The 144179-nt window shown below is 38.1% G+C and overlaps 2 protein-coding genes and 1 pseudogene across 7 annotated transcripts; 1 reads left to right on the top strand and 2 right to left on the bottom strand.

Annotated features, from left to right (window-relative positions):
• The first annotated feature begins 35190 nt into the window (after positions 1-35190).
• On the top strand, positions 35191-101632 carry CLINT1 (clathrin interactor 1). 5 transcript variants are annotated; one of them, XM_017679976.3, is made up of 13 exons: positions 35191-35418; positions 37193-37386; positions 74019-74123; positions 74674-74770; positions 76300-76408; positions 77365-77529; positions 80365-80542; positions 84555-84801; positions 86795-86864; positions 93527-93604; positions 96946-97238; positions 98777-98981; positions 99947-101632. In XM_017679976.3, exons 3-13 carry the CDS (start codon positions 74032-74034, stop codon positions 100291-100293), a joined length of 1881 nt encoding a protein of 626 aa, XP_017535465.2. In that variant the 5' UTR covers positions 35191-35418; positions 37193-37386; positions 74019-74031; the 3' UTR covers positions 100294-101632. The 5 variants fall into 5 exon arrangements, with proteins under 5 accessions (XP_017535465.2, XP_036881031.1, XP_017535473.2 ...); XM_017679984.3 differs by lacking the exon at positions 37193-37386 and having other exon boundaries at positions 35192-35418; positions 98831-98981; XM_017679967.3 differs by lacking the exon at positions 37193-37386 and having other exon boundaries at positions 35192-35418.
• Positions 80952-81052, bottom strand: LOC118973689 (U6 spliceosomal RNA; annotated as a pseudogene).
• Positions 101633-130814: 29182 nt separating the features above from the next.
• On the bottom strand, positions 130815-143422 carry LSM11 (LSM11, U7 small nuclear RNA associated). Of its 2 annotated transcripts, XM_017679926.3 has the most exons (5): positions 142963-143422; positions 137743-137882; positions 135781-135864; positions 135113-135371; positions 130815-132236 (listed from the first exon to the last, which is right to left on the bottom strand). In XM_017679926.3, the coding sequence occupies exons 1-5, from the start codon at positions 143399-143401 to the stop codon at positions 132211-132213; spliced, it is 948 nt and encodes a 315-aa protein (XP_017535415.2). In that variant the 5' UTR covers positions 143402-143422; the 3' UTR covers positions 130815-132210. The 2 variants fall into 2 exon arrangements, with proteins under 2 accessions (XP_017535415.2, XP_036881072.1); XM_037025177.2 differs by having other exon boundaries at positions 130815-135371.
• Positions 143423-144179: the final 757 nt, after the last annotated feature.

Here is a 144179-nt window from a genome sequence, read left to right as displayed (position 1 = left end):
GATGAAAGTTATCTTAATGAGTAGAAATTGTGAGTCCATACTCCAGATTTGAGCAATGTCACATGTTTCTGTGTTTCTAAACCATACAAAATCCCACTCCATGTGATGAGATCAGTGAGAAGACTGTTGTCTGTCATTTTTGTGGCTTCCTCTCTCTGCCTTGGTTTGTATCAGAACATGGTGCTGGTACATTCTGGTGGAAAATGGAGGTAGGAGCTCTGGTGTCAGCCCCTGGAGGTCACTGTTATCATCACTGTGCCTTCACATAGGTGTGCCATGCTTGCGAGCTGCTCCCTCTACTTGCTGGTGCTGGCTGTTCTGCCTTCCTCTCCCTGTGTCTCTAGGCCACAGCAGCTGAGACACCCTTCCCAAGAGCACAGGATCCACACAACTGCCTACTGGCCAAGGGCCTGGGATTTTTGAAGAGCTTTTGACGAGGCAGCCCAGGTTTCAGACACCCTATAGAGAAGACTACAATCTTAATCCCTCCCTCATCTCCAGAATGGAACTCAAGCACAGCCCTCTCATTCAGAAAATGAAGAAGGTTGTCCACACACCTGTGGATTGGGGAACACAAAGATCAAGCCTGCCTGCCCTTGCTCAGATGCGAATGGAAAATTTACCTTTCCATTCTTTGGCTCTAAGTCTACCATAATGAATAAAATAAAGCGCAAATAAGTAATTATTAATGACAGCCTGCCTGCTGCTGAACCTTGGTCATTTGTCTGTCCTTCCACTTTTGGACAGGCGTAGATATGCCAAGCTGCTTACACGAGTTGTTTCTGTTGTCATTATTCAAGCTAGTGTGGTCAATAAGACAGTAAATTTTCAGGGAGTCACCACCAAATGTTTACATTTCAGTATAATTACTATATGATGCACAAGTAGACAGTTACTTATGATAATCCCTTCTAAAAATAATTTTCATCATCATCATCATAGATTACCATTTATTGGGAACTTCATTTGTTATAAGCACTATGTCAAAAGATGTACATGCATTACTTCATTTTATCCTTAGAACAACCCAGAGGAGTAGGCATTATTATCCAATTTTCCAGCTGCGAAAAACAAAGCTCAGAAAGATTAAATTGCCCATGACCACCAGCTAATACATAAAAGAACTGGGGTCAAGGACACACTGTCTGACCTGAAAGCCCATGCTTTGAAGCTGAAGCAACTGCATAACAGGATATGTCCAAGTCTGGGTTACTATGCTCCTGCCCACCTCTCCACCTCTGTACAGTCACACATCACATTTCAGGTCCATCAAAAAATATGCAACTCCTCGAACACAGCCTGGTGTCAGAACCCTTAGTTCATGTGGGTCCCTTGGCCAGGATCACCCTTTTTGCTCATTTATCTCACACAAATAAGCTGAGACATAAGTTCCCCCAGGAAATTCTCCCAGTCCTTTCCCCAGGCTGGGTTTATGTCCTCACTTTTTTTTTTTCGTACATTTTCTAAAGTATTTTTAATGTACAATCTTACATTTGCTTCCAATGATGTTTTGTTCCTTCTGTTTGCTTTGTGTTTATATTCCACAAATAAATGAAATAATACAGTATTTGTATTTCTCCACCTGACTTATTTCACAGACCATAATACCCTCTAGATCCATCCATGTTGTTGCAAATGGCAGGATTTCTTTTGTTTTTATTGCTGAATAATATTCCATTGTGTACATGTAGCACCTCTCCTTTATCCATTCATCTATTGATGGACACTTAAGTTGCTTCCATTTCTTGACTATTGTAAACAGTGAGGAGATAAACATAGGGATGCATATATCTTTTAGAAAAGAGGGATTTTGTTTTCTTCTGATAAACTCCTAGGAGTGGAATTACTGGGTATCCCTATTTTTAGTTTTTTGAAAAAAAACCTCCATACTGCTTTCCACAGTGGCTGTACCAATTTACATTCCAAGTGTAGGAGGGTTCCTATTTCTCTGCATCTTTGCTAGCAATTGTTCTTTCTTGTCTTGTGGATGTTGACTATTCTAACCAGTGTGAGGTGATATCTCATTGTGATTTTAATTTGGATTTCCCTGATGATTAGTGATGTAGAACACCTTTTCATGTGCCTGTTGGCCATTTGTATTTCTTGTTCAGGTCCTCTGCCCATTTTCTAATCAGGATATTTGTTTTTTGGGGTATATCAGATTTTTATATATTTTGGATGTTAACCCCTTAGAAAATGAGTCATTTACAAATATATTCTACCATACTACAGGATACCTTTTTGTTCTACTGATGGTGACCTTTGCTATACAGAAGCTTTGTAGTTTGTTTTACTCCCACTTGTTTATTTTTATTTTGTTTCCCTTGCCTGAGTGCCGGGAGCCATGCTACTCAAGCTGTGTAGCAAAGCTCAGGCTGGAGGAAGACCCCCACAAATCAGGGGCCTTCGCAGCTGGCTCCCTCTATTACCCACCTTGATTCTGTTATCCTCCATTATACTATTGGCTTTGTTTTTACTTGCATTGTTGCCAAAGACTAAGCTAACCTTTGCTAAGCAGCACGGAAAAGATGAGAACATAAACTTCCCAAAAGCTTTTCAGGACAGTGCTCCTGAAGAATAGAACACGCAGGGGCCAAATGGTGATCTTAGCATAAAGTACTGAAACCTGCTGTTAGTCAAACATTGACCATCCCATTTCCACTGAGAATGCCCCCCTTGTTTACAATGCTAGTGAAACTAGTGATGGAAAGTTTTCTAGAACTCAAGTTATGAGAGAATATTGAATAGAATAACCCTGTTGACACTTAATTAATCATCTCATGTTTTCTTCCTTCTACTACTTCTATAGTTTGTTTTTTTTCTTTCCTAATCACAGCCCTTTACTAGAATTTGTGCCTCATACGTGAAATTACCAAGTACCATATTCCAGGAAGTAAAGATACCTCAAAAACAAGTGCTGGGCATAGAAGCCACGGAGCATAAATCTGCAAATAAGTGAAAAACTAACCTTTTCAAAGAATATTGCTTCTCTCTCACTTACCAGCTTTACATCTCCTGTATGGCCCCGGAAGATGACTGGTTAGCCAGAGACGGGTAAGATTCCTCAAGGGAGGAACAACCTAAGACAGGCACAGTCGCAGGGGGGCCATCAGGTGAGAAAAAGGGGGCCAACAGAGGTGAGGCTTAGAACCTCACCCCCCCAGTTTTGAGAGAAATCTTCTACACCTGTGGATGTTTTGTTGCCCTTGTTCAGCTTGGATTAAGACTTGGTCTGTAGGCACAAACCTGATCATCTACACCTGCCTTCTTACAGTTCTAAATCATGCTTTCTATCTATATCTTGCATTTACCTACTACATTAACATTTTATTAGATTCACATATAAAGTATAAAAATCAAATGAATAATTATACATCATATTTGACTTTTTATGGTTTAAGGTTTGTAGTTAAAACAGAAACAGTTTCTATGATATGAATGCCCTTGCATTGTTCACCATGTAATAACTTGTTTAGTCCCTGCAGTAGTGGAGTCTTGGAGGCCTGTGTAGCATATGTCAAGGAGATTTTGGTATCCACATAGAAGAAAATGTAGATAAAAAGGGGAAATTTAGTTTGCTGCCTACTGTGTCCTATAAAGGGGTATAAAGTGAAGATATGAGTTTATGACTTTAGATTGATTATAAATTTATTAAAGCCTCTAAGAAAATTTTTGTGGGAAAGAATCCTAGCTAACTGTGGCACTAGGTGACCTGTATTTCACCCTAAGCTGATAGACTCCATAGTCGCTGCTACATACTGCATGCTCCTACAGTCACATGCACTACTTAGAAACTGCGTTGCACAGAAACATAAAACACAATAGAGTACATGTTATAAGAAAAGTTTCAGTCAAAGAACAGAAAAACAATCACCTATCTAATGCTTGACCAACCATGAATAGATTAGAAAGTAAAAGAAAGAAAAAAGCTTGCCTATACCTTATTAACCAACTGCCTATACTAATTAATCATCAGAATAATAAAAAATAATCATATCCTTGTGCAAAATAGTATAAATAAAGCTGTCATTGACACTTTGTCAAGAGACCACCTCCATCTGACTCTGTGTCCTGTCTCTCCACACGCCGACTCCGTCTCATCCTTTTGGGCTTCACACCCCACTGCTGGAGCTGGACTCCAGCACCTGAGGAGATGTGTCCAGGAGAAAACTGCTCATGCTTATATTCAAGAGATTTTGCCTATGTTTTCTTCTAAGAGTTTTATGGTTTCATGACTTACATTCAGGTCTTTGATTCATTTCAACTTTACTTTTGTGTTTAGAGTTAAGCAATAATCCAGTTTCATTCTCTTACAGGTGACTGTCCAGTTTTCCCAATATCAGGTGTTAAAGAGGCTGTCTTTTCCCCACTTTATATTCATAGCTCTTTATCATGTATTTATTGACCATATATGCATAGGTTTATATTTGAACTCTCTATTTTGTTCCATTGATCTATGGGTCTGTTCTTGTGCCAGTACCAAATTGTTTGGATTACTGTAGCTTGGTAGTAAAGCTTCAACTCAAGGAGCATAATCCTCCCAGCTTTGTTCTTCTTTCTCAGGATTGCATTGGCTATTCAGTGTCTTTTGTGGTTCCATTTGAATTTTAGAACAATTTGTTCTATGACATTGAAGAATGCTGTTGGTATTTTGGTAGGGATTACACTGAATCTGTAAATTGCTTTAGGCAGGACAGTCATTTTGACAATATATTAAATCTTCCTATTCATAAGCATGGGATGTATTTCCATTTATTGTTGTGTTCTTTAATTTCTCTCATGAGTGTCTTGTAGTTTTCAGAGTATAGGTCTTTCACCTCCTTGTTTAAATTTATACCTAGGTATTTTATTTCTGTTTGATGCAAATGAAAATTGAGTTGTTTTCCTGATTTTTCTTTCTGCTAGTTCATTGTTAGTATATAGGAATGCAACAGATTTCCATGTGTTCATTTTGTATCCTGCAATGTTGCTGAATTCAGTTATTAGTTCTAGTAGTTTTTTTGGTAGATTCTTTAGGGTTTTCTATAAATAATATCATGTCATCTGCAAATAGTGATAGTTTAACTTCTTCCTTTCCCATTTGGATGCCTTTTATCTCTTTGTGTTGTCTGATTGCCGTGGCTAGGACCTCCAGTACTATGTTGAATAAAAGTGGTGAGATTAGACATCTTTGCCTTATTCCTGATATTAGAGGAAAAGCTTTCAGCTTTTCACTATTACATATGATGTTGGCTAATGGTTTGTTCTATATGGCCTTTATTATGTTGAGGTACGTAACACTCTATACCCATTTTGTTAAGAGTTTTATCATAAATGGATGTTGAATTTTGTGGAATGCTTTTTCAGCATCTATTGAGATGATCATGTGGTTTTTTTTCCTTCTTTTTGTTAATGTTTTGTTAATGTTCATTGATTCATTGATTATTTAAAAGCATGTTGTTTCCATCTATCACAGTCCCTTTAACATATCCTGTAAGGCTGGCTTACTGGTGGTGAATTCCTTCACCTTTTGTTTATCCGGAAATTGTTTAATACCTGCTTCAAATTTAAATGAGAATCATGCTGGGTAGAGGATTCTTGGTTGGAGGTCCTTCTGTTTTAGTACATTAAATATATCATGTTTCCTTATCTGCAACATTTGTACGTGCACAGCAAGCAAGCAAGGGGGAGTTAGTTTAGGGAATGAGTTTAGAGAGTGAGTGCCTAGCAGAGCGGGAATGAAGGGAGTGTTCTGTTGTTTTTGCTGAGTAGCAGAAGGGAGCCATCTGGACTAGACTGCTGTCCTTGTAAAGTTTTCCCTATCACTACCCCAGCCGAACATGCAGCATTGGGTTTGGACACCCATAGGGAAGAAGGAGCTCTTTGGGCTGGCTCCTGCAGGTACGTCTCTGGTTGGGCTGAAACAGCCAAGGAAGCTGGAGAACCTCCCTCTGCCTGCCAGGTAGCAATGTCTGATGCTGCCACTGGGCCAAGTGGGTTGGCTCCTAGAAGCATGCACAGGGAGGATCTTCAGGGGCTGCATTGCCAACATGGGGGATGGACCATCTGGAGCTCCTGAGAGTTCCTGATCTGGTAGACCAATGAAGGGCTGGGGAGGTGTCCTCTATCCACCTTTCTCCTGAGGAGAGAGTTCCATCCAACCCTTGCCCCTCCGGTAACCCTCCCACTGCTGGCAGGCCTTTCAGACTGCCATCTCTGCTTTGGGTCAGGACACGCAGAATATGCCTGCCCTCCACACTGGCTGGAGTCTCAGCCTCATAGAGTGTTCTACCTGCCCCTGGTGTCCAGCCCACTTATCACCAGAACCCAATGTAATGTGGGCTTGTGCTCCCAGAGCAGATCTCCAGGGCCAGGTGTGCAGTGCTCCTGGGCTCCAACCCCTCCTCTCTCCATTCTTCTTCCTCCTGTCTGGCGCTGGTGGTGGGAGGGCTTGGATCCTGTTCAATCTTGGCTTTGCCACTTTACCCTTTTCTCTGTGGTCTTCTCTTTTCCTCAGGTGCAGGTGGTCTGTTCTGCAGTCTTCAGGTCATTTTCAAGTTTACTTGTATTTGCTGTATTTTCTTCTTTTATGTGTTTTTGGGAGGAAGTTTCTACCTTGCCTTCCTATTCCACCAACTTTAACCCCCGCATTCGCACTTTCTTTTCCTTTAGCATCCTGGGAATTCTTCTGTCCTTAACTTGTACTATGGTATTATATTTCCTTTTTATCTGTCTTACTAGACTTTGAGCCCCTTCAAAAACAAGAGTGATATAATATAATTTAAATATATATTTATATTTCATATATTTTTGGTCTCCAACATGTTAATACATTCCCTATTACATATCAGACACTCAATTAATATTTGATGAGTTACACATGCCAATAAGTTTCCAATACTTATCTAAAGTATTACCCATAGCTTTGGAATAATAGGTTAAAAAATGATCACTATTTAATTCAACCAATATTAATCACAGAGCCACTTACTCAAAGAGCATGAAAGGACCTTGGAGAAAATTTGTCTCAGAATGGTATATATATATATATATATATATATATATATATATATATATATATATATATATACATGAAAGACTGGAATGGGAAACAAGGAACTGAGTTTGAGTCCCTCTTCACTACTTTCCTACTTAGGCCAACTTGTGGCTTCCTTGTGCTTTGATTGGCTCATCTGTGGAATATGGTTAATCATATCTTACCTACCAAAAATGTCTGTGTGAGGATCAACTGCAATATTTATGCATATACTCTTCTTACTGAAAATATTCTATATTGTTTTGTTTTTGCTTTTCACAGAGGCAGAACATAGTAGGAGTTCAATAATTGCCATTAAAATGAATTAATGATTAAACTCTTCTCACTTCCTAGTAGAGTTATCAGAGATCAGATTAAGTAATCTGCCCAAGGTTCTCCCTAGACTGTAAACTCATTGCGAGCAAAACATTTTTTAATTCTCAGCACCTTACATAATGCCTGGGCCGTGGTAGGTGCTCCGTGACTACTTATGGCAGGAGGAAAGGAGGAATACAGCTGGGAGGGACAGAAAGCTCCAGGGTGTGATTCTCTGGTCATAGATGTTTCCACTTGTCTATGAATTTAGGTGCTGTAGGTCAGTGGGTCCCAAGTGTGGTCCTGAAAACAAGCACAATCAGCAACACCTGAGAAATGCAGATTTTCAGGTTCCATCCCAGACCTGCAGAATCAGAAATTCTGAAAGTGGGGCCCAGCAATCTGAGGTTTAACAAGACCTCTAGGTGGTTCTGATGTATGCCAAAGTTTTCAACCACTGATGGAGAACAAACTCTTCATTACCTACTTAGATTTGAGAATAAATGGACAGAAGAAGGTGAATTTATTTATAGCTTTTAAGTATGAACTCTAGGTTTATATTCTAGAAATCTACTGCATATTATTTTCATTGTTATTTCCTGTTCATTTGACACATTTATGATACAAGGGGAAGACATTTCTGGAAAGACTGCAACAATAATTCAATACATTTTTGGTTAAAAATAATATTTACTTAACTGTTTTCTGAGAAAAGAAGACTATACATGATCATTGCTAATAATATAGACAATACTAAAAATTGTAATGACACTTATATATATGGTAGACCCAGCACTTGTATCCACATGATCTAGCTCCAGAGCCCATGACATTAATGATCATGCAATACTATAAATCACCCATAATTGAGAGATAATCATGGATTATTAATATTTATAGGGAATTTAGTATTTTCCTTGGCTGATAAATATATATATATTATACATACACACACATATATGAGCATATACATATATAATGTGTTAATAAATATTTTTATTTTTTATAATTGGCTTACTTACATTCTAAATAATTTTGGCATAGTTTTTCCATTTTTAACATATTTTTAATTTTTCAAGTGTATTTTAAAAATAAAATCACTTCTTATGCTTTTGTTACCTGATTCTTTTATTTAATTAATATATTGTAAACATATTCCATTATTACAATTCTAAAATAATTATAATGTACTGAATTCTCTCCTACTTTATTTAATCAGTTCTCTAGCACTGGATAATCAGATAATATTCAGTTTTGAATGATAACATGCAATGAACATCCCTGAGCTTAAAGTATGATGATTACATACTTCATGATACACTTCATTTTTGAAACTTTGCATAACTCTTTAACACAGACCCACATAAATAATGAAAAATAACTCTCTCTAAACAGTACATACAGTCCATAAATTTTCTCACTTTAAAACTTTATGATGGCAAAATCAAATTATACCCCACAACCCAACAGCAAGACTATCTGGTAATTATATGTCATTTAAAAATATTCTGAGTGACAACTTTATTAGCTTTATATTAAGGAAACTGCAGGCATTATATCTTCAGAGATTCAGAGATGCAATAATGGAAGAATTGAATAGCAATCAAGGGTCAATATATTTATGAAGGAAAATAAAAGCTCCCCTTGCATGGAGATTTACCCCATGGGCAAGACACTATCTAGAACATAGTAAATGTTTTGTAAATGAATGAATATTAGACAAATAAAAAGACAAAAACATGAGGGAAACTAGAGAAAGGGAGAAAATAGGCCCCCTTTCCTGACTTCTCTGAAAAAGTTATTCATTCCATTGTAGCAAACAACTTGAATATGACTCATACACCAACACCAACCATTTCTCTATTACATATAGGGAAATATAAATAGCAAAACAATTAATTTATGCACAAATAACATTACTGATGCACACTTCTAGGGCCACAGCATGTTTGGGTCTGGACTGAGGTCTCCCAAAACATATCTCCCAAAGAACCTGTGGGAAGCTAAAATATGTAAGCCAAGTTGGAGGGACCCAAGATTGCTGCAAGCTAAAAATAGTTGGGTCTCCAGGTCCACACTTACGACAGTGGGAAGGAGAAGTGTGACTCTACTAATCCAGACTTAACTAAAGGGTCAGTGCTGGGGAAAATGTTTAGGGAGGAGACAGGTTGGCAGTGTCAAAAGTTTCAGGAAACTCTCTTTCTTTGTGTGTATGGGAGCATCCGGATAATGAAACACCCAACAATTCTCAGGCAAAATGACACTGCAAAAAACTACCCTAGAACAAAACCCCTGGGCCAGATAGATTTACCTCAGAATTTTATCAGACATAGAGAGAAAACATAGTACCCATTCTCCTTAAAGTTTTCCAAAAAAATAGAAGAGGAAGGAATACTCCCAAACTCATTCTATGAAGCCAACATCACCCTAATACCAAAACCAGGCAAAAACACCACCAAAAAAAGAAAATTACAGACCAATATCCCTGATGAACATAGATGCAAAAACCCTCAACAAAATATTAGCAAATCGAATTCAAAAATGTATCAAAAGGATCATAAACCACGACCAAGTGGGATTCATCCCAGGGATTCAAGGATGGTACAACATTCGAAAATCCATCAATATCATCCACCACATAAACAAAAAGAAGGACAAAAACCACATGATCATCTCCATAGATGCTGAAAAAGCATTAGACAAAATTCAACATCCATTCATGATAAAAATTCTCAACAAAATGGGTATAGAGGGCAAGTACCTCAACATAATAAGGGCCATATATGATAAACCCACAGCCAACATCATACTGAACAGCAAAAAGCTGAAAGCTTTTCCTCTGAGATCGATAACAAGACAGGGATGCCCACTCCTCCACTGTTATTTAACATACTACTGGAGGTCCTAGCCATGGCAATTAGACAAAACAAAGAAATGCAAGGAATCCAGATTGGTAAAGAAGAAGTTAAACTGTCACTATTTGCAGATGACATGATATTGTACATAAAAAACCCTAAAGACTCCACTCCAAAACTACTAGAACTGATATAGGAATATAGCAAAGTTGCAGGATACAAAATTAACACACAGAAGTCTGTGGCTTTCCTATACACTAACAATGAACCAATAGAAAGAGAAATCAGGAAAACAATTCCATTCACCATTGCATCAAAAGAATAACATAAATAGGAATAAACCTAACCAAAGAAGTGAAAGATCTATACCCTGAAAACTATAAGACACTCTTAAGAGAAATTTAAGAGAACACTAACAAATGGAAACTCATCCCATGCTCTTGGCTAGGAAGAATTATTTGTCAAAATGGCCATCCTGCCCAAAGCAATATACAGATTTGATGCAATCCCTATCAAATTACCAACAGCATTCTTCAACGAACTGGAACAAATAGTTCAAAAATTCATATGGAAACACCAAAGACCCCAAATAGCCAAAGCAATCATGAGAAGGAAGAATAAAGTAGGGGGGGATCTCACCCCCCAACTTCAAGCTCTACTACAAAGCCACAGTAATCAAGACAATTTGGTACTGGCACAAGAACAGAGCCACAGACCAGTGGAACAGAATAGAGACTCCAGACATTAACCCAAACATATATGGTCAATTAGTATAAGATAAAGGGGCCATGGACATACAATGGGGAAATGACAATCTCTTCAAGAGATGGTACTGGCAAAATTGGACAGCTACATGTAAGAGAATGAAACTGGATGACTGTCTAACCCCATACACAAAAGTAAATTTGAAATGGATCAAAGACCTGAATGTAAGTCATGAAACCACAAATCTCTTAGAAAAAAACACAGGCAAAAATCTCTTGGACATAACATGAGCAACTTCTTCATGAACATATCTTCCCAGGCAAGGGAAACAAAAGCAAAAATGAACAAGTGGGACTACATCAAGCTGAAAAGTTTCTGTACAGCAAAGGACACCATCAATAGAACAAAAAGGTACCCTACAGTATGGGACAATATATTTATAAGTGACAGATCCAATAAAGGCTTGACACCCAAAATATATAAAGAGCTCATGCACCTCATCAAACAAAAAGCAAATAATCCAATTAAGAAATGGGCAGAGGAGCTGAATAGACAGTTCTCTAAAGAAGAAATTCAGATGGCCAACAGACACATGAAAAGATGTTCCACATCACTTGTCATCAGAGAAATGCAAATTGAAACCACAATGAGATATCATCTCACACCAGTAAGGATGGCTACCATCCAAAAGACAAACAACAACAAATGTTGGCGAGGTTGTGGAGAAAGGGGAACCCTCCTACACTGCTGGTGGGAATGTAAATTAGTTCAACCACTGTGGAAAGCAGTATGGAGGTTCCTCAAAAAGCTCAAAATAGAAATACCATTTGACCCAGGAATTCCACTTTTAGGAATTTACCCTAAGAATGCAGCAACCCAGTTTGAAAAAGACAGATGCACCCCTATGTTTATCATAGCACTATTTACAATAGCCAAGACATGGAAGCAACCTAAGTGTCCATCCGTAGATGAATGGATAAAGAAGATGTGGTACATATACACAATGGAATATTATTCAGCCATAAGAAGAAAACAAATCCTACCATTTGCAACAACATGGATGGAACTAGAGGGTATTATGCTCAGTGAAATAAGCCAGGCGGAGAAAGACAAGTATCAAATTATTTCACTCATATGTGGAATATAAGAATAAAGAAAAACTGAAGGAACAAAACAGCAGCAGAATCACAGAACCCAAGAATGAACTAACAGTTATCAAAGGGAAAGGGACTGGGTCTGGAAAGCGATGGGTGGGAAGGGAGGGATAAGGGCAGAGAAGAAGAAAGGGGGTATTACGATTAGCATGTATAATTAGCATGTAGAGGGAGGCATGGGGAGGGCTGTGCAACACAGTGAAGACAAGTAGTGATTCTACAGCATCTTACTACGCTGATGGAGGAGGACAGTGACTGTAATGGGGTGTGTGGGGGGGACTTGGTGAAGGGGGGAGTCTAGTAAACATAATGTTCTTCATGTAATTGTAAATAACAAAATAAAATATAAATAAATAAATAAACAAATAAAGGAGAAAAAAAAGATGTGGTACATATACACAATGAAATATTATTCAGCCATAAGAAGAAAACAAATCCTACCATTTGCAACAACAGGGATGGAGCTTGAGGGTATTATGCTCAGTGAAATAAGTCAGGTGGAGAAAGACAAATACCAAATGATTTCACTCATATGTGGAGTATAAGAACAAAGAAAAACTGAAGGAACAAAACAGCAGCAGAATCACAGAACCCAAGAATGGACTAACAGTTACTAAAGGGAAAGGGACTGGGAAGGATGGGTGGGAACAGAGAGATAAGGGCGGGGAAAAAGAAAGGGGTCCTTATGATTAGCAGGTATAATGTGGGGGGGGGACATGGGGAGGGCTGTGCAACACAGAGAAGACAAGTAGTGATTCTACAGCATCTTACTACGCCGATGGACAGTGACTGTAATGGGGTTTGTGGGGGGACTTGGTGAAGGGGGGACCCTAGTGAACATAATGTTCTTCATGTAATTATAGATTAATGATAACAAAATAAAAAATAAAAAATAAAAAATGACACTGCAGTATAGGAGGGAGGCCTTATTTTCAGAGTAGATGTTATATGTGAAATTGGAGAAGGAAAAAAAATCATGTTAAAATATATACACACTGCCAGGAGTGAGCAGGTAATTTCAGTGTCAGAACCTAAGGTCACCTCTTTCCCATAATCACTTTCTTGCCAAAGGAAGATTTCCCATTGTAAAGATATAGGTTCTTCAGGTATTACTAATATTTTTGGATCATGTAACTAAATTTAAAGGTATGCCATTGACTTAAATGTTTGTGAATCCTAACATGCGGAAGTTGGAAAGATTTCACATTCAACAAATTTCATTCTAGTGTTTCTCAGTTTAAAAATTAAGGCCTATTGAAGATACAGTGACTTTTTCAGAATCACAGAGCAAGTCAGTTGCAGATCCAAGACAAGGCCACAATTTTGATTCCCACTGCTATAACACATGGCCACTGCCCCATGTCTGTGGCCTCAGCATAATAATATTGCCTCCCTCAGGCCATCAGCCAACAAATATTATTTTACCCAAATACTGCTTAATTCGTTTGCATTCCTTTATTCAACACCTTTAAATGGGCACTTTCTACATGTCAATGTCCTAAGCACAGGGAAGAAATTAACAAGACAGGTTCAGCTTTCATGGCTAGGGAAGGAAACACAGGAAGCAAGTAAACATTTAGCAAGATTACTTCAAGTCATGATAAATGTTATAAAGACAAAATAACAGTGTAATGTGGCAAAGAGTGTCTGAGATTAGAAGACGCAATGTGAGAGTGGTCAAGGAAGCCTTTTGTGAAGTAAAACCTGAAATATGAGTAGGAGTCAGTCAATCAAAGATCTATCTAGGTGAAAAGTATTTCAAGCAGGAAAGAAATTAAGTACAAAATCCCTGAGACAGGGGTTCTGGTTCCAGGTACAGTGGAGTAAGAACATTCCATCTTGTCTCTCCCAATGCATGTGGCTAGAAATCATGGCGTTTTCTTAAACTATTGAAGACAAATTGGAGAACCCCAGGATTTGAAATACCACCAAACCAGCTGTGAATTTCCCTTTTTTTCTGGTATTCCAACCTTCTTTCAAGAAATCCTGATAGCTAGAAACAGGCACTGGGCACAAAAAAATGAGGTCTAGGAGAAGCCCTCTAGCTCTTGGCCTCAGGAGAGGGAAGAGGAACTCCTAATGCCAAGAAAGAATGAAAAAATTCTTTGGAGTTGTTCTCTCATTCTGTCAGGCAATGCCAAGGTGGGGACAGCAGAAATGACAGCAGCAGTAACAGCAGCCAGGCCCACAGGCACCTAACATTCTCAAGAGGGGAGCCCTTCTCTCCAATCAGAAGGGCTGTGGTCCAAGCAGGTAGGAACACCTTTTGCTTTTCTCTCTCCCTGTTCTCTCACCACTTGGCCCCCAACAAGTGCAGCTGCATAAAGTCCAGACTTGAGTGTTGTACCTAAAGGCCTGAGGACTGAATGCAGGAGCCCCAGGGCCCTGGAAAGTACTGGGAGAGCATGAAAAGGGAGAAACCAGAAAGAATTCCCCCGTCATAAAAAAAGAAATGTAAATGACTCTTAAACATATGAAAACAAGTTCCATCTTGCTTATATTAAGACAAAGGTGATTTAAAACCGTGGTGAGATACCATTTCGCACCTTTCAGGTTGGCAAAAAAAAGCAACCCAAAGATTGACAACATATTCTGTGATTGGGAGAAACAGACCTTTTCATTCCTTGATGGTGGGAAGGCAAAATGTTATAACCTCTATAGAGGACAACTGGCAATACCTACAGAATTTTCACTTTCATTTTCATTTTGACCCAGAAATCCCACTTCCAACTATCTATCCCAAAATAACACTTAAAGAAACTTAAAAAGATAAGCATATACCTTGCCAAGTATAAATTGGCATTATTTGGAGTAGCAAAAAGCTGGAAACAAACTGAATGTTTATTAGTAGGGAGATGGCTGGACAAATAGTACATGCCCACAGTGTAATTCTCTAAGCTGTAGAAACGCTGTGAAGTGATCTCCAAGGTGTCACAGTGAGTGAGAAAGCAAAGCAGAGAAAATCTGAGTAAGCCCCTGTTTAAATACATATACACTTCTATACACGTTATAAATGTACATTACGTGCTCATAAATACATATTATATATATGTATGCATATATGTATAAAATATATTTATATGTACATATACAGATACATATTTTATATCTGCATATAATGTTTATATATATTTAAATGGATTGTTCCCTATTGAGGAGGGAGAGAAAAAGGGAGAGGGGATAAGGTGAGAAACTAGACTTTTGAGTATAATTTGTTTTGTAGATTTGACTTTCAATCACATAAATGTTTATGTAATTAACAAAAATAAAACCACTCCTCAATAAACAAAATAGAACAAAACTAATGTTATATTTAAAGAATTATTTCACATGACTTAAAACATAGTAATTGACTATATATCCCTACCGAAGAAAAAGAACTGCAAAAACTGTCTTAAGCTATTTTTAGAAATCATATTGTTGGCAATAATATTGCTATTATTCTTTTGAAACTATTACACTCATGGTAAAATAAAGCAAATAAGTAATTGTTAATGGTGTGAGGAACCAAGATTTTCAATATGGGAGAAACAAAATACAAACATAAAAACCAAAGAAGTAATAACCTATAGTAATTGTTTTTGAATTATTGTGAACTCATTATGTCTTTTTTTGCTTAAAATAAACATTGTTTCCAAGCTCTGTTCACTGAAAAGTCCTAGAAACAAAAATAAGCCCAATAATAAGAAGCACTGCCAGTCTTTCAGTTTATGGCCTCTAAATACCGTTTCGTTGGAGAAATAACCAATTCTAGGTTGGGTCAGGAAATGTAGAAGATAGCCTGGATTTCCTGTCATAATAAAAAGCAAGGAAGCAACAAAAGGAGTCTAATACTGAGTTAGAAGAACGGAGGAGTCATAGTGGAAACACTCCCCCTGGCCAAAGTTGTAATATTTTGAATATCAAAAAGAATAATACACATAGTAATTGATTCAAACAAGTCAAATATATTAAGCTCCATGAGTTTACATTTTTAAAATAAAACAGAAAGTTTTTTCAAGCATGTATCACTTTCTCAGAGTTTCCAAATAATTGATGAGGGAAAAATGTCTCTTTAGAAAGTAATTCCAATTAAATGGAGAAGGAATGGTAAAACTAGAACATGATCATTTTTGCAAACCTCAATGAAATAATGGATCCAGACAGTAATCATTAATGGCAGCTAATAATGCCACATAGAAAGACAACCCCTCACGATGTACCTCGTGATGGAAATTCCCAACAGCACCTGTGTGTTTTCTAAGGCTGCCAAACAAAATATCACAGACTGGGTGACTTAAAGGATGGAAATTTATTTTGTCACAGTTCTGGAGGCTGGAAGGGTAAAATTAAAGTGCCAGAAGGATTAAATTCTCCTAAGGCCTCTCATCTCGGCTTGTAGATGGCCATCTTCTCATGTTCTCACAGGCTCTTCTCTGCAACTGTGTCCTAATTTCCTCTTTTTATGAGGACACCAGTCATGTTGGATTAGGACCCAGCCTAATGACCAGATCCTAACTAATTTCCCTCTGCAAAGGCCCTGTCTCCACATACAGTTTGCATTCCAAGGGACTGGGTTATGATTTCAACACAGGAATTTTGGGGAAACACAAGTCAGCCCACAATACCACCCATGAAATATTCTTGTCAAAAACTAGAATCTGAATCAGATTAAGCCTCTAGAAATAAATACTAGTTTATAGGGATTACAGGGGGAAGAGAAACATGTTAAACACAGTGGGAATGTAATCAGCAAAATTCAGAATTTGGGAAACTCCAAACTCTTCTTCTACACAATTGACCTGTTTCTGCAACAAATAAATTGCAAGGACAAAAGCAAGAAGTAGGAATGTACCTGTAGATTACCAGAGACTTAAGAAATGTATGAGTCAATGATATCTAGGCACCTCATATGGGTCCCAATTAAATCAAAGTTTTAAAGATATAATTAATGAGACACTTGAGAAATCTGAACATTGACTGGTTCTGAATTTCTTTTTACAATATTAAAGAATGATTGTTATTTTTAGGTGTGATAATGGTATTGTGGTTATGGTGTTTAAAATAGTCTTCGTCTTTCAGAGACACATACTGAAATATTTACAGATGGGTGATATGATGTCAAGGATTTATTTCAAAATAACCCAGCAAGGAAGGAGGCAGAAAGAGTAGAGGTGAAACAAAAGTGGCAATGAGTTAATGATTGTATCTGGGTGATAGGTACATTGGGCATTATTATACTTTTCTACTCTGGGTTATATCTGAAGTTTTCCATAATAAACAGTTTATAAATAAATGAATGAGTGAACGGTGGTTATGCCATGCACCTCACAGGGCAAGAGATGAAAACAGTGAATACTATGTATGTATGAAGGGTGCAACTGGAAATGTAATACGGCTAACAAATAATAGCAGCTGTCCTGTGTAGAGCACCAGCTAGATTCCATGACAGGCAGTAGGCAACATTATCCATCTATATATAAAGTAACAAATCTCTACTGCTGTTTGCTTCATAACATTCCTGAAGCAGGGGGGGAAACTGTGTTACTTTACAGTGAATCTGAGACTCAGAGACTCCTGAAACCACAAGCTGGTAAGGATCAGAGACAAACCAGCACCCAGGAATTCGGTCTCCATCTTGTCTGCCCTTTTCCTGCCTCTGGGGTCCACAAGGGAATGAAATAAAGGCAGAAACTTGAGTCAAGAGGAAGGGCCTCAAACTGGAAATAAGTATTTTGCTTTCCTTTCTTTTTTTCTTAAGGAAACTTGTTTTAAGAGCTTACCTTATTTTGTCCTCTATTAGTGCTATTTTTTTTTTAAAAAAGCACTTAAAATGGTCCTTATCCAACAGAAATGCTTGTAGTTACATTTCTTCTGCAGGTTCACTTTTACAGTAATGAATACCTAACCTTCTCTTTATCCCTGAGATGACATGTGTTGAGTTATGACATCAATGTGGAAAACATGAAGGAAACAGAGACAGTGTGGAAAATATTTGTGATCCTTTATCTTCTGGTATGAGTTTCTAGGTAACCCGCCATAGCAAAATGAAACTCCTCAGACATGATTCACATGTACACATACTAAAATAAAACAGCACCTATCTTTTTCATCTGGAGAGTATGTTTCAGTTCTATTTTTTATTTTCACACTTTCTTTAATAACGTGAGGAAGTAGACTCCATTTTAGAAAGATTTCCATCAAGACAGATGTAAGTGAAAGGTGAAGCCTGCATCACCTGCAATGCTATTCCGCCAGGCATTACTCAAGCTACTGGAATGTCAGCTTTTCTTTCCCCCCGGATTTTACCTTCCCTCATGAACATCAGGGAAAGGGCTGAGATGGAGGTGGGTATTAATGAGTTGTCCCTTTCAGAATCATCCTCCTGATACTGCTCCTTCAAGCTGCTTATTCTCTGGCCACTCCTCTGTCTGCAAAAGTAGCGGAAGGGGTCTGGGGAGAGGGAGCCCTTACTTCCCTTTATGAATCCACCTGGAGTCCAAAGGATTAGGGGTAGAGGGGTGCAAAAGGGCCTTTTGAGCTGGCTTCCCATTCACGGAAGGACAAAAATGTGCCTTTAAAGTTATTTCCAAATGGGATTACATAGAAGACAGGCTGACTGGACTAGCAGATACAGACATTCACCTTGGAGTTTTAGGTTTGTATACTATCCCTGAGCTACAGTGGCCAAATTACACTAAGCAATTTATGTACTGTGTAATTACCCTGTGAAGAGCACGGTTTTATTGCTTGTATTTTTTTGTGTGTTGCAAAGCATTAATTTGTTATATGTAAATGTTTAAAGCCTACCACAATGTTTTGCAATCATATTTTGTAATTTCCTTATTTTTTAATATATTGGTAGCCTCAAAAAATGAAAGTGACCCTGGCCTCTCTCAATGCCTGACAGGCTTTGAGAAGGAGAGAGGAGGAGAAGGTGGAGTAATAACAGTCACAACAACAGGTAACATATATAATGAGCACTTTAACAGGCACTGCCAGGTGTCCTAAATTAATTCACATTAATTAGCCATTAATTAACAGGTAGTAATTAATTTAATTCTCATCTATGAGGTAAGTATTATCTCCATTTTACAGACAAGGAAATCGAGGCACAGCTGATTAAGTAGCTGTATATCAACCTTTACTGAAGGGTTGGCAGAAGCAAAAGGGAATTATAGAGTATGAGAGGAATCATATAAAACTATGTATACTAAGTATAATTTTTCATGGTTAAAGAGAAAAGCATGTAAGAAATTAAACCCTTCATATAGAGAGTTTCCTTCCTGGAAACCCCAGGTCCTATCTTTGTTTCTCGATCCTCATATTCTCATGAGAGGCGCACCTTCCTCTCAATCCTCTCAGGAAAATTTCACTCTTCTTCTCAAGGGCTGTTCTTGCTCCAAGGCCAACCCCCTTATCCCACCAGGTGAGGTGTTCCCCATGAGTGAAGTACCTCAAAGTCTGAGTTTTTCAGTCTAGAATGACACTCAGAAATGTGTCAGGAGAGGGTAGGAGAGGTTGTTACTCCAGGTGTCTGGTTCTCTTTGGTGTCTCTTTGATATGGTAGGTGACAGTTGAAGATCTTTATTGACCTATCAGTAACTATCGGTCTATTTGTATGTTCCAAAGGTTAACATAAATTGTCAGAGGCAGTTAAGTCTAAACCAATCCATAGGGATACAGAGAATCATGCTTCATAATTTGTGAATTCATCTTTCTTACCAATGGAGTTAGTGCTTTGGATTATTACAGCTTGTTTATTTGGTTCACTGTCACTCTCCCCTCAAATTGGGTTCCTGTGGGCAAACCATATTCCTATCTATAACTGCCTGAGATGGATGGGAAGTAGGCTGGTGAGTGTATGAAGGCTTAGGTCTTCCAGCTCCACCATAATGCGAACACAGTAAGCTAAGACTTTTTTTTTAACACATTTCCACTACATTCTAACAAATCAGTAAAAAAAACTACAGTTATAGTCTTTGGTCACCTTTTACCACCGTACCAAAAATAATTATTGAGAGTTCCCTGAAGGCCTGGTTGTTATTAACCATTGTGTAACGACTTTCTTTGAACCAAGTGCCAGGCCTTCCTTACCCAGCTAAGTGGTGAGAAATCTCACATTAATGTTTTATTTTGGTAAACATTACTTGGGACCGCCCGAAGCAGAATGGCTAAATTGGTACTATAAACAAATAAAAGGCAGTTTTTAGAATGAAAGCAAGCAATTATCTCTGAATTGCTCAGAATGCCCAGAATAAAAAGTTAAAATTTTCCAAAGCACTTTTACACCTACTGCATTATTTCAATCTCATAATAACACATAAAGGTCTTTAGACTTGGCATTATTACCAATACTCAATAGACCAGGAAACTGAGTCTCCAAGAGTTTAAGTTATTGGGAAAGGTCACCCAGCTAATTAAGTACAGAGGAAAGTTTGTCTTCTGACAGCCTATTCCAACTCTGGTCAAAGCACTGATGTTTGCCCTCTTTGTATCTATAAAGCATTCCACAATTACTTCCTGTAATATATATTTGTATAAGCATCTTTTTAAATTTATGGAATCCCCATGGTTAATTTTATGTCAACTTTACTGGATCAAAGGATGTTTACATAGCTGGAAAAACACTATTTCTGGGTGCATTTGTGAGGGTGTTTCCATAAAAGATTAGCATTTGATTTGAAGGTCCAAAAAACAATAAGGTGGAGGAAGAGTGAATTCATTCTCTCTTCTTGTGAGCTGAGACATCCATCTTCTACTTTCAGACATCAGCACTTCTGGTTCTAGGGCCTTCAGATTTGTGCTGGGACTTACACTATCACCCTCCACCACCTCCTTTGGTGGATTCAGTGTTGCGTTAGTCAAAAATACAAGTTTGAGATCCTGCAGTTAGCTCTGAAACAAAAGTACTCAAAGGGAGGAGATTATGGGTTTTTATGTAAACCAAAAGCCAGCAATAATTTTAGTCATTATTATTGATATTAGGAATAACTTGGGAGAATTATTATCAATTGATATTCAGCAAAGCACCAAAAAACAATTCACTTGGGAAAGAATAATCTTTCCAACAAATGGTTCAACTGGAGAGCAACATGCAAAGAATGAAACTGGGCCCTTACCTCATACCATATACAAAAATTAATTAAAAGTGGATCAAAGACCTGAATCTAAGAGTTAAAACTACAAAACTCTTGGAAAAAAATATAGAGCTAAATCTTTGTGACTTTGGATTAAGCCATAGTTTCTTAGATGCAACACCAAAAAGCAAAGTAACCAAAGGAAAAAGTAGATAAATTGGACTTCATCAAAATTAAACACTTTTGGGTTTCAAAGATGACCATCAAGAAAGTAAAAAGACAACCCACAGACAGGGAGAAAATACCTGCAAATCACATATCTGACAAAGGACCTATAGCCAGGATATATAAAGAACACTTACAACTAACAATAAAAATACAAATAATTAAAATATGGACAAATGACTTGAATAGATCCCTATTTGTGTATCTCCAAAGAAAATATAAAAATGGCACTTAAGCACATAAAAGGTGTTCAACATCATTAGCCGTTAGGGAAACACAAATCAAAACTATAAGATAACACTTCCCACTTACTAGGATGGCTATAGTCAAGTGCTAATGATGACATGAAGAAACTGGAATCCTCATACTTTGCTGGTAGGAGTGTAAAATGGTACAGCCACGTTGAAAAACACTCTGACAATTCCTCAAAAGTTTTAAAATAGAATTACTATATGACTCACTAATTCCACTCCTAGACATATACTCAGGAGAACTGAAAATATGTCTACACAAGAGTTTGCACATGAACGTCCATCCACAGCAGCATTATTCAAAATAGACAAAAAGTGGAAAGAATGTACACCATCAAATGTGTATCACCTGATGCATGGATAAACAAATATAGCATATCCATACAATGGAATAATATTCAGCCATAAAAGAGAAAGGAAGTATTGATATAGACTACAAATAGATAAACCTTGAACATATGCTTAGTGTAAGAAGCCCACATACTGTATGACTTCATTTATATAAAATTTCCACAGAAGACAAATCCATGAAGACAGAAAGTACACTAGTGGTTGCCAGGGGCTGGGAGGAGAGGGGGAAGGTAAGTGCCTGCTAATTGGGGGGAGCACTTTTTTGTGTGTGGGGGTGAATGAAAATAAATGTTTATGTGAGGGAGGATGAAAATAAATGTTCTGAAATTGGATAGTGGGATGGGTGTATGCCTTGTGAATAATATCTCAATTTAAAAAAAAGAAGAGTAACTTCTGGCTTTTCACATGTGCTACATTGAGAAAAACAAATAATTGCTTAATTCAGGGAATCTAAGCCCATCCTCAGGGTGCCGAGTGAGAAAACAACAATGCTCAGAAAATCACCAGAGAGGTCAAATTGGTTGTTATGATTATACATGTATTCTAGCAGCCCTCCATGTCAGTCTCCGGATTTTGCATTCACGCTTTACACGACATCTGGCCCCAAAGTGAAACTGTAGCCTCAGGACCAAGCTGGTCTCATTTCTCATTTACCTCCATCTTCCCATCTTTCAGGTGTTTCCTGTGCAGTATCAGAAAGAAGGAAGGTCAAGTATATAATTCGATCTCAGATAATTGAACTCACTTCAGTTCAGCACATTTTACTGAATAAGTGCCAGACACTTGGTAGACCCAGGGAATCAGCTGTGACCAGGAGGGATACTCCCCTCCCTTGATGAAACTGACATTCTAATATGAGAAACAGATCATAAGAAATATGCTGGTTCTTCTTCAATGGCCTGCCCATCCCTAATCCATTCAGTGGCCTTTTCTGACCTGCTTTGCACTCTGGAGAGGAGGGGTTGAACTCTGGTAACTGTCAGCCAGGCTCCCTTGTACTGGCAGGTAATCAGGCAGCAGAAAGAAAGAGATCAGGGTATTTCTTCAGTCATTCTCTCCCTGCCTCAGCACCACAGTAGATTTCAACTACTGCATCTCCTGTAGGTCAGACCTTCTTCCATAGGGCCGGATTTCATTGGAAATTCTATTTTATACCTTTGTCTTTTCATAGTGAGGCATGTGTGGTAGATTATCTGCAAAGATACCTACTAATGATTCATCTTAATTCTATATGTACATGTTGTTCTTTCCCTTAAAAGGTAGTATCTATTTCACCTCTCTCTGACACTGGACTTGCCTTATGACTTCCTTTGATCAGTAGAATGCGGCAAATCTGATGTTCTATCTGTTCTTGAAAAGTCCTTATGAGGCCTGGCAGCTTCCACTTTGACTTTCTTGGGGTCTAGCCACCTACTGAATTATTAAATAATGAGAGACCACAAGGAGAGAAAGGAAGAAAAGCCTAACCCACCTATCTTGTCAATGGGTTTCAGCCCCAGGCAAGTTCACTGTGAATTCAGTGAGACCAAGGACGGACAAAGGAACATTCTTGAGGTGAAAGCATGCATTACCTGGCTTGTTCTCCCAGCAATAAATGTAGCACTAGAATTACATCTGCATCTAATAGTCTGCAGGTCTGTAATCCCCCTCCATCTCTGCCTCCGCCCAGTGCACTGGGAAAAGCTCTTTATATAGTGACTCAGTCAATAATAACTTATTGCCTATAGGTGTGGAAACAGTAGCATAGCAGCAGGCTAGTTACATCATCAAGTAGTTTAGGTTCAGGTGAGGATCTTGGCCATAGGAAACTTCACTTTATAAACACTCCACCCTAACAGGTTTCTCACCTCACAATCTACACACTCTCAATCTTCTGCAATGGTCCCCATGTAAGAAAGCTGGAGCACGTAACCAGATTCCACGATGGCAGGAGAGAATAACAACAACATAGAAATAATAACAAAAATTAAGGTACAACAGTGTCTTGCAGAAATACTAACTCAGTCTTCAATAGCTCTCTTACCTTCACCTCAATGCCTGGTAGCTGGCATTCTTGTGCCACTCTTTCTGTGCTTCCCTCAGGAGTACATCCTTCTCCTCCATGGCCTTTGCCTCATTCAGAGCATCTGGCAGCACTGCTTTCTCATTCTATAAGGAATCTTTTACCTCCTTTACTGGACCTTGCAGCTCACATTCTTGCACTGCCTCTTCTTGTGCTTTTTGCAGGGGTCTGTCCTTTTCCTTCATGGCCTTTACCTCTTCCACAATACCTCATAGTGACACCATTTCAGTCACCAACAAATATTTTACCTCCTCAATGGCACCTCGCAGCTGGTGTTCTTGTGCTGCCTCCTCTCATATCAGTGGCATTTCATTCTTCAATGAATCCACAGCAGTTCACAGCTAGCATTCTTGTGCTGCCATTTCTTGCATTTCTTATAGGAGCATATTCTTCTTATCTGTAGACTTTTTAATACTGTGAGAAGCAGCCAGCCCACAGTTTCCTCTGCCTCATGGGCACTCAGTAGGCTACCCCTACTGCCTCAGGTATCACTTCCACCTGCCTCCAGTCATGGTGTGGGCCCAGTACTCTAAGAGGCAAGCTACCTCAAACCACATACCCACAATTGACTATCTCCCCATTCATATGGGCAGCCCACTGAAGCACCCATCCCATAAGGGCAGCCTGTTCTTTTCCTTGGTGTCCTGCCAATGGATTTCAGCCCCGGGCAAGTTCACTATGGAGTCAATGTGACCAAAGAAATGACAGTAGAATGTTCTTGGGGTGAAAGGGTTTATATACCCAATTTCATTCCCATGGTGGCAGGTCAATCACTAGAATCCCATCCACTCGGAGCGAGTCTGCATGCAACAAGCTGGTCTCTGCCTCTGGGCCTCTCTACCCTCACAGCTGTCTCAGACTTTGTCCTCAGTGCTGCCACCACTCCAGTCTCATCTCCGCTCTTCTACAGCTTCGCAGCTGTGTCACTGTGCTTCCCAGAGCACTGGGCAGAACTCTTTCTATAGTCAATAGCAATGTATTGCCCACACATGTGTAGTGAACTAGCTGACCAGGGCCAGGTGAGAATCCTGGCTGTACGAACATTCACTTAATTCACACTTGGTCAACAATGAATTGGTCACCAATTGTCTTGCCAATGGGTTTCAGCCCTAGGCAAGTTCACTGTGGATTCAGTGATACCAAGGAATGACAAGGAATATTCTTGGGGTGAAAGGGTTTATTACCCAGCTCGTTCTCCCAGCGATAGGTAGAGCACTAGAATTACGTCTGCACCCAACAGTCTGCAGGTCTGTAATCCTCCTTCATTTCTGTCTCTGCCCAGAGCACTGGGCAGAACTCTTTATATAGTGACTCAGTAAGTAATAGCTTATTGCCTATGGGTGTGGAAGCAGTAGCCTAGCAGCAAGCTAGTTACATCATCAAGGAGTTTAGGTTCAGATGAGGATCCGGGCCATGGGAACCCTACCTTTCCCCACAGGGCCCTCTGCTAGTCTAGCCACCTGAGCAGAGGTGCCAGATGAGAGTGAGCTCATCTTGTGTACTCCTCCAACTCTTGCTGAGCTTCCTCAACCAACTTCACTAAGTGTAGAGGTGGACATGAATTAATTTCCAGCAAGCCCTTCTCAAATTGAAGAACTGTGAGCAACTAAATCGTTTTTTTTTTAAGTCACTAAGTTGTGGAGTGTCTTGCACCGCAATAATAGGTAAGTGAAACTGGTAGTTAACGACTCTTCACCACTGCTTGGCCCAGGTGCCCTGACATCCTTATTAATACCTAATCCTGACCTTCCCTCCATAAATAGTCCATTTGCTTCATTCTCTTCAATTAAACCCTTTTGAGTTCTGTTCTCTGTTTTTTGTTCTGTTTTGAGTTCTGAGACCCTGCCTAATACAACAAGTAAATAAATAAATAAGACCATCACAGAGTCTTGTTAGTAGCAAGATGAAAATAAGTACTTTTCTATGATAGGGAATGACAGAATAGGGAATTCTTCCTATTAGGCTGACTATTTGAATTTAAAGAAAAACAAACAATGGAAATAGCTCCTTCCCTGCCACGCCTGCCTTTTATCTCCCAATACACTTGAAAGTGCAATTTTGGCCCATACTGACCAGGAAGAAACAGGACTGAAAAGTGGAAGAGATGATAAAAGAGACTTTTATACAATCTATGAAAGCATAGATTTACCTCCGTTAGAAGTACTTCAAAATTAAAGCTGTTAATTTTTTATCAATCTGTGGGGAAAATGGAAGTTCCTATGGCCAGGATCCTCACCTGACCCTAAACTGCTTGATGATGTAACTGGCCTACTGCTTCCACACCTGTGGGCAATAAGCTATTATTGACTGAGTCACTATATAAAGAGCTCTGCCCAGTGCTCTGGATGGAGGGAGAGATGGTGGATTATAGATCTGCTGACTGCTGGATGCAGAGTGATTTTAGTGGCCAACCTAACTACCACTGGGAGAATAAAGCCAGGTATAAATCCTTTTACTTTAGGAATGTTCTGTTGTCATTTCTCGGTCTCACTGAATCCACAGTGAACTTGCCTGGTGCTGAAATGCTCAGGCAAGACTCAATCCAATAGGCAAAAATTCAAAAAAGCAATAGCATCTAGTGCTGGTGAGGATGTGACAAAATGAGCTTTTCAATATGTTGCTTGAGAACTGCTATAATCTGTTACAGCAGGTGAGAGTGAGAACTGCTACAATCTCTTTGGTATATAATCTGCCAACATCCAATTAAACAAAAACACACATCCTTCCCCATTGCCACTTTTGAGAATTTATTCTAAATACTACATATAAAGATAAATATATAAAGATTGATTTTATTGCAATATTGTTTACAGTAGCTAAAACAAAAAATAGAAACAACATCAATAGGAAATGGTTCAATAAATTATGGTATATTCATTTAAGGAATTACATCAATAGTAAAAAGAATGAGTTACATTCACATTGACTGAACTAGCAAGATATCTATGATACATTATTAAGCAGGTTTTTTAAAAAGCAAGCATTATGTACAGCATGATCCTAAGCAAACCTACATATGTGCACATATATTTCTTTATATTTGTATGAGCATAAAGAACATGTGTAAAAGCACATACCAAACTTTCAACAGGATTACCATAGTGGGGTGAAAATAAATGGGAAGGGATTAATGTTTCTTTATGCCTTTTTTGCATTCTGTATTTGTTGAAATTAATGTATATAGTTTTCATTTTTAATTTGCCTGTTCCCACCCCTCCTTCCACCTCAGGCAACAGTGGTTCTAATTTAGTTCACCTAAGACCAATTTTGTCTGTTCTAGAATTGTATATAAACGGAGTCATAACTTTTTGTGTCAGGCTTCTTTCATTCCTTGTTACATCTATGAGATTCATCCAGGTTGTTGCATATATTCATAGTTCATTCTTTTTTTTATTGCTAAGTCATATTCCATTCAAATGATATATTACAATTTGTTTGTCTCTATCCTGTTGATGGACATGTAGGTTGTTTCTAGATTTTGGCAGTGTGAATAAAGCTGTTATGAACATTCTTGCATAAGACTTTTGACATAGATCTTAATTTCTTTCAGATAAATACCTAGGACTTGAATTGCTGGGTCACAGGGTATTAAATGAGGATATATGAACTTAGCTTACTTTTCTAATAGAGAAAACAAAAACATTTCAAGGAAAAAATTTTGAAGAAAGAGAATGAAACTGAAACTGTATTTTAAAAAGAGAATACATTGTGCTTTTTTCTCCACTCCTTTCCCTCCCAACGGGTGTTTAGATCTATCAGATCTTAGGCTTCCCAGACCAGATCAGTGACCCACCACTTTACAGGGTGAATCATCAAAGGTGGGGGAATTCTAATGTTATACCTGCCTAACAGGAACTAGATTTATATGCCACCCACCAGGGCCATAATATTCCAGTGATAATTCAGGAGAACTGCTAACACACAGGAAAAAAGCTTCCATCATTGGAAACCACTTGCAGACAAAAACAAAACTCATGACACTTTTTTCTATAATAACAAGGTGTCACCAGAATAGATACTTAGCATTAAAAAGAAGAAGAAAGGACCAAGTTCTGAAACCTGTCAAATCAACACATCAAGGATGAGAGCAGCAGAAGTAACCTCACTGGCAAGGGAGAGTTTATAAACAAATTATGAACCAAACCTTGGTACTTCCAAATCTAAACTGCAAGTCCAAAATGCTACAAAAATCCAATCAATAACACGAATACCTATTCTTAGGAAGGAGTGACTAGAGATTTTCAGTGCTAAAAAAGTACTGTCAAACTGTCAATGACAGATTTTAGGTGTATCTACTAGGCCCATGGCCCACCACCACCTTTTTTTCCTCAAACTGGCCTTGAGTCCTAACCCTCAGGAGGATTAGGAAGCATTTAGTTGTGATGAGATGATTGTGGTTGACGTTGGCAGTGAAGGAGAGAGTAAGTCCTAGAAAGTTCCTCAACATCTACAAGCCAGGCAGAGGAACACAAGTTTTCTGAGGAGTCTGAAAAGGTTGGAAAATGAGAAGACCGGGCCCGGAAGAGCTAAAAGAGCAGGGAGTTTTGAGAAGGCAGAAGTGGTCAACTGTGACTTGAGAAATAATGAAGAGGAGCCTGTTTGTGAAGAAGACAACCTTCTCTTAAGAAGAACAGAGAAACAGGAATGTAAGGACACAGAGTGACAAAGAAGTGGCTATAGCACGGTTGTAGCTTCTTGTTGCCCGCCTGATACAGACCCACAAGGTCATGTCCTTAACTTGACATACATGCCACTCCATGTTTTGACTCTTTATATCAGTCAGGGTCCCAACAGCAAACACTGGCACATTCAAGAGTTTAGCTGAAGACAGCACAACAAAGACACAATTTAGAACAGTGCTGACAGGGCGAGGAAACTAACAGCATTTGGGGAAGCACTCAGGGGTTCGCCTCAGGGTGAAGACATTGCCACCCAAAGCCTGAAGAGGCAAGGGAAGGAAACTTGGAGCAAGAGCCAGAGGAAGGTGGACCACCTGACACCAGAAGTGGACAGAGAGGGACTTGGCTACTACTGGAAAGATGTTGCTGAGGCAGGAAAGAAGGGGAAGGAAATATCAAGGCCTAGCAGTCCTCCGTTTTCTGATCCACCTCGCATAAGCTGAACCCAGCTGGAAGCCAGAAGCCATGAGAATGCCGGTCATGAAGTCCCTAGAGGTCAGGAAGGCATGGGGCGGGGCAGGGCAAAGGAGGCTGGTGAACGGGCAGGCAAATAACAAGCACATCTGTGCTCCTCTCCCAGCTCATCTCCAGTCATTCTGCCCCTCTCCCTCCACCCTCACTGGCTCTTCTTTCTCATCCTAGAACAAAGAAGAGCTGCCAAGCTGCCTCCTACCTCAGGCCTTGGTGCACGCTGTTCTCTCTGTCTGGAATGGTCTTCCCCTCTCTACCTCATTAATTCAGTATTATCTGTCCACTTCACTTTAAATGTCGCTTTCCCAAAAAGGCCTTTCTGGGCCTTTCCCCTTCCCAGTATGAGTACAATACCCGTTATCTTCACTCACGGCACCTCCATCCTTTTCTTCCAGAGCATTCATCCTACTTTGTAATGATAGATTTATGGAAACATTATCTGTTTTAACGTTCACCTCGTCCTTCAGACTGCAAACTTCATGAAAACAAGAATTCTGTCTATTTTTCACAGTACAATTCTTGGCAATGGAGTAAGTGTCCAAATTTAAATTTATTAAAAGATTTAATGAACCTGTTCTAATACCCTTTCTTATATCTCCCATGATCTCTGGATACAAACAGTTCAGCAATGGTAACATTTTATTTAACAGATCTGATTAATGTGATGTATCCACCACTATGCTAGGGTGTCATCTCCTCACAACAACCCTATGAGTCCGGGACTCTTATCAGGCCCACTTTTCCAACAAGGGAGCCGAGACTTGAGAGGCCAACTAATTTAGCTAACGTCACACAGCTATGTGGTATGAACCAAGGACCTGCTGATAGCCTAGCTGGTGCTCTGACCTCTCCCCAACACACTACACCGCCTCCTTAAATATTCTGTTGTGGTTTTTGTTTGTTTATATGTCTATCTTCATATAGACTATAAGCACCTTGGGCAATAACATGTTCAGTCATCTACATTTACCCCACTACACATTGCAGGGGCCCAGTAAATGCTGAATGCTGGCTCTTTCCCACCAAGAAAGAATGCTGTGTGCTGAATGAACCTCCACATCTTTAGCCACATTCATTCTATTTATCAAAGAGCAGTGGCTATCCATCGGACTCTTTTGATATCCATTGCAGCAAGCTCTTCCTCTAGAACATAATTCCACTGAACTGGTTAGAGTTCAAGAAGCAGCAGAGCCTCCACGTGAACTCTGGACACTTGGGGGCTTTCTCAGGCCACTTGACCTTCTCTAGAAAGACCATGCCTCAGAAACCAGCCAGCCTATCCTTTCTGACATCTACCCCATTCACCCTGAATTTGACTTGACAATGAAGGATTGGTTTCCACAGTCACGAGCTGCCTAGCTGCTTCACTGAGGGCACCATGGCTTCCTGTGAATAGAGCATTCAGAGGCCTAGCTACCAAGAGCAGCACATCCACTCTGGGGCTCACCTGTGGACAGGAGACAGAAGGAGACATTGTGTCCCAGGAAGCAGGAAATTATTCCATGGGCACTCTGACTTCGCCTCACCTCCTGCTGGTGCCTGCACATTCTTGCAGAAGGACTGAGACTGTGTTATCCCTTTAAAACACCTACCAGGTTTTCTGTATAGGCTCACCTGAGCTATGCTGACAGCCCTGAAAGGAAATTGAGTTTCAGCCAAGAAGAGTCCAACTGTCAGCAGAACAGAGAATTAGCAAGAGTTAGCCCTGCTGCCAGCTTACCTCACACAATGCTGCAACTCCACTTAACTTTGATCTACTTCATTGATTCTTCCTTCTTTTCTATTATCCCCCAGGGCACTCTTCTCTCTCGCCAACCCAACTTCTGTAGAATTTGGACCCTAAAAAAAAATGGTGTCTGAGCTGAAAAAGACCTCGTGTCATCTAACCAAGGGCATCCCAAACCCTAGCAAAATTATTTAAGAGGTTTTCTAAAAATACAGATTCCTAGGCCCCACCTTAGAACTACAGTCAAAAACAACTGTTGCTTTTGTCTGCCAAAGTAGGGCTTTCTTCAGAGTTTCCCCCACTCCATGTGGTTCTCCTAGGGCTACCAAGTCTGTAATGCACACCTCCCTAGAGGTGATTGGCCCTGACATAGGCACATGATCCAAACTGGACCAGTCAGAGTGATTTCCTGTGATACCAGACTCAGTGGATGAAAGACAAAAGTGTCTCTTCCCCTTGGTTCCCTCACTGAAAAAAAAATGGAACCCATTCTCCACAGAGTGGTTGCCCTGTTCCCTGCCAACCAGGAGAAACATATCTGCAATTAAGGAAAATGAGAATCAGAGAGAGTTCTTACAATATTTGCTAAGTTGCTGAGGCAAATTCTGTTTCTGAACTCCCCAGTCTCCTATGTCAATGAATTCCCTTGATCAGCTTAAGAGGGTTCTGAGTTTGTTACTTGTGACCAAAGGTACAGGGGATAATATACTTACTGAATCAGGAACTCAAGGGGTATGACAAGACCTTGAAATTTTTAAATATGTCTAGGAATTTCTGATACATAGCTAGGTTTAGGATACTCTGATGGGACCAACCCTTCAGTTTATAAGGAAAAAAGCTGAGAGTCTCATAAGATAAGGCATTTGATGATAATGAGGTAGAATTTAGTGAGCACTTACTACATGCAGGACCCAATGTGAAGTGAGTTGTACATTTTATTTCAACTGATCCTTAGCATATCACTGAGTTTACTATGTTTACCACATCTATTTGCTTATTTGCCAGGTCTGATTTATCTACAATTATATATCTACCATGCAGCACAGTACCTGGAACATAGTAGGAGCTTACTAAATACCTGTTGAATACTGAATAAATTGTACAGATTAATACATTACTAGGAGTAGTAATAATAGTAGTAGTAGCAGTATCGCTAACATTTACTGAGTGCTTACTTTGCATTAGGAACTTCTGTAAATTCTTTTAAACATTACCTTGTCTGCAAAAGCTTTTAAAGTAGTTTTCTATTTTTCCCTCATTACATGAGAAAACTGAGTCACAGAGATGTCAAATAATTTCTCCAAGGTCACACAGCTATTAAGCAGCAAAACTAAGTTTCAAACCCAGGCAATCTGGTTCTAAAGTCCCAGTTCACAATCACTATGCTATACTGGCTTAACTGACTTATCCAGAACAACCAAGCTACTGAATAGATGTAAAATTTGGGCCTAGGTTTGCCTAAGTCCAGAATTTGCTCTCTTTAACCACTGACAGTTCATGGTAGTACACATAATGGTGCCCCTGGGATTCCTGTGGCAACCCTCATAACAACTAGAAACTAAGTATCCTGACTTCTAGAGAGGGACAGTCAGGTGTGATCAAAAACAAAACTCACTGGGCCAAATACAGGAGCCAAGGTACAACTGCTGGCTTGTTGTGTTAGTTTCAGTACTGTAGGAAGCAGAAACAAAGACGGAATTAGAAATATAAGAGATTTACTGGGGGGAAGGTCTACAGAGTATAAAGGGAAAAGGGAAAAAGAGTAGGTGAGGATTATCTCAGACCACAAAGAAGTTCTGACACCGGTCAAGAGGGAAAAGGAAGGAAGGAAGAGTGGAGAGGAAGAACACCCATTTGCAGTAAAACTTTGAGGAAATCTGGGCCAAACCAATGGGAAGTCAAGGGCAATGCTTGTCCAGGAGAGAAGTCCAGCACTGGGGAGAAATGGCCTGACTCCAGCACACTTGGCTCAGTCACTGGCTGGGAATAGCCCAGTGAAGAGTGTAGCATTAGTGTAAATGCTGTGGCTGATGGCTGAAGAGTGGCTACTGGAAACTGCTGGCCAGCCACACTCCTCAAAACTGGTTCTCCTGAAGAATGATCTGGGCAGTGCCTTCCCATGACTGACATTCCTGGGTACCATGAGATAAACTCCTCTGAAGGAACACCAAGGAGACAGCCAGGAGATAAGCAGTCAATGTCTACAGTTGCTCTCACACATAAATAACACAGCTGGGCATCTGCTTTCAAACCTTGTGCTAGAAGTGTCAGCTCACTTAGTGAAAAATACGTTTTCTTGAAGTGGAGTGGGTGGGGATATTTTCTCATTTGTTTTTCTACCACGGACACATTTAAATTTCCACAAAGAAGTTACTGTGGAAACTGTTCAAAACTTGCAAGGTAAAGGTAAAAATGAAACACTTTGTTGACATGCAGATGGTTAGTCTTTCGAGACCACTTTTTAACAAACTCTCCTTGTCTGGTTCAAGTCCTTTAGAGGCTCTCCTGAATCAAAGGTAGACAGGCACGTTTTTTTGGTATCAACCTTCTAGATGGCCCAAGCCAACTGTGAAAACGCCACCAGGTGACAACTCTGGAATAAGTCTAGACATTTCCAAACATGGTATTGAAACAAACAAAATAGACAGTGACATTGTACTCTGTGGGTAACTCTGGTGAGGCTGAATTGTTGTGAATGGGCTTAGTGTAGGGAAGATGTTATTTTTACACCAGGCCCATTCCGCTGGTGTACCCTGGATCTGCTTGTTTGACAGTTAACTTGCTGAGCTCTTATTTATGCAAAGTAGTTTCTCTTATCTTCCTTTGGATCTTTAGCTGAACAGTCCTTTCAATATGAAACACAAACCTCTTATTTGAAAGCCCATTTCTCTAGCTATTTCTGCTCTTCTTTACCTGCCCCTCCCACACACACCTTCCAACTCACTCTAGGTCTGCCCAAGTACTCTAGCTTGGTACAGATCTGAGATAGCTTTGTCCTGAATTCTGTTTTCTGTACTTTTCTGCCTGGCAATCCTTTCAATTTACTTCCCTCAGGCCTTAATCCCAAAGTTTTGTTGAAACCATTTGCAAAGGTGCATGAAGAGATGACTTGACCTGAAGAAATACGAGTCAGAGGTTCTGGGTTCTTGCCTGGGGAATCATTGTTACCTAGTCTCTTGACTAGCAGCAATCAGTTTCACTTGTTTGTAAATCACTCTTCACCTGTTTGCTCCACCAGGCCTTTTCTTGCATTTTTTTTTTATGGCCAGCTCCTTTTTATTATTCAACTTTCAGCTTCAACATAATGTCCCCCAAACAGCTTTAATGTTATTTTCCTCTAACATCATTCTTTATAACATTATCTTCTCTTTTTTTGAAGCACTTTCTATATGCAATTATCTTAAATGTTTCCTTCATTATTATGTTTCCTTCAAAAACCTTTGAGATCCAAGAGAGCTGAGATCTTGTCTTGTTACCAGCTGTATTTCCCCGTCCTGGCACATAGAAGATGCTCAATAAATATTTGTAAGATGAAAAGAACTGTAAAATTTTAGCATTGGAATCAAATGAACTTTAAGGCTGCTTGCAGCTTTAACATGGGCATTGTCAAAAACGAATAAGTGAAAAATGAAGTGACAACAACCACTGTAATAAAACACTAAATGCAGTGACGTGTAGTTATGCATTAAGAATATAAACCTACAAAGTTCTAAGGAGTGTCATTGTGCTATAATTTTGTCTTTCTACAATTTCCCATGGAGTGTAAACTGAGTTTATGAGCTTTATAATAAAGTATCTAACAAGGATGTCGGATAGCTCTCCAAATATAAAACCACTGTATTACAGAATTAGAGTGGAACCGGTTTTGAATATAATCTTTTAAACTTACAGAGATGGAAACTAAAGCCCGAAAAAGTTCGTGTATTTGGACACTTGGAACCAAATACTGCGGTATTGTCAGTGAGGAATACATATGGCAAGCACACTTCCGTATAATCATTATTAATAACATAGCAATGCCTAATATTTGAAAAGCATGTTTGAGTGTGTCTAGATACAGTATCAGTGGTTCTGAAACTTGAGCACGGAGAATTTGTTAAAGCACAGATGGCTGGGCCGTGCCCTCGGAGTTTCTGGTTCTGTAAGGTCAGGGGAATGGGGATGGGGAATGGGGAACAGGGAGAGTTTAAGAAAAATTGTACCGACCTTACCGTCCCAACTCTCAGCTTGACCGGCCCCGCTCGGCGCGCAAAAATAACTACAAGTCCCGGCGTGCCCCGCGCGCAGACGGCAGAAAGTCGGGCACTTCCGCTCCACGCAGTGCCTCTGCCCCAGCGTCTCGACGTGTCACCGGCCGCGCCGCAGCTGTGGCAAGAGGAGCCGACTGGGGGAGTTCGAGGCGGCAGGCGGCGAAGGCGACCCTGGACAGGACCTGCCTCGGCGCGGAAGCGTTCCCGGGTCCGTGGGGAGCGGGAGAGGGAGGCGGCGGCCCGGCCCGCGCAGGGCACAATGTTGAACATGTGGAAGGTGCGGGAGCTGGTGGATAAAGCGTGAGTATCGGGGGCAGTCGTGGCCGAGGCCCACGCGGGGGAGGGGAGGAAGGGGAAGGGGAGCCGGCCCTGTGCTCTGGGGCCGCCGCGTCACGCCCCCCGGCTCGGCCAGCTCCATCATGGCGGCGGCCGGCTCTCGCCGTGGCTCGGAACCTCGCCCTGATCGGCGCAACTGGGAAGAGACCCTTACTCGTTTCAAAACGTCCTTTTAGCCCCCTTCTCTCATACCCAGCCTTCCTCACCCTGCCCTCACCGCTCCAGGCACAGCCCCTTTGGTCAGTCCAGACCTGGGGCACTGCCCGGGCAGGAGGACTGTCTTTTGGGGTTGCCTTCTGGGCAGCAGCAAAGACTTGGGGGTCGGGGCGCAGAGCACTGAAGTGTTAAAGTGGGTGGTAGGTGTAACAAGTGGCCATTGTGGTCAGGCTGAAGTTACTCAAGAGGAGACTCAAACTTTACTTTTACAACACCAGTGAAAGTAGATCACCACATAACTTGTGGTTCTTTTCCTGTTTCCTTTTCCACTGCAACTTCATTTTTGAAGGGCCACTTGTTCCATTCGGTTTAATTAACAAGTCTTTGAGAAATTTCCCCTAAAGAAGAAAATAACCTTGTTTCTGTCCTTTTTGATCTGCTTTTAACTTCTTTGACAGGCAAAATGGCTAGTACATCGTTGATTTCCTTTAAGACTTAAGAGATAACTTTAGTTGTTACTAGGAAACTTAACTACACTAAGAAAACCTTAATACTTAGATTGAGTGTAGCAGATGTAACGGAGGTTAGGGTCTTCTAGGCCTGCAGGAAATAGAGTTTAAGAATTTAATCAACCCTTCCTGTTGGGTTTTAGTGATAATGCAGTAACTGTGGTGGCAAAAATGAAGTATTTTTGCCAAAAAAAAATAATGATTCACAGTGGCCTGAATAATGCAACAGATAGAATTTAGAGTTTTAACTGTATTTTCAAATTTTCTATGCTCCCAAGAAGGCAATAGCTAGAGCGCCTAAGGAACAGAGGTTTCAGAACCTCCAGAGCTGGGTTCAAGCTGTGTAACCGTGGCAAGTTACTCAACTCCAAGTGCTGCAATTTTCTCAGGTGCAGTATGAAAATAATGATGGATCCCTGCCTTAGAATGTTGTTTGAGGGCTTAGATGGCATATAAAACCCTTAAGAATATTTTTAGATCATACTTTTGGTAAATATAACAGATGTTTTTCTTTGAGAGTGAGCTAAACTCCATTAAGAGAAACTCCATGTTTGAAGGGTGATTTGCTTTAGTAATTATCTTTTAGCACTTACTCATTTGGCCATTAAGCCCTCAGATGTCTGGGGCTTATTTTGCTATTTACATGTCCTTTGCTTTTGCTTTCCAAAAATAAAATAAAATCATGGCTCTTTTCTAGATCCAGGCTCATTGGTTGTTTTTTAATATATCGTATAAAGACTAGTCTACCAGCTTAAATCGTTTATAAGTCCAAGGTCTCTACAAAACCATCTCTCAAACAGAGGACAGCAGAAGAAAACCTCTGTGAAACACTTTGTTATCTTAGAGGACCAAATTTGTGGTGCTCAAAAATTTGAAGAGGCTGTACATTTTTCAGTAGATGCAAATCAAGGCCATATTCTTGCTGCTGCTGTTCATTTTGTATTGTTTGTTTTTATCACCTGTGTTACTACTCTTCAAGGGCTTCATGTTAAATTTGCCATGTAAGTAATCAAGTTATGTAATGGAAGAGCTGTTACTGTAAAATAACTTCTATCTTCCTTTTTACTACCCAGTTTAGAATGGAGACTTGAACCAAGTTATTCAAGAACATGTAAGAATGTTAACACCAAGGACTTTTCTGAAGCTCTCTTGGAGGACTGACACATGATACTAAGATTAAGATTAGAACATGATATTAAGATATTTTATTGATGAATACTCAGAATTTAATTTTCATCTTTCACTGAAGAAGTTCTTCCCCCAAAATGTAAGCATCTTACAGAATTAGTACCTGTGGCACTGTGTCCAGTTAAATTGTTCATTCACCTGAAAATGCCATAATGGAGTGAAAAGCAGATCCATAAAATGGTGGCCCTGATTATCAAGGGAATATGGTGATGAGGGAACTTGCTAATGAGGAAACAATGAAATGATTAAGGACTGTTCTGAGAGCTTGGATGAATAGAATGCAGGTTAGTTACGATACAAAGGGCACTGGTTAGAAGTTTTGGAGACCTGGGTTTAGGTTCTGACACTGCCTTTTAACCAACCATATATGTAATGAGGCAGAATCACATGTATCTCCAGACTGTGGATTCCTTATCTGTAAAATTGAGGGGATTTGACCAGTGTTAAGACTTTTTCCAACTTTGCTGATTATTTGGAGATGTAAATTGCTATTGGGTAGAAAAAAATTAGTAGTATTTCATAGTAGCAGATGAATTTTGGAAAGTCATTATCCTCCAAAGATAGTTTTGGCTGAAAAGGGAAATTAGAAAGTGGTAATCAAAAATGTTATATTTAAATGCTTTATGCAGTAAATAAGTGCATCCTATGACTCATAAAACTATAACTTTTATCTAGCGTATATTCCTACCCAGTGAAGTTTACTTCAGAAAGAAAAATGTACTGTTTCAAAGTGTGTTCCCTGGATCTACTGTTAGATCCATTATGATGGCAGTTTTTAAATATAATGAGATATCTCAAATATTGCCTTTTGAGACCTTGAAGACAAGGGAGACAGTTTCCACAATTGTTGCACCTCCTGGTGGTGGTAAATGGCACTGTTTCGCAGAACACGTGAAACGAGGAAAAGCAGATAAACACCATAGGCCAGCCTGAGCTTGGAGTGCCAGTTTCTTCCCACTCATACTCAACTTGAATGAAAGGCAGCTGTGGCGGGAAATGATAGTAGTGGCACCACTTCCACCAACTAGGACTAGCTTGACCATTGTCATCTTATAACTTGCTATTCTTTATTTCAGGCTGTAAAATTGAATATGTTTATATTTTGGTATCTCATACATGGTGTAAATTGAAAGTTGCTGCATTCCATTTTTTCCTCCAAATTTTAAAAATGGTGGTGAAGATGACGTGGTAGTGATAGATCAAAAACTGCTACTTATTATTCAAGCCCAAATAATCTTTCTCTTTTCATCACAATGTGTAGTATTAATGGTGAATCAATTTCATCAGTGGTCTTTATTCTTTTTGTGAGAGTGATTCAGACAGCTCTGGCCAAGGGCCTAAGGCAACTGCTATAGATGGTCAATTTTAAGTTATTCTCTTAAGCATAGCTTGCATTTTTCCCTTATATAAATTGATTTTTGTTGGTTTTATTTGCATATTTTCAGTTCCTAAATGTTTAGGTGATGTACTGGAGCTGTAGAAACTACAGTTCCAGTCTAGCAGAGAGAGAACCTTTTTCTTTTATAGAAAAGGTTCATTCAATTATTTCAACAGGTAATAATTTTATTTATTGGACTAGCACTATATTTTCTCATTGAAAAGTAAAACACCTGCCTTCAAGAAACTTGCTTCTATAAATACACAACTTCAACTTATTGTTGGTTTTGCTTTGCTTTCTGTTCTCAGATGTTTTCCCCCATATTTTCCTTATCTTACCAGTAAATCTCTGTTCACTTTGCTTCTTAGAACTTGAAAGCGAAGATTATTGTCAGCTTATTAGTCTTCCCGTATCAACTTTTCTTTGAACCGACTTTAGGTAATTATAACTAGTGAAACAATAAATTAATTATCTTTCCTATCTTTTAGTAACTGAATGAAAGTAGATACTAAGAATTTAATTCCAAAGAAAGATGGGTTTATCTTCTGCCAGCATTTCTTAGGGGTGGTTTTCTATAGTTTAGTCTCTTTGGTACTTCTGTTAGGGTGCTTTTAAAAGCACTTAACTGCCTCTCACATTTTCCTGTACCCTTTAGTGTGTTTACAAGTAGTTTTTCATCTGTTTACTGATACATCAATTAAAAGTACTTGGCCTTTTACATTTTAAGTACCACTTACTAGTACTCCTAGTTTTTACAGTGTGGTTCCACAGTTAAGCCTTTTTCTATGCTCCTATACTATTTTCTTATTTCCAGTGTTTATTTAAAACTTTCTTTTAAGAGAAAAAGTATAGGCAGTTTAAAAAGCTTTTTATCTTGAAGAAATTTTATTGTTTTACTTATCTATATCTACCTAACTGGAATTTATTCATATTTTTTGGCTTTTATTATGAAAAATGTCAAATACATACAAAAATGGAGGGGATATTGTAATGAGCTATGTGTACACATGACTTAGCTTCAATAATTTAGCCAATCTTGCTTCATCTGTACTTCTATCTACCACCCCCCACTCCATATTATTTTGAAGCTAATCCCAGACAGTGTCATTTCATCTACAAATATCAATCTCAAGAAGGTAAGGAGTCATCTTTAAAATCATTAAAAAAATACCATTTTCACACTTTTTTGAAAAAGATGATTACTTAATACCAAGTGTCCAGTGTGTATTCAATTCTTAATTGCCTTATAATTTCTTTTTTATGTTTCTGTCTAGTTGGTATATCTCTTGATACTTGTAATCTATGGGTTCAATCTCCATCTTTTTCCCTTTGAAATTTATTTGTTGAAGGAAATTGGTTATCCCTTAGTCTGGATTTTGCTAATTGGATTCTTTTGGTTTTTTTTTTCATGTTTCTCTAATCTCTATGCTTCTTGTAAATTGGGAATTGCATCTAGTCACTTGATAAAGTTCCAGTTTTGGGGAGCAAAACTGCTTGATAGATTGAAACTTCATTTTTCAGTGTACAAATAAGCGACTCTTTTCAGTCTCAGCTGATACTACTTAACATTCTGGGACACCATATTTAATTGTTTACTTGTTTGTGCTTTTTTTGAGGTGTCATTTCATGTGAGCTTTCCTTGTTAGTCTAATTATGTGTGTTTGTCCATCTGTATGTTTTTATAGTAACTTGGTAGCCATGCACACTCTCCTGCTGTATACAGGCATGACCAGGTGATATTTAATGGACCTGGGATTCAGTTTGTGGTTCAGAGATCAGAATAGGGTTGAAATGCTAAGTCCACTACTAAGGAACAGTATCTCTGAATTTCCCTATGTATAAAATGGAGATGATATTTATTTCACAGTGTTCTTGTGAGGATTAAATTGATGTGAAACACTTAGCATGATACTTGACATAAACTCTTGAAACACATATGTATTGTTATTTTGTAATGTACAGAATACTTTATGACATCTAAAATATCAAAGGAATATAGTGTTTGAAGGAATAAGGAAAATATTGTCAGACTAGATTACTTACATGTATATTAGAACTGTGTCTTAATCCATTAATCGTTTTTCAGTGGGCACTTCCCTGAAACTTCCTGTGAATGAACATCTTAACCTACATATGCAAAAACTCACATAAATAGCTCTATTTTGTGTTCCTTGTGTTTGCCAAATCACAAATGCTTTCACTTTAATATTGTAGAGGATATTATAGAAACCTTTCAAAAGACATATTGAGGAATAATCTTTGGAAAGCCATACTGCAATTTCCATCTGCTAATTTCTGTTCTGTGTTTTCTCAACATTTTAAAGATACTGCTAATGCAAAACATTTCTTCTAAAACGTAAAAAAGATTTATGAAGGCAAATTGAAGTTGACAGTTTATCCTTAAAGAGACTGAACAATATAAAGAAAAAGAAGCCTTTAAAGTATGGCATCAAATTCTTGGTCTCTGACAGTAGAAGAGTAGTATATACAAGGAAAACACATTACAGAAAGGGTTTTCCAGTTATTCAGTCCATTCTCCCAAATTGGCAAGAAATTCTTTTGGCTTACCAGAGCTCTTTAGCCTGAAAATTAAATACATTGTATTCCCATTTTGGAACCAATTTATAGCTATTTATGACCTGTGGATAGATTTAGGTAATGAATTATTAAAGGAGTGATTTTGTTAATGTGCAACAGTAGACAAGCATGTTTTGTGCTTTACTTGAAAGGGTCTAGTTAGCCAGTCATTTTAGGATGTCTTCTTTTGACATGAATTTTATTTAGTTTCTAAATTCATAGGAGACTATTTAAGTTCTGCATAATTCTATTATAATTTTTTATAATTCATCAATATATAGTAAATGTGTGTGTATGCTTTTGAATTGTTTCAAAAATTTTCATCCATATAGCCTTATATTTTTATGGTAGAAAAAAGACGTGCATTGAAAATTCAGTTTCTTGCATTTCTTGCCATTTATTTTCATGCATTTTTAGCAAATCACTAAAGAACCAAGCAAATAGAGATACTGAGCTTTTTTTCTATTACTTTTTCTTACATTCATTCTTCAGTTGTCACTTTTTTAAACTGACCTAAGGAGGTATAATTAAAACTTTTTATTTGCAGTTGAAATACATGATTAAGTAGTATCCTTCATTTAATGGGTTTGGTTTTTAAGTTTGGTACTGAAAGGGCTTTTGAAGTGTGGCTCGTTTCTCAGTGAAGCCATATAAAAATTTTAACCTTGTAATTTGTTTTCCATACAAGAGTGATTCTTTAAAAATACTGTCAAATCTCAGAATCTCCAATAGCTCGTTGTCTCAAATGCTTACCAGCCTTTACTTGATCTGACTCTCTGCTGCCCCCTCAGACTTCATCCACCACCGCTCCGTTTCTCTCAGGATGCAGTTCTTATGTAAAATAGCATGCATTCACACATAACACTCTTTTTCTCTACTGCTTCCTTTATTTATATGTATTTGTCTGCTGTCTCTGAGATGTAAGTTTCTTGAGGGCAGGGACTTTTAAGTCCAGATATTTCTAATAAAAGCTAATCATTTTTGAGCATTTGCCGCATGCCAAGAACAGTGATGACATTACTGTTCTTAGTTGACTAATGAGGAAACTGGCTACAGAGAACTTGCCCAAAGTAAAACACCTAGAAAAGAAATTCTAGATTTAAATCTAGATGTTTGCTTTCAGAACATATATTTAACAGTTTCTGCCAACTTTAGCAAGACATTACTTTAAAAATTGTCATATTTCACTATAGTAGAGGTGAATTTTTAGTGTACACATTATACAAGTTAAAAATTACTTAGAAAAACTTTATAATTCTTAGGTTTCTGAACCAAATTCAGTGAGAGTGTTTATTATTTTTTTCCCTATGTATGTACGTGTCATTAAAAAAAGTTTTTCTGACCTCTTGCTGTGCTCTGAATAAATGACTGTAAGTTGGATGCCCCTCAACAAAAGGAAAGCAAACAGATGTTTTTATGGGTGAAAAAGAAAATCTTAGCTGTCCTAATGAAGGTACTTACTATAATTAATCCTAAAAAAATGTTGGCATTCATGAGCTGCATTATGTGCTTCAGAATCAGTAGTCCTCTGTAACCAGCTTTCACAACTTCAATTAAAGTTTCACATTATCCTGTGATCTTTGTATTGTGGTCAGTTTGCTGTGCCTGTAGTGCTGTGTCATTATTAGTGTGTGATTTATGCACAACTTTTCCCAATTTTTCTTAGATCCAGAGTAATTTTCCTTAGTCCAATATATGTCTTTCCAAGTAGTGTATTTTTGTCATAGGTTGTAAATACTTAAATGTTATACAGTAACTGAAAATACATTACTGGTGTTCTTATTAATTGCGGCCATACCTTAGAAGGTTTCTTCAGTGAGTGCTTATTAAATGCCACAAGCCCAGTAGAGTACTGTAAGATGGGAGACATCTTATGGTTCCAGGGGCAGCTTATGATTATGTCAAGTGGATGCACATGAAAAACACATGAAAAAGAAAGAACATAACAAGATGACATGATATATGAATTGGAGCTATAAGGCAAAAATACTGTAGAAAATCAGAATGAGAAGCAAGACTGAACAAAAGCTTCACTAAAGAGGTGGGTCCTGGTATTTGTAAAAAGTATACTTGCTGAAAGGAAGGTGAGGCTGAAAAAGGTTTCAAAAATGGAGTGATAAATCTGACAGAGGTCCAATGATGTAGGCTCACTGATAAGTTGATTCCAAGCATAGGGTGACAGTGAACACCTTTGGAGAAGCTGTTCTGTTGCAGAAGGTCCCCTTTCTACTCCTATCACATAATCCTAATTAAATAATTTGAAGTATAAATGTTTGGGGTTTTAAGAGCTTGAGGGGAAATAATAAATTATAAAGGTTTCAAAGGTTTAATAGTGTGGTTCTTACGGAAACAATTTCCTTCATGTCTGAAAAGTTGAAGTCTAGTTTTTGGAATTGGGGAATGCATTTGGGTAAATCTTATAGTCAGTCACAGGTAAAAAATGAAAAAAAAAACTATTACTGACTAAAGTTTAACAAAATACCAAGTATTTGAATTCTCATAGAGGTAGTTTTTACAGATATTACTGTTGAGGTGCAGGATTTCTCATTTGGTCATTCTGTTGATAAGAATTTTAGTTACATACTTGTGGTTAGGGTTTGATCTTTGGCAGTGCATCTGAACTTAATCAGAAGTGAAAAAACTCAAGTCATGTAATCAAATTGTACAATATAACGCATTTGTGTTTACAGATATAATTTTCACATATTGTCCCAGTGCAGCATGTCTCGTCATTTGATCATTCTCTTTGGAGGGTTTTATGGATTTTTTTTTTAAGTTAGCTAATTTTAGTACTTTATTGTAGATTTTTTTTCCTGAAGGAGGCAGATAATATATTCAATAAAATTACAGTAATTTTGGGTATTTGAAGTAGGGTTCCACATATCTAAAAAGATGATTTGTTGTGAGTATGCCCAAGCTGGGCAAACTTCCTTGGGTTTCAATTTTATTTTTAAATGAGAGGTTCCGGGTTAATTGGAGGGAAAACGTCATGTCAAGAGACATTGTCCACTTCTGCTGTATAAAATGAGGTAAGTCTACCTTCCAAGATTGTTAAAATTAAATTAGTTAATATATAATAAAATGTTTACCATCGTGTTCTCATTACATTCTTGTTCTTTGCTGCTTTTTTTTTTGGTTTTGTCATTGTGAGACAGTTTTTAAAAGCTGTAACCCTAAATTAAAAGAGCTAGATGAACAAAGACCTTTTATTATTCCTTAGAGTAGTTCTAATAGGAAATTGAATGTTAGCAAAGATCTTTAATGGTAAATTTTTATTACTAAATTAATGGCTATTTTATCATACCTATAGAAACTAGAATTGTGATCTGCTAATGCAAATGAAATTCTAACACAATACTAATTTTTTAATCACTTGGGTATTTGATCTGCTTCTGAAGCCAGTTTAACACGATACTGCTTGAAAAGAAGAACATTATGCTCTCCCCTCTTAAAAAAAAAATGGATTTACCAAATAACCCATGCAAGTGCCCTTAAGCAAGTGTCAGCAATAGGAAAGATTTGTTTCACAATTAAACTTACACATAAAACAATGTGAGTGTGAAGCTGCTTTAAGTACAGAGTATAGGAGTGTTTTGGTTGTTGAATAGGAATATTATTCCCATACTTTAACAAAAAATGGACCTTGGGAGTTTATTTAGGCTTTTAAGATTTATTAGAAATTGCGTTTGAGGAACTTGTACTTGAATTGCCAATATGTAGATACACAGTTGAATTTGTAATAACTAAGATTTCCAAAACAATTTTCACAATTTTGTACCAAATATTTTACTAAAAGTTTTTCTAGCAAGTAGGATTGGGTGTGCTAGTAATTTACAACAGTAAAGGTGTTGTCTGGTTCTTCCACCATATAGTTAACTGCCTTTCGCATTGCAACTGTTAAGCAATCTGTGGGGAGGTACTTTGAGACCTCTCCTCATCAAACTCCCCGCTGGCCTTAGCATCTACTGGTGTTTCTTCCTTGAGCTGTACTGTAATGGTTACAGATGGTAACACCTCCCCCCACTCCACCCTCCTCTCCATATTCATCAATTTATTGTAAGTAAGAGCTCTCATTTTTTATTCCCTCTTCCCCTTCATCCCTACCTCAGGGATTTTCACTTTAATCAATATGTTATAATCTGTTACTGTCTTTACTTGCTTTGATAATTCAAATTGTCACAAATTTGACTGGTGCGAGCCCTGTAAAGCTGGCCCGTGTCCTTTTGACATGCCCTTTTATTTTTTAAAGCACTTTTCCACTTTCTCACACAAGACGTTTCATGCTTATCCTATGCTTTTACTACTTTAGTCCTGGAGTCAGCCATTTGTCCAAGGACACCTGGTTTTGATTTCTTTTAATGATGATGCAGATTTCTAAAATAGAGAGTACATAATAGATTAAGAGAAATTTTTGTCATAATTGAGATAATGATACAACTTCTTAGCATGTAGGAACACCTGTAGTACAAAGAGTTGGCCCATGGGACAGAGAGCTCTTTGGAAGTAGTTTATATATCATTAATGTTCAAGGTTTTCTTTTTATATTTTTAAGAAGATAAAATTTGTGGAAGATGCTACAGTGCTGTTCTCTCTGCATTTCCCACCTCCACAATGTCATTTGCTTTCCATAGATCGAGTATGAAAAGGTAAAAAATCAAAACATATGCTATACAAGTGTGTATATTGTAGATAATCTGATTGTGTCAAAAAAGTGTTCCCATAGAATGTACTCTTCTTAGTGGTATTTCCTGTTACAGCTATCTACCTATAATTTATATGCTTCTGTTTTATTATAACTCCTGTTTGGCTTTTGAATTGTTTATACTAGCAGCTGATTACTGAGTAATTTGTCTCACTTATGGAAGCAGTATTCTAATTAGAATGCTGGAGGTTAGCACTTTATTTGGCAAACAAGTATAAAATAAAATACCTGTGATTATGATATTTGTAGATAAAAGTATTGAGGATTAATTTTCTGTAGATAATCTTAGAATTGTATATTAAATGGAGATTTACATCTACTTTACCCCCACACTAAATATATTAATTCATTTGGAATATAAAATCCTTTTGACTTGAATTGGAAAAAGCTGGTCATATTTTGAGAATGACACTTTCCCAACAATTAAATAATAATACATGTATATATGTGTTAATATTTTTAAAAGCAACAACATTACACAATCTTAAGTAAATAAAATACGTATGGGTAATTTGAACATTAAGAGTAGAGGAGCCTGAAAAATTTGCTGGTTATGGATTTGATGCTTGAATTTTAACATAGGTAGTATCCCTTCGGCCATGTTGGGATTTATAAGGATAATTAACATTTCTTCTAGACTGGTAACATTTTTCAGATGTGTGTTTTCTTTTTAATTTATTCATATCTAAAGGGAATGAAAAATCCTTTTCTTTCTACATCATAATATGGAGATCTTAATGACAAAAATATGTTGATTTTCCCCAGTAGGAGAATTAAATGTGTAGACTTACCTGGATTGTGTTTTGTATTCAGCCAGCATGTGGAGACAAAGCTGGAATTGTGGAGCAGGAAGGAGGCGGCAGTGAGTCCTTCCTCCCCTGCAGCACAATACGACCACTGCCTCAGGTCCCTGATGCAGATTCTAGTAACTCACTAGAGGACTCCATTCAGTACCTTTGGGCTCACATGAGTATTTGCATCTGTTTAACATTTAAAGTAGCAAAACCCACTGAGTATTCAGAGAAGCAAGAAATAGGAGATACAGATATAGGTATAGGTATGGGTATAGATACGGATTAAAGGAGATTAATTTTAGGAATTGGCTCACGCAGTTAAGGAAGCTGAGAATCTGCAAGCCCATAGTCGTTATGATCTTCACTCTTGATAGTCTGCAATCCATAGTCTTCCATCTGCAAACTGCATTCACGTGGGTGACCCTGCAGATGACGGTGACCACATGACTCCCCAGTATCCCTGCATCATGGTTGAGTGATCCTATCGCTTACTTGTGACCTGCTGCAGTCTGATCTCCTTGGGCTGGAGACTCAGACTTCTGCTCAAAGAAACCTCATATACTGCCCCGATAAACTAAAGGCAGAATCTGGAATGGGGTAACCAAGCAGGCAGATCTGGAGCAGGGCCTTCCTCTTGTGTGGACTTGCCAGCTCCTCTTCGTGGGGAGTCCCCTTGTTGGCTGGGGAACTACAGGCATTGCCTTGGGTTTCTGTTGCCTCCCAGTTTCAGTTTCTTGGGGAGTTATGTTGGTATTCCTGATGGGAGCGCTCCATATTCAGTGAGGTTTCTCTAGGAGTTTGGATGGGGTGGGTCTTCTGCAGGGACTGGGTGAGCGAGGTGGGGCTGTCAGCTCGTGCTGGGTGCACCTTAGGCATTGACCTTTTTCCCAAGTGGAGGTCCACTGCCACATGGGGTCCCACCACCAACTGGCAAGTGTCAGTCTCTCCCAGGCAGAGCTGTCAGTCTATCGCACAGGTGGCTCTGAAGTCTGTGCCCAGCGACTACATGGGGCCAACAATCATTTTTTTAAGAGTATATGACGATAATCATCTTTTAGTGAATTAAAAGTATATTCTTAATTCTTATATAATCACCAATAAAGAAGAGTCCAATTATAGGTCTGCTGCTTATGTCAGATTACCCATATGTCAAAGAGAATGAGGTATACTTGTAGGAGGTCACAGGATAACCTGGTTTATTTATTTAATGAATATTTATTGATCTGGAACTCTTTCAGATACTGAAAGTATAATAGTAAACAAGCTTTGATGGGAAATGATAAAGAGAACAAGTAAGGAAAATATATTTTTTAAGTTTTGTGAAGAAGAGGGGCTGAAGTAGAGAATGATGAATAGGGCTATTTTTTTATAGTCATTTTTTTATTTCTTCATTCAGCTCTATTCTTATAATTTTCTACCTGTGTATTTTTTTTATCTAATTTTTTTAAAATTTTGGTATCATTAATCTACAATGACATGAAGAACATTATGTTTACTAGGCTCCCCCCTTCACCAGAATAGGGCTATTTTTAAGTAGGGTGGTTGAAGCAGGCCTTTCTGAGGATATGGCATCTCTATTAAGACTTAAAAGCATTTAAAGTAGAGCACAGAGAGTAGAGGAAAGTATTTCAGAGAGAGGATATTACAGAATGAACAAAGACTCCAAGTGGGGAAAGAGCTGGTCAGTAAGTTAGAGAACAGTGTGGAAAGAGCATGAAAGAAGAGGGTAGTCTCAGGTTTGTAGACTCTTGCATGGAGTTTGGATTTATTTTAAGTATGATATCTCATTCTTTCTTCTACAGATAGAGACTCTAGCTGCTGCTAGGGAAGAGGGGTGATGACCGCTCTGGCTGCTTCATGCTGAGAAGGGGGCGCAGTAAAGGGTGCAGCTAGGTCTCCATCACTGGTCAGTTGAGAGGGCTTCAGAAGGCTGGCGCTTTTATTCTGGGTTTCATTTTTATTACTATTTGCAGTTTTGTGGCTTCTAGGCAAGATAAAACAAATTGTGTTATTAGGTTATGTAGCAACATCTGGAGTTGGATTTTTTATTCTGGAAGGAGGCTGCATTATTGAAACGATACTTCTCTCTAAAATCACTCTCATTTTTACTAGAAGCTGGTGAGCAAGGGAGTGAAATAATTCCACTTGCCAAGCATGATGTTGGTGTTGAGATAAATAATGGATCAGAGTGGGGTCCAAGAGAAGGGGGAAGTGGTTAAAATCATGATTGTAATAGGGAGTATAAGCTCTAGATATTTATGTCTAGAGTCAGATCAGGTTCAAATCTTAAGCACATCACTTAGTAGAGATACTTAAACCTCTTTGTGCCTCAGTTTCCTCATTTGTAAAATGGAGTTGATAGTATCTGCCTCATAGAGTTATTAAGAGGATTAGGTGAATTGCTTGTAGAAGACTTTAGGACATTGCCTGTCCCATATAAGTATTAAAAACCAATAAACAAATAAATATGGCCACCTTATGGAATACAGTATGCTCATTTGCCTTTGCTATTTGCATTACTTTGATGGGAACTCACAGAAATTACTTCTGTACAGTCGGCTTTGTACAGCTCTTCTGTGGCAACCGATGATGCAAACTAAGGACATGGTTTCAGTGTGTACAAGTTTCAGTTAACAAGGTGCCATGCAAGGTGAGGGCTGCTTGTACATAAGAATCACAACATCTATAAAAGGGAAATCTGATGGATCCCAACTCCATAGTTGACACCAAGAATGAATAGGAGATTTAAAGTTTTTGAAGTATTTTTTTTTAGCCTTAGATTTCATGTTTAGCTCTTCACATGTTTTTGTGGGATATGTAAGTCTTTGCCAGGGTGTCTTAACATTTTAAGTCTTATCTAGGGGTCAGTAGGGTAATTTTAGGGATATAACAAATTAAGTCTTTCTGGTCATGTCCACAAGAGACTTGGATTGAATTATTGTATAATAGCCTGTAAAAGAACATTTGTGAGGGTGGGTATATTCTCATGTCTTTTTCTTTGTTGTTCAGGAGGTGTTTATTTTAGTTCCCTCTACTCGCATCTTTATCTCAGCTTCCCTCTCTTCCATTCCCCTTTCTGTTACCAAGAGATCATAGATTTAATTTATATATTCACTAGTCAGTTATTACACGTTTTATGTGAGGTACTCATTGTTTGGCATTGAGGGGGAAAATATGCTTAATATATAGAACAGTCAGTCTAACTCTGGGAGGAAAATCCTGGGGAAAAATACCTTTGAAACCAAAATCAGTCAAAGGGAGAAATAAAGTGGGAGAAACCCATTTATTTCTTACAAGCAGACCACTTTTGCTCCCCTGTGTCTCTTGCAACTAGGCTGCAGAAGAGACCCCCACCCAGCATCTCCAGTCCAGATAAGCCTCTCTCACCCTTGTAATTGCCTATTGATATGGAAATGGACTACTTCTCTCCACCCCTTGGAAACACCTATTGTATGGAGATGCACTAAAGCCAGGTTAGAGATTCTGGAAGTACTTCAATTTTACCCCCAGTCAGTCCTTGTTATTTGAGGTAGTTATGGTCTATAAAGTCACCACAAACTGAATTGCCAAATGCTGAGTCATTGTTCTTATGGGAATTAACAGGGTTAGGTTCCTGCAGGCCTCTGGTCACATTTTCATCAACCATTCAGTGCTTGTTTTTGTGTGTTTCTGCTCAAAGAAACCTCATTTAACATACATATACACACACACATATAGTTGATTCTTTAACATTGAACACACCCAAACACACTATACCTCATTCTTGAACAAAACTCATCTAACACAGTTATTTTCCCTGTAAGGCACATCACAGCCTTCTTATGCTTAGGAACACTACACAGCATCTCAGTACTAGGCTTGGGGCCATATTAAACTGAAATCACCAGCAGAAAGCACAAAGATATGAAAAATATGGTACTGAATAGACCAGAGAAAGGATATCTGCTAACAGTATGACAACTGAAACAAGCCAGAGCATCACCCTTTGGAACTCAGCTGTTCATATGTGCAATGAATGACCTAAAAGTTTTGCTGTTCTGTACATGTTCACCAGTGACCATGAAAAGTGCTTTGAGTATTGATTTAAATATGTTACAAATACATTGTAGTGAGCAAACAAACTTGCAGGTACAGAGTCCTCAAAAAATGAGAATCAGCTCTACTTGCTTTTTAAAAACAGTGTATTAAGGGAATTAAGATAAATTCATATATAGCCATTGTACAGGGCAGAATATAATACATAGGAGTTATAAATGTGATGTTTGTTTCATCATAGGAAGGGAAGATTACTTGTTGGAAAGGATCAGAAAGGCTTTGTTTTTGTTGCATCTTGTTAAAAATTAAGTTGGATTGTAACTGAAAGGAGAGGGGAATTCCAGAAATGAACAGTTACTAAGATAAGAAACTAAAAATGTGTTTAAATTTCAGCTAGTAATGCAATGTAATTATCCTATAAAGGAAATGAAACATTAATAGTGGGAGAAAAGGTTAGACAGGTAGGTTGAGGCCAGTTCAGTTAAGAATTTTCTAGTCAAAGGAAAGAAGCCATTTAAGAACTTTAGTTCTTTTGTTCAATTACTCAGTAAATATTTACTGAACATCTGCTGTCACCAAAGCTGTTCCATGCACTGGGGATCTTTTTTTAAATTTTTTATTAAGATATTACTGATATATACTCTTACGAAGGTTGCACATGAAAAAATCATGTCTACATTTACCCATATTATCAAGTCCCCACCCATACCCCAATGCAGGCACTGTCCATCAGTGTAGTAAGATGTCACAGAGTCACTATTTGCCTTCTTTGTGCTACACTGTTTCCCCGTGATCCCCCACACCATGTGTACTAAACATAATACCCCTCAATACCCATCTCCCTCTCTCCACACCTACTCTCCCACACCCTTCCTCTTTGTTAACCACTAGTTCCTTCTTGGAGTCTCTGAGTCTGCTGTTATTTTGTTCCTTCAGTTTTGCTTCGTTGTTATGCTCCACAAATGAGGGAAATCCTTTGGCCCTTGTCTTTCTCCACCTGGCTTATTACACTCAGCATAATGTCTTTCAGCTCCATCCATATTGTTGCAAATGGTAGGATTTGTTTCTTATGGTTGAATAGTATTCCATTGTGTATGTGTACCACATATTCTTTATTCATTCATCTACTGATGGACACTTAGGTTGCTTACATATCTTGGCTATTGTAAAAAGTGCTGCAATAAACATAGGAGTGCATATGTCTTTTCGAGTCTGAGAACTTGTATTCTTTGGATAAATTCCAAGGAGTGGGATTCCCAGGTCAAATGGTATTTCTGTTTTTAGTTTTTTGAGGAACCTCCATATTGCTTTCTACAATGGTTGAACTAGCTTACATTCCCACCAGCAGTGTAGGCGGGTCCCCTTTCTCTGCATCCTTGCCAGCATTTGTTGTTCTTAGTCTTTTCGATGCTGGCCATCCTTACTGGTGTGAGATGATATCTCATTGTGATTTTAATTTTCATGTCCCTGATAATTAGTGATGTGGAGCATCTTTTCATGTGTCTGTTGGCCATCTGCATTTCTTCTTTGGAGAACTGTCTCTTCATATCCTCTGCTCATTTGTTAATCAGGTTATATGCTTTTGGGTGAGGCGTGTAAGTTCTTTATAAATTTTGGATGTTAAAAGCTTGTCGGATATGTCATTTACATATATATTCTCTCATACTGTAGAATCAGGCACTGGGGATCTTTAAGTGAGTGAGACACTTTAAGTGCTCTGGTTTTTGGTCCAGAGTGGTATAGTATGCTGGTTTTAGTTTTAGTTCAAGATAATAGAAAACACAGCATGCTACGAAGAGCACATAGGCACATCCCCCAGAATTAAAGATTTCTTGGAGGAAGTGGCACTTAAGCTAAAACCTGATCATGAGGGAGAATTAGGTGGGAGCAAAATGGGTGGACGGAGTACTTAGAAACAGAACCACCTGTGTAAACACCTGGACTTGAGAATGACAATAATAGGACTGAAGAAATGAATTGGTATCTCACATGAAGGGCCTTTTTGTTGTGTTAAGGAACTTGGACTTCATCTTAAAGGTAGTAAAGAAGCCTTTGCTGGATTTCAAATGGAAGCTCACTTAGATAGGATTTTTATTCCAGCAAGAGTTTGCTTTGACTTCAGCCTGGTGGGAGATAGAGGAGCAGCAGAAACACTAGTTACAAAGTTGTTGGCAATAATCCACGTGAGATATGGTGGTGACCATGGAAAAAGGTAGTGGCAGTATAGGTAGGAAGAAGGGGATGGACGTGTCTGAGAGACAACAGACTAGGAAATAGAGTTGAAAAGGCCAGGGAATGTATTAAGTGCTGAATAGGAAGAGCAGAGAGAAGTCATCAATAATGATGTTCAAGCCAAACCCCTGGATAGTACGGTCCTCTGATGCAGAACAGTATGGACGGGAAGTTGGTGGTGAATTTGTGATGGACTAACATGGCCAACATTTCATGTTAGCCTGGTGAATCTGGTGATGATTTAGAGGATTAGTAAAAAGAAAATACTCCTGAAATAGATTAATAAATGGCTTTTGTTAGGAGTCTATGCTAGAGGAGAGTGCCTTTATTTTTAATGCCGAATGAACAGGTCTAGGAAATTAATGGGAATTAGGCAAGGCAAAAGGCTCCCAGAGATGACTCCAAACATCTCAACGAATGCATGCAGCCTGCCCAGCTTTATGGTGTGCCCTGAGATCATTTTTCAGGAAGAAACATAGTGAAGCTGCCTTCATATTGATACTTCTCAAGTACACAGAAACTAACATTTTATTCTTAAAAAGGAGTCTTAATTTGTAAGAACAATTTTTTTGCCCTTGGAACTTGATAAATCTCATTTCTTTTTCAGCATCTCATATGTGCATTTAATTGATCCTTATGAAAAATGTTGCCTCTGCTTGAAAGCTGCTGTTGGTATGAACATTAAGGGGCCGTGGAGAGAGGCCATTGTCTCTTTTTCTGAGCTCTTTGCCCCATTTTTATTTGGTTAGCTGTTCTTTATAAAAATATCATAAAATAAAATATGCAGGAAAACAACATAGATATTTCACATAGGATTATTAACTGGGGATTAAGAAATTAAAACTTTAAACTAAAAATAGAAAACTGAAGGGATTAGAATAAAGTTTAAACATTTTTTAAACCCAGTGGAAAAAAAGATACAGAAAGAGTAAGACAGATGAGACTTAAACAAGATAGAAAACTAGCATCAACAGTAAAGATCAATTAGGAGTTTTTTAAAAATACAATAAAAATAAATGAGATGTAAATCAAGATAAAAGGCTGAAAGTCATCCAACAGATAAGAGTTTAAAAACGTCAAAGGTTAAAGGAAAAGCTATTAATTAGGTAAGAAATAAAAAGTAAGTTAAAAACAAGAATGGTAAGATGAAAGGTAAAATCGGACAGTATTTTTGGAAGTTTGAGAAAGGCAATTTTAGAAAATAGTTTGTACTGAAGTGGGTTTTGGGGACCCTTACAAATTGCTCTAGAGAAAAGGTATGCTGTTCCCAATGTTGTGGAGATGTTTAATGTAGTCCTCTCTTGGAGATTCACCAATGCACATTAGACTAGTAAAGTCTCTGAGAATTGTTGAAGTAATAAAGTTACTTTTGTTTTATGTAACATTTCCCAAACCTTATCACAGAACACTTTTCTCACATAATACCTATTAATACTTCCAGAGTATTTTTCACAAAATGAGAGTACTGTTTTAGAAGAAAATAAAAATGGAGATTTTAAAAGTTAACATGATTTAAGAAAACAAAAACAAAAGAAACAAAACAAAACAGCTGGAAATAGGAAGTAGTTTTGGGATGGGGCTGGCATTCCTAGGGAATAGTGTTCTGTTGAGGCAGCAGTGTTCTGCAGCTTGCCAAGGGGCAGAGAGCAACTTGACACCCTTACCTTCTGGCCCTCCCGCCAAAGCTGTCTTTTCAGAAAGCTTTTATATGTGCAGACACTGCACTGATACAACACACAGGCTGCTGAGCCAGGGAAGTGGAAGCTGATCCTCAGCAGAATTCAATCAGCCCAGCCATTGTACAGTTCCCTAGCAAGTGAAGAGTTGTTTTTCTTTCCTTAAAAATAAGAAAAGGAAAGGATGAAATTTTTCATTGTATAAATAAAATTATAAATAGATGTGCTTCTCCTCCCCCCAGCACTTTTTCATAGGTTTTTTTCTTTGTAGGCTTTGTCCACAGATCCATTTTTTTTGTCTTTTTTTAAAATATATTTTTTATTAAAGTATTTTAAAAAATTTTTTATTAGGGTATTATTGATACATACGCTTATGAAGGTTTCACTTAAAGAAACAATGTAGTTACTACATTTACCCATATTATCAAGTCCACACCCATACCCAAATGCAGTCACTGTCCATCTGTAGTAAGATGCCACAGATCCACTTTTTGCCTTCTCTGTGCTACACTGTTTTCCCTGTGATCCCCCACACCATGTGTAGTAAACATCATACCCCTCAATCCCCTTCTCCCTCCCTCCCTCCCTCCCCACCCGCCCACCCAAACCCCTCCCCTTTGGTAACCACTAGTCCCTTCTTGGAGTCTGAGTCTGCGGCTATTTTGTTCAGTCAGTTTTGCTTCGTTGTTATACTCCACAAATGAGGGAAATCATTTGGCCCTTGTCTTCTCTGCCTAGCTTATTTCACTGAGCGTAATATCCTCCAGTTCTATCCATGTTGTTGCAAATGGTAGACTTTGTTTCTTTCTTATGGCTGAATAGTATTCCATTGTGTATGTGGACCACATCTTCTTTATCCATTCATCTACTGATGGACACTTAGGTTGCTTACATATCTTGGCTACTGTAAAAAGTGCTGCAATAAACATCGGGGTGCATATGTCTTTTTGAGTCTGAGAACTTGTATTCTTAGGATAAATTCCAAGGAGTGGGATTCCCAGGTCAAATGGTATTTCTGTTTTTAGTTTTTTGAGGAACCTCCATATTGCTTTCCACAAAGGTTGAACTAGCTTACATTCCCACCAGCAGTGTAGGAGGGTTCCAGTTTCTCTGCATCCTCGCCAGCATTTGTTGTTCTTAGTCTTTTCAATGCTGGCCATCCTTACTGGTGTGAGATGATATTTCATTGTGATTTTAATTTGCATTTCCCTGATGATTAGTGATGTGGAGCATCTTTTCATGTGTCTGTTGGCCATCTGAATTTCTTCTTTGGAAAATTGTCTCTTCATATCCTCTGCCCATTTGTTAATCAGGTTATTTGCCTTTTGAATGTTGAGGCGTGTGAGTTCTTTATATATTTTGGATGTTAATCCCTTGTCGGATATGTCATTTACAAAGATATCCTCCCATACTGTAGGATCCCTTTTTTTTCTGTTGATGGTGTCCTTTGCCATACAGAAGCTTTTTAGTTTGATGTAGTCCCATGTGTTCATTTTTACTTTTGTTTCCCTTGCTCAAGGAGATACATTCAGGAAGAAGCTGCTGATGCTTATATTCAGGAGATGTTTGCCTATGTTGTCTTCTAACAGTTTTATGGTTTCATGACTTACATTCAAGTCTTTAATCCATTTCGAGTTTACTTTTGTGTATGGGGTTAGACAGTAATCCAGTTTCATTCTCTTCCATGTAGCTGTCCAGTTTTGCCAACACCAGTTGTTAAAGAGGATGTCATTTCCCCATTGTATGTCCATGGCTCCTTTATCATATATTAATTGACCATATGTGGTTGTGTTTATATCAGGGCTCTCTGTTCTGTTCCATTGGTCTATGGTTCTGTTCTTGTGCCAGTACCAAATTGTCTTGATTACTGTGGCTTTGTAGTAGAGCTTGAAGTTGGGGAGCATAATTTCCCCAGCTTTATTCTTCCTTCTCAGGATTGTTTGGCTATTCAGGGTCTTTTGTGGTTCCATATGAATTTTAGAACTATTTGCTATAGTTCATTGAAGAATGCTGTTGGTATTTTGATACAAATTGCATAGAATCTGTAGATTGCTTTAGGTGGTATGACCATTTTGACAATATTAATTCTTCCTATTCATGAGCACGGGATGTGTTTCTATTTATTGATCTTCTTTAATTTCTCTCATGAATGTCCTGTAGTGTTCAGAGTATAGGTCTTTTACTACCTTGGTTAGGTTTATTCCTAGGGATTTTATTCTTTTTGATGCAACTGTGAATGGAATTATTTTCCTGATTTCTCTTTCTGCTAGTTCATCATTACTGTATAGGAATGCAACAGATTTCTGCATATCAATTTTGTATCCCGCAACTTTGCTGAATTCAGATATTACATCTAGTAGTTTTGGAGTGGATTCTTTAGGGGTTTTTTTATGTACAATTTCATGTCATCTGCAAACAGGGACAGTTTAACTTCTTCCTTGCCAATCTGGATGTCCTTCCTCCCTCCCTCCCTTCTTCTCTCCCTCTTTCCTTCCCTCCCTCCCCCCTTCCTTTTCTTTATTTTTATTCATTTTATTATCTTACTTCATTTCTTTCTATATTTTTATTCATTTTATTATCATTAATCTAAATTTACATGAAGAACATTACAGTTACTAGACTCCCCCCTTCACCAAGTCCCCCCCAACAAACACCATTACAGTCATTATCCATCAGCGTAGTAAGATACTGTAGACTCACTACTTGTCTTCTCTGTGTTGCACATCCTTCCCTGTGCCTCCCCCACATTATACATGCTAATTGTAAGGCCCCCTTTCTTTTTCCCTGCCCTTATCCCTCCCTTCCCACCCCTCCTGCCTAGTCCCTTTCCTTTTGGTAACCATTAGTCCATTCTTGGGTTCTGTGATTCTGCTACTGTTTTGTTCCTTCAGTTTTTCTTTGTTCTTATACTCCACATATGAGTGAAATCATTTGGTACTTGTCTTTCTCTGCCTGGCTTATTTCACTGAGCATAATACCCTCTAGCTCCATCCATGTTGCTGCAAATGGTAGGATTTGTTTTCTTATTATGGCTGAATAATACTCCATTGTGTATATGTACCACATCTTCTTTATCCATTCATCTCCTGATGGACACTTAGGTTGCTTCCATTTCTTGGCTATTGTAAATAGTGCTGCAATAAACATAGGGGTGCATCTGTCTTTTTCAAACTGGGCTGCTGCATTCTTAGGGTAAATTCCTAGGAGTGGAATTCCTGGGTCAAATGGTATTTCTATTTTGAGCTTTTTGAGGAACCTCCATACTGCTATCTACAGTAGTTGAACTAATTTGCATTCCTACCAGCAATGTAGGAGGGTTCCCCTTTCTCCACAACCTCACCAGCATTTGTTGTTCTTTGTCTTTTGGATGGTGGTGATCCTTACTGGTGTGAGGTGATATCTCATTGTGGTTTTAATTTCCATTTCTCTTATGACAAGCAATGTAGAGCATCTTTTCATGTGTCTGTTGGCCATCTGAATTTCTTCTTTGGAGAACTGTCTGTTCAGCTCCTCTGCCCATTTTTTTTTTTTTTTAAGTTCTCACCACAGAATTCATATTTGCGATGGGAATTACTGAAAATATTCAGTACAGATAATTTTTTTTTTTGAGAGGGCATCTCTCATATTTATTGATCAAATGGTTGTTAACAACAATAAAATTCTGTATAGGGGGGGTCAATGCTCAATGTACAATCATTAATCCATCTCAAGTCTAATTCTCGTCAGTCTCCAATGTTCTGAAGCATAACGAACAAGTTCTTACATGGTGAACGAATTCTTACATAGTGAATAAATTCTTTCATGGTGAACAGTACAAGGGCAGTCATCACAGAAACTTTCGGTTTTGATCACGCATTATGACCTATAAACAATCAGGTCAAATATGAATATTCTTTTGATTTTTGTACTTGATTTATATGTTGATCCCACATTTCTCCCTTTATTATTATTATTATTTTTATTTTTAATAAAATGCTGAAGTGGTAGGTAGATGCAAGATAAAGGTAGAAAACATAGTTTAGTGCTGTAAGAGGGCAAATGTAGATGATCAGATGATCAGGTGTGTGCCTATGGACTAAGTATTAATCCAGGCTAGACAAGGGCAGCAAAACATCCACGGATGCAGAAGATTTCTCTCAAAGCAGGGGGGGTGAGGTTCTGAGCCTCACCTCTGTTGATCCCCAAATTCTCACCTGATGGCCCCCCTGTGACTGTGCCTGTCTTAGGTTGTTCCTCCCTTGAGGAATCTTACCCGTCTCTGGCTAACCAGTCATCTTCCGGGGCCATACAGGGAAATGTAAAGTTGGTAAGTGAGAGAGAAGCCATATTGTTTGAAAAGGTTAGCTTTTTACTTCTTTGCAGATTTATGCCCTGTGGCTTCTATTCCCAGCACTTGTCTGAAGGTATCTTTACCACCTGGAGGAATTATGATACTTGGTAAATTCGATATGAGGCACGAATTCTATTTAAGGGTTGTAATTAGGAAGAAAGAAGAAAAGCTACAGATGTAGCATATGGAAGGAAACATGGGAGGATTGATTATTTCTTTGACATATCTTCTTGTAGAGTACCTTAAGTATGTATAGGTTTTAAACTACTAACTAATTTGCACACACATATTAACATAATAGGAATACGGTGACATAAACAAAGCAAATCTATAATTACCATCCATCTCCAGTGAAGCCAAGAAAACCATTTAGGCACCCTAGGCATTTGTGAAAATTTGTCTATGATATGATGGATATTGTCCAACTGTACTTGAACAGTCTGAGAGAAATCAGACAAATTAAAGCAGCCCATTTCTGGGATCTGTTCACATCCCATATGTTCTTTTAACCGTAGATAGTCTGTAGTCATAAGATTTTGGAGTGCTACACCTTGCACCCCTCCCAACTCCTGGTTGAGTTCCAACAGTACAGATCCGGTCAAATTCGTTGTCTCACTGTATGCACATGCCAGCCTAGACATCTCCCTCCTCTGCCCATTTTTTAATTGGGTTATTTGTTTTTTGTTTGTTGAGGCATGTGAGCTCTTTATATATTCTGGACATCAAGCCTTTATCGGATCTGTCATTTTCAAATATATTCTCCCATACTGTACAGTATGTTTTTGTTCTATTGATGGTGTCCTTTACTGTACAGAAGCTTTTCAGCTTGACATAGTCCCACCTGTTCATTTTTGCTTTTGTTTCCCTTGCCCAGGGAGATATGTTCATGAAGAAGTCACTCATGTTTATGTCCAAGAGATTTTTGCCTATGTTTTTTTCTAAGAGTTTTATGGTTTCATGACTTACATTCAGGTCTTTGATCCATTTTGAATTTACTTTTGTGTATGGGGTTAGACAGTGATCCAGTTTCATTCTCTTACATGTAGCTGTACAGTTTTGCCAGCACCATCTGTTAAAGAGGCTGTTATTTCCCCATTGTATGTCCATGGTTCCTTTATCGTATATTAATTGACCATATATGTCTGGGCTAATATCTGGGGTGTCTATTCTGTTCTGCTGGTCTGTGGCTCTGTTCTTGTGCCAGTACCAAACTGTCTTGATTACTGTGGCTTTGTAGTAGAGCTTGAAGTTGGGGAGTGATATGCCCCCCATGTTATTCTTCCTTCTAAGGATTGCTTTGGCTATTCGGGGTCTTTGGTGTTTCCATATGAGTTTTTGAACTATTTGTTCCAGTTCGTTGAAGAATGTTGTTGGTAATTTGATAGGGATTGCATCAAATCTGTATATTGCTTTGGGCAGGAGGGCCATTTTGACGATATTAATTCTTCCTAGCCAAGAGCATGGGATGAGTTTCCTTTTGTTAGTACCCTCTTTAATTTCCCTTAAGAGTGTCTTATAGTTTCAGGTATAGGTCTTTCACTTGCTTGGTAAGGTTTATTCCTAAGTATTTTATTCTTTTTGATGCAGTTGTGAATGGAATTGTTTTCCTGATTTCTCTTTCTATTAGTTCATTGTTAGTGTATACGAAAGCCACAGACTTCTGTGTGTTAATTTTGTATCCTGCAACTTTTCTGTATTCCGATATCAGTTCTAGTAGTTTTAGAGTGGAGTCTTTAGGGTTTTTTATGTACAATATCATGTCATCTGCAAATAGTGACAGTTTAACTTCTTCTTTACCAATTTGGATTTATATTTCTTTGTTTTGTCTAATTGCCATGGCTAGGACCTCCAGTACTATGTTAAATAACAGTGGGGAGAGTGGGCATCCCTGTCTTGTTCCTGATCTCAGAGGAAAAGCTTTCAGCTTTTCACTGTTCAGTATGATGTTAGCTGTGGGTTTATCATATATGGCCTTTATTATGTTGAGGTATTTGCCCTCTATACCCATTTTGCTGAGTGTTTTTATCATGAATGGATGTTGAATTTTGTCAAATGCTTTTTCAGCATCTATGGAGATGATAATGTGGTTTTTGTCCTTCTTTTTGTTGATGTGGTGGATGATGTTGATGGATTTTCGAATGTTGTAACATCCTTGCATCCCTGGAATGAATCCCACTTGGTCATGGTGTATGATCCTTTTGATGTGTTTTTGAATTTTGTTTGCTAATATTTTGTTGAGTATTTTTGCATCTATGTTCATCAGGGATATTGGTCTGCAATTTTTCTCTTTTTGTGTTGTCTTTGCCTAGTTTTGGTATTAGAGTGATGCTGGCTTCATAGAATGAGTTTGGAAGTATTCCCTCCTCTTCTATTTTTTGGAAAACTGTAAGGAGAACGTGTATTACATCTTCTCTGTATGTCTGATAAAATTCCGAGGTAAATCCATCTGGCCCGGGGGTTTTGTTCTTGAGTAGTTTTTTGATTACCTCTTCAATTTCTTTGCTGGTAATTGGTTTGTTTAGATTTTGTATTTCTTCATTGGTCAGTCTTGGAAGGTTGTATTTTTCTAGGAAGTTGTCCATTTCTTCTAGGTTTTCCAGCTTGTTAGCATATAGATTTTCATAGTAGTCTCGAATTATTCCCTGTATTTCTTTCGGGTCCATCGTGATGTATCCTTTCTCATTTCTGATTCTGTTGATGTGTGTTGATTCTCTGTTTCTCTTAATAATAAGTCTGGCTAGAGGCTTATGTATTTTGTTTATTTTCTCCAAGAACCAGCTCTTGGTTTCATTGATTTTTTTCTATTGTTTTATTCTTCTCAATTTTGGTTATTTCTTCTCTGGTCTTTATTATGCCCCTCCTGCTGACTTTAGGCCTCATTTGTTCTTCTTTTTCCAATTTCGATAATTGTGACGTTAGACTATTCGTTTGGGTTTGTTCTTCCTTCTTTAAATATTTCTGGAGTGCTATATGCTTTCCTCCTAAGACTGCTTTCGCTGCATCCCACAAAAGTTGGGGCTTTGTGTTGTTGTTGTCATTAATTTCCGTATATTGCTGGATCTCCATTTTAATTTGGTTGTTGCTCCATTGACTATTTAGAAGCATGTTGTTAAGCCTCCATGTGTTTGTGAGCCTTTTTGCTTTGTTTGTACAATTTATTTCTAGTTTTATACCTTTGTGGTCTGAAAAGTTGGTTGGTAGAATTTCAGTCTTCTTGAATTTACTGAGGCTTGTTTTGTGGCCTAGTATGTGATCTATTCTGGAAAATGTTCCATGTGCACTTGAGAATAATGTGTATCCTGTTGCTTTTGGATGTAGAGTTCTATAGCTGTCTATTAGGTCGATCTGTTCTACTGTGTTGTTCAGTGCCTCTGTGTCCTTATTTTCTGTCTGGTGGATCTATCCTTTGGAGTGAATGGTGTGTTGAAGTCTCCTAAAATGAATGCATTGCATTCTATTTTCTCCTTTAGTTCTGTTAGTATTTGTTTCACATATGCTGGTGCTCCTGTATTGGGTGCATATATATTTATAATGGTTATATCCTCTTGTTGGACTGAGCCCTTTATCATTATGTAATGTCCTTCTCTATCACTTGTTACTTTCTTTGTTTTAAAGTCTATTTTGACTGATACTAGTACTGCAACACCTGCTTTTTCTCCCTATTGTTCGCTTGAAATATCTTTTTTCATCCCTTGACTTTTTGTCTGCATGTCTTTGGGTTTGAGGTGAGTCTCTTGTAAACAGCATATAGATGGGTCTTGTTTTTTTATCCATTCTGTGCCTCTGTGTCTTTTGATTGGTGCATTCAGTCCATTTACATTTGGTGATTATTGATAGGTATGTACTACTGCCATTTCAGGCTTTAGATTTGTGGTTACCAAAGGTTCCAGGTTACTTTCCTTATACTATCTGAGAGCCTAACTTAACTCACTTAGTATGCTGTTACAAACACAATCTAAAGGTTCTTTTCTATTTCTCCTCCTTTTTCTTCCTCCTCCTTTCTTTATATATTAGGTATCAAATTCTATACTTTTTGTCTATCCCTTGATTGACTTTGGGGATAGTTTAATTTTGCATTTGCTTTGTAATTAGCTGTTCTACTTTCTTTACTGTGGTTTTATTACATCTGGTGACAGCTATTCAACCTTAGGAACACTTCCGTCTATAGCAGTCCCTCCAAAATAGACTGTAGAGATGGTTTGTGGAAGGTAAATTCTCTTAGCTTTTGCTTATCTGGAAATTGTTTAATCCATCCTTCAAATTTAAATGATAATATTGCCAGATAAAGTAATCTTGGTTCCAGGCCCTTCTGCTTCATGGCATTAAATACATCATGCCACTCCCTTCTGGCCTGTAAGGTTTCTGCTGAGAAGTCTGATGTTAGCCTGATGGGCTTTCCTAGGTTTGTGCTCCCAGAGGAGATCTCCAGAGTTAGTTATTTAGCAGTCCCAGGCCTCCACTCCCTTTCTGCTCCATTTCTCTTCCTCCTGCTGGTGAGCTGGGGTGGGGGAAGGGCTTGAGTCCTGCTGGGCCAGGGCTTTGGTACGTTACCCTGTTCTGTGAGGTTTATTCTTTTCTCCAGGTGTATGCAGTTTGGTGCAGCCCTCTTTCCTGTTGCTCTTTCAGGTTTAGTCATATTATTTATATTTTTATATTATATGCGGTTTTAGGAGGAAGCCTCTGTCTCACGTCTCATGAGGCTTGTTTTTAGTGGTTTAGTGTCCATACAATTTTGTGTTGTGAGACTTTTTTTCTATGGCCATGAAAGGAAAAAAATGTTCAAGTGGAGGCTGCCTCTGCCTGTTGTGTTGCAACATTGTTCCAGGCACCATTGCTGCTACACTTTGTAAACAGTTTTCCATCCTGCTTTCCTGAAACATACATATCAGCCATAGAACATCCCCTCCTCAAATCTTATTGTTACCAGAATTCCTATCTGGAATAAAACTTCTTGGTATCATAGAGCTAGCCTTTGTTGGGGCAGCTTTTTTTTAAGCCTGACATCTGCTGTCAGGTCATGGTGACAGCAGCACCTGTGCTAGAGAGAGTAGAAAGGCTTCCATAAAAACCCTCAAGACCTATAGCCTTCCAGACATTTCTGTATATAATATTTATGCCTTTGGAAAGGGAAGAAGGCACAAAAACTGGGTGTTGTAGCTCTTCTGAAATCCTTTGTTGAGTCAGGTAGTCCAATCAAGTGAGTTTCATAGACCTTATTTTTGGCATTTTGAAAGCCCAGAATTCTACAGCTTTTGATATCTTAAATTGTAAATACAAATGTCACTCCAGATAATTTCCCATCTTACTATAACAACTTAGAAGTCTTTGGCATAATTTGCTTTGTGATCTGTGATTCCAGTAGTTGATATGAATGAGTTAGTTTAGTGAATCCAAAAGAAATTAGAGACTTTTTATTTTATCAGATGATTTCAGATTACCACTAAAGGAGGAGTTGATATATAATATAAAATAAAATCCTAGTTCACAGTTGGTGATGTACCAAAATCATTAAGGAACGTGAACTTCAAAATACATACTCTATTATACATAAAATAGCCATTGTTCTGTGCCAAGGCTTGTATTAAGAGACACTTGTCCTGTCTCTTAGTGATACTCATTTCTAGCTCTTTGGCCATTTCTTAGTAGTAGAGTCATTTCTGCCTTGCTATATAGTTATGTCCTCAAATTCTTCATTTCCATGTCTGCACTGTGGGTCAGATAAGCTGCTCATTACTGTGACTGTAAAGTTTTGCACCAATGAATGAGATGTGCGTGAATAATAAGAATTAGGCCAGTCTACTGTAAGGTACCATATAAAGAATATTTTCAAGATGGAAAAAAATACTGCAGAAAAATGACCAAGTCTGTTACATGCTTTACACATACCATTTCATTTAATCTCTTTGAAACATAGGCACTACCTTGCATGTGAGGAAACTAAGACACAGAGTGGTTAATTCGTACAGGGATCAGAGACAAGATTAATTTCTAATACATACAGTAATATACATTTTGCTTCTCTACAAAAAGCCTTTTATAAAAGATGGAGATTATGAAAATATATAAATGTGCAATATTTTTCTTTAGTGTGGCCTTGTGTTTTGGAACAGTTTCTGGACTCAAGGCCCGTTTTAATGCCTGAAAAGGACTGCTATCAAATGGGTTATTTTATATGGTATTGCTAACTACTGAAGTTGTAAGGAAAGGGAAATAGTTTTATAGTTTCTTCCTCCCCCAGGTCATAATTTAGTTGTGGACATCAGGATGTTTTTCTTGGCCTATCTCATTCATGTAGTTTTTCTTGAACATCTGTTTCATAAATTACTGAGCTATTACCTTGAAAAGTTGCCAGTTTAAGTCACACTCAATAGTGATCAAAAGGTCGGTACCTTTTGAGAAAAAGAATTAAATGACAGGCTTTTGAGGGGCAGAAATCCAACTACCATCCTGGTTTAAGTATTTTCTGTTTGGATCAATTCCTATATTTTTGGAGGCATTGAAATAATTATATGTGGTTTCTAGTGTTTCCCAAAAGACTTCTTGTTGGATTAGAACATCTAATGACTTTTTATATAAAATGGGGTATTTTAGTCACTGCTTCTATATGTTTTATCTTTCACTGCTAATTTATGTATACATTCTAGTCTGGTACATAGTTTGTACTAAATGTTACCATTAGTAACTAAATGTGGAGTATTTATTTCTTTAATGATTATTCATGTAATATTTCTTGACTGAATTCTATGTAAACCATACAATAATGATTTTTTGTGGGGTTTGTTGGGCTTTTACTGGGGAAAAAATGGGATTCATTACTTCTCATTACATTTTAAAACAACTGTTTACTTAAATGAGGAACATGCCAATTGTTAGGAATCTCAAATCTTAGGTGGAATCTGGGTAGTTATAGCCATGCAAACTGGTAATGAATCAATACTGGAAATCTTTCTAAAATGTTTAGGTAAGCTTTTCCAGAAACAAGGGGACCAAGTATTTCTCTAATACACAATTTGAAATTATGTGGATTTGGGATACTAGTTTTCAAGCTTGGAATACTGATAATCTATCTATAATGGGTATTTTTAGAGATTTGAAGAGAAAGTGTTATGAGCTAATGTCAATTACTGATGAAAGTCTTTAATTTTTTTTTTGCATTACATTTCCTTCCTGTAACTGTTCTCCTTTCTAAAACACAATAGATACTTTACTTTTCTGTTCAAAATTTTGAATTTCTCTGCTCAAAATTTTGAATTTTTAAAACAGGTGTAGATTTAACAGAAAATAATGTGTAGTGTCTTTATGAATCAGTCTGACCTGTACATGGGGATTATGTCACCTAGTTAGCCTGACCTTGCAGCTCAGCTTCATTGTGTTCCAGTTCTGGGGCTGTGGTAACAAATTAACATCTTTTGGAAAAGGACTCAGAGTATAAGCCAACCTCCAGTACTGGCGGTGAGTGTGGCAGAGCCTAAGAAAACGATGCTTCACAGACAGAAAATAGAAGCTTTACATATTTTTAGACAGGAACACATCAAGTTTGATGGTACCTTGGAATGATAATACAATCAAATCTGTACAGAATCAGTAAAAAAAAATGAGGGGAAGTGTTCTGCCATGCAAAAATTTCTTACCTGAGAAGTAAAACTTGGTGAATGTAAATACTGGTTAACCTGTGTTGAAGAAATATAATATGCACAGGATACTTCGACTGTTGATGGAATCTGGGAGATGTAAACATTTTCATTTTCATAATTTTGGGAGATACACAGAGGTCTAAAGTAATCTTTCAGAAATGTTAGGGGTATATTCTTAACAGTTTTTTCTACCTTCAGAATAGTGTTCAGTGTTCATTTTGCTTCCTGTGGACCCCTACTACCCACCCCCTCACCAAAAGAACTGAAAAATACTTTTGTAGAAAATAGTTTTATAGAATTTATTCCTACTTTATCTGGAAGTAGTACAAATGTACTACAAATCTAAATATTTAAGATTACAAGAATATTGGGCCATATCAATCAACAGTGTTCAGTAATAGGAAAAAAGAATAATAACAATTTTGTAGTTCAAACCTAAGACAGGCACAGTCGCAGGGGGGCCATCAGGTGAGAAATTGGGGATCAACAGAGGTGAGGCTTAGAACCTCACCCCCCTTCCCCGTTTTGAGAGAAATCTGCATCCGTGGATGTTTTGTTGCCCTTGTCTAGCTTGGATTAATACTTAGTCTCTAGGCACAGACCTGATCATCTACATTTGCCCTCTTACAGCACTAAATATGTTTTCTACCTTTATCTTGCATCTATCTACCACTTCAGCATTTTATTAAAAAATAATAATAATAAGGGAGAAATGTGGGATTCACATATAAATCAAGTATAAAAATCAAATGAGTAATCATATCTGACTTGATTGTTTATAGTTCAAGATGCATGATCAAAACTGAAATTTTCTGTGATATGACTGCCCTTGCACTGTTCACCATGTAAGAACTTGTTCGTTATGCTTCAGAAGATTGGAGACTGTTGAGAATTAGGCTTGGGGTTGATTAATCATTGTGCATTGAGTCCCCTATACAGAATTTTATTGTTGTTAACAACCATTTGATCAATAAATATGAGAGATGCCCTCTCAAAAAAGAAAGAAAATTTTGTAGTTCAGTTCTCCCACCCCTGTGATAATACTAGACTCAACTATTACTGAAATTGAAGGCCAACATTTATCAGAATGGATCAAAGAACTTGGTTGTAAAAGTGGTGTGAGAACAGCTTTTGGCTTAGAAAAAGAGTATAAAGTCCTTAATTTTCTTAGAACTTAAGTAGAATTTCAAAAACAGTTACATCAGGTAGGTGTAGTTTTACATCAGGAGGGGAGGGAACAATTGAAGTGGTGTTATTGAACATTAATAAATTTTCTGTGGTTTTAATTTCTTTTAGGCAGGCAACTTGAATTTGGACTTAGGCAGTTTATTGTATTTTTTAAATGTTTTAGGTATACAGTTACAGTATGGAATTTGATCTTCATGTATCCAAAATTATTCTAAAAGTAGAAGTTTTTAAAAGGTCTGTGGGACTCCCACCTTAAAATCTGGCAGTAAATTGCTTTTTAATATTTATTTGTTTTTTGTTTTTTTTTTACAGTGACAGCTACAGGATGAGGTATAAATATTTCAGTGCAAATTCTTGATGGTTATTTTAAAAAAGGAAGTTTCATGTTTCAGCATCTAGCATTTTAATGTCTCCTCTTAAAAAGTAAAGAGGAAAACAGAAGGTGCATAATCCAGCATAGTTCCTCTGTGTAAATACTCAAAAGTCATAAGTAATATGCACATGAGCATCCCACATACTTGCAGCATAAGTGGATTGAAATAGGGTATATGTTTCTTCAGTAACCAGGTTACTCTTTTCTGAAATCTTGTTACTGCAGAAGAATGGAAAAAGAGCATAAGATTTTAGGTGTCTTCTATTTCAGTTTTTCTAACTGATATTTTCTTTATCTTACTTTCTAAGAGTATGTGTGTTTAAGAAGGATACATTGGCTTCCTCCTTTTCAGTTGGATAGTTTGTACTTATATTTACTAAAACCAAAGAAAATGTTATTTCCATGCCTTAAAAATATACCTTTTTAAACCGTAATTCAGCATTTAGTTCTTTTATTAGCATAATTTGTGATGTCATCGTATATATTAACTTAAAGGGTTTTTAATTTTAGGTTAGATGATACTACTCATTCTCTAATTTAGGGCAGAATCTATAACAAAAAGTGGACTTTGGAATTAGAAGACCTAACAAAGTTTGACCATTTGTTTAAGTTCTCTATTAAGGAGTTGCTATTAAATATATTCTCCCTCTCATTCAAAAATAATATATTATTTTTTTGGTAGAGGGGTTTGTTGTTGGTAATGACAGCATGGCAGCACTGGAGAGAAAGCATGGCAAGCTTAGGTTTGTTATGCTTGTTTCTTCTGTACTTGCCAGTACTTATTTTATTAGTTCTCTTATGCTGTGGAGAGAGTACTGAAATCTATTCCTTGTCTTAGCACTTTAGGTATTTTATAATTAAGATACTATATAATCGAATATGATAATACTTGTTTTAGCAACACTAATTCTTCTATGGAACCACTGCTGGTGTGAAGACATTTCTCATTGCTTTGTGTTTCACTTTCAGACAAAGACAAGACTTTTTTTGATGAGTAGCAAATATCCAGCCAAGTGGATGAATCCATTTTCCACCTCCCCAGACCATTTCTGTGACAGCCTCAGAATTTCTCTGAGATTTTAACAACTAAAGTTAATGTATTTGCTGAATTTAGGAGTACGAGACTTCTTGGTTGTTAGCCATAAATTAATACCATCCACCGGGCTGTAATAACATATAACTTGGTTTTAAACTATGAATATTAAACCTGTAAAATAAGGGTACTGTTATGAAGGCCATCCCCTGATGAAAAATGAGTATCACATGGTCCATTATCAAGCTTTTAAGAGGAAGTATTGTTAAAACTATTTCCCCAATATTTCCTCTAGAAACATTAAAAAAGAAAAAGCAGAAGAAAGAAAGAACAAACATTAAAAAAAGAACTTTCCCTAAGAATACTTTGTCTTCTGAGTTCATTTTATGGGTCTTTTATTATTATTATTACAAAGCTTTTTCATATATTGATACTTCATAGGGATCATAATAGTTTTACCTGTATCATAAAAGTTATCTTCTGAAATCTTTGTGGCATTGAGATTGGGGTGATTTAAATACAGATTTTAATGTCAGAAAGCATTCCTGTCTAACAATTTTTTAAGTCATGTTAATTTCAATATTAAGTAATTATTCCCTGAAGCTTTTCACACATAGCACTTAGCATACATATTTCAGTATGTATTATATATATTTTAGTTACTAGTTTGCTCTACTTATTGGCCTGAAAAAACAAGACATTGGAAGTACAAATAATACTCGTTTGCCATGATGGTTATTTGCTTATAAATAGTTAAAATGTTACTAGTAGTGATACAATACTTGGTTTGTATTTTTAATGGCATTTAAAGGTTTTCCCTCAGTTACAATATAATATTCATGGGGAGAAGTTCGGGAAAATACAGCAAAAGTATTAAGAAAAAAATACCATTATTTAAAAGCATCACTTGAATGCTGTTTTGCTCTGTCTCTTCCTGCCTCTGTTTTTCTGTTTCTCCAACTCTAAGTATGGATATATGTATGCACACAGCAAAACACAAATTTAAGGTCTAAAGAAGATACTGCTTAATATTTTCTTGGTCTCAGAGGGAATGAAAGGTTTATAGTAAGTCTAAAACAAAAAGGTGAAACCATGTTAAAAATACAAAACCGATTTGACTACATTTTTTAAAAATGAAGTAAAATTAAAAGGACAAGCTGGGAAAACATTTCTTACTATATCAGTCTGTTTCAGTTTCCTTGTTTCTTGTTAGAAGTTGGAAATGGATTATACCTATACTTTACTTTTCCTCTTGGTATATATATAGTTTGTCTTAGCAAAGCAAGTTCTTGAGCTTTTGACATGAAAAATGTCAGAGCTAGGTTTTTTTCTTGTCTGTTATTGTAGTGATTATTCTTAAGGTGAGATTAGAAGCAATGACCATCTAGAAGTAAAAGCCCCATTTTTGTTTTTACTTTCAACCAATTTTACCTCTAAAACGTGTACCCAAACTGTTATCATTAAGTAAAATAACTGATATTTTGTCAGTAGTGACTGGCGAAATAAGCATAAAATGAGGAATAAAGAGGAGTGCTAAAATGAACATAGTAATTTGCAAATGGTAATCAACCCTTGACTAGTTGAGCATTGGCTGTGTTCACACAGCCATAAAAACGTGTACAGAACGTGAGGCTGGTAACTTTTAGCAGTTGGCATTAAAGAGCCAGTGTGGTGGTTCTGGGCTGCGTAGAGTTAAGTACGTTCCTTGGGGCCTCACTCAGTCTTGCCCTACCTGTTGCTGGGGTGTTGTGAAGAGCAAATGTCAAAGTATGTAAAAGCACTTTGTAAGCAGTCAACAGTTGTACAAATATGAAGGATATTAATTGTAGATTTTATCCTTATGAAGAGCAATGGTTCAATATTGCTGTAAGGTAAAATCTTCAGAACATGAGCAGCAGTTTATATTCCTCACTCTTCCGTCATTCCCTTGTAATTTCCTATAATTTTGTTTACAGAACAAATCCTAAACCTTTTTCTAAACGTGTTTTTACAAAACTGATGAGAGAGCCCCCTCTAGTGTCTGAAGTATCCAGTCATAAAAAAATTTGTGTCAATCATAGAAAGTTTTAGGAGTCAAACTAGTTTTTTTCTTTCACATCTGGACTTTTTTTTTTTTAGGGGGGAGGAAGGGTTATTTTCCTTTTTTAAAAAGGTCACTGGAATTATGGGTAGACGTGGACTGTGAGGGCAGCAGAAAACATGGGAAAGGATCAAATCCCAGTTTACCTTTTTAGAAAGTTATTTTTAAATGACCTGGAATAAGGCCAAACTATACAGTGTTTTGTTTTGTTTTAGGAATTAAGTGCAGTTTAAAAATATATTTTGTTTTGGAGTTCTTTATGCCATCAGACCTCATTTTAAGGGAGTTCTTTCCACTTTTTGAAAGCAATCATTTCTTTGGAAAATTGCTTTAAAATAGAGACTGATTCCCTTCTTTGTGGAAGTGTTCTTTGTTTTCTTTGTTATTATTACTGCCATATCTTTCTGTGGATATTTTATGACTATATTGTGGGTGTATTCTAATGGCAAGTTGGTATTTTACATAATTCCCCTTGTTTTTAACCAAGGAAATAAGGAGATTCTTAAATTACTGACTTTGTGCATGCAACCTCTTCCTCTAAACACACAGCACTCAAAAACACAGGCCTTCAGCTAAGAATTTTGTGAAGGGTTTAGGGAAACCCTCTCTCACTTGACCCATGGGCTTTTGTAGTTTGACAAGGAAAGTAGTGTTCTGAAAGCTACTACATTTAGGAAAGCTCTAGCAAAAATATTTCATATATGTGGACCAGAGATTAACTCCTTTCATCTTGTTCTCCAACAAGTTAAACAGTGCAAAAAGACCTCAAACAGTGCAAAAAGATCTTAAGTGCATTCTTGGTAATGAAATGCTTGGGTGAATTATAATCCTAATTGCTATTGTTCATTCCCACAGCTGCATTTTGACACTTCTAACTGCCTAAGCCACGCATTTTTCAGCCTCTAGGATAAACAAAAGCATTCTGAAATCCATCATTTTGCAGTATCTTAAATTGCAAATCTGCCATTGGCTGCCTTTATTTTATTTTGGTTTTGTTGACAAAATAAGGGAGAAAATATTATTCCTTTGTATTTATACATAAAATTATTTTCAGTAGGATCACTGCTGGATTTTTATGAAAATTCACTCATTAATGCTCTTTAATTTTGAATGAGGCAGTTGAGATTATGGAGTTATTTTAGTCTGAGGGAAATAATTTGTATGTGTTTGTATTATCAAACTTGTTGATATTTTAGGAGGCAGTTTTCTCCAAGATTTGAAAACATTAATAGGATTTTGCTTTTCTTTCTTAGTAGAACAGTATTCTGAATGTAAATCTTAGAAGCTAGATTTATTGTATGATTTGGCAAGTCATATTTATATGTATAATGGATCCTTTAAAATATGATCCAAAACTATTAGTCTCTTCCTTATACGTAAAGAAATTAAAGTATTTGCAGTAAGAAAGAGATTTGTGTGCCAATTACAACTAAACCTTCCTTATTTAAAAAATAGAACTTTTGATGACTGAAAAACTGTACAGCAAAAGTGGGATATATGTAAGTAATAGCTACCAAATTCTGATTTTTCGCTATTCCTAAGACTTAACTTTAAGTTAAGATTTGAATTTCTATATTCAGAGGCATCTGTTTTAACAATTATTTAGTAATGATTAGATCGTTAGATGTCAAATGAATGCTGCTATAATATGTCACATTATTCATTAAAATGTTTTTGAATTCTTAAAATCCATATAAACATGAGAAATTTTGTTTTAACCATTTTGCCATCTCATGTCTTAATTTTAAGGTATTCTTTTCAAAGTTATTTTTCTTATAAAAATATTACTTAATTTAAAATTCTAGTAAGTGATTATTATATCCAGTAGTAATAACAGCTAACATTTATTGAGTGAGCACTTCCCATATTTCAGACACTATGCTAACAAGTGCCATTTGATATGCTACCCTGTGTTGTAATCTTCTTACTTATTCCCATTTTACATTGAAGGAAACTGAGATTAAGAGAATTTAAACAATTTTGCCAGAAGTCACTAAGTAATTAGAATCCGAACTTTCTGACTCCTGGAACCCATGTTCTTGACCACTGCTGAAGTGTTAAATTAAATACATTATTATATAGTCTTCTAATGGAATATTATATAGCCATTAAAAGTGAGGCTTAGAGTGGCCATATAGTAACATGGAAAAATGTATGTAAGTGGAAAGACACAAACAGATTACAGTCAAATGTTCATACTGGTTCTAAACATATTCAGAGTGTTATCTTCAGTTTTTCATAGATTCTTTAAATACATTATAAATAATATTAAGCTTTCATATAATTTTCCTGATTACAGAATTTCTAAAGGAAATACAAAACTTCATTTAAACACAAGTCTGGTCAGGAAACTGACATCTTAATTTTATAATAGACTCTAGCATGTTCAATTTCCTTTCTAATTTGACCCAAAGCCACTTTTTACTGGACTCATGCCAGCTGTAATGTAATCCTGCATCTGTGTTCTTGAAGGTTAATGGAAGAGTAATGTCTTAAAGATAACTTTAAGTGTGTTATATAGTGTCCTTGAGGTAGGTTGTGCACAAAAGATATTTTCTTTCCAACCCTGTAGAGGTATCTCATTAGGACACCCAGTAGTGTCATTATTAAGTTTTCATGTGTTTCTCAGTTTTGATGCTAATCTTTGTGTGTATGTGTGTGCGTTTTTTTTCTCTGCAGCACCAATGTGGTTATGAATTATTCAGAGATTGAGTCTAAGGTTCGAGAAGCAACAAATGATGATCCTTGGGGACCTTCTGGGCAACTCATGGGAGAGATTGCCAAGTAAGTGATAATTTGACTCAGCAGTGCAGAAAGAATCCAACTACCTTTACATAGAAATGTAAAATTTGCTTTTGCTTTCAAACTGTTTGGCTGCCAGCTTAAAGTTTTGCATAATCATTCAGATATTAATAAAGAAAGTTTTTTGCAGGGTCCATTCCCCTTCAAAAATTCACTCAAAAACATAAAACTTTTTTTAACGAGTTTTAGAGACTTTTACTGTAGCTTACCATGTAAAATTTTCACAAATGTGTATAAAGTAAACATGAAATAAAAACTTCTGAAGTTTTTTTCCTGATAAGCATGTGGAGCACTATGCCCCTGAATGAAGAGCTTGTAAAATACAGTTTTAATTAGTGAGGCTTACACAAGTGCTAGATATTAAACAAAATCTAACAGATACATTTTTAAGGAAGCATATCATATAAATGTTTTGAATTAAGCTTATTAATTTTTTTAAGCTCTTTGGGAAAACATCAGTAATTTAGAACAAGTCTGCCACCTACTGTCAAAATTAACATACTGCAAACGAGGAAAATTATTCTTTTTTCAGGGCTACATTTATGTATGAACAATTCCCAGAACTTATGAACATGCTTTGGTCACGAATGTTAAAAGACAACAAAAAAAACTGGAGAAGAGTTTATAAGGTATGGCTATTAGTCTGTTTTTATTATTTGACATGTTGAAAACAAATAATTGGAATTTTAAGGTATACATATATAAGTGATAATGAAGGATATTAAATCCTAGAATAGAGTGTTCTGAAACAGGTAAAAGAATTAGATGTGCTCTTTGTGTTCCGTTTTCTTTTCACCATAAACAACAATTCTTAATATGAGATGTTTGAACTTAATAATAACAATTGTAAATGATGATTTTATTAAGATTTTTCCTAATAAAAATGTGCACATGAAAAGTAATGAATCTGTAATAGCATGTATGTTTAGCTATGAACAATTAAAATGAAAACTATAGTCTAATATGGTTTGTCATATTACCAGGTATTCTGCACCAAAAATATGTTAGTTTAAAAAATAATTAAGTGATTCTATTCTAACACATTGAAATCCTAATTTATAAAGTTTTAAATTTTGTACTCTATCAGATTCATTTAGCTCTGATCTCATCGTACAGTACTTTATTCTGAAACAAAGCAGTTACTTGTTTTTCCATCCCCACCATATTTTCTTGCTACTCAGAATCTTAAGTTTTTCAATGCCTTCCAAAATGGCATATATAATACTCACATTTGAAACTCTGAAAACAATGTTTCAGGCTGTCAGGATTGAAAATCAGTGCTTATGTAGTTCTGTATTTTTTATGTTATTTGTTTCTGAAACATTCATTGTTATTCCCTCAGCTTGTATAGTAGTTGTGATGAATAGTTGGAATTTGTTTTTTATTAGCTTTGTTCTGTTTTGTTTAATACTTGTGTAAACTACTTTTTAAAAGACTAAGTTCCTAGTAGGATAGGGGTTTTTGTGCCTGAACGTGACCAACCTAACTAGTTTTTCAAAGATTAAATCATCTGTATGTGAGATTTATTCTAAGTATAGTGAACGTTCAAAATGCTTAATTCAGTGTTTTTAGTATATTCACAAAGTTGTGCAACAGTCCATACTAATACCAGAACATTTTCATCATCCAAAGAGAAATCTGAAACTGTTTTTTTTCTATTTGTTGATAGCAAATTTTTGAAACAGAAGTCACATCATCAACCACCCCCACCCCCTCACCCCAGTAAAATTTTGTCTGGATAAAATGCTATGGAATCCTAATTACCAAACAATTGTTCTCTTTAAACTGATGTGTGTAACAGTTCACATCCCATAATGTCCAAATAAAAAGTAAAAATTGAGCCAGCTTTCTAAAAGCTTAGTGTTCATTTATGTCATATATACCAGATATTTCTTAACATCAGACTTAACTTTTTTAATCATTTGACACATGATATCCAGTGAACAGTTTGTTTACTGTTGTTGGTATAAGAGGAATTTCAAATTGATAATGTGAGTTTTAGACTATTTATTTAAAGTCTAATCCAAGGTAAAGAAACTCCCCCTGCCCCACACATACATTAAAATTTATTTACTAATGTTGGAATTTTTTTAACCATTCACCAAAGCTCTACTGAAATTTATTTCATTAAATCATTTGGTGCTTTGTATTTTTACAGTCATTGCTGCTTCTAGCTTACCTCATAAGGAATGGATCAGAGCGTGTTGTTACAAGTGCCAGAGAACACATTTATGATTTGCGATCCCTGGAAAATTACCACTTTGTAGGTGAGCAGTAGAAAAACCTTATAAGCAAATTAAAACAGTAGTTGGAGTTGTCAGTCACCTGAACCAGCTTAGAAGTTTCTCTGCTCTAATTAGAATGTGACTATTGCTGGTTGTGTGACGAGTGCAGAATCCAAGACGTGGGGCCCTAGAGTATTAATTAGTGAAGACAAGAACTTGCAGAAAAGACTGGCTAATAACAACAGAACCAACACAACATGAGTGTTCGGGTTTATATTAAAATATGCACTGGAGACTGGTCCCCTGTGGTGTCCATAAAGGAATAGCTTTAATCATATGGGAAGAAAAGGTTAGAGCTCCAAAACACACACATCTGTTTGAAGCTGGGGTTTTTTTTTTTCCTCCCACCAAATAATATTTACTGTGCAAAGGCAGCAAAGCCAGAGTGTGTTTTGAATGTGAAAGAAGATACAAAATGAACCACATTTCATTTTGTAGTATACCCGAGTTGAAAGCACTTTAAACATTCAGTTTTTCAGCTACACTAAATCCTGGTAATTAGTGTTTTCAAACTTGCATTAGGGAAACCAAGGCTTTTGGGTGCTTTTCAGTCATTAAAATGTTAAAGTGGGGTTCTTTTTGTTGTTAAAATACTAGAGAAAAAGTAATATTTATGGATATACGTCCATTTCTTGGGGTCATCAGTAGTAATCCTTCTTAGTGAATCTTTAATTGCTCTTGCATGGCTCTGTTACCTGTGGTATTTTTTCATTGATCTTCACATGTTCTTATAAGCCAAAGTAGTATCTCAAGATTTAAAATTTGCTGATGAGGAAATGACAAAATTCAAGAGCAGAATTTGCCTCTTTTTATTAATTCTGAAAGATTGAAGTTAGTTTCTGGGGTTGAGATTTTCATGTCTGTTTTTTGTGTTAAAGGGTTTGATACATATTAACTGAATTCTTAAAGGTTTTGTTTTTCCCTTACAATACTCACAGATGAGCATGGCAAAGATCAAGGTATAAATATTCGCCAGAAAGTGAAAGAATTGGTTGAGTTTGCCCAGGATGACGACAGGCTTCGTGAAGAGCGAAAGAAAGCAAAGAAGAACAAAGACAAATATGTTGGGGTTTCCTCAGACAGTGTTGGAGGATTCAGATATAGTGAGTATTAGGCCAACTGGCACCTAAGGATCCGTTAGCTTTTTAGATGTACTTAAAGAATTGAAATACAAAAGAGCAAAATACTATTTTTCCTTTTTTTTCCCCAGAAATAGGTAGAATGCTGAATTATTTGTATTACTCATTGTGGCTCATATTACATGTATCTTAGGAAACTTCCTGTCTATTTTTTACTTTCATGGGCTCAAGAATATGATTTTAACCATTAATCATTAATTAAACGACTGCAGTCTTTCGAGTTCACACACAGAAAATAAATACCCTTATCTCTTGGGGTTACCATCCTAAAAAAGAAAAGATACTTCTCTCCCTCACCATTTAGAGCATAAAAATAAAAAGTTTGATCAAGAGATTCATCTTCCTAATTTGAAACCAATTGAGTTCTATTACATAGAAAGGCTTCCTATAAATTAGTCCAGCCCTGGTCTCTTCCCTTAATTAAGCACTGAATTAATTTGACATAGAAAAAGGTGACTGACAATACCATCAGTTTTTCATCTACGCCTATCACTATCACTTTATTGTTCCTAACACATTTAAAAGCAGCTAGAACATTGACCTCTCTTATTCACTTTTAATGTAATAATATAATTTCCCTAAAATAGATTGGTAGGTGCTTGAAAAAGATACAGAAAATAAGAACTCCTTTTTACAGAGTGTCCCTTTGGACTCATTCTGTCTTCTGTGAGATCTGACAGTCCCCGGGTCATTTTGCGCATACGCAGATAGGCCCGCGCAGTGTATATTTAGCAGCTGCATGTTGGTGTTCTCCAATTCCCCTCTCCCATATGTGAGTTTGTTTATATTTGATACTGAGATCTCAGAATTCCTTCATTGGAATCCTGTAAAAATCTATTTATTATCTTGTGATTACTTATAAAACCATACTTTTACTCCTTTACTCTTCTTGGCCTCAAAATATTGTATACTTAATTAGTTATTAAGGGATATTTATAACAGCAGAAAAATTCCTTTCTTTCATGTTTCTGCATCACATAAAAGTCAGTTCTGAACTAGGCAAAAATATTTCTCTTAAAAAACCATATTAAATGTTTTGGAGGTTTCATTTGCTTAGGAGAGAAGAAATTTTTGGATTATTTGTGCAAGTAATTTAGCTTTAGCTATAGCGATTTAATGTGCTTTTGAGTGGAAATTGCTATTTGCAACTCATTTCCTCATTCTGTTTGCTTGTAACGTTTTTACCAGCCTAATATGTAATTAGAATAATTTAGAAAATTGAGTAAGTTTTCAGACTCAGTCACAGTGAACTAATTACAGCCTTTGCATTGAGATAAGAGTTGTGTGTCCTGTGTTTTTGTACCTCATTCTTCTATAAATTATTTTTTGTTATACATGTTAATCAGAGACTTAACTGACTTTATTTTATATGTTTTTTCATTTTTACTTAGCTAGTCTTCTCAATGTACAGGATCTTTGGCACTCATTTATCAGTTTAGTTTTCCACCACACTAATCAGTTTAGTTTTCATCTACTTTCATTCTTCCTGTAAATTTCTCTCCTTTCAAAATCTAGTTTATGACATTGTCATTGGAATGTGCATACACATGATTGGAAAACCACTGGGTCTTATAAAACCATCCTAGTTAAAATTTTGTCTAGAAAGTTCATTTTGTCATGTTCTCTTTAAGTTAGTGGTAACTTTGAGATTTAGTAGACGTGTTTTAAAATCCTCAAACTCTTATGCAAAATTTTGGCTTCATAGTTTTAGGAAACAATTAGCAAAGCAGTTTTGTCAGTCTTCGAGGGCATGTATGCCATCAGAACTTAATAACCAAAGTTCAAAACAAAAGCTTCGTTAGCCACCTTTTGATTGTTTATTTCTCATCACTCTTACCATTTTCTCTCCAATGTGCCTTAATTTTCAGTATTTTCTTTTTAACCTCATGTGATTTTTATGTACGTTCTTCTCTTGCCTCTTAAGTTGAGTTTAGATATGGAAATAGAAATCCTGTTAGTGCTTATAATCCCCCTCTCTCTTTTAGGTCCCAGAGTCGGGGAGTAACACAAATCTTGACGGTTTGGGGTTTTTGTTCACTGCCATGATCTAGTCTCTTCATTCTCAAATTCACATATAGACTCCCTAGGTTTGCCAGTCTGCCAGTCCCAGCAGATGTTTGGATTTGGTGTTTGAATAGATCATTGCTGTTCTGAACTGCTTGAACATACTTCATGGTTCTAGTCTGTGTTGTTTTTGGTACTTAGAATATTCCTTTCTCTTTACTGTAATTAAAAGATGTTTTCCCATTCCATGAAATCTGCTGAGTTATTTTTCTAGTTTGATACTTAAGAATGAGTTATGAGTCTTCATAGCAAATTGGGACATGTAGCATTTAGAGTGGTGTTTCCTATATTTGTGTATTTTGAGATTTGCTATCCAGTACCTTTTCTAATTATTGAAAAACCATTAGGAGACAGGAATGAAATACATAATGCATTAAGTGACTTTTCTAAAAACAAAAAATGTCCACTACTCTTTTGCTTACATAGCTTGTATTGGTTTTTGTGTTTACTCTATTTCTTTCAACAGCCTTTAGGAACTTCCGGATACGTTGTGCTGTGTATTAAGGTTGTGTAAGTTTTCATAAACAAAAGCTTTTGAATTTGCATTCCTGCCACTTAATGACTGGCACTGCTTGCTGTGCCTTGCTGTAATTGTGTTGGTTCAGCACTGTGGGAGCTTTCTGTTTTCCTTTGAAAACTATTTCATTGTGAGGAAAAGCTTCAGAAACAAGGGCTGTAGGCACCTTTTGAATTTAATGTCCTTAGAGTTGCTTCTCTTTTTAATGCTTTACATAGGTGAAAGATATGATCCTGAGCCCAAATCAAAATGGGATGAGGAGTGGGATAAAAACAAGAGTGCTTTTCCATTCAGTGATAAATTAGGTGAACTGAGTGATAAAATTGGAAGCACAATTGATGACACCATCAGCAAGTTCCGGAGGAAAGACAGAGAAGACTCTCCAGAAAGATGCAGGTATTAACACTTCACCTCTTGTGTCTCTTGGAAAGGGTGCTAAATTTATGCACTGGGTTTTTGGGTTATTTGTTTTGGGTATTAGCATTATGAAATTCAGCTGTTTTCTTTTTAATAGATTTTATTTTATAGAACAGTTTCATTCACAAAAAAATAGTGCATAAAGAGTTGCAGTATAACCCTCCCTCTCCATCCTGTACACACACACACACCATTTATCTTGTTATTAATGTTGTGCATTATTAGTAAGGTACATGTATTAATAGTAACCAATATTGATATATTATTATTAGCAAAAATCTGTTGTTTGCATATAGGGTTTATGGTGTTGTACAGTTGACAGATGCATGATATCCTCCATTAACAGAACCATACAGAATAGTTTCATTGCCATAAAAATGCCCTGTGCAAAAATATGGAACAGTTCATGAATTTGCTTGTCATTCTTACACAGGGACCATGCTGATTTCTCTGTTTCAGTTTTAGTATATTTGCTACTGATGTGAATAATGTGCAACTGTTTAAGATACTAGGTCAAACATTTGCAATTAGTATAGATACACTTTCCATGTTATCTGTGTCCATTTATTTCTAAAGTTAATACCATTTCCTGTACATACTTATTCAAGCTATTTATTGGATTTTTTTTTTTCCTTGTAAGAACTTTTGCATTTGGGCGTCAGGTGATCCAGGGATCCTAAGGTATTGCTGAGGGGTAATGAACTTTAAAAGGGCAGGATATAAGCACTTACTCTGCAAAGCAAGTTTTACAAGATCTTTGTCATTTGTGCCTCACAGTATGTGTATTAGATGGGCTTGATCAGGGATTTTACCCTTGTTTTTCTAGAGGTAAAACCTGAAGCCTAGTCAGGCTGTGTGGAACTTGCCCAAAGTAATACATTTAGTGATAGAAATGAGCCTTCCGGTGAGTTCTTGAAATTCAGTACCATCTCATTTTTTTCGTAGAATCCTAATAGTTCAGATTTAAGGTCATTAAAACGGAAGAAAAAATTAATTTTGAAACTGTTCTGATTCTGAAATATTTTTGAATCTTTTCAGTGTGTTTCCGTACTTGTTAAATCCTTGGAATTTCTGTCTTTTTTGAGGCTTTTTCTGGAATATGATCTTTGAAGACACAGAACTTATTTTCGATACTTGCAATACATCTGTTTTACAACTACAGTTCTAGCTCCTTTGTACTGAAAGTGTACGCATATGGCAAAAATAAATACTAAACTCTAGTAAAAGGTGCCACTTCAGTTACTCTATGCTAATTTTTTTCCTCCCATTAATGTTCTTATGGCCTATGTGTTTATAGTTTTGGTTTGGTTTAGAAAACATAGCGACCATATATTGGGTTACCATTTCCTGAAGAAGTGTGGGAATCAGGTAGGTAGGCTGGTTAGAAATCTAACTATGTACATTCTTGTATTGTTACTTTCTCTTCTTTGCCCTTCCACCCACAGTCTTTCTCTCCTTGGTCTTCCTATTTCCCCCCGCCCCCATGGTTGCCTCTAGAGTTCTGATTAAAGAGACTATTAACATTTAAATGAGTGAAAAATGTGGCTTGTATTATATAACTTAATAACTAAAGGGCACTCCATGTGAGAAAAGAGATTTTTAGATGTTGTGTGTGACTTCTCTGGCATGTTGCCAGAATTTCATACTTATTTACTCATTATTAGACTCAGGAATTCTTGAACATTGATCAGGTATGAGCCTTCCATTTCACTGTCTGCTAGTCAGGTTTATATTCTCAACTTTTTCTTTTTTTTTTTTTTTGAGAGGGCATCTCTCATATTTATTGATCAAATGGTTGTTAACAAAAATAAAATTCTGTATAGGGGACTCAGTGCTCAATGTACAATCATTAATCCACCCCAAGCCTAATTCTCGTCAGTCTCCAATCTTCTGAAGCATAACGAACAAGTTCTTACATGGTGAACAAGTTCTTACATAGTGAATAAGTTCTTACATGGTGAACAGTACAAGGGCAGTCATCACAGAAACTTTCAGTTTTGATCACATATTATGAACTATAAACAATCAGGTCAAATATGAATATTCATTTGATTTTTATACTTGATTTATATGTGAATCCCACATTTCTCCCTTATTATTATTATTATTATTATTATTTTTAATAAAATGCTGAAGTGGTAGATAGATGCAAGATAAAGGTAGAAAACATAGTTTAGTGCTGTAAGAGAGCAAATTTAGATGATCAGGTGTGTGCCTGTAGACTAAGTGTTAATCCAAGCTAGACAAGGGCAATAAAACATCCACGGATGCAGAAGATTTCTCTCAAAACAGGGGGTTGAGGTTCTAAGCCTCACCTCTGTTGATCCCCAGTTTCTCACCTGATGGCCCCCCTGCAACTGTGCCTGTCTTAGGTTGTTCCTCCCTTGAGGAATCTTACCCGTCTCTGGCTAACCAGTCATCTTCTGGGGCCATACAGGGAAATGTAAAGTTGGTAAGTGAGAGAGAGGCAATATTGTTTGAAAAGGTTAGCTTTTTACTTCTTTGCAAATTTATGCCCTGTGGCTTCTATGCCCAGTATTTGTCTTGAGGTATCTTTACCACTTGGAAGAATTATGATACTCGGTAAATTCGATATGAGGCACGAATTCTATTTAAGAGTTGTAATTAGGAAGGAAGAAGAAAAGCTATAGGAGTAGCAGACGCAAGATAACATGGGATATATTCTCAACTTTTAAAGAAATCTCAAACAAATAAAAGTGGACATCAGAAAGGTGAGAAATTTCAGTTTAACTTACAGGACTGATGGTGGGAATCATCATGTCATTTGTTGCTAAGAAATTAATAAGTGACAAGGGCTTTTGAACACTTCATCAAAACTTGTATATTCCTTAAAATGCTTAAAGATAAAAATACATTTAACCCCTTTGCTCTGTTTCAGAAGCCATTCTTCTTCATCCTTGATTTATACAGGCTCCAAATCAGTTTATATTTAAGTAGAAATTGTTGTAGATTGGTCTGAGTTAAATTGCATCAGTAGTAATAGTCATAGTTTTAAGGAGAATTTTAGGCATTTTATATTCCAGAATATTTATAAATTAAAGTACCTACTCTAAAACCAAGTAATAATTGGTAATGGAACATATTGCAGGTAATTTCTCTCTCTGTCCTACTTGCACCAGAAAAAACTCAGTGCCTTTTTACTGGAGGACATGGCTAGTGCTGATAGCTTGAATTCACAGCATATGAAAAAACCCAGGTTTTTTAAATCATTATGTAGTTTTTTCTTTTGCCCTATTACAGAAAAAAATTTTTTTTTAAATATGCCTGAAAAAGAATTATTTCAAAACATTTTTAGTATGCTTAAGTTTTCTTAAAACCATTTTCAGTTATGTTAAAAGTTTTACTTACTGATACTATAATAAAATAGGGTACAGTTGTAAAGTGCATTGCCTCATTCTTTTTCTGCCGTTTATAGATAACAGCTTAATTTGTATTCAGATAGGATAATATTTAAAATATATCCATTGAAATTGTAATATTTTATTATGTATTCTTTTGCATTAATATATAAGAGTCAGTGACAGAATTATGTTATATAAATGGAACTGTAGGCATTTGCACATAGTCCATTTCAAAAAGTGGTCATCAAATGCAGATGTTTGCATTCCCAGGGTCTCATCGGTTGATTTTGATATGATTATTCTGCTGTTTTATTTTCTAATTAAGCTTTAAATCTAATAAGCATTTAAATTATTTCAGACATTTTTTATGTATACACATTTATGTAAGTACTTTCTTATAGCAGAATTTTAGACTTACCTAGGGAATTCAGCAGGTTCGCACTTCCCCTCCCCAACACACACATATTATTCAGAAAGCTTAGATAACATTCTGTTGATCTCTGTCATATAGTGAAAGTATGGAATTTTGGAGTTACTGCATTTGAAATTCTCTAGCTCAAATCACTGAGGGTTCCATGTTAAAATAATTCCTAGTCTTATTATTTTGCTTCATTTTTAATATCTTTTAGTGACAGTGATGAGGAAAAGAAAGCAAGAAGAGGCAGATCTCCCAAAGGTGAATTCAAAGATGAAGAGGAGACTGTGACGACAAAGCATATCCATATCACACAGGCCACAGAGACCACCACAACTAGACACAAGCGCACAGCAAATCCTTCCAAAACGATTGATCTTGGAGCAGCAGCACATTACACAGGGGACAAAGCAAGTCCAGATCAGAATGCTTCAACTCATACACCTCAGTCTTCAGTGAAGGTGGGAATGGCACAAGTTTACACATTTTTATTTTCATAAATTACTTTTAGAATTACTGCTTTAGTAGGCTTGGGCATTTCTAGGCAATCATATTAATTATAGATCATCTGGCATGTATTGCCCAGAGTCATTAATAGTAAGAAATCTCTTTGGGGGAAGAAACCTGTCCAGTTGCTGAATGATTCCCTATATACTTTCTGTGAAAGTAGAAATGACACTCTGTTCAATTAGAATTACTGAATAAGAATGTAGTGCATCTGTTTCTTTCTAGACACCAGCAGGATTACCAAGCACAATGAGATTGACTAAGGAAGATTTGAGGCTATTTGGAAGTTGTAAGAAATGACAAAAGAGGACCAAGTAGATACATAGGGGAGTGGTTTTCATTTAACATAGAGATGGTACCTATAAATGGAGGCTTATTTGTCTGATCTTCACTACTGATGAGTAGCAACACTGCCTCTCACACCTTCTTCCTTTGTTTTTTATTTACCACAGAAATGAAATCTACTATAAGCTAGTCTTTTGGACAGGTTTCTGCCAAAGAGGGAGATTTGCCCCAAAAGGCTGAAGTGTTGCTTTGTCACTCCCCTCACTAGTGTTTACCCAACTTGTGTCTTCTTTGGAAGTAGTAAAAGCTAAGGAAAGCATTTTGTAATGTATCCTGTAAATTGTAGGTGACTCTAAAAATAAAGCTAGTCCTACTTAGTGGCAAGAACAAGTAGTGTCACCTTTTGCCAGATAACCTCTGGTGTATAATTTCACCCATATTGTGTTCTTTTTAGTTTTGATGAAAATCTCAAAATTATTACTCCACTTTAGTTGTAGTTAAATGGTTGTTTGTTCTTTTTGGTTTTAGATTTCCCCTGCTGTGGATTCAGTTAGTTTACTGATGGCGGTACAGAATCTAGTAGATAGTCTTAACTAGAACCGAAATACATGATGGTGGGTACATGGAGAATTTCATTTAGGGTTGCATGAGGGAAAATCATCCAAACTATAATTTTTTTAACAATAAATTGCAAATTTTTTATGTTGAAGGATTTTAAATGTCAGTTTGTACAGTCTGAATATGTGTCAGTGCTGTGAATATTTAATATTTGTACTGTAAGCTTTTTTATTTTTTTGCTCAATAAAGTTTTGAAGGCTGAAGTTCTTGAAAATTTACTCAGCTGCTTCAGACCTCTTCCAATCTCAAAGCCTTTTGAACTACAATACAGATTTTAATCTTCAAAGCTCAAATTAACATGCCTAGGAATTTACCGTGTTTCCCTGTATCCTAGCAGTTCTGTTCTAATTTAGCATGTACGTATTGAACATACAGGACATACACATCAGAGTGCTTAGGACTGTGGAGAAGAGAAGAATCATATTACAACTCTAACCCCACAATTTAGTTTGGAAACTAAATATGAAACATTAAATGTCAAGGTATATCAAACAATATGGAATTACACATTCTTATGTGGGATACAAATAGTAATCATAGAATCATAGAATTTTAGAGCTACACAGGATCTCAGCCTCTTATTCCAGTGGCTCTCAGACTTCTTATTATTCATTGGAATTATCGAGGGCCTTTGTAAGACTGTGCAGGCCAAGATCCCATGCTGGGCAATTATAACTCAATATGTTGTGATGGGCTGGCGCCCTGTGTATTTTTCAGTGCCTCTCAAATGATTCTGATACACAGCATTAAGATTTGAGTGGGATCTGGAAGGTGTGTTTTCCAGAGTGAAATGCAGTGAGAAAGAAATGAGAGGAAAGAGTGTGGCTGTTAGGGACTTCTACAGTGCCAGGAATAGAATTACTGAAAAACACTTTCTCTCCATAAGGATTCAAGGTCACTTCTCTTTTTTCAGCTAAATCTACCCGTATTGAGATAAGTACAGGTGTTTGTGTCCAAGTTAGGCATTAGAGATGCATAAAGCAGATCTAGAAAAAATAGTAGAAAATTGTTTTCTAAGCTTATTAGTTGTATATGTACTTCCAGACTTCAGTGCCCAGCAGCAAGTCATCTGGTGACCTTGTTGATCTGTTTGATGGCACCAGCCAATCAGCAGGTGAGCTTCCACATTGTTTTTTTATTTTTAGAAACCTTGGTTTCAGAGTAATTTTTTAAAATGCCAAATAAAAGATGAAATAAAAATAAGTGTTTTTTGTATTGGTTTAATTTTTAGTATGAAATTGGTGAGCCTGGAGCATTATTTGTGGGGAAGATTGTTTAATTGCCTAAAATAAGGAAGAGTGCTTAAATGTATGATTAATACTTCAGTAATCTCTCTCCTTAATTTCTTCAGCAATGAGTATTTGGGGCACTTTGCTTTCTCAATAAGCAAAATGTACTGCTCTGCCCATTTTATTGTCCTTCCCCAAATCTTAATTCTGACTGTCAACACCAGCCATCTCTAGAGTTCATTTAAGCCATTCATTCATCTGTTCAACAAATATTTGTTGAACCAGACACTGGTCTAGGTACTTGAGATACAATGCGTAGTAAAACCTCTGTTCTTTCCTTCATGGAAAGGTCAAGTGAAAGAAGTAATCCTTAAACAAAAAGTCACAGTTCGTTACCTAGTTACAGACATGCAGAGTGCTTTGGAGGAAAGGGGCACTCCCTGAGTGGGTGTACTTACCTCCCTGACATATTTTAAGAGGGCTTGAAGAGAATAGTCCACTTACCAAGATTTTCTCATAGGATTAATGATTTCTTCAGTTTGATATCCAGTATGTGCTAGGTGTTACTTAAGTAATTCCCTCTGTTTTCAAGAGAGTTGATATTTTAGGTTGCATTTGATGACTTCGGAGTTCTAATAAACTCCTGTGCTACAAGTCAAAACAGCTTAAGAATACAACTTCTGCATAAAGACAGTCTTTTTTCCCAGCCTGTTTGATGCTTATTTCACATTAAAATGTGACAGCAGGATTGTCTCACTGTAACATGCTAAGTAAATCTTTTGTTCCTAATTGTATGTAATGATTTCCTCAAACTGAATTATTTTAAAGTTGATGTTAGTGTTTTAAGTAGAAGTGTGAGGGACATTACTTTTCATTGATAGTTTAGTACATGTAATTAATATAAAGTCTCCTGTTACTTTTCTCCTTTTCCTTGCCTACTATCATAAAATTTTTGGACTGGGAGTGAATTTAATAGGGCATCTGGTTCAGTGTAGGTCCTGAGATTGTTCAATTCCTGTTCCTTTTTTTCTGTAACTACAACTCTTCTCAAATTATTTTTTAAACGCTATTGAACTGTCATGCCTAAGGTTACAAACCAACTACGTTAGTTGTTTAACAACTGATGTGTTGTCTTTTTGTATGTTTTAAGATTTTAACTAGTATTAATTGGTAGGTAGGGTAGTTAGCAGGTAGTCATATAATACAGATATAGTGTCACAGAATATCAACTATTTTGGACTTCCTGGCATGAAATATTTAAGAGCCCCTTTCATGCATCTGTGGAAAGTTTTAATGGAGCAGTCAGAGAAAAATTAACTAGGAAGGTCAGAGGAATGGATGTAACTTTTTTCTCAGTGATAGTAAGATTGCATTGAACACAGAGAATTATTAAATACCAACATGCTTTCTTTGCCTGGCAAGAAACCTTTGAGTGGTTTTTCTTCTCCAGTGCAAACAGTAGATTGACTAATTAAATAGAAGTAGCAGTTAATATTAATAAAGTAATTGAAGCAAAATCTGAATGAAATCTGGAAGGTTTCTTAATGTTTATTTTATCATAATATTCTCTAAAAACAACTGAATATGGGTTGATATCAGAATTAAATATTTTTAAGTTATCTTCCCTTTGAAATAGTATGTTTAATCAGTTTGTGCAGGACCCTCCCCCATCCAATCAGTACATAAATTTGTTTTCTATTGAATCTCTATTTAAATATTTCAGTAATACGTATTTTAAATTGACTTCAGCAGTGGAAAAAAATTAGGTGTTAGATCTTTAGCCACCCACACATGAGAAAGTCTAAGAACCTACCACCATGCTAGCAGTACTGTTTGGTATTCCATTTGGGTGTCATTTACCAGATGTGCCATTATTTATAATCGTACTGTCATGCATTGATACGGGCATGAACTGTAAACCTAAGCAGATATGGCATCTGTACCACTCACCAAGTAAATACCTCCTTTGAGGAAATGCTCAGATTTTCTTTCTTCTCTTTTTAGTGCAGTGTTGTATCCTTCTTGTTAACATCTTCAAAAGTATATGTGGTAAAATCCTTGTAGAATACCTACATGTCTCATTTTAAAATACACATTCATCAAGATTTACTTGAGACTCTCTTGATAAATGTCCCACTGTGGTGATACTCTTTTAAAAATCTGTACTTAAATGATATGTTTCTGGCTTTTATATATAGTACATTTCTAAGTAAATACAGTTGAAAATAAAGTATTTAGAAAATAAGCCAATTAGAAACAGAATGCCAGGAACCATGCCATTTCATTTTTCAGTATATCTCACCTCTCTAAAAGATAAATGAAAGATAACATAATTATTATAACATTATTATTTCTAGTAAATAAATGAGGTTGAAGAGAAAATACACCATTATTAGTACAAATAGATACATGACTTACAATATTTAGAATATTCTTTAAAAGATCATGGTATATCAAATCCAAATTTTTCTTTGCATTTATGTTTGAAACTGTTCTCTTGTATCTAGTAATCACTATAGTTTAAGATGTTTACATGAATATGAGCTGCCTTGTTACATCTTAAGTACACCAGTTTATATATTAGAATGTCCATGGGTATGGTCTCTAGGTTAAGCTGGGTTTACTAAAAATAAAATTTGCTCTTATCACTAATTATAAAAACATTCTTTTCACTAATTAAAAACTAACGCAGGCTCATTTTAGAAATATGGTGGAAAAACAAGTGATTCATCATAAATGAATAGATTCATAAGGTTAATAACTTAGTAATTTTGGTAAACACATTTTCTATATTCAGTCAGTATATTTATGTAAGCATTTATTATGTGACAAATCTTTTTCAGGCTTCTAGGTAAGGATTTTCTTTTGTAAACTGCTTTTCCCCCAAAATTTCATGACCATTTCCTTTTATAGTAGTTGGTATTTTACACACCTTTTATTTGCTTTATAATCTTCACATTGTTTGGATATACTATGTTAAGCCCATCAGTCTCTTATTTTTATACATTAGGTTTTGTTTTATTTCCAAGTTTTCTCTATTATAAAGTAGTAAAATAGCATCTTTCAAAATATTACAGTTTGGTAAGTAGAAAATAGTATTTCAATTTTGCATTTGTTTGATGACTGAGTTGGAATACTTTTCATGTTTTTATAGGCAGCATAACTTGTCTATTCATGTCCTTTGTCCATTTTAATTGGAGGCATTTATCTGTACTTATTTTTTTTTAACTTCTTATGTATATTTTGATTCTGTATCAAATTTACAAATTTTTTCACATTGTCATGTAATTTTGTATGTATTAGAATTCTTCATGCAAAGATTTTTCATAATATAGTTGAAATTCTTTGTTGAAGAAAATATCCATTTTTAGTTTAAGCACTGTCTAGTTCAGCTGTATTTTTCCTCTTTTCACCGTATTGCTTTAGAAAATGCACGTTCCCAGCTGGTGATTGTAAATAACCTCCTTGCTGCCCTGAAAAGGCAGATGGAAATGGCTCATTTATAGTGACAGCTCTCATGTGGGAATCTTGAAGGATAGCTCTTGTGAAATTTAGTAGTCTTCCACATGCAGCAATTTTTGATAGACTCTTTTATTCAAATTCCCTAGATAGAAGTTATCTGGGAAAATGCTTAAATATACAAAATTTCTGTTGAATTTAAGGCATTGGTATGACTATCATCATGCATACAGGTATGGATAGTTCCTCCTCAGAGAGGGGGAAAGAAACTTAATAAAGAGTTTTTGATTTTTGAGATAGTTTTCAAAGTTGAAGATCATACAGTATAAAACTCAAGTAGAAACATAATCAGTGGCGCTTAAGAAGATTAAAGTGAACTCCTCAAGGAAAAGTGGATTCTATTTGTAAAATACTTATATGTTTCCATTTCTACTCCCAGTGTTACTAAATTAGTCATGTTGAAATCAAACTCAGTAAAATATGGGTGGGGAAGAATATTTGCTATATTTGCTATAGGTAAGTTATATATAAGATAATTTCAGTTTAGATAGTAGAAGGTTGACTAGTAGAATAACCAAAATAAGGTAATCATCTAAAGTAATAAATTCCATATATGTGAACATTAAAATCCCCAGTTTAAAGTTGTAATCTGCAGTATTCAGTGAGTTTATCCACAACATGAACTTTCTTTGTAGTCTATACTGGATAAGATTTGAAAATCCCCAACTTGTTTGGCATAATAAACTAAATTGAATATTGATGATTTTTCATGCTTGTAATTCCTCAGTTTTCAAATTCTTAATGCTGTAGTAAATAATTATGTATCATTCTGTTACCTAACAGTATACTTTGATACAATATTTTTATACAATATTATGCAATATTTTTAACATGAAGACAAACGTGTGAATATAAAGCAACTGTTTGCAACATTTATTTCCTTGCTAGTTTTTATTAATACATGTTCTTGTTTACATAGTTTAAAAATACAACTCATTGATCTTTTGTGCCTATTGTCACATTTTATCATGATGTATTTACCTTTAAAAAAGAGAAAAACAAATCACTGTGACATCTTTTGGAATAAACAGAAGTGGACATACGAGCTGTAGTGTTGGTAGGAGTGGAGAACCTTAGCCTTGGAGGGAGTTAGTAATGAGTGAGACATAACATGAATATATACACCTGAAATGAGATAAAGAAATGAGGAATTAGTTATGCCTGCTAATAATTGACTACAATGAGTGTGCATTAAGAAATACCAAGTACACATGTATCAGAAACTGATTTGTTCCTTTTATTACTGCTGGCCATTTATTATGAAGGGGAGATAGTTCTAGTTTAATTAACCCAGTTGAGTGTAGCAGATGGGGCAGAATGTCTCACAGCGATAAGACAATTCAGAAATGGCACCAGATGTTGGAAGCTGTCCCTGGTGGTGTTTGAGTGCAGCCCAGATGTTCCAGTCCCACCTGGCTAGTTTCTAAGCACTGCAGGCTAAGCAGCTGTGATGTAACCTATATAATGTTCACATAACACTAAAAGCACCATAATTGAACTGCTGCACTAAACTTGTAAGGTTGTGACTCTTAAGAGGTGAGATCTTTAAGGACAAACAGAATAAGGACAACTCATTAAGGTTTTGATCCATTGGCTGTTGTTTCATTGATAACTGAATTGGAAAGAAATGGATTATTAAAATGTAAAATAGTATTATTCAAATTGTAGACAAAAGTAAGTACTCTTACCAATGTAGTGTTTACAAATAAAAATTTATATGAGAATGTGATGTGTACACAGAGATTGGTTTGCAGCCTTGTTGTCTGGATCTTGCCTCCTTAAAAATACCAGTCTGAAAGTAGCAAAAAGCTATTATTTTTTCATCTGTTAAAAATGCAACCATTTGCTTGTTCATGGAATAAACACTTTAAAAAAGTTCAAAATGATTACATTTTTTTCTGATAACTATTATAACTGATTTGTATACAAATCAATTTCCAAGTTTTTCCTTGGTTTTTTTATTTTTAAAGATTTCAAACCTACAGAAAATTTGCCAGGTTTTTTCTCTGTTTCTGTCTCTCTAGTTCTTTTTGTTGTTCTTGTTTGTTGATTGCATACCATTTGTTTGTTGTGTACCATTTAAGAGACAATTGCAGGCATCATGAAATTTTGCCCCTAAAATATTTTTTAGCATGCGTCTCTTCACAACAAGAGCATTATCCTTTATAATCACAATATAAATATCATACTTGGGAAATTTAACATTAAAACAGTGTTATTTTCTAATGTACAGACCATATTCAGATTTCCTTGGTATCTCAATTATGTCATTTCGGATTGTACTTTCTAAAACATCCAGAGTCCAATCGAGTTGTGCATTTCATTTACTTGTTTCTTTAGGCTTCTTTGATCTAGAGCACTCCCAACCTTTTTTATCTTTTATAATGTTGACATTTTCTGAAGTTTTAAGAGTTGTTTTGCAGAATGTCCCTCAGTGCATTGTATTTGTCTTGAGTCATTACTCCTGACTATATTCTGGTTAAATATTTTTGGCAAGAATTTCTACATGTGTCATGATCTCCTTTTCAGTCCCTTACACTAGAAGGCCTGTGAACACTGTCTTGTCCGATTATTTGTGGCATTAAGTTTGATCAATTGTTTAAGGGGGCATCCATCCAGTGTCTCCACTGTAAAAGTAATTTCAACCCTTTGTAGCTGAGATTATGTGAATATCTTATTTCCTAACAACACTTTACCCAGGTTTTAGCATCCCGTGAAGATTCTTAGAAAGAGTGTAATTGGCAGAGTAAACTACATGCTCACCATTTGTTTGTGCAGTAGAAGTGAGGGATAACTTTAATGACAGTTGTAATGTCAGTTATCTTACTGGATAGGAATGCAGGAGAGTCTGGTAGCTAAAAGGGAACATGGTGACAGGAAGACCTAAATCATCAAATTAGCTTTTATGATGGGTCTGGGGCCTCTAATACCGGGGATTTTGTAAGTGTTGTGCCAATTAAAATGGCTTCCTTCAGTTGCTATCAATTGTTCTGACCAGTTAAACTTAGTCCTTATACTTAATTTCTAGGAGGATCAGCTGATTTATTTGGAGGATTTGCTGACTTTGGCTCAGCTGCTGCATCATCAGGCAATTTCCCTTCCCAAGGTATGACACGATTTCATTGGCCAGAAATCTAGGGGCGGTGAAAGGATTATCAAAACAAAACAACTTCCTCCCCAGCTGTTTTTTGGCATTTTTCTCTTTCAAGTATTTATAATTCCTAATCCCTAAAGAATATTCATTGATAAAGGTATTTTATTCGGCCAGTGTCTTAAATATACCAAATGATTGAATTTGGTTACAAACTGCTCGGGCAAGTACACATACATAAAACTGCCCTTTATTCTTAAGTGACTCTTCTTCAGCTTTTCTTTTTGTGGGGAGGGGTCAATAAGTATAAATAATCACATTTTTAGCAACAAGATTATTACCATTAGCTTAATTGGTTTTCATGAATGAAATTCCAGGCACATTGGGATTAGACAGACTATCTTACTAAAATTAATTTATTGTAATTTAGATATCTGAAGAGCTTGTCTTTGAAAATGAACGGAACTTCGTTTTGAGATATCCTTAAATAGTGAGCAGTTAAACAGTTCAGGCAGACCTTCCTCACTCCATTGTCGTTTTTAGAAATTTTAAAATACCCTAAACTTATTGTGATGATGATTTCACAATATATACTAATGTGGAATCAGTACACCTGGAACTAATAAAATATTTTATGTCAATTATGCTTCCTTTTTTTTTTTTTTTTTTTTAAAGCCAACATCCAAGCAGAATATAGATTTACCATCATGGAGTTAGGTGAAGGTCTTGTCTTTTTGCCCTTTTTATTATTATTTAACTACCTCTGCCATGTGCTCTGGTAGCTGTTTAACTTTGGGAAAGCCTCTCAGCCTCCAACTTTCTAAAATTAGGAATAATGCTGCTTGTCATGGTTCTAAGTAATATATATAGGAACTTATAGAATAGGGACTAAGTTGGTTATTAAGTGTCTTCTTTAAAGGTTGTAAAGGAGTTGGTTGTAGTGTTTTTTTTCCTTAATATCTAGTCAGTCTGAAGTTTGACAGATAATATAAAAAATTTAGCTGTAAGAATCCTAAACATGAGGTGAAGCAGGAAGGAAAGATGTAATTTAACTGAATTATTCATTTCAAGTGGATATCTACTGCTGTTATATTAATTGCATTAAAATTTATACTTAGTAACAACTGACTTAGGTTTATGAGGATTTAGGAAGAAAGAACCGTAGCTTTTAATGTGATTTGGGGTTGTTTTGACAGTCTGCTTCTCTAAATTCCAAGAATTTACCAGAAACCAGAATTGCGGAGTAATAACTTTCATTTTAGAAGTGTGGTTATGCCTTCTAAGGGTTAATACCTTACTGTAGGCAAACCAAAGTGAAAGGAAAACATTGCCCTAATGTCACAGACTGCCTGTGTAATTCTCAAAAGTTTTATATATACATAAAGTTGCCTGACATGCAAGTAATTTGAATATGTTAACATCTCTTCATCTTTATGCATGTGATTAATATAACGTGATCACTGTTATGCAAGGGGCTGAAACTGTTGCAACAATGATTAATCATTTCCAAACAATATATGCCCCGCTAGAAATCTCTTCCTCCCATGATTAATCATCTCTGTTAAAGTTTTCAGGTGGGGCAACACCTTTTGTCCCAGTTTCAGTTCTTACATTGCATTATAGATCAAGCAAATAGAAAATCAGCATAAAGTTTACCTTTTCCAGCAATCTTCCTTAAATTAGTTTAAATTGTTTAATATATAGAACTAATTGTAGAATTCTTAATTCAGTCTCTGGTAAAGAAGATCAAAGACATGTTTTAGTAAAACCCTGTGGCAATAGGTATAAGTTTAATTGTTGGTAGAGCTTGGGGTTTCTGCTTGAATTACTTTCTCTTTTGAGGGTACTTACATTTTTAATATGGTAATAGGAGAGTATAATTTTTACGACAGTGTTATTTTTCTCTTTTCATTATTTAGCATAGTGAGACAGAATATTGTAGTGATTGGTTACCTTTTAGGCTACACAAAATGTATTTCCAAGTTGTAAGTGAATATGGACTACAAAGAGATGGTGTTAATTAACTTGGAAATACATACTGTTTAGATGACAGTTTACTATTGTCTTTCTTCACCTTTGCTTTTTCCATTAATTCATATTCATTTATTTGTTCCTTCCTTAAAGCTTTATTTACTTAGAATCATATAACCTTGTTAAAAAAATTTTTAAGTGTCACTTACCTTTACATTTATTGTGTTCCAAAAGTTAATATTATGTATGCAGAATTTATAGAAGCTTGATTGACACTTATATGGCAAACTTAAAGGATAGTGCAATATCTTGGCCCTTCCCTGTCTTTTCACAACGATCCAGAGTAGCAATAGCAAACCATAAAGGGCACTTAATATATATTAAATTATTTAATCTTCACACCTTAGATTTCTTAAAAAGTGAGGCACTGAGAGGGTCAAGTAGCTTAACCCTTATAGTTAGTAAGTTACAAAAGCTAATGTAAGTTACACTACACTGTTTAAGTTCTGTTAATTAACCTATTACCAATTTTTATATCATAGAATGCATTAAATCTTAAACTTGTTATAATTATGCTTTGAAATGTATAGATAAAAGTTTGGGGAGTGACTTTAATATTAGCATGAGCTCCTCCCTTAAGACTACTCCCTGCTTTTTGTTTAAATAAACAAATGGAACGGTCCCATTTTAGGCAAGCAAAGTATTATGGTTCTGTCTGGGCTGTCTATAGTCCTTGTGCTGTCAGTGGAAGCATGGTCAAAAGGGTGAGATTTTCTTACAGAAATGTATTAACCCAACTCCTAATTGATTTTTTTTCCTCCATGTTCTTCTGGAGGTTTTGGGTTTTTTTAAATAACTTTAACCTCATGAATTTGGGTTTTATTTACAAGGTGGTATAAATTGTACTTTCATGATGTTTGAATCTTTCCAAATAATGATTGAAAAAAAATGAGTTGAATTCTCTAATTTTACAGAGTATCTCACCACGTAAAGATTCTAGATCTCCCATCAAAAAGTTTAACTAGTTGAGTTTTCTTCTTGCTTTTTGGAGTCTTGGGCTAGCTAGTTCATACTTGTTTAGCTGGAAGCATATTTGATATGCAAACTTAGGTTAACAGGGAATATTTGTTGTCATTTCTGTGTGTCACCTCAAACCTGCCAAGAGGTGGATTTTACTTTATTATGTGGGAGTTTTATTTTTTCTTCCCTTCCTTGCTAACACTCATGGAATATTCATGAGAAATAATAATGTCCAGATGGAGATGGTACCTGCAGATGTTAATCTGGGACAGAGATCAGCTCTGATTTGTTTCGAAGTTCTTAGATTATTATATTTGTTCTGTTCATTTCAGAAAGTTTCTTAACATTTATTGTTTTTTTCTCAGTAACAGCAACAAGTGGGAATGGAGACTTTGGTGACTGGAGTGCCTTCAACCAAGCCCCATCAGGCCCTGTTGCTTCCAGCGGGGAGCTCTTCAGCAGCGCCTCGCAGCCAGCTGTAGAACTTGTCAGCGGCTCGCAACTAGCTTTAGGCCCACCTCCAGCTGCCTCAAATTCTTCAGACCTGTTTGATCTTATGGGCTCATCCCAGGCAACCATGACGTCTTCCCAGAGTATGAATTTCTCTATGATGAGCACTAATACTGTAGGGCTGGGTTTGCCCATGTCTAGATCACAGGTAAGTTGTTTGCCTCCCTTGGAAATTGTGATTTATAATTTTTGAGCTGCTGTAAATAATCTCATGACAGCTTAGTATAAAACAGAAAAATAAGAAACAATACATAGATTGCTTTTGCACATTGCATTTACCTTACACTCTTTCCCCTGGTGTAGTCCTTTGGATTCTGCAGGGATAGGCCTTCTCATCCATCTTGTAGTCTGTGTGGAGCCAAGCTTGGTGACTTGCACAGTGGAGTCACTTGCTGAAAATTTACTGAATTAATATACAAATTGGTGCTTAATAGTTGAAAAATTTTGTTTTTAAGAAGGAATAGAGATAATTGCTTCACCCATGGCCAGCATTCACTCAGTAAAATCTCTAGTCATGTCCTTAAAGAAGTGTCGGTTAATCGGGTGCAAACAATCATTGCTAATACAGACAATCATTCTCTGAAATGATGGATGTTCTTTCCTATTCTGGGCCTGTGCTATATTTTGTAATAGTCCCATCTTTCAACTCTCATTTTCATAAAGGAAAACAACCAAATGGGAGCTTTTTAATTCACTTCTTATAGTTAAATCTAAATTACCTAATACTAGCTTAGAATTCATACAAGTGCAGAATTAGATGTAGTGCTCTTGTGTGAGTTGCACAAGGAACTTGCTATTTTTTATTCAAGCTACTCAGAATATTTGTTTATGATGCTAACTACTCATTTTAATGTGTAGATTCTCTTTTGGATGTTAGAATGAAGGAAGAAGAAAGAAGCAGAAAGGTGACTGCTTTGTATAACAGAAATTAGACATAACATTAAGAAAGGATATGAAAGCCACACCAATCCCATTAAGTTAAACTGTGTATCATGAACCACTGAACAAGCCCAAGCCAGTTTATTCTCTGAGTTTCTTTCATATGATCTAAGCATAAAGCCAGTCTCCTTATTTGCCATCTTAACTGCAGCTATTGTGATTCTTTGCATTGGTGGGTTTTTGATTCTTCCTATTCCTTTCCCTTTTTTCTGTCCTTTTCACAGTTATCCTTAATAACTACCAGGCACCTCTGCTGTTTTCTCCTTTCTCCTGAATTGGTCCACATAATACTAAGTTCCACTAGACTTGTTCACTTTAAGGCAGTAGAAGTGTACATGACCCAGAAATGTCGGTGTAAAATAATTTGCTTTTTATAACATGAGAAATCATACCCTGAAATCTATTTTGTAAGAAAGTTTCTTCTTGTTTATTTCCTTAAAACTGAACTAACCTGAAGCTGGTAGTTTCCCTGGGACAGTGGCTTCTAGTCTTTGGGTGACAGGATAATAATTGTTAGGAAATACATTGTTTTCTTCCACCCCTAGACAATTGTTTGGACTTCAGAGGAACATTTTGGGGATGTTAATAACTCAGGATTTTGAAGACCTTAGCTTAGAACATTTGTGATTCTTTTTGGTTTCATGAGTTTATTACAGAGTCTGTGCATAGAGTTATTGTGATTACTTGCCATCTGATAATCTGTGTAGAGCAGGTGCTTAATTTTTAGAGCATTTTTCTATTTTCCAGCCTTTGCAAAATGTTAGCACAGTGCTGCAGAAGCCTAATCCTCTCTATAATCAGAATACAGATATGGTCCAGAAGTCAGTCAGCAAAACCCTGCCCTCAACTTGGTCTGACCCCAGTGTAAACATCAGCCTAGACAACTTACTACCTGGTATGCAGCCTTCCAAACCCCAGCAGCCATCGCTCAATACAATGATTCAACAACAGAGTAAGTAATCTAAAGACATCCACCTTCTTTGTGTGCTTGTAATGTCTTGCCCTGGTGCCAGGACTACTTTAAGCCATGAAATAAAAATACATAACACAAAGTGTTCTGAAGGCAACTGTGTGTTCAGTTTAGATATTTTTCGTTTAGTACTTAATAGACTTCCTCGCACATTGAAACGCTTTGTATTCTACTCTTGGCACAGTAACATTCATTGTATTGTGCTGAGTTTTGGGTTCCTGATCACTAAAATATAAATATTTCTCGTAGAAAATGTTTTAAATATAGGCAAAAATGGCAGAGAAAAAAAATCATCTCAGCTCCAGGGATAATCACCAGTAATTCATGTTTGTTGCCATCCTTCCCAGCCATATTTTCAATACTTGAGATCACTCTGTCCATATTGCTTTGTTTCTTGGAGTTCTCATTCATTATCATTTTTCCTGTGTGAATATTCTTAAGAAAATAATGATTTTTAGATCTTTATTCATCATATCAGTGTACAGTTCCTCTTTGATTAGTTATTTCAATTGTTTCCAACCTTTTGCTATTATAAATAACTACATGATTTTGTATAAATCTTAATACTTGTAATTTTTTTCCTTAATACAATGTTCTAAAAATAGTTGGTCAAGGGATATAAACTCAAGACTTCTGATACACAGTAGTTCTTAACAACTTGTTAGATCAGGATTGAGTGATACATTTTATAGGAATGATTTTCAAGTGCCTCGTGTTTTCTGCCAATCCGCTCTTAATTATGTCTGCGTCTTTGGGGAACCAGAGCTAATAGCCACTGCATATTTCTCGAGTAAACAATGCACGTTAATTTACTTATCTTGTAAAATCACTATCAAGGAAATTTATTTTGGCTTATAAGTATTAATATTCAGGGAGATTGTGTTATTTTTCTGCTCTATGAATTAAGAATTTTAGTTTGGTAAAGTTCTTCTCTTTTCTTCTGATAGATATGCAACAACCTTTGAATGTGATGACCCAAAGTTTTGGAGCTGTGAACCTCAGTTCGCCATCGAACATGCTTCCTGTCCGGCCCCAAACTAACCCTTTGATGGGAGGACCCGTGCCTGTGAGCATGCCCAGTGTCCTGACTGGCGCCATAGGGATGGCCCCTCTTGGAAGTACTCCGATGATGAACCAGAGCATGATGGGCATGAACATGAACATAGGGATGTCAGCTTCTGGGATGGGCCTGCCAGGCACAATGGGAATGGGCATGCCCAACTTAGCCATGACTTCTGGAACTGTGCAACCTAAGCAAGATGCCTTTGCAAATTTTGCCAACTTTAGCAAATAAGAGATTGTAAAGGAGCAGATTGAATGAAGGATTTTTAATGGTGCAAATAGGTGATGTTGGGATGGAAAATGCTAATCAACTCCCCTTTCTTTTATCAATTAATTAAAATAAACCTGTATAAAGAACAAAAGGCTGTTTTGAGTGAAATATCTAGGATCTCAGATGGCCGGGCCAGGGCTCTTCAAATGAAGCGGTCAATCATTTTTCCCAGTGAGGATTGACCACAAATGGAGTGAGACCATCAGAAGAAGCTTTTATAAATGGAAGAACCCATTTTAATGTCATAATTTGTGGGGAGACTGGAAAATAGGGCTGAATAAATGTATTTGAATCTCTAATTTTATACTTTCTTTTCCTGAGGAACTTGATTTTCTGTCCCTGAATCGCCTTGTCATAATTGGGTCTGTTCCTTTTACTACCACTCTTTGAGTCCATATATGAAATCATTAAAGTTGGATGATCAGTTTTTTATAAAAATATATATTTTTGTCCAAAAAAGGCATACATATGTGATTATGGCTAAATCAAAGGTAACTGGAATGTATATACTTTTGCTAATGTTCCAGCAGTACTGCTATAATACTATCCAACTTTTTATTGTAACAAAACTTCTTTAAGCAATTGGTGACAGCTATGGGTCTTTTCCCACATCTTCTGTTATAATGATCCTGTACAAACCTGGCAAAATACTTTTTTCAGGACTGCTCTTTGGTTTCCTTTAAAAGAAAAAAAAAGCCTCCAGTGTTTTTGTTTTTAGCAGTCTTTTATTTACAATTTGCAGTGATTAACTTAGCAAGGCTTCCTTCTGTGTTTATCCCTGTAGCCACCATTTAACAGGAACAGTCAAAAGAGAAAAATATTTATTTATTTTTTTTTGGTGTCTTTTCAAAAAATTGAAAAGGTAAAAAGACCATGTTAGAACTCCACAATGTTGGCTTTTAGATTTTATACAGTATTTGTTTGGTTTTGGTTTTGAGTGTACATAGTATGGCATTAGCAATATGGTTCCAATAGAGGAGTTAAATATATATTATTAAAGGAGACCTGTAGCAGTCAAATACTATATTGATTTAATGGCAAATAAAGGAAATTAATTAAGATGTTTTGGTTTTCCTGCTGTAATTCTGCATTAAGATCACAATGAAAATCATGATTCTAGAGTTTGGATTGCAAAATTGTTTCACCCTCCAGCTGGGAATATTTTTTTAAATAATATAGGTACCAAATTATTACTTTCCCACTTTGTGTTGCAGTTTTTTTTTTATTAAATTGATAAAACTTTGTTTCCATTGTATTCATAATCTGTTATACATAACATTAAAATGTTCATTAAAATCTATGTTGAACTGCTTTTCTTTCATTCTGTTAGACATTTGAGACCATTTGGGGAAAAATAATTATAATTTGGGCAAAGTAATTTTTATAAATAATTTAAAATTATTTAATGACTTCTCTATTCTTTCCTATCAGACTCTACTGTTAGGAATTAAAAATGAAGTAGCAAAGATACCCTGACCAGCTCTGTTCTTTCTAATGTTCCATCTACAACATTTCTAATTAGGCAGAAATTCATGTACTTCAGCTAAGTGGTAATGAAAAGTGATTCATTTGCTGAATAAGAGATGAGAGAGTGTAATTAGCTGACTGCGGTTTTTAATCTTTCAACAATTCAATGTGTTTAAATTAGTTTCAAAGAACAGGAGCTTTCAAGTGTTGTTACTTATGAGCAATCAGGCCAGGCTCTCCTGGCAGCCTGCTGAATGTCTTCACTGATGTTTAAAACCCATAATCTTAAGTGTACTTCTTTAAATTCAGAGGTATAGCATCACCTTTTCAAATATATATGGTTCTTAGAGGAAATATTTTGTTTCTAAACTTAAGTGTTTAAAATTTTCTAATATGAAGATTTATCTCAAGCACTTGTGCACTGCCTTCTTCCTGTGTTTGTAAGGACAGAGGGTGGACCCTTACTTCAGTCACTGCACTTCATCAGACTGTTTGCTGTCTTACTACTGTGTTTTGTTTCAGAGCCCATGGAGGAGGAAAACATCTTACTGGGAGTCCATAAAATATAATGAGTTGTCTCTGAAAGGGTTTAAGTGATACTTCAAAGAGAGGTCCAAATACCCCCAAATCATTTGGAGTTGCAGGAAAATACTCTTTAATACAGGCAACCTTCTGCCCATACTTAGCTTTTTCAGTAGTTTATCTGTTGTATCTTTTTTATTCTAATATTTGGGAGTGAGGAATCACTTCCTAGCAGTTTGCATATGAGTGAGACTCCACTGCCACCCTAGATTCATTATTTTACTTGAAATAATTTTTTACTGTCTGGTAGGATCCTCAGTAACCATAAGTACACAGTGTTCTCATACAATGTTTTTGGATGTCTCCTTTTTTGTTTAAATAGCCTCGATAACCCATAGTGCTTTGGTTTGGGGTACTAATAAGTTGAGGTCTATAGTTACTTATATTTGGAGGGAAGGGTTAATACTTTTTGTCTTCTCAAATAGTATGAAGCACATTAGTAAAATAGAGCTAACTGTCCTAAGCACAGAGCACACCTTACGGTAAATAGGTTTCTGAAATAAATGGCTTTCTGTTTCAGCTCTCCTGGGAGACAACATTGCAGTGTGGAAAGAGCTTGGACTTGGAAGCACATGAATCTAATCCCATTTCAACCACTCTTATCTGTGCCACTTCAATTCACCTGACTTCTCTGGGCTCTAATACATTTTTTTCTAAAATGAAACATAAAATCTGAAAGTTTTGGTTAATTAAATAATGGTGAGTAAGATCCACCAACACTGACAGGTGTGACTGTAAATGTTTGTGTGCCTCCCATTTTTATATTTATGTAAAGTTGTTTACATAAATGAAACCCTCAGGTGAAACATTTGGTGTAGTTTCTGTGCACCAGTCCTTGTGCTGAATACTTCACATGCATGTCTTTCAGTCAACACAGCAAACCCAAAAGTTGGTATTTCCTATTTCATTCCTAGAAGCAGTGGGTGGTTAAGAAAGCCTGAGGGACTGTTCTAAGTTGATTTCTAATTGAGTATTCTGCTTGCTTTCTATAACAGACAAGGAAATTGTAAATAAGCTGTTTTGTGAATGTATTGGCTCACTACCACATTAGTGCAGATGTGAGGGAGAACTCTGAAAGCAGGCTCTTGGTATGGGATTTGCCACACTAAGATAACCCTCATTAGAATGTTCCCAGCTTTTAGAAACATCTCAATTATTCTATTGACTTCTTGCAGTTTTGTTGACTAAGGTCTTAACATTCTACTAATACCCAGATAAGCAATCAGATAAAGACTAAAAAAAAAATACCCACGAAAGAGGACTTCTTTGGTTGTTTTAACTCATGACCTCTATTCTTGTGTGTCTCCCTTCTTTATTAATGGCAGTCTTGTTAATGCATTGTTCCTCAGGCATGAGTAGCTCCTGGCACCTCTACACTGCACTTGCATGACCCAGTGGGTGGGGAATCAGCATGCAGCCAATTCAGATACTTAGCTTCTCAGGGATTTTGGAGGTATTTGAAAGTCCTGATGGGCAAACATGGGTTTCACTTGTTACTTTTTAAATATTACTTTAAATAACTAAGTTCTGCACTATGAAACTACATTTCTTTTCCATTTGATTTTTCTTAACCATACATTTTGCAGCTGGGTTCTTTATATGATCCAAGCACACTCTTTTCCCTTTTGTAATGAGATAATGCTTAGATGTGGTATATGGAGTTGTCTGGTCTCAGGACACCCTTTATACCTGTGGGGAAAATGAAAGTGCCTATGGCCAGGATCCTCACCTGACCCTAAACTACTTGATGATGATGATGTAATGAGCCTACTGTTAGGCTAATGCTTAAACACCCATTAACAATAAGCCAATATTGCCTCTCTGTTGCTATGTAAAGAGTTCCACTCAATGCTTGGGCCAGAGCAGATTGGAGTCAAAGGCAGAGCCTGGAGCACAGGCAAGGGCTGTGAGCTGGCAGAGAGGCCTGGAGGCGGTTACTGGCTTGCTGCATGCAGACTGCCCCAGAGGCAGATGGAATTCTAGCATTTGACCTGCCATCATGAGAATAAATGTTGCTATAAAATCCTTTACCCCGAATGTTCCATTGTCATTTTCGGTCTCACTGAATCCAGAGTAAACTTGACCGGGACTGAAACCCTCAGGTGAAACATTTGGTGTAGTCAGCAGGATTTGCTATGGACCAAAAACAGCACAAGCTGCCCTCATGGGAGCGGTGCTTCAGCAGACTGCCCTTATGGCTAGGGAAATACCACAGGAACCCTTCATGCTAAAGGAGGAATTCCAGCATCCAGTGGGCATGTGGACTGAGGTGGCTTTCTTCCTAACGGAGTGGGCCTCACTCCAGGACTTGGGGGAGGTGGAGGTGACACCTACAGCAGTGATAGAGGCTCTCTACGAGATTGGAAGATCCTTGGAGAAACAGTGCCCACGAGGTGGTGGGAACCATGGGTTGGCTATTCCTCACAGTATTGAAAAAGGCCATGCAGGAGAAGGATGAACTGCAAGGAGCACGAGAAGCAACATCACAAGAACACCAGCTGTGAGGTATTGAAGAGAAGGTAAGAGAGTTGTTGAAGACTGAAATAGCATTGCTGCAAGGCACTGTAGAAAGGGTAAAGGACGTAGCAGAAGAGGTACCCAGGGGAGTGGCGGGGAAGCAGCCATCAGCTCCAGAGGCAACAGAGGATACAGCAGAGAAGGACAAGGGTATGATGCCAGAGACGCCAACCCTTCCTCTATTGAAAGCCACTTGTTTGTTGTCAAGAAAAGATGCAGCAACTGCGGGGTCTTCCTGGAGAGGTGCAGCCCCTCCCCAGGTCTTGGAGCACTCTATGCTCCACCCCTATACACAGGTTAAGCTGGTGGATTTGGGTTCCTGGTTTCAGCAGAAGCCCCCACATCAGCTTGGCTCCTGCATCTTTGGGATGTAGGGGTAGATAGAATAATTCTGTCTGGATCAGAGATGGTAAAGCTGGCTTACCCGACAGTTCATCCTGCCTTACAATAGCAACTGCAAAATGCACATCAGACTCCAGAAAATCACTCCCTCCTGGATTGGCCACACTTTGCTATGTATGGCCCAATCAGGGTGATTTACCATCCTTATCCACTAGATGGCAGACTTATGCTGAGCTCCAACAGGTGTTATGGGAGTTAGGCATCCCTAACTCCCCTAACATCCTATGGGAGTTAGGAAAAATGCCATTTATAGTCCAAGGAATTATGACCCAGATGAGGAGCCGTTTACTGTGGGGATGAGGAATGTGGTGCTTCAAACAGCCCCGTGTCCCTCTTTGGGCCCCTGGTGGCCATTCTTGTCCCTCACTTAGGGCAGCCCATAAGTGAGGTTACCACTTTTGGGGGGCTGACGCAATGTGAATATAGAAGAAATACAATCTGCTACTCAGGAGAAGAGTATAAAGGGCCCTGTGAAGGTCACAAGGACCTAGATGTGGGTTGATCTGATAAAGGCAGGAGCAGACAGAGAGAAATTGGATGGAAAGTCAAATAAAATCTTTCTGGAGCTGTGGCAACAATTAAAGCCAGAGCAGTGGTTTTGGCTATCAGCTAAAGCAAGGCCCAAGAAATGGAAGCTGGAGACAAAGCCACAAGTCTGGCCTGTATGTCTGCAGGACTTCCTGCTGGAGAGTAAGCTGACCCCACCTGGTCTGTCATCAGGTGATATGGTTTGACTGAGGGGAGAGTCAAGACACCTGCTTTGGGAGACTGCATGAAGACCAGAGGCCACATGTTGAAATGTCAATTCATTGGTGCCCAGTGAATGTACCTGTCCTGGCTCTGGAACACACAAGAGCTGAATGCTCAATGATTAATAGCAACTCTGAATGGTTTCCCAGGACCCCTGCTGTTATAGATGGGTACTGGGGTAAGGCTATTAGAGTGAAACAAGCCCGAATCCTGTTGGGAATAGGGCATCTAATATTGTGTATGATGTTATGCTTACTTCTAATTCTCTTACAGACGCATATGGCGTTATTGCAAGAGGTATTGGGTCTTTTAGGCTATTGGAAAATGTCCTGCACTTTGCACAAATTCTAAGGCCCTTATACCATCTGGTATGAAAGAGTTCAGGTGGGGCTGGGATGAAACACGTGCAATTGCCTTTGTTGTTGCAAAACAGGCAGTCGAGGCTATGCAGGCCTTGAGTGTGATAGACCCATCAAGGCCCTGTGAGCTGGATGTACATGCAACTGAAGATAGTTATGGCTGGGGTCTCTGGCAGTGGCTTGAACAAACTCACGAACTTATTGGATTCTGGTTGCAACTCTGAAAAGCAGCAGAAGTCTGGTACACCTTAACAGAGAAGCAGTTGGCTGCTATGTGCCATGCCTGACTGGCTACAGAGCCCATTGCCAGAACAGCCCCAACAAAGGAAATGATGAAGCAGACACATTGGCCCAGGTGCCTCTGATATGGTCCAATGGTTACAATCAACATTTGTTACAGGTGGGGCAGAAGACAATGTGGGCTGTAGCCCATTGGTGGGGTCTGACTTTGACCTCTGAAGAAGTCAGAAGAGCCCAGCAGGAGTGCATTGTGTGACTGAGTTCCACAGCAACCTGGAGACTCCATTCAGGATGTTTCAACACATGGACCAGTGATGGCTGGCCCTCCTGGCACCTTGGGGACAAGGCCTGGAGGCTGGCCTCCTGTGTATTTCTGGAGTTATGGCAGAGTGGCCCCCAAAGATCATGGTAGTGTACTCTAAACAGCTGGAAGGTAAGAGCATCCTACTGGGGAGTTTTGTTTTATCTTTATGGCCAGTACCTACGCCTCCATGTGGGGAAGTTGGAGTTCCTTGGCCAGGATCCTCACTGAACTTAAACCACCTGATGATGTAACTGGCCTGTTGCTGAGCTGCCACTTCCACACCTGTAGGCAATAAGCTATTATTGCACTATATAGAGAGCTTGGCCCAGTGCTCTGGGTGGAGGCAGAGACGCTAGTGCTTGACCTACCACCAGAGAACAAGCCGGGTAATAAACCCTTTCACCCCAAGAACATTTTGTTGTCAACTCCTTTGGTCACAGTGAATCCATAGCGAACTGAAACCCACTGGCAAGACACTCCAGTAGCCCAATACTTAGACCCCTCAGTAACCCCCACAGGGAGAGGGATAAAGGTATGGTACACTAGACCCAGACAGGACCTCCTTCCTGCCACAGTCCTATTATATGCCTACTCTCTTGCATGCACCCACCCTGATGGACAAATTTGCCTATGTTGGTATCACTAAAACCTGTGTTATCACCCTTAAGGTTAATCTCCTCTAATGTCTAAGTGAATTGGACACACACCTTAGCAAAAACTGCTGCTTGCAGGATGAGCAAGGAAAGTACAAGTCATGAACTCATCTGAGTAGAACTGGTTTGAAATCAGCTGGAATGGTCACTTGGTGGCAATCAATCTCAGTCCTGAGGATTATCATAATTTCTGTTATCTGTATTATAATTTTGGTTGTTACCTGTGTGTTGTTTTAGTCTCTGTTGCTGTTGTGGACTCTGATTACAATGTTCCACCTTTCCCACACAGGGACCATCGTGGAAGATTGAGGGCATGTAGATTCTGAGATGAGAATCCTGGAGGGGTGGTGTGTGGGGAAAATGTAAATTCCCATGGCCAGGATCCTCACCTGACTCTAATCTGCTTGATGATATAATTGGCCTACTGTGAGTCTAATGCTTATATGCCATTTGGCAACAAGCCAACATTGCCTGTGTTGCTATGTAAAGAGCTCCAGCCAGTGCTTGGAGCAGTGCAGAGCCTGGAGGAGAGAGCAAGCGGGAGCCAGGAGCAGAGGCAAGGGCTTGGAAGTGGTGGGGAGGCCCAGGGGCAGAGACTGGCTTGCTGCATGCAGACTACCCCAAAGGCAGATGAGATTTTTAGCAGTTGATCTGCCACCACCACCACAAAGCTTGGTATAATGCCCTTTTTTAACTAAATTCTATTGTTATTCAGTCTCGTGAATCCAGAATGAACCTGCCTGGGGGCAATCTTCCTCAGGCGAAACAATGCCCTTAAAAATTGAGGACTCCAAAGAGCTATTATGTGGAACATATCTATTGATATTTATTTGAAATAAAAACTGAGGAACTTCTAAAACATTCATTGATTTACAGTAACATATTATTTGTCAAATTAGAATTTTATTTTTTAAAAATTTCCAAAATAGTTTGTTAGAAGAGTGACATTGTTTTACATTTTGAAACTCTATTACCTGGCTTAATAGTATACAGCTGGATTCTCTTACCTGCTTCTGTACTGAGGCTGCTGTGCTATGTCTTGGTGGGAGTATATGGAAAAAGTCCAGTGCCAGGGAAACACGGCTGGACAGGGTGGGAACGTGCAGGTCCCCAGAATGGGTCTCAGGTCTCCCCAGCAGCCCATGGGCCACACTGCTAGACAGTGAGAATTAACAGATAACATTATTTCCTAGTAACTAGATATCCACTTGCTTGATCTACTAGGTTAATAAAGTGATGTGTTTGAAGTACAAAGACTTCAGTTTTGCCTTTCATTTCAGTCACAACCAAATACCTGTCACATGAAATTGCTCTCTGGATACTGGGTATTAAAAATTGGTGAAACCATAGCTTTTGCTGTTTTCCAGATTATTTCTTCTGATAGTGTACATTTACTAGCTTCTATAATTCAAAAGAATTAAATTTCTTACCACTTTGGGTGTTTTAGAAAAGCTTGGGCTGAGAAACTGGCTGGTGAGCATCTGGTGAATTGTAAACTTTCCAAACCTCCTTTTCCATACTTTGAGAAGAGAGTAAAATAGCTCAAACCTGAAGGCCTCTGATTTAGTTGCAAGGGGGCCTGGTATCATGCTGTGGATAAAGTGAAGTTTCCTGTGGCCAGGATTCTCACCTGGCTCTGGTTGGCTATCTCACTACACATGTGTGGGCAACACGTTGTTACTAACTCTATATAAAGAGCTCTGCCCAGTGCTCTTGCTGACACTGTGGCATGGCTGCTGCACGGCTGCAGGAGAGCAGAGACTGGGGTGGTGGCAGTGCCGAGGACAGAGACTGAGATGGCTGTGGGGACAGAGGGGCCCAGAGGCAGAGACCAGCTTGCTGCATGCAGACTTGCTCTGAGTGGATGGGATTCTAGTGATTGACCCGCCACTGTGGGAATAAAGTTGGGTATAAAACCTGTGGATAAAATGAGAATTGCTGTGTCCAGGATTCTCACCTGGCCCTGGTTGACTAGCTCACTGCACACCTGTGGGCAATACATGGCTGTTGACTCTATATAAAGAGCTTCACTCAGTGCTCTGGGTGCAACATTGTGGCAGGGCTGCAAGGCTGCAGGAGAGCAGAGCAGAGGCTGGAGTGGTGGCAGCGCCAAGGATAGAGGCCCAGAGGATGGCTGTGTGGGATGACTGTGCAGACAGAGGGGCCCAGAGGCAGAGACTCGCTTGTTGCATGCAGATTCGCTCTGAATGAATGGGATTTTAGTGACTGACCTGCCACCTGGAAATAAAGTTGGGTATAACCCTTTCACCCCAAGAACTTTTTGCTGTCATTTTGTTTGGTCACACTGAATTCATAGCAAACTTGCCTGGGGCTGAAACCCATTGGCAAGACAAACCCTTTCACCCCAAGAACATTCCACTGTCATTTCTTTGGTCTCATTGAATCCATAGTGAACTTTCCTGGGATCGAAACCCATTGGCAAGATGCTTTCAGCTCCGGGCAAGCTCACTGTGGATTCAGTGAGACCAAGGAATGACAATGGACCACTCCTGAGGTGAAAAGGTTTATTACCCAGCTTGTTCTCCCAGCAATAGGTTGAGCACTACAATTACATCTGCATCCAACAGTCTGCACGTCTTTAATCCTTCATCTCTACCTCTGCCCAGAGCACTGGGCAGAGGTCTTTATATAGTGACTCAGTCAATAATAGCTTATTGCCTACAGTTGTGTAAGCAATAGCCTAGCAGCAGGCCAGTTAGATCATCAAGTAGTTTAGGGTCAGGTGAGGATCCGGGCCATAGGAACCTTCACATTATCCATACCTGGCAACTTTGTATACTGTGTTCCCTGGCAAACACTTCACAGAACATGGCTATAGAAATAGCGATCCTCATTGACAGTGTTCTTACGAATTCTAGATAAATCTGATCCCAAAGATCAGAAGAATTCAGCAAGGTTCCATCCATTTCATGAAATGGCAGTAGTGAGCTCTGCACGGCACTTTATATACATCAGCTCTCTTCATTCTCATAGCCTGTGGAAGACTGATCTCCCCTGACAGGTACAGAACAAACATGTCAGAAAAGAAATAGCCAAGAGTAGCTTTGAAAGTGTTGTGCAAGATCTCCAAAGCAGACAATCTGTCGATTTCCAGTAACTGATTACCAAGGTCAGCCTTCGGTTGGTATTTTTGGCAGAGTTTTACCATGCAGAAGGGAAGGAAATCCTAGATTGAATCCCCTCTCCTTTCAGAAGAGCTTCATTTCGGAAATTAATGCATATGGTAGGCACAGAATCAACTTTGTTAATGAATGAAGATTGAAGATGTGATCTATTGTGTCTGGTAATTTATAAATAAGTTTTATTAAACTGCATTTTCTAAAATGCAGCTCAAATATTAGGTCATGAAATGGGCCCTGATATTCCTAGATGTTTTTTTCATGCTATTTTTACTTCTCAATCATTAAAAAATAAATCAAGAAAAACAATACCAAAGCCATCATGACAAAAATGCAGACAGTCCAAACTCTTCCTGCAATGTGGTAATGGGCCACTCAACAGCAGACCACTACCCAAATTATCTTCTCTGCATTTACTCATGCATGCTTATTTTGTACCAACTGCCTGCACTACATCAAATTATATGCTATAACTGCCATAGACACTTACCCATAAGATCTCCACATGGCCATGTGGGTGTTAATTGCTCCCAAGGAGATATCAGGTTGCTGTTATACAGAACAGAAGAGGCCCAACAGAGAGGGGAGCTAAGAAGGCTTCTCTGAGAAGGGAGCTTTTATGCTGAGATCTGCATACTGATGAGGAGGAGCCAACCATGTGAACCACACATGTGAAGACTCCAAGTGGAAAAGCAGCCATCACAAGGGTGTGTCTGGAGCTCAGTGTAAAAGGTGGGATTGGGGAGGTAGGCAAGGACATGGTAATCAATGGTGTTCAGCGTGCTGAAATAAGTAATTGGTTCATGCACCCCAGAAGTTCCTCAGAAGGGACTGTGGCCACCAGAGACCATACATTCTGAAGGCCCCATTTGCTTGAACCACCATGGCTGTTAGAGCTCACTTCAAAAAACTTGACTTGGAATTTTAAAGACATGAGTGGAAAATTATATGGCAATAGTTTGAGATTTACTCTCAAACTTGAAATTAATTAGCTCCTTTTTGTGTGAAACATGATTTCTTATATCTAACATGCCATTTATAAATACAAATCGGGTATTTTAAACAGTATAATGTGCATTTGCATTTTATAGTTTACAGATTGGATTCACACTCATTTCTCCCCTGATCTTCACAATAACCTTAAGCTAAGAAGGGGAGACAATCATTACCCCTTTTTATAGATGAGGAAACAGGCTCCTAGAGAGCAAAATCATTAGTGAAGTGAGGTCTCCTCAGGCAGGGCTTTGGAACCCAACTCTGATTTCATTCCAGTATTCCTCATTACTCCTCCAATAATTTGAAGATTGCACATCTGTTCAGATAAATTGTCAGCTTTTTCTTGCACATCCCTGGTCGTTGGCCACATCGTCCCAAATGCCATGTAACATTTCCCACATACTAGACAGCTAGTAAATGGTTGTTAAATAATCTGTTTTTTAAATAAGCACTGAATGTTTACAAAATGTATTTGCATTTTCTAAAGGTCAACAGCAGGAGATGAGCCACAGAGCAAATAAAATATGATCTCTTCTGAAGAGTAAACCTTTTGTTTTGAAGAAATGGTGATATCTTAGCATAGGACATTAGCCAAAATTTGGAAGCAGAAACTTCTGGCAGGTCTGGAGCAGTATAACACAGAGGAGCCTCACGGGATTAGAAAATGCGTCCAGAGCAAGCTGTAGTGAAGGTGGGTGGCCTTAGACTGCTTCTTTAAAGGAATCCACTCCAAAAAGTGAATTGCAATGTTTTCTAAAGATAGTATGCTCTGGGAAATTTTTTATTTCCTCCTGTAATTCTTGTATTTGAGAAACAGAATTGAGATGCTCAGCCACAAAATAAAATGGAGTTTCTAGAATTAAGGTGTTTTTAAAGAATATTTGAATTGACCTCTTTAGAATAGGGTTTTAAAAGGGCATTTATAGAAATACCTGGTTGGATTATTTTTCAAAATAATTGAACAATTTATTTTTGATAGAGGAAAAAATATTTCCTTATTGGAAAATATAGAAGTAAGTTTTGGGTATAAGTTATCCAAAATGGCTGAACGATTGAAAAATCATTTTTCAAGTCATCTTTTACAGGAGGTGATAATACTAAATAAAGGAAATATTAAAGTACCTTTAATTTTAATTAATTCTCTAGGTTTTCAGTGTCTTTTGGACCTAATTCGTGTAGAGAGCCAAGGAAAGGATATTTTGGCTGAAAATTTTTCAGTTGTTATAAATTCTTCACACATTTTTAATTCCTCCAACATGGAAGTGTGTGTATGTCTCCACACATATAGTATCTGTTTCTAAATATATATAAAATTTGGCTCCTAAATAATGTCTCTTCACCAAAATTTTAAATGTCCCAAGAGTTCTCAGAGTTGAATGATAAAAAGGGGGCCATAAGGTACCACTTTAGTAATTAACTGGTTCTTTAATAAGGCCTCAATTACTTTGTTTCATAAGAAAAAAAAAATATGTTTCAAGACAGAGTTACATTCGACATCTGGGAACCTCCTAACAGCTGGCTACCTAATGAATATGCATCTGCTTAAGAGGCTGTAGACTATTAATAAACCAATAGATATAAAGCAGAAACAATCTTTGTCAGTTTCAAATGAGATTGGGTGCAATGTGCTGTGAAGTGTCACTGTCACATTGAATGGAGTTTGGGAGGTTAACAATCAACTGTTAGCTCCTGTGTATTTGTAGCTCTACACTCACCCTAACACCCTTGTCAAACTGGTGGCCATGTTTCTGATGTACAGCCCTTTCTCCTGATGGCCTGCTTTGAGGCTTATAATATCTGTGTTTGAAAATGTCTTCCACTTTGTGCTATTAAACCACATGCTCCCCAAGTATCTTTAAGATAAAGTAGTTATCTCCAGACAGGAAAGTCGGGGAATATCAGGAACAAATTGGTGCAAGATGTACTTCCAGTGAATTGGAATATCTTTAGAATGAAATCTCTGTGTGTCTGTAAGTCACTTTGCAACTACTGGACTCCCACTCCCCGTGCAGGCAGCAATGTAGGTGTTGATAACAGTGGTACATCCACCTCAGAGTTGTGTGATTAGGCCCACGCTTGCCCAGTTTATTGGTTGAGATTTCTTGAGGGAAATATTCACAGAAGCCTTGTTTGAGATCACATCCTGGGTGAGGGGAGATTAGACCTAAAGAGCTCGCAGTTTCACAACCAGATGAGCACCCATGGCTCCCTTCTCAGCAAAGTGCTCAGTTATGTTTAAGGGAATATTAAGGGCAAGGAGGAAGACCGAAATTACAATGCTTATAAACCCAACTACCTTTTCTATCTCACTTGGCTTATCTTTTTAATAAAAGTGTGGTAAAATATATATATATTTGTTATATGTATATAATGTAAATATGTGTATATATGTGGTAAAATAACAAAATTTAACATTTAACTCAGAATGGCTTCTCACAAATGTAACAGCCTCTCAGCTGGTTCTGTGTTCTAGCCTCTCCATCATGCCAAATGTCTTGTCCATCTCTCCTCCGTTCATCAACTATCAGTGGCTCCCCATCCACAGTGGAACCAAGTGCCAGCACCCTAGGGCGCCTCACCATGGCCACCTCTTCAGGATGTTACCCCTGCTCCTTTTACATGTGCAACCAAAGGAAACTGCTTCCCAGTCCTGGACTCTTGGGGCCACTTTCTCCACCCTGACGCCGTGGCAGACCGGTCCTGGCGCCAGCTCCCTGGAGGCCCTCCCCGGGACTCAGGGCCTGTCAGTTGAAGTACTCATTCCTTTTGAAGACTGGATAACCTCTGGGGCAGTGATCTCTCTCTCTGCTCTTTCCTTGAATAATTATATTAGTAATGACCACAGAGTAGGCACTTGTAGATGAAAGTTTCCTCTCTAGATAGAAAACAACAATCATAAAATTATTATCATGGTCACATTAACCTTTATTATCAGTGCTGTGCCAGGCACATGCTGGGAAGTTCACATACATTCTCCCATTGACGTCTCACGATGACCTGTGAACTGGCGTGAGAGTGAAGTTACAGCTTCTGGGAGGGCTTGAGTGTAGAAGCTGGAATATGGGCAGATGTTGGGTAGGGTCAGAATTGCCCTTGAAAATCCCTTAAATGGCACTTGGTTTTATGTATATAAACCTAGACAACAATATATATGTCTAAATAAAATACATCTAAGTGGAGTATAATTGTATGGCACTGAGTCTTTAAACACCAGGACACACTCGAAGTTCACAGTAGGAGAGGCTGGTGGAAACTGAACCCATCCAAGGAAAGAGCAGGCTCAGTTTCCCATCATCTGCCCCGGGGCCACGCAGGCAAAGAGAAGAAGGGGCCACAGAAGAGCCTGTACTGTTCCCACGGCCAATGAAATGCTATGCTGGTCTGCAGCGTCGGCCCTATTTTATGGATGAAGACCAAACTGGGGCTCAGCAGGGTTGAAGAAAATGGCTCCCGGTGCGGCAGCCCCTGCAGCTAACTCCAGAGCCCATGGGGTTAGCCAACCTGCTGCGGGCGCAGGCCGCGGCCCCTTCTGGCTGCTCCCGGTGGGCCCTCACTACATGCCCCTTCAGCTGCGGCTGACCCACTGGCCATTCCTCCACGACTGCAGGCCTGTGGAGCGCGCGGCCCCTGGTGCCTTGGCCTGCCACAGCACGCAGGCAGGGCTGCAGAGGGAATGTGATGTCTGGGCAGCCAAACATTCACACCTGTCTAGGTGTTAACACAGATTGGTTTTTTTCATCACACAGCATACATTTTTCATCTCAAAAAAAGACCCTCTTCCACCCACCGTGATTCAGTTACTACATAGACAAAATAGTGTGTTAGTTTCTTTTCCAAAAGAAGAAAAGAAACTGAGGTCCTTTAACTATTGATAGATCTGGAATGAACACTGGGACTAAATATTTCCAGAGAATATAATACTATATTCTCAAATATTTAGCACCACTAACACCAAATAAGATCATTTTTCTTAACACAAAAAAGAAGCCTATGATGTAGAAGAGAACCATCAGCATTTGACAGAGCTGAGAATAACCGCGACTTCTCAGTGATTCAGACCAGGACAGACCTGTGGCCCTGCTCCAAGCGGTGCCATCAGTCAGTGACAGGGTGAGGCCAGCACTGTGCCCTGCGAGCTGCACACACAGCCCTCCAAATGCACAAGCATACGATGGAGCTGAGGATAGAATCTGTTTCTTGATTACAGGTGTCAAGACAATCAGCAAAAACCATTAAGTGAAGATTTAAGTAGTCTAAGGCAGATTTCCCAGTGTGTGGTGCTTTGAGTTTTTTGCTTGTGTGGCTTAGTTTGGTGATTTTTGGTAGCACATGGAAGAACTTTAGAGGGAACATTTTTTTTTATCAGTAAGAAAGTAGGACATTTATTTCCCATTTTAGAGTAAACTGCCAACATGATGCCTCATCACCTCTGAATTTTCTATTTTTAAAGAACATTCTTCCACATAACCACAATACAAACATTAAAATCAGGAAATTACAATTAATATCTGTCAAATCTTGAGGGGACATTTTTAAAGGCTTCACCACCCCACCCCCAGCTTTATTGAGGGGTAATTGACAAATGCAATTGTAGGATATTTAAAGTATACATTGTGGTGACTTGATATACATATACATTGTGAAAGGATTCCCTCATCTAATCCAAAAACACATCCATCACATCACATGTTCAAATCTTCTTTTTCTTTGTGAGACCATTTAAGTTCTACCCTCACAGCAACTTTCAATTATATAATCCAGTGTTACTAACTATAGTCACCTTGTTATACATTAGATCCTCAGAACCTTATTCATTTTATAGCTGGAAGTTTGTACTCTTTTACCACCTCTCCCTATTTCCCCTACCCTCTCCCCCTAGCAACCACTTTTCTACTCTCTGTGTAAGAGCCTGGCTTCTCTTGTTAGATTCCCCATGAAAGCGACACCATGAAGTATTTGTTTTTCTGCAACTGGCTTATTTCACTTGGCATAATGCTGTTAAGATCCATCCATACTGGTGTAAATGGCAGGATTTCCTTCTTTCTCATGGCTGATTAATATTCCTACATATATGTATATATCCCACATCTTTATCCATTCATTCATCCACTGATGGACACTCAGGTGGTTTCCGTACCTTGGTTATTGTGAACAATGCTGCAGTGAACATGGGAATGAAAATATCTCTTCAATATCTTCTTCTCATTTCCTTTAGATATATACTAGAAGTGGGATGCCTGGATCACATGGTAGTTCTATTCTTATTTTTTGAGAAACCTCCAGACTGTTTTCCACAGTGGCTGTACCAATTTATGTTCCTAACAACAGTGCACAGAGTTCTTTTTTCTCCATGTCTTCATCAACACTTGTTAGCTTTTGTCTTTTTGATGACAGCCGTTCTAACAGGTATGAGGTGACATTGCATTTTTTTTAAATTTAATGATTACTTAATTTTAAAATTTCTTTCTATTTACAGCAAGTAGGGTTGGCATTCCACTTACGGTAGTGATACAAAGGCTCTTTTTGAATATATTAATCTAAGTGAAAATGAGAAAACTTAATAATATTTCTTAAATAACAATACCATGGTACTCTGACAAGGCAAAAAACGTGATGATAATATGAGAAGGGAAGAACCTGGAAAAAACACTGGCTTATGAAATGACTGCACAGCATTTGAAAGCTTTGACCAGTGATCCCAAGAGAAGCTCCAGAAAAGGCCAAAGAATGTTCGGTTTAAGGCATTTTTCCCATCCAGACTTTTGCACAAGAAATGCCCAAAATGCTCTTAAGGTGCTCCTAGCAGTGAACCTGTTCCTTACTGACATGGGGCACATTTCTACAAGAAACCATGTTACCTCAGGTTGCTCAATTGTCCAGTGTAGTGGTCTTCAAAGGTAGGTTCACACAGGCGTGGGAGGCTACCAGAGGATCCACCACAGTGTGACAGGATGGAATATGTATTTGTACTTATTTTATCTAAAATAAAGAAAAATAAATTTTACTAGTGATTATTGTAAGACTGACAGTGAAACAGCTATTTTATAATTAGACACATTTGGGAGTGGGACATTAAACTCTATTTTATGGATAGGATGTTAGGCCACTCAATCCAAATGGTTTGGTCAGTGTGTGAAAGGAGCAGCTCAGGCCCAGGAGGTGTACTGCCGGTGTGTGAACAGATGGTTGCTCAGGTACACTTACTCTCACTCACCCCCTCTATCCCTGACAGAGGGCAGAAAACCTTGCAAATCCCAACCAGAGGTCACCCTCCCATGTGAAGGATCATAGGCTGTTTTTCACAGTCCCTTAGAGATATCAAAACATTCAACTCTAGTTCCAAATTTAAAAAGGAAAGAAGAGAATAAAATATCTAGGAATAATCCTAACCAAGGAAGTGAAAGACCTATACCCTGAAAACTACAAGACACTCATGAGAGAAATTAAAGAAAATACCAATAAATGGAAACATTCTGTGCTCACGGATAGGAAGAATTAATATTGTCAAAAAGGCCATCCGGCCTAAAGCAATCTACACATTCAATGCAATTCCTATCAAAATACTAACAGCATCAATGAACTAGAGCAAATAGTTCTAAAATTCATATGGAACCACAAAAGACCCTGAATAGCCAAAGCAATCCTGAGAAGGAAGAATAAAGCAGGGGGTATTACACTCCCTGACTTCAAGCTCTACTACAAAGCCACAGTAATCAAGACAATTTATTACTGGCACAAGAACAGACCCATAAACCAGTGGAATAGACTAGAGAGCCCAGATATAAACCCAACCATAGATGGTCATTAATATATGATAAAGGAGCCATGGATATACAGTGGGGAAATGACAGCCTGTTCAACAGCTGGTGTTGGCAAAACTGGACAGCTATATGCAAGGGAATGAAACTAGATTATTGTCTAATCCCATGCACAAAAGTAAACTCAAAATGGATCAAAGACCTGAATCTAAGTCATGAAATGATAAAACTCTTAGAAGAAAACATAGGCAAAAATCTCTTGAATATAAACATGAGCAACTTTTTCCTGAACACATCTCCTCAGGCAAGGGAAACAGAATAAAAAATGAACAAATGGGACTATATCATACTCAAAAGCTTCTGTACAGCTATCAGCAGAACAAAAAGGCATCCTACAGTTCTAGGAATAAACCTAACCAAGGAAGTGAGAATATATTTGTAAATGACATATCTGACAAGGGGTTAACATCCAAAATATATAAAGAACTCACATGCCTCAACACCCAAAAAGCAAATAATGCTATTAAAAAATGGGCAGATGATATGAACAGACACTTCTCAGAGAAGAAATTCAGATGGCCAACAGGCACATGAAAAGATGCTCCACACACTAACTATCAGGGAAATGCAAACTAAAACCACAATGAGATATCGCCTCATGCCAGTTAGGATGGCCAACATAAAAAAAATAGGAACAACAAATGCTGGCAAGGATGCAGAGAAAGGGGAACCCTCATACACTGCTGGTGGGAATGTAAGCTAGTTCAACCATTGTGGAAAGAAATATGGAGGTTCCTCAAAAAACTCAAAATAGAAATACCATTTGACCCAGGAATTCCACTCCTAGGAATTTACCTAAAGAACAGTGAAGACCACTACACTGGACAATTGAGCAACCTGAGGTAACATGGTTTCTTGTAGAAATGTGCCCCATGTCAGTAAGGAACAGGTTCACTGCTAGGAGCACCTTAAGAGCATTTTGGGCAGTTTCCCACATGGAAGAACACAAAAAGACAGATGCACCCCCATGTTTATCACTGCACTATTTACAATAGCCAAGACATGGAAGCAACCTAAGTGTCCATCAGTAGATGAATGGATAAAGAAGCTGTGGTACATATACACAATGGAATATTATTCAGCCGTAAGAAGAAAACAAATCCTACCATTTGCAACAACATGGATGGAGCTAGAGGGTATTATGCTCAGTGAAATAAGCCAGGCGGAGAAAGACAAATACCGAATGATTTCACTCATCTGTGGAGCATAAGAACAAAGCAAAAACTGAAGGAACAAAACAGCAGCAGAATCACAGAACCCAAGAATGGACTACAGTTGTCAAAGGGAAAGGGACTGGGGAGGATGGATAGGAAGGGGGGGATAAGGGGAAAAAGGGGCATTACGATTAGCATGTATAATGTTGGGGGCACGGGGAGGGCTGTACAGCACAGAGAAGACAAGTAGTGACTCTATAGCTTCTTACTATGCTGATGGACAGAGACTGTAATGGGGTTTGTGGGGGGAACTTGATAATGGAGGGAATCTAGTAACCACAATGTTGCTCATGTAATTGTATATTAATGATATCAAAATAAAAATAATAAAATAAAGGAAAGAAGACCCACATCACAGATGGACTCTGTTCCCAAATTTTCTTAGTATTCACTTATAACTCATTTATAGTTGTTCTATAAAATGGCTGGTAGTAATTCATTTTTTTAGAAAAGATCTATTTAATATTCAATATGGTAGAAATAGACATTTGCAATGACAATTCACAGCTTATAATGCTGTTAGAATGCTAGTGATTAAAGGGAACAAAAAATGAGTAAGAGTAGTTTATTTTGAACCATGTGGTGGTTAAAGAGAGACTTTTGTGAAGACTTTGAAAAAGTCTTCTAGTCTTCAAGGATATGAAAAAGGCAGAGAACTAGCTTTTTCTTGTTCAAGTTCACTTGCAAAATTCACAACTCTTCCTTCATACTGGAATATCACTAGTACCCTCCTTCACTATGTTCATGATCAGGATCCATTCGGGCTGGTGAAGAGGGGAAGAACTATCCATGATTCTGATGGGACTTCATCCACCTAAGTGGTTCTTTATTAATGGAGGGATCTGCTTAAAGTTCACCTTTTTTTGGTCTCATTTGAAAAGAATGAAGAATACTCTTAACACACTTCTTACAGAAAATTCAGCTTGGGCTGGAAGCTGGGTTTATATTGGTCTCCATGGGTGTAAAAAGAAACCTCAGTGGCTACCAGATAAACAGCCTGGGGAGGGCACACTTCGCTGGAATGCTGTGGACGTCACATTGAGAGCATGTTGGGGGGTCCTTTCTGTTGTTTTTTTCCCTTAGGGACCCAGGCAGAATGATATTTTCCCCACATGTTTGAGCAACACCAGCATCAGATTTATTGTTTGGACTGGTTTGTTCTTCCCAAAGAACTCAGCACCTGTGGGACAATGTGGAAATTTATGAATATTTTAAAATTCCATCAACACATCATGAAGGTGCTAAAACAGACTGGAAGTACAGAAAACATAGTTGTAACCACTTGCAGAGCATGACAGTGGCAGGAAGACATAAGGGATGAGAAACAGCTCTTTGTGCAGTTCTTCACCTCGCCCTAGTCAATATTCCCTAACATGCACGCTAACAACAAAATGCACACAAGTTCACATTAACATCTGATTGCAAAATGCACACAAGTTCACATCAACATCTGATTGCCTGCACTTGCCAAACAATGGTAATGATAATGATGGCAACACAATAATGCTTTCTTTCAGTTTCCTGCAGTCTCTCTGGTACCTGCCACTCTCACCCCTGTCCCACCTCCTTGTCTCTAGCCCCAGTTGCCTTCACTGGTCACTCCACTGATTTGAAAAGAACACAAAGCAGAAAACAGCTGGTGACACAGGAGAAAGAACAAAGCCAAGTTGTTCAAGACCCTCCTGTCCATTTGCAAATGTTACTTTCCTCTGAGTAGCCTTCCCTGATGACTCAGTCACAAGGAGCTGCCCAGCACTCTCCATCACTCCGCTGTTCTCCTGTTGGATTTTTTTCATGGAACTCTGCATTGTCTAAAGTTATTGTTTATGTTTTGCTTCCCTGAGTTGTAGGATTCTTGTCTCTCTTCTCCAGTAAAATGTAAACACCACAAGAACAGAGAACTTGTATGTCCCTTTCATCCCAGTATCTCCAGTGCCAAGAACAGTGCCTGATCCCAGAAAGGGCTTAGAAAATAAATGTTGACTAAATAAATACCCTAAAACATCCAAGAAGATGATACAAGCTAACATCACAGTGTCTAGTAAGTTGATGGTAAGCTCAATAAAGGGTGGTTATTATGCTTTTATTATTATGTGGTTGGTAGCCAGAAAAATGACCTGGCCTCTAGAATTTGACAATGTTCTTTCCCAGCCCTGATTTGGTTCCTCTTGCCTCACCCTCATCCCAAAAATCTGAGCCTGAGAACTGCCCCCTACCAAACCTCAGCCACAGTCCCATCTCCATGTATTAGCCATGCATGCTTGGTGCTACAATCCACAGTCTTCTTTGAGAATATTGTGTGAACAGTCCCCACAGGTCCAGCTTCAGCTTTCTTTGTTCACATTGTTTGCTTTGAAGGCCATAACATGGTATTGAGAAATCAGTATGCAGGGATGTTGCAGATGCTGTATATGTCTCCTTCTGATTCTCCTTTGGGAAGCTCAGCTACTCCAATGCACTGATAAGCCATGAAATGCCCAGCTCAGTCTTCAAATTAAGGCCTTTGTAAGTAATCAAGGACCACCAAGTTTAGCATGCTGTGGATTTTCCATCCTTAGTGTCATTAGATGAAGGGAAAGTACACATTACAGGTTTGTGTAATGAACAAGCCTCAAGTTAGGTTTGCTGTGATAGGTTTATCAGCCATTGCACAAATTAATTATTTAGGAAAACACTTTTTCCGGTGGGTTTTCATTTAAGTTTTTCCCCTTAATGTATGTGTATAAAAATGACTAATCCATCAAACACTGCTATTGTACTTGTACATCTATCACTATTGGGCCTTTTTTCATAATTGGTTTACTAATTATAGCATCTTAAGGATCTGTTTAAAATAAATAAACCATTTGCACCATTTCAAAGGTATTTTGTGTGGCTCAGCTGATATTAAAATAGCACCAGCCTTATGTGCTTCTTCAGCAAGTGACCTAATTAGTTAATAAAGTAATTGAATATTAAAAAGGATGTTGCAAGTGATTAAAATTTAAGAGCCTTCAGAATGTTATTAAAGCTATAAATCATACATCACTGTTTTAATTTGCATAGCTACAGAATTACTAATGGTCCCACATGCACACGGGGCTTGGCAATTAGTCCTTTAACAAAATGTTGGTGATGTTGAGGTACCAAATTCTTTCAAGCTCTTTTGATAGCTGCATAGAAATCTACTTTTGCCAGATTAAATCTCTAACTGTTGAAATTGCAGTTTGCTACTTTTGACAGGTATAGACATTCATTCACTCAACAAATATTAATTAATACCTACTGTTTCCAATAACTGTGTTGGGTGTTGAGTGTAATGGGGAGTAAAAAACAGACATGGTCCTAATGGAGTTTATACTTCTGGAGTTAGCTGGACAGAGATACTAGTCATGCAAGTGCCAAAATCCATTTGTAATTACAAAAGGAGATAACACGTTATAAAGGAAAAACAAAATATTCTCCGAGAGAATTTTGCAGTGAAATCTGACCTCTTCTGCTAGATTAGGGACAAAACACTCACTTTTGGGTAAAGGGATTGGGACTTTATGCAGTAGGCTAAGGTTGCTAGTTTAAGCAGGATGTGTGAGGACTGACTGAAATTATTGGTTGTCTATCCAACAGCCCTTGCTTTTTCCTGACTATCAGAACCCCAATTCTGTTTGGTATAGTACTAGTATTATGCATAGGGAGTGTAGGCCCAGGCCCAGGGACAAATGATTAAGTCTAAACCAATTATTGTAATCCCCTTGCCCCTAGCCTGTAATTGGTTTATAATGGATTTGTTCTGAGGAACTTTAAGAAACTTTCTAGAGGAATTTTCCTCTCTGATAAAAAGAGACACACAAGGAGAACACTCCTTTCCTCCATGTATTTTTATGTCATCATTAGTGGATATGATACTTAAAGCTATGGCAGCCATATTGAGACCATGAGGGGGAAGGCAAATCAAAAAAACAACCACAGCACACACTTCCTAAACCCGACAGCCCTGATCTTGTTGAGCTGATGAACCAACTCTAGAAACTTGGGATGTTTTAATATATAAAAAGGTAAGTTTTAGTTGGATATTCTGTTACTTGCAGCTTAAAGCATCTTAATTGAACCAGATGGGTCAAAAATGAAGACACTGGAAAATCAAAGACAAATTAAGCGACTAATATAATTGTTCAGATGAGCAGTGATAAAATGCTAAATTATGGTGGGGTAGAATAGGAGGAAAGGAAAGGAAGGTCAAGAACAGATTCAAGGCATTGCGGACATAGAATCAACAGAACCTGTCAACTTACTCAATATCCAAGGTGCCAGGGAATAGTGACTACCATTCATTGAGTATTTTCTATGTTCCAGGCATTGTTCTGAGCACTTTACATGCAGCATCTCATGTAAGCATTCCAAAAGATCTATGAAATACTATTAATTGTCACCATGTTTAAACTCTGTTTCATTCATGCCTTGATTTCCTCAAGTCAAATTCTAATAGCCTCACCCCAACCAGTGGATGAAAGCAGATGGGTTGCTTCAGACTTCTTGAGAGAGCTGCTGGCTAGACAGCTGCTTCTAACATTTTTCACTTCATAGCACACATAGAAAATGATAAAAATTTAAGGTATACACTGGGTAAACTAGAGGGGACTTGAGGCATCTATATGGGGTGTGGCAAAACTCTTCATTGCTCATTCTTTGTTATATAATTATAAGGAAGCAAAATTCAAAATTTAGGGGAGATATTAAGTACCGAAATTGCATAAAATTTCCAAAAAATAATTTCTTTAATTTTTAATGAGAAATTTGCATTTGCTTTTTATGAATATAGCTTTTTAATATCAGATTTCATGCTCGAAATAGCAATTGCTAATGAAGGCTTTTTAAATACAATCAAGACTTTTTAAATCATAGTCTCTTCAAAGTCTTGATAAGCATTACTAACCATAAACTTTGTTCACACAAGTGATATTTTTTTAAAAAGTGTTTGAAAGCATTCCAAATTTTACAACATTTGAGACATTTTAAAAGACTCTTAACAGTCCTTCCTTTTCTTTCACTGACAATTGCACTGTTGAAATTCCTTGAGATTGTATAAATGGACTTCAAATCTCTGGGAACTTTCTCAAAGTATTTCAAAGTAACATTTGTAGACCACTCATGTAGTTAAAATAGTTACTAAGAACAGCCGACTTGGACACCACTGAAAGGGCATGTCAGTCATGGGGGAAGAACCCAGTATGCGTGAGGACAGATTCAGTGCCATGCCTGCTAAGACCTGCCCCACCCTTTCCTTGGTCCTGTTGAACTTCTGACTGGCTCCACTTTGGCTTGGTGCTGGGCTTCCTGCAGGGCTGACTTCATGGGGGTGTGGTCTGTGAAGCTGAATAGGGCCCCACACATAGATGAACTCCATGCATGGATTAATGCTCTGCTGTTGCCATCATGAAATGGGTTTTGAACAAGTGGCTCTGTATTTTCATTTTCCATTGGCCCTTGCAAATTCTGATGTTGGCATCTGGGCCACCTGCAATGTGGACTCCTTCAGTAGCTCCCCTGTACCTTTGCCCTTGATGGGTAGCAGCATATGCCACCACCAGCTTTCAGATGTGAAGACAACTTCTTAGCTGCTGCTCTCAGCTCCTCATCATGGAGCATGACAACCTGGATGTCACCAGGCTTGGGCTCGCTTATGTGACTACCAGGCATGCTTATGTGACCACGAACCATGCCTCTGTACCTTGCTCCATTCAGCTACCCTCAAGGGGCCCTGATGAAGGTCTTGATGCTTGTGGCTGAAGGTGATGCCCAGAGCTTCCAGCTTCCCCAAGAACTGAGGCATCAATGATGCAATTCAAGATGGTATGGCTTATCACCTGAGCAGTGCTGTACAGGACGTGTCCCCAGGTAAGTGACTTTCTGGTAAGATCTCTGTGATCTGAAATGGGTCTACTAGGTCCTTGCTAATATTTTTCAATATGAACTGTTAGTATTAGATTTTGAATACCCATTTGGTGTTAGAGCCCCTAGATGTGAGCTATGATCACTGAGGGTTATATCCCAGGAGGACTGAACTGGAATGTGGATCTAGAAGGAAACATTCAGAATCCTTCTGGGCTCTTCCCCTGGCAGTTTTTCCCACCATTTTGGAGTTGGAATCTCCATTTAAGTCTTGGTTTATGTCATAGTTGGTCTCTCTATTAAATGACACACATATATTAATATATAAGGGTATCTAAATGTGGAGATGTTTGTGTATGTGTATATATACATATGTATATATTAACTAAAGTAAGTAAAAACAGTTCTAAACCAGTCAGGACAGATGAGTCTAGCACAGGAAGGGCAGTTTCTGCCGAAACCTTTTCATGGAGTGACAGATGTGCTCAGATGAACTCTGGTCTGGGGACAGGGGAGGAGAAGGGGGCAAGGACTTGCTGAAGCATAATTGGATCTGGCAAGGGTAGGGAAGAGGCCTTAGATTTCTCACACAGAATACCAAATGAACTAATTGCTTTCTGCCCTCAGAGATGAAGATCACAGGTTTGTACTGATCTTTGAACAAGGCCATACAAACAGAATCCTAATAGATTATTTTTACATAAATGCTATTTTATACTGTTTTACATGAACACATACACAATTTCCCCAATTACCCATCTTGCGGTTCCAGCAAGAATCATAAACGAGAACTTTGTAGATGTTAACAGCATGGAGTCCCTTCCCTACTCTTTACGGTGTGTGTGTGTGTGTGTGTGCAGTCATTCAAAGTAGTTCTTGTAGTTAAAATAGTCATCAGGTCCACACGCAATGAAAGAAAGCTGTAACTGCATTCCCGCTTAATATTTTGATTTTCTGATTTAAGTAAGTCTTCTGGCACTTATAAAATGGTTCTGGCCCCCCTGCTACCAATTAATGGCTTTCCAAGAAGATGAGAAAACTATCAAAGCTGGGTAACCCAAGCAGCACTGAAATAAGTGGTTGCAGCAAGAATCCACAAGGTAAGAGACACATAAGAAGGAACATGAAAGCTATTCACTTTCTGACCCATCTATGACTGGGATGACTTTGTGTTTCCACATTGCTAAATTGTCGCACTCTGACTTATGGTATATTGAACCCAAATCCCTATGTAAGTTGATTTTCCTGGCAGAACCCATCTCTGGACCTGGAGGTGGGGAGGGAGGCCCTTTGGACATCAGATGCATAGACCTCACATACAGACTGTGGCTTTACCTTCAAGTAAGGCTACAAACCCGCTCACAGAGAGGTCTGAAAGCTGTTCATCATTCGACTTGAACTTTTAAAATATACCACATTTACAACTCTGATTTGACATTTCTTCATTTTTTTAATGTATTGGGAACCTCAAATAATGAAATAGGCCAGGCATGCTCTCAACCCTGAAGAGGCCCAAGTAAGTGTGTGTGTGTGTGTGTGTGTGTGTGTGTGTGTGTGTGTGTGTGTGTGTCTTTTCATGTATCTGTCCTCCAGTGCATTTTCTTAAGTGGATTGGATGTAACATGCTCAATTCATAAAGAATACATTTTTATTACCAGCACCACTATTGGTTATAACTTGATCTCCATAAGGAACTGGCCAATGAGGGATATTAGCACCAACTGGCTCATGACTAGAGAGGAATAAAGACGTGGAGTCGACATATCTGCCTGGCATGTCTGTGCTTTGTTTATCATAAAATGGGCGATAATGATAAGGATGTGTAAGCAGCACAGTGTTAATGATAGTGCAATGGAGAGTGCGAACAAAAGCCATGACTTTTGAGCAAAAGCTAGATGTAAATTATACCCTGGATTTGTTCAGTTTAGGTTTTATAGCTACACATTAATGGCTATTAGGAAGACCTTTGGTGCTGGAATTTCTGCAAGAATAATTTCATAGATTCAAGTGTGAAACTCCCCAGTCACTGATCCCAACTCTTCCCACTGAAGCAATTGCTTCATAACACTGCTGATGTGACCATTTTATGACAGAGCAGTGCGTGTGTTATATAACACATGCAGCTTATGTACATTCAACATTAATTAATATGCAGTGCCTTGATCACCTGTGGCCAGGTGTTTGCAGATGGTATGAAGACATTTTCATTTCAGTGTGCATTTATTTTAATATGCACTTTAATTTTAGGGCAGATTTACTTATTTTTCTTTAATGGTAGTAATGCACAGCTTCCTTTTAGTGTAATGTAAAAAATGAGTCTACTTATAGAAAAATACCAAATAAGTAAAAATGCAGGGATGTGCTTTGGATAAAGCAAAAATTGTGAAGGCGCTGTGCAAACGACAAGTTTGGAAACAATGGGTTATGTAATAATAAGAAAGATGTATGTTTTGGGTTGTGTTTCCGACAGTGATGATGGCCACAGTGAGCCATCCTGGTCACCAGTGCCACACACTTAAGGCTGCTGCCTGATGCTCGAGGAGCATGCTTTTCCACGTGACACTAATTGGCCCTCATAGGAGTGAAACCGTGACCCTTCCCTCATTAGCCACATGCTCAGACCAGCTGAGCTAGCTCACTCTGGGTCACTGGGGTCCCATGTAGGAAATTACCATTCCAGTGGCCTGTGGTCCTTTCGTAACCCCAACTAATGAATGTCCCGTGGAGTCTAACGTCACTCCTAGGGGAGCACACAGCTCTCCCAGCAGTGTGGAAGTTGATGATATTCTTAAGTTTTAACCCAGGGAGAGCCAAATGAGGAAGTGCACAGAACTCAGGAAACCTGGGAACAATCTTTCAGACACTTGTGTGCTAGAAAAAACTGATGACAATAGCATTCTGCTCTGTCCAATTGTCAGACCTGATCTCAGGATATGGAACACAAGCACTGGGAAGTGAAGGACAGTGCTGAGCAAAGTGGTGCCGAACATCACAAAGCAAGCTAAGTGCTTGCTGTCTGGGCCAGCACTTTCTGTCACCAAACTGATGCAGCGGGTGGTATTATCCTTATTTTGGAAATCAGGAAAATGAGGCTCAGAAGTAACTAGTGGAAGATCTGTGGATAGTGGGCTCCCCCCAGGATTGCCATATTCTGGAAATTAACAGATCATTAAGCTGAAAGGAAATTCTACAAGATTGACAGACCGCTTGCCAAACCTTTCTGCTGTGCCCCCTTTTAGGTCTCAGAGGAAAGACTACAGGCCTCCAAGTAATCTTTATTTTTCTGTAGCTTTAGCACATACCTAGTTTAGACTTACCAAGTTTCCTTAATAAGATGCATTTAGAGTTAAGGCCGAGAGAAAGCATTCTTCCCATGTGTTGGAGAACACTGGAAAGAAAGGCATGAGATAAAGCTAGTAGAATCTCATTTTTAGTTATTCACTTAGACCAATATCTATTACTTCACATACTATATTTCTCTTCACGCTAGGCTGCTGGGAAATTATTTCTTAAGGTACAGGAGAGAAGGCCTTTGAAGGCCTTGACATGAAGTGCTAGGAATTACTAGTACTGCCCATCTACCCCTGCCACACCAGGTGCCTAGCCTAAACAACAGACTTTTCTGTGTCTTCTATGAATTTTCTTTCAATGCAAGAGCGGATTTGCTTGCAATCTGGAAATGCAGGCTCAGTTCTGGTCATGGAATCATAAAAGAGAGCTACCATCGTTCTCACAACTGGGCTTTCAGGCATCAACATTGGGTAGAACTGAATTGTTTCCAAAAGTGGGACAGAGGCTATTAAAAACAGGAGCTTTAAGACAGTTTTCCTGGAGGAATCCTTAGGTAGCAGCTGCGAAGAGGCTGGGTGGAGCTGACCATATTCTGAGAAGAAATGAGGAACCCCATGATGTGAGAAGAGCGAGAGACTCCCTGACACAGTGGACACTGGGCGATCTCTGCTCACCACTGATCCCCAAGCACATTCACTGGCAGATCGTCATCGATTCACCTTAGGCAAATTCAATATTGTAAGAAACATTTATGTTGCCACTTGGGTTGATAATAGCTTCTTTTTCTTTGAATACTTCAATCTAGACTGGGAAGCATTTAATGATGAATTGCAGCAGTGATTGAAGATCTGGAGACTCAGGTCCTTCTAGAACCTCTGGCTAAGCAGTTCTCTTTAACCCACTGCCATCTAGTGTTAACTGGGGAGACTGAAAAACACTTCACTTAAATCCAAGAAGACAATGTGTCTGAGCAAACCGGACTTTTTTTCCTTACCACACTCCTACCCAGGACGCATAGAGAAGGAGTAATATGTGTATCTCATTCCACTGGTTTCCATCCCCCTGCCAATATTTAACTGTCACTGTACATTTTAAATGTCAAGCTAGCTGACTCTTCTGCCTTTATGTTGGTTAATGAGGACATTCTCATTTAATCAGAAGTCTATAAGATACAAAACAAATAAGCAGGGGCCAGGACTGCGGCATGTGAGTCTTGTCTCACATTCGTAATGTACAGTGGTTAGAAATTTCCTATATGTCAGATAAATCCAACTTAATGTATTCTTTCAAAGTGGAGAATGGGGTCTTGACAGTTACTCTGAGGCTTCACTCTCCAAGGATCAGTGTGATTTTTGTTTGTCTGCCTCATACAGGTAGCTCAGTTCTCACATAGAAGAGATCAAGGAATGAATGTGGCTGGGCAGTTCACTTCCTGTACATGCACAGAGGAAAGTTAGTGGCAGATTCAAACATTTCTGGAACCATGTGAGGATCAAGCGTGGTAAAATCCTCATAAGGGAACAGCATCAATGGTGATCTCAGCAGATTATGAGAAGTGGATTAATGCTGGTAAACTATGAGGTAGAATAAATTCACAGGGCAATTACCAATGCGTGGGGCATAGAAGAGATAATTCACAATTTGGGCCAGGTTCTTTTTCTAAGCAAGAACTTCAAACAAACTTTCAAGAACAAATGCTGTCTCAAGGACAGTGATCTAAATGTGTGGACCTTGGTACAGAAAAGACACAAAGTTACAATAATGAGATTGAAGAAGGCTTGCAATGTTTTTAAGTTTCTAAATTGGTATCTTCACTTGGTTAACAGACTCCCCTGCATCCTCCCCTCCACTGCTCCCCAAAATCAGTGGAGACAAAGCAGCCAGTGCATTAGTACAATCATATTTATTATAGTTTCTAGACTCCCATATGACACATACTTAAAGCAGAACATTGCAAACTGACGTTATTAGCAGCAATCTTCCCTAAACAGGAAGGGTTTCTGTGAACTTAACAATTATGAGTAATTTCAAGACAAGATTACAAGTCATGATTTTTTTTTAGCAGCTGGTATATGGATAGTGAGATTATAAGTACATAGAATCATCCAGGTTTAGCCTCATGTAAAAGTAATAAGTCATAGGGAAAAGGGGTATTCCCCAGCTGTCAAACAGAAGGTTAATGTCTTTCAATGTCAGTATGAAATCAGCAAGTCACTTTTCATGTAAAGTCACTTACTATCTGCTTTACTGTTAGGACAATACAAAAAGAACTGGATAACTGCCCTAGAATCCAGCTCATACATAATTCAGTCAGATAATCATTGTTTAAATACTACCCTTCAGAATTTTTAGACATTTTTTCCCCCACAGCTCTAAAAACATAGCATCAGACATTTGTTCCAAAGGACTAAAAATCAAAAGCAATTGCAATATATTGGAAATAGCTCTCATAGCTTTCCTGAGGGACAGTTCCCATCATTCCAGAGAGTGTTTTTAAAGCAGCACTAACTCTGGAAGCTTATCAAACTAGTTTTTATTCCAAATAAAGAAAAGACCAGTTGAAAGTCTCAAGTATTTATTTCTTTTCACCTAGATCTCTGTACCCCAAAGTCATTTCCTGACAGAGTGCTTTCATTTTTATTAGAGGAGTGCAAGAGAACTTACAAACATTCAAAAAATACTCAAAACACTGAGAAGTAAAGGAGGCTCAACCCTTCCTCAGAGCCCAGGAAATCATGACAGGAACTTCAAAGGCTCATCTTAAATCCATCTCCTCACATTGCCGCCAGAAAGTAATGGCAGACACCTTTGCAGCACAGGCTAACCATCTCACACACGCTCACCTCTCCCTAAGATCGTCTCTGAAAGGAAGCATAAATGCGTCCCAAATACTGGAACAACCTAAAAGGCAAGTTCTCCCAGCGGTAGAGCAGTAGAATCACTTTGATGAACAAAGAAAGGCACATGAAGTCATTCTGGGTGTGAAACCATATCTTCCATTGCTCAATCCTTTGTTTTCATCTAGCAAAGCTGGACACTCCTGAGAAGTCCTCAACAAGTGCACAGGTAGGCCTGTGAATTGTCTTGGAAACATGTCCCCCTGTGTAGAGATTACTTTGAAGAACTAAAGTTGGATGTTCAAATAAGTACTATTCCTGCCATGTGTCCCAAGCCCAAGTCCGTGGAGAATACTAGAAGCCAGTTCTGGGGCACTGCAGCTGCCGAGGGCTCCCCTCAGGTGTGCTGGCTGGAGGCCACCAGGACTCCACCGTTCTGGCCGTTACTCTCCTGTTTTCTTTATTTCTCCTGAGGAAGACTTCAGTTATTTCCATAGCAACTTATTATAATGTCCTAGATGATGACATTTTTTGACCACACATAACATTATTACGACCTATTTTTTCTTACTTTTGAAACATTTCTCCTATAATAAAGAAAGGCAATACTTTTTCTAAAACCTGACATCTCTCAAAATAATTATCATGCTTTGTACAAAATAACACATTTACTAGATAGTACTCATTCTAGAATCACTGTCCAAACCAAACAAATAAATGGGGGCATATGGGCACATAAGGCAGTTTTAAAATAATTTTCAATTTTAAATACAATTTAAAAATAATATTCAGAATCAGAATTGTTAAGTTGGGCAGAAAAGTACAAAATCAGTCCATCTATGGATAATTGAAAATCATATGCAAACATGAAACCCAGCATACGTTTAAAGTAAATCAGGTTAATCGGGCACTAAAATTAATGGAAACTGATATTCCTCTTAATTCCAAATTTTTTACTTTATTGTGAAAATTTAGTGTCCATTCCAGCATCTAGCTTGGACAGGAGGGCAAACAGATGGGGAGAGTCAAACCAGGAGACTGGTAAAGAGGCAGAGGCAGGGTGCCTGATGATTAAACAATACAATTATTAATTGGGGAACTGAGATTTTAGACACACTATTTAGAAAATAATTTAGAATGGCAGATTCTAAAGATAACTGCTTGACTCTGTAATCTGAAACCTCCCTAATATTCAATGCATCTGATCTGGCTCTAATAAGTATATTTAAAATGTACTTTAAAATAAAAACAAATAAACAATACAGAACAGCCCCAAAAGCCCCCTTTGGGGGTGTGCCATTTGTAGATGCACATTCTCCCTCTGGTACTGCCAAGTAAACCCCTTGAACAGTTCCAGAGATACTTCCTGAAAATGACCAGAAAAGGGTTCTGGGGCTGGGAGATGGGGGAAGCAGCAATGTTACTTTTTTTTTACTGAAGATATTCTTTGAGAACTTCCACTGTCCCTTAGGAGAAAGGAAGAGAATACGGAAAACAGTTCCTGAAGCTATCACTGCCTTCTGATGACAAGATCATAATTCTGACACCCACAGAGATTATTTTCTTATGTAGTACCTGCCTTGCTCATAAGACATAGAACTCTAACCAAGCTGTGATACAGAGTCTGTAACAATTACTCATGGCACTTTAAATACATTTAGAGACTTCTAAATGTCTTCCTAAAATTCTTTGTCTCAGTGCCCCTGTGAGGTAGGTGTCTGCTGGGGAAAACGTGAAGCACAGAGAAGTTGAGCCTGCTCTCCTTTCACTGTGTGATGAGCCAGTAGCCCCGCCGAAGGATGAGGTACCCTAGCTTCCTAAACTCTGTTCACCCTACTTCTCAACAGGCTTAGCTGAGTTACACAACAAACACAGCAGAGGAAGGTCTTCTTTTCAAACATTTTAACTAGTTAGTTATTTCTTATTCTCACTTTGAACATAAGGTATCCAAAACAATACAAATATAAATGAAACAAAAAATCAATATTGCCTAACAGTCTGTGTCAAGATGTAGCACCTACTCTGCACTGCTAATTGAAAAAGCATATAATATGATTCAAGTATAAGTATTAAAGGGTGCTATGATGTCTTGTCACTCAAATCAGAATGTGAGTTAAGTGTCCTTTATATATACAAGTACTTTGTGAGAACCTCTGTGGCCTGACACAAGGGAATAAAAGTACCACCCCTTTTTCATGGCAAAACCATTCTGAAAACTATTCTATACAGGCCAGCCATGCCTGGAAAGGACTCTCAGACATGTGATACATTTATATTATTGAGTTCAAGCAGAACTCTTTGAAGCCAGACGTCAAGGTCACAGTCTCCTGCCATAACGTTCATAGAACAGGTCACACTACATAAAGAGGGACAATACACAGGGCACATGCATTAGCATCAGGCCATGGAAGTGACAGAAAAGGACGAGAGGCCACCACGTGAGCACCTTATAGTCCCATGTGGTGAGCCATTCTCAGAAGCTACCTCTGGTAAGGGGAAGACTGATGAGGCCCCACAGAACTTTCCATAATAAAGTGAGGGATAAAACAGAGCATTCATTGCTGGATGCTTTGACAGTACCACCTATCTAAATACACTCTTACATAATCTGGTAGCTTTCTTAGTCTTACAGATATTCAAAGATAATAAATTATATTTCTTGAACAAGAGAGAATGGTGTAGAGCAAAATTCAAAGGTCAGTTACAAGCTGTGGGTGCTGGCTCTGGCACAATTTATGCTGCTACTCTTAGAATCAAATTCATGAGTACTTGTAACACTAGCTTTTAGAAATGAGATCATTCTTTTTTGAGGTGTTGTTCCCTCATCCTATAAGTCTCTATGGAGTGAATTCAGTTCATGAACTCAACCAGTTCACCATGACTCCTAATTCAAATGGAAGATCTTATATTTGGTTTGAGTGTCTGAAGTAGACAGGCCACGATACCAAGTCAGATGCCTATACCTCTGCACAGCTTTTACCTGGATATTAAGGCAACATCTAACCTCCCAAGGCCTATGTCCCCTTGAGGGAGCTCATCTCTCCAAGGGCCCGAGCCTGGCTCTATGCTCTGCACATGCAGGACCAGAGGGACACATTTCAACTCAGAGTTTTCCTGGGATACTAGGATACAGTATAGCAGCGATTCATGCATTTTATTTCTAAAAACCAATGCTCATGTGAGGCAGAGATGGTCACTGTGCAAGATGAACCAGCAGGACATTCTCGCCTCGAATGAAAATCTGATTTATATGTCGAGTGAATACCTGCTGGTAATCAACTTTGGGCCTTCGCTTTTTTTTGCAGGGCTGTCCCCTGGAAAGGGTGGTAGCCCTGGAAAAGGTACCTCCAGCACTTGACCCTTCTGTCCGTGTCGTCCTCCCTGACAGCTCTGACTTGGACTCCTCCCTTGCAGATGCCTGCAGGGAAGACGGGACGGAACGGGAACGCTTGCGGGAGCCCCGGTCAGTGTCTCCTCTTCCCCACACTGAGGCCACCTTCCAAGTGGATGTCTGGGAGTATCTGGACAGAGTGGAGTCTTCAACTGCAGACTTTGAATCTGTTTCCTTCTTGGAGGAATCCTGAAGCTTTAGTCGGTCAAATAGCTATAGGCAAAGTAATGACAAATATTAGTTTTCTCTTTAGTCTACAGCAACCCCTTTCTAATATACAGAGAAAGTACAAGATTCCTTAATTATGCTCTGTGGACTCCTTGCTTTGCAATTTTAAAAAGCTATAGTGAATTTTCTATTTCTATGGTGTATAACAGAAAAAGTTCTAAAGACTTACAAGAGGAAACCTGTTGCTCAAATAATATGCAGGTCAGCAGCACAGACTCTCAGCAATTAGCTGGATGCATGAGAAGGAAGACTAGTGAAGACATTGGTCCAGGCACACATGGTTGAGAGCAAGAGGGCTTTCCCACTAGGAAGCACTGGTCACCAGGCTCAGTGACCTCCATGCCTAAGCTTGGAAGCATGCTGGGTTCTTGGTACATCAGGGGGAACGGTCTACCTTAGTAAGAGTCAATGAAGAATCCCGTTCGTATGCTTTGCCTAAAACAGGTTTTCGGTAGGTCTCATCCACATCAGTAAGTGCCTAGAGAAACAGCCCAAAGGGAAACAGTAAGGCAGAATTAAAAATACAGCTTTTTACAGCTTTCAGGGAAAAATTTAAAAAGCAGAATACTATCTAATTGTAGCGAAACTAAACAGGTGGCTCAGCTCTTGGACAGAAAAAATGGTAATACTTGGCACCCTTTGAGTAGGATTTCCAACCTGCTACCACCTTATAGGATGGGTTTCTTTTATAATAAGGGGCTTTTACAAATACATGGGAGACGTTCTTAACTTTCAGTGTTCATATATATCTAGGAAGCTCATTAAAATATAAATCCACAGCTACTTCCTTGAGATTCTGCCTCAGTAGGTTTGGGATGATGCCCAGCAACCTTCTTTTTAACCAGAAACCCCATGACTCTGGTGCAGTATGTCCTTAGACCGTATCTGAGAAACACTATCCTACTTCTTCTTTCCCTTCCTCAGGAAGTATTTTATGTCTTATGATAGCAAATAATAGATATTAACTAGAGTTACACAAGAATTACTGGTGAACTCTTGTCACTAAGAGATCAACCTAGGATAGCCACTGGGATCAAGTAAGATTGTGTATCAAATTAGTTTGAAAAGTATAAATCACCCTACAAATATAAGCTGACAGCATTATTATTACCACACCATAATCAAATATGTTCTCCTAAATTCATTTCATTCAAAGGTAAAATTATAATAGCAAAATATTTTTTCCTACATTTTAGAGATGAGAAAACTGAGCCTCAGAGAAATTACCTTACCTAGAGTCACACAGCTACCAAGAGGTAAAGCTAGGATTGAAATCTGGGTCTTCTGATTCCATAATGATGGGAATACCATAATGTGGTCTGAGGAGTCAGAGAGACCTGAAAACCCGCACGAAGCTCTAGTGCTCTGCTAGCCGACTGTGTGTCTGGGCCCGGACTTCAACATCTCTAGTCCCAGTTTCTTCATTTGTGAAATGGAGCAGCTCATTCATTGAGATAATATATATAAAGCTCTTAGTACAGTATATGGCACATAGTAAGTGCTTAATAAATGTTAGCAACTATTATTATTTTCCAGGAAAATGTATTGATGGGGGTAAAACACAGAGGAAAGAAAAGTTTGAGATGGAAGACATATGCAGAAGAAACACTAGAAGGCCCTGGTGTTCCTATTTTAACTGCCTTAAATTATAATTGTGTTATAATATTTCCCTTCTCTCCTACAAGTGTCTAGTAAACAGACAATAAGCCTCTAGAAGGGGAGACATGTAGTACAGCCTTCATAACGAACACCGTGCAAAGTGCCCACTTCTCCATTATCCTTATCTATCTTCCTAAATACTGGAGAGTGTGAGTGTTGAAATTTCTGTACCTAGCACTGTGCCCAGCCAAAGTGGGAAGTCAACAATATTTTTCAATGAATGAAAGAATGGCTGGTAGAAAATCATATGAAATTATGAAACAGATGAAATAGTTATTTGTTAAGGCTGGGTTTCCCAACCACAGCACTCATGACATTGTGGACTAGATAATTCTTTCTTGTTGGAAGGCTGTCCTGTGTATTGTAGGATGTGCAGCAGTATCTCTGGCTTCTACCCAGTAGATACCAGTAGCACCCTGTCCCACAGCTGTAACAGTCAAAAAATTACCCCAGACATTGCCAAATGTCCCTGGCAGGGAGGGGAGGGCAAAATCACCCTTTGTGAAAACCACTGCCTTAAGGAAAAGGAAGCAATAAAAATAACTTTTTGTTGTTGGCCAAGAGAATGCAATAATTCTAGTACTTCAGGGAAGTTATTCTGCAGGTTTTTCTAAATAAGGTTACCCAGGTCATTTAGACATATAAAAAGATTTAATCCCTAGGAGGTTCTCCAGTCCCTTGAGAAAGGCTTAATTACCATATTCCAGAACTTGTCAAATGCAACGAGGAAGCCTGTACATACACCCCGAAGTCCCTTGAAAGTTCGTATGTGAACATTCACTTTCACTCCTTCCCGGATGCAACGATGGAGTTCACCTAAAGGGCTGCCTTCATGAACTGAAACAAGAGAAGAAGTCAGCGTGGCATGAATACATGTTCTCATTCCCAGAATCAACAACCGAGACCACCCAACCATCTCCAGCGACACAAGGCAACACAGCATAGCGGCAACCTTGCTGTGCAACAGGAGGGTCCAATGGGCAACGCAGCTAATTAAGGCAACACACTGAGATGAAATAAGACCCCACCAGAATGTGGATAAGCCATGTGTGTGGCTATCATCGATATGCTTCACTATTTGTATATCCTATATTCTATGATATCATTGATTTTAAGGTGTCATTTATTTAAAAACTTTCTGGGGCCAAAAAAAAAAAAGCACATTAAATGTACACATTAACAGCTAGATTCTTCACAGTTCTGCACCTTGTTAAGACAACCTTTTTCAAGTTAATTCTCATGTGCCACATATTCAGCTCTAGTCTTCCAAAATAGCAAAAACTTTGTTCATATGTTAAAAAGAAACAAACTGTGTAACACAATTGCCCTGAAACATGTGCAATCCTCTAGAAAAGAATATCCTTTTGGCCCCCACAGTCTAAAGTACTCCATGCACGAGCTCTCTGGGGCCATGAGTGTTTCGTGTACATCATCTTTACACCAGGAGGAAGAGGTCTGGTGGTATTCCAAGCCTTGATGGTATAGAGGAACCTGCTGAGCATCTGGCTCCTATGAGACTACTGATAAGCATCACGTAAAAAGAGCACTATGATGATTCATGAGAAGAATGCTTAGACTATAAACTGCAGCTTTTACTGTGGTGGACTTTTTTTTTTTTCAAAGCTTGGGAGCAGGGATGAATTTTATTTTTATTATTTCATGTCAATCTAGCCTTCAGAATATGAAGACAATACTATATAAAACCTCCCAAAGGAATATCATACACACTCTCACATTCATGAATAAGGAGTCTCAGTCTTTTCCCTCCCAAGTTTGCAAGGTAAAATTCTTTGGAGGTTATTACCACTGATAGTAAACAAACAAAAAATCTGTTTTGTTTCCAGTGGTATAAAAGAGAAAAACAGCCCTGCAATTCAGTTTGGAAAACTATGCTGGTTACTCTTGACCTCCTTATCCCTCACTCATGGGTTGGCTTATAAATGATGTCATTGACAAATTAATAAAAGAAAATACTCTTGGAACAAAATGACTTAGCAGATGAGAAGTAGGAGCCTATGTCAGACTGAAGATTCAGCAAGAAGGCACAGTTGGAGGCCACATGGCAGAAACAGTGGCTTTGGAAAGGAACATGAGAATCTTGGTCTGACTTTCATCACTTGCTCTTCCTCCAGCAATAACTTAGAATTCTTTGGACCTTTGAGTAACTTGTTCTGTACAAGTCCAAGTTCCCTCATTCATAAAATGAGGTTAGACTAGTTAACTTAGATTCATTTCAGGAAAAAGTCTTTGTAATTCAATTTCTTAGAAACTGATCATGAGGCCTGAATTAATCCCTTTGTCTATACACAGTCACTGTCCCCAGCCCCCATATATGTGTTTACACAAACAGTGGAAAGACCATTTTTTTTTCTAACTTGAAAAATAGAGGGGTACAACTTCTCCCCCTGCACCTTCAAAGTAGAGAGGAAGGACAAGCAAACATCTTAACAGAAGTGTCTTATTCTAGTTAAATAAATGGCAAACTCAGGTCTTTCAACTCTCACATCTGTACCTTTCTCTTTAATTTTTTTTTCTTCCAAAGATTAAATAAGATATGATTCTAGGAAGAATTTCTTTCCTTGAATGATCAAAAATACAACACTAGCACCACCTATCAGAGCAAACTGTTAAGGCAAAAATGAGCTCCATATTCTGAATCAGAATGCACATTCTGAATCCTGGCTGCCTCTGTGACAAACTCCAAATGATATGTAAGCCAGGCTTCTAAACTTAATATGATGAGAAAAAAAAAAAAAGCCAAAAGCCAAATCCCCTTCTCCATTGCCATTATTCCTGGGTCACACCCTTCCACCCTTCCAAATCCAGGCCTTCTAAACTCCACTCTCACTTCTCCCTGCTGCGGCCATCACTAAGTTCACATAGAAGATTCTCAGTAAATAGGACCTGCCCTTTCCTTCTTCTTTCTGCAACCAACAGCCCAATCCAAAGCCTTATCTGGTGACTGGTTTACTCGGCAGTCTCCCACTTTCCCCTCTCACATCAACAATACCATCGTCATCATCACATCATCAGTTACTAAGCCCTCACTATGAGCCCAGCCCTGTCATAAGTTTAACTTTATGTTCATAAGTTTTTAAATCCTTACAACTCTAACACATAGATGCTATTATTTCACCCCATCTTATAGATGAGAAAACTGAGGTTCAGAAAGGTTTAAAGAATTTGCTCAAGGTTATTTGCCTAGTAAACAGCTGAGCCAACATTCAATACAGTTCGTGACCTGGGGCTTTTAATTATGACAGCCTAAAAATAATAATGCATAACAACTTACAACAGTAAGTGACATTCAACCTTCACTGAGAATTTCCCTATGTGCTAGGGAACTTAAATGTTGTTAACGCTTTGCATGGGTTAACTAAGTTAAACCTCACAACTGTAGGTAGATACACTTTACAGCTGAACAGACCCCAAAGACTTTAAGTAACCTGCCTAAAGTAAAACAGCTAGAAAGTGGAGGAGGCAATTTTTAAAACAAAAATAGGCCAGTGGGCGAACCCCTGAGCCTGTGCTGTACTCTACCTCTTTATTTACAATTTATTGCTAGAGACTTAGCTATTAGAAACATTTGCCCAGAAGTGCTTTATCTGAAATATACACCATGGTTTCTAGTCTCTGCCGTGACAAAGTCAAACAGAAAATCTCTGATTGGGTCTTCAAAGCATTCTAATAAATCCCTCTCTGGACTCAAGTTCAGTTCTCATTGCTCTAGACACACACCCTCTGCCTCACATATGTGGCACCCTCCACCCACCAAAAAAAAAAAAAAAGCAAGCAACATTAGAATGCATCATATCTCCTCCTCCCTCTCTGACAAGCATAATGGTTAAGCACATAGGCCCTGTAGCTGGTAAACCCAACATTAAGTGTGAGTTGCAAACTAGCTAGTATGTGACCATGGGCAAGTTCTTAACCTCAATAAGATTGTTTCCTCATTTATAAAGCAGTGCCTAAGGGTAAAATGAAGTCTAATGCATCTAAAAGGCTTAGCAAACTGTACAACACACACTTAATAATGGTACTTACAATCAGCAACAATAAAACTATCACTTGACTTACAAAGGGGCATGAGGAAACTTTGGGGTGATGGATTTTTTTCAGTATCTTGACTGGTGATTTCACAACTATAAATTTGTTAAAACTCATTTAAAAAGGGTGAATGTTGCTATTTGTAAACTATACCTCAATAGACTGATTTTAAATTAAATTACTATTATCCTTAACCATGCCCTTCCTACATTAAGACCTAAGTTTAGTTGATCTCTTGTAGAAACTTTTTCTTGAATAAAATTAATCATCACCCATTCTTCTGTACTTTTTTTGCTTTCTGAAGATCATCAACTCTTTGTGATGTCTACTCATCTCTATCACGTACACCAACTGTTTACAGTGGCATGATTAAAATTTTCAGTGCGTAGGGCTTATTCTGAGATCTTGATTCCAGTTATGTATTTAATTGTGGAAAGCCAACAAAGCTGGTAGTAAAGCGCTCCATAGGTAAAGCTAAAATCCCCCACCACACAGAAATATGTCTCCACCATCTTGGTATCAAGCAGTAACTGGCAAAACAGAAATGTTACAATCTGAGACTCTGGGTACATTTCACAGATCTGATAATGGCAAAAAGTCCAGGTAAAATAAGGTCCTCCAAACTTCTCTTTAGGAACATGCATACTCTCTTTGTATCATAGATGGGCAGGCAGTCTGGGGTGCACCCAAGTGGGCAGAGATGCTCTAGCTCAGTAAGTCATCTGACAAAGGCACCCCTAATAACACACAGCTTTTCAGGATGTTTCTCTCTTAATAAAACACATTTCTAGGAATGAAACAAAATATCCCCTTGCTCAGCACAATCCTCCATTCCAAAGGCAGTAATTTAATAATGTTATAATTTAGCTATCAGGGTACAGATGCTTTGAATGCCTAAGTAGGTCATTATGTTCACAGGGCAGATGTCAGAGCTGCTTGCCAGATAACAAAAGATAACCCTGGGCTGTTTTTATTTCATTTGTAGAAGGCCTAACTCACACATTAGCAACCTCTGCTGGTTACAGCTTTACTTTAAGGATCTGTTAGGAGGCTCCAAGAAATTCCCTTGAGCCATTTACACCTTAAGAACTTAAAATAACCTGTGCATCTGATAACAGGAGCCTGACAGACACAGTCCTGCACCTATCCTGGCAGAGGCTGTAAACCAGTGTCTGTGTTTCAGTGGCATTTTGCGCTTGCTGCATTCCAGCACTTGTGATTTGGTAATGTGAACATATGTGTATCAAGACCCTGCGGCACTTCTCCTGTTTCTAGCACCTGAGAATGAGAATGAGGTACGGCACGGGCTATTAAAGTACTCCCCCTGTGCTGTCTGACCAAATCTCCCCACAATCCATTCCATCATCCCCAAATATTAACGAAATACTCTCCTTTCCTGAATACTGTCTGTGACCCTCCCTTCTGTCTCTGGTCCCCAACACGTCTCATCACCTCTGCAGACACTCCCTATCATGTCCCGTTTCCAAGACTCCCCACCTCTCCACACGCCCTGTCACTCCTGCACATCCTCTCTGCAGGTTTAGCACCTCTGCAGCCACTTCCACGGACCCCATTAGCTTTGCAGACCTCCTACACCCGTTCCCCACGCAGACGCCTCCCGTAGCTCCTGACAGCCGTCCCTCCACAGCCTTGCCACTCTTCCCCAACTACCACTCAGGCCCTTCACTGCTCGAGACGACCCTCCTTACAGCCCTTTGCAACTCAAGACGGTCGCCGATTATCTCGCACCGTTTACCAAGACCTTTCCCCTGATACGCGCCTAGCCCCGGTCACCCTGCAAACGCCCCCCGGCCGGCACCTTCCGGACAGCCGCCCTATCCCGGTCCCTCGCCCGTCCTGCAGGACTCACGGGGCATTCGCGTGAGCACGTTGCGCGGTGCCTTCCTGCTCCGACCCGGACCCCGCCGGCGCGCCCCGGCGTCCCCGTCCCCTTCCTCTTTGGCTACCATAAGGCGGCGGAGGCGCTGGATGCGCTCGGGGTCCGGGGCGGACGCATCTGGGCGGCGGCGGGTCCTGCCGGAGGGCCCTGCGGCCGCAGCAGGGGTCCCCGCGCCAGCGCCCCGCGCGCGGCCGCGCCCGCCGCCCCGGACCCCGGTCCTGAGGAAGCTCTCGTACTCGGCCAGGTTGTTGAAGCAGGGCGCGTTGGGGTAGGGGATGGGAGGCAAGCGCGGCGCGTACAGGGCCAGCAGCGGGTCGAAGCTGTCAGAACTGACGTCCAGCCGCGGGCTGGGCGGGCGTGCCGGGCTGCCGGCGCGAGCCGACCTCGCCCCCGGCTCCCGCTCCTCCATGTTTGAAAGGCCCGCAAGCCGAGGCCGATGGGAAGAAGGAGTGGGGCCGCCAGAGGGCGGCACTGCGCAGCCGCAAAGCGGGGTCGCACTGCGCCGGCGCGGCCGCCGGAGGGCAGCATCTGCCCAAGCTCAGCACAGCCCCAGGGCGCGGCGAGCTGCTCAGACCCGTCGGGCGCCCCATCTCCTCAGCGCTTAGGTGACAGGTTAATCTGCTCGAATGCAGTGTTTCCCCATCTATATCATTATCACTTAAGGAGTTTGCTAATACTCCAGATTCCCCGGGGATGGAGTCCGGGCCCGGCATTTTGACAAGCTCTCCAGGCGGCTCTCTGCTCCGGGGAATTTCGCTCCGCTAGCTTGAGCTGGTGGGAAGGGGCGGGGGAAGAGGGCGACGAAGGCGCCAACCTGCTTTCCTGTAGAGTACCACTAGGACAGCCTACCTGGGCTCAAATCATTTAGCTTCTCTGGATCTTTACATTCTCATCTGAAATGTGATATAGTTCATACCTCCTAAAATTGTCCAAAGAATGAAGTGATTTTGCATATAGAGTACATAAATGCTCTATGAGTATTAGCCAAAACCGATTAAGTGGACAAGGACACTATGAAGGATGGGTGGTTCCATGTCCTCCATTTCCTACACCGCATGCAACAAGTAATTTGCACCAACAGCAGAGAGACTTTAGTATTCTTATTTAGTTTTAAGAATATTCGTTGTATCACTGATTTTCCAAGCATTGCATAAACGTTTGGAGGAAACCAGGATGAAGGATTTGTA

This window comes from Manis javanica, chromosome 1 (assembly GCF_040802235.1).
Source record: "Manis javanica isolate MJ-LG chromosome 1, MJ_LKY, whole genome shotgun sequence".
NCBI lineage: Eukaryota > Metazoa > Chordata > Mammalia > Pholidota > Manidae > Manis > Manis javanica.
Note: the sequence above shows the minus strand (reverse complement) of the source record. Positions and strands in the feature narration are given on the sequence as shown.

What these genes read in the sequence shown, in the direction of transcription:
- CLINT1 (XM_017679967.3), top strand. Translation starts at nt 35,378, where the DNA reads ATGTTGAACATGTGGAAGGTGCGGGAGCTGGTGGATAAAGC. An exon ending in AGGCAATTTCCCTTCCCAAG is followed by an intron (nt 93,605 to 96,945) that starts GTATGACACGAT and finishes TTTTTTTCTCAG; the next exon opens with TAACAGCAACAAGTGGGAAT. An exon ending in TGCCCATGTCTAGATCACAG is followed by an intron (nt 97,239 to 98,776) that starts GTAAGTTGTTTG and finishes TCTATTTTCCAG; the next exon opens with CCTTTGCAAAATGTTAGCAC.
- LSM11 (XM_037025177.2), bottom strand. Translation starts at nt 143,401, where the DNA reads ATGGAGGAGCGGGAGCCGGGGGCGAGGTCGGCTCGCGCCGGCAGCCCG. An exon ending in CGTGCTCACGCGAATGCCCC is followed by an intron (nt 137,883 to 142,962) that starts GTGAGTCCTGCA and finishes CTCTTGTTTCAG; the next exon opens with TTCATGAAGGCAGCCCTTTA. An exon ending in CTTCATTGACTCTTACTAAG is followed by an intron (nt 135,372 to 135,780) that starts GTAGACCGTTCC and finishes CTTTGCCTATAG; the next exon opens with CTATTTGACCGACTAAAGCT.